General features: G+C 49.0%; 2 protein-coding genes across 2 annotated transcripts; one reads left to right on the forward strand and one right to left on the reverse strand.

Moving 5' to 3' along the window:
• Positions 1–36,761: 36,761 nt before the first annotated feature.
• Positions 36,762–94,078, reverse strand: UTP25 (UTP25 small subunit processome component). The gene is made up of 12 exons (XM_075339172.1): positions 93,916–94,078; positions 85,932–85,971; positions 82,602–82,872; positions 82,230–82,427; positions 80,930–81,018; positions 79,327–79,734; positions 52,337–52,553; positions 50,239–50,441; positions 48,610–48,792; positions 48,361–48,473; positions 38,907–39,152; positions 36,762–37,083 (listed from the first exon to the last, which is right to left on the reverse strand). Exons 1-12 carry the CDS (start codon positions 94,020–94,022, stop codon positions 36,837–36,839), a joined length of 2,322 nt encoding a protein of 773 aa, XP_075195287.1. The 5' UTR covers positions 94,023–94,078; the 3' UTR covers positions 36,762–36,836.
• Positions 94,079–94,135: 57 nt separating this feature from the next.
• On the forward strand, positions 94,136–95,665 carry TBCC (tubulin folding cofactor C). Its single transcript, XM_075339173.1, has one exon. It carries the CDS (start codon positions 94,211–94,213, stop codon positions 95,198–95,200), a length of 990 nt encoding a protein of 329 aa, XP_075195288.1. The 5' UTR covers positions 94,136–94,210; the 3' UTR covers positions 95,201–95,665.
• Positions 95,666–128,424: the final 32,759 nt, after the last annotated feature.

Genomic DNA, 128,424 nt, shown 5'->3' on the forward strand with positions numbered 1-128,424 from the left:
TTGCCGGACAGCCCCTGTATAGGGGTTCGCTCCTGGTGGTCTCCCTGGGGGAGTCCGGTGTGCGGCCCCGGGAATTCCTCTTTGCTCTGAACCCAGCAGGTATTTACTGTGTTTATGTTCCACTGTGTATATACTGTTCTGTGTGCATATTGCAGTTACATATTACTGTGTATATTTTGTTCTGTTTACATATTGCGGTTATATATCATAGTATCATAGTTTTTAAGGTTGAAGGGAGACTCTAAAGCGGGCTTTACATGCTGCGACATCGCTAATGAGGAGTCGTTGGGGTCACGGAATTCGTGACGCACATCCGGCCGCATTAGCGATGCCGTTGCGTGTGACACTGATAAGCGATTTTGCATCGTTGCAAAAACGTGCAAAATCGCTAATCGGCGACATGGGGGTCCATTCTCAAATCTCGTTACTGCAGCAGTAACGAGGTTGTTCCTCGTTCCTGCGGCAGCACACATCGCTCCGTGTGACGCCGCAGGAATGAGGAAGCTCCCCTTACCTGCCTCCCGGCCGCTATGCGGAAGGAAGGAGGTGGGCGGGATGTTACGTCCCGCTCAGCTCCGCCCCTCCGCTGCTATTGGGCGGCGGTTCAGTGACGTTTCAGTGACGTCGCTGTGACGCCGCACGGACCGCCCCCTTAGAAAGGAGGCGGTTCGCCGGTCACAGCGACGTCGCCGGACAGGTATGTATGTGTGACGGCTGTGGGCGATGTTGTGCGGCACGGGCAGCGATATGCCCGTGTCGCGCAACAGATGGGGGCGGGTACCCACACTAGCGATATCGGGACCGATATCGCAGTGTGTAAAGTAGCCTTTAGTCCATCTAGTTCAACCTGTAGCCTAACATGTTGATCCAGAGGAAAGCAAAAAAACCCCAATGTGGCGAACAAGTTCCAGTGGGGAAAAAATTTCCTTCCTGACTCCACATCCGGCAATCAGACTAGTTCCCTGGATCAATACCCTGTCATAAAATCTAATATACATAACTGGTAATATTAAATTTTTCAAGAAAGGCGTCCAGGCTCTGCTTAAATGTTAGTAGTGAATCACTCATTACAACATCATGCGGCAGAGAGTTCCATAGTCTCACTGCTCGTACAGTAAAGAATCCTCGTCTGTGACTATGATTAAACCTTCTTTCCTCAAGACGTAGCGGATGCCCCCGTGTTCCAGTCGCAGGCCTAGGTGTAAAAAGATCTTTGGAAAGGTCTCTGTACTGTCCCCTCATATATTTATACATTGTGATTAGATCCCCCCTAAGCCTTCGTTTTTCCAAACTAAATAACCCCAAGTTTAATAACCTGTCTTGGTATTGCAGCCCCCCCATTCCTCTAATAATCTTGGTCGCTCTTCTCTGCACCCTCTCCAGTTCAGCTATGTCCTTCTTATATATCGGTGACCAGAATTGTACACAGTATTCTAAGTGCGGTCGCACTAGTGACTTGTACAGAGGTAGAACTATATTTTTTTCATGAACACTTATACCTCTTTTAATACATCCCATTATTTTATTAGCCCTGGCAGCAGTTGCCTGACACTGTCCACTAAAGTGAAGTTTACCATCCACCCATACACCCAAGTCTTTTTCTGTGCCTGTTTTACCCAGTGTTCTACAATTAAGTACATAATCATAAATGTTATTTCCTCTACCCAAGTGCATGACCTTACATTTATCTACATTAAACTTCAATTGCCACTTCTCAGCCCAATCCTCCAATTTACATAAATCTCCCTGTAATATAAAATTATCCTCCTCTGTATTGATTACCCTGCAGAGTTTAGTATCATCTGCAAATATTGAAATTCTACTCCGCATGCCCCCAACAAGTAACAATATTACTGTGTATATTTTGTTCTGTTTACATATTGCGGTTACTTATTATTGTGTATATTCTGTTCTGTGCACATATTGCGGTTACATATTATAAAACGTCTTTTGCACCAAGAACTCGTCTCTGGTTGTCATTGCCCTAACGCAATCGAAATCCACAGTACATACAATAGTATTACACTGCGCTTCAGCGACGGGAGCCCGCTCCCTGGCTTCGTGGATGTCGGGAGAGCCCTTTTGCCTGCAGACACTGGCCTGTGGAATCTCTCTGCCTGTGCGATGGCTTTCCATCCCCCTCGTTGGGCTGTTGTCTTCAGTCAGGACTTTGGGTCGGAAAGGACCTATAGTCCAGACCGCAATCAGTTAATTTACTCGGTCCAGTGGCTTCTGGACCTCGTTTCAGGGTCTGAGTGCCCCCCTTTGTGCTCCAGTTTCCGAGTCGGTTCCCCGGGTCGGTAGCGGCGGGCCACTACCCTGTCCCGGTCCACCACAGTTCCACCGAGTCGTCTTCCCGGCTCCTGCAGGCTGAGGACACCGCTTTCCTCCTAGCCAAAGGTGCCCTGGCTCCAACCCTGGCACCTGTCAGTCTGTCACACGCCTGACCTCCTCTACTCAACTCTCAAACTGATCTCCTTGTGTTTTCCTGCCTCAGGCCCTCTGAACTCCTCGGTGGGCGTGCCAACCGCCTGGCTCCGCCCCCCTGGTATGTCCATCAGACACTGAGAGAGGTGACTAGGGTTTAATGGTTGGCTGATGACACCTTTTTAGGGGACTGGTGTTGTGCGGGGCGCTATCTGTGACTACCTGGGCGTCACACAATCACCGCCGGCTTCTCTTTCCCCACCTTCCGAACAAATGAGCAATCAACAGGAAATGATGGGCAGCTGCAGCATCACAAATACATTGCAGAAAAACAGTGAAAAGGGCCATAAGGGGCGCCAGTACAGAGCGGTCATTGACCGCTGTTGCCGGATATTCAGCTGCTCCCTGCCAATGTGATGCCCTGGCCTATCAGGTCGTCACAGGGTATTGTGCAATCTGCCCTTCTGCACGGTATCCACCCTCCTTGGTTACGGATCCTGGTCCTTTGGTGTTGCTAAAAGCTTGGCCAATCAAAATCCTAGGAACACTTCCCATTTTAACCTACCAGACACACCATTGGGGGGCCTGAAGGGAATAGGGCCAACCACATGAGGGGTTGGTGAGGGGAAAGTGAGGAAAGTGACAGTTGAGCTAGAGTTGAGCAAGAGTTGAGCTGGAGTTAAGGAGGAAGGAAGTGGCTCTTGTGAGGAGAGGCCACGGAGCAAGGCTCCTGTGTACTAGGTTGCAGATGTTGGTCTGGGCCTGGTAGGAGCTGGAACCCCGGTCGCAGGGGACAGTGTCAAGGGGCACGGACTGCCAAGGAGGGCGGACAGCGACCTTGAGCTATCACCGGGCAGGGGCCAGGGCACGACGGGATACGTGAACCCCAGGCCAGAAAGTAGCTTCACGCGTTCCGGTAATTTACCCAATGGGGGTGAAGACTTCAAGTGTCATCCCTAACCCGCTCCAAAATCGGGGTACTAGCGCACCGATGGGATAGGACTTTCCCAATACAGTCCAAAGAAATCCTACGCGTGAACCCTGAGAGCAAGCTCACTCCGCTAGCCATACGGGTGAGCGGGACCCAAAGAGTTTTATACCCACGGATCCAACAGAGACAGAGGTGCCAAGGACAGGGCCACAGGCAAACAGGAACACCAAGGGCACGGACCCAAGCGTGCTCCCTACAAGCTGCAGTGGTGCTCAGAATTCTGGTTTACAAGCTGTCGGTGTTGTTATTCCTGGACTGAGTGAGTACATTGCAATACCCCTGTTTCTACCCCAACGGCACCCAATCACCAACCATGCGACGGGCCCCGGGACACAAACCCCCTACCCACGGAGGGGTTAAACATCAGGCTGCCACACCATCGTCACCGGGCTCCCCAACCGCAGCGGTGGTCCCTCACTTTACCACGCACCGTGGTTGGCGTCATGAACTTTGTAATCTCCCTTTACATAGTCCCCCTTTAATCGAGTGGCTGCGCGACCCCCGGGTCCGGAGACCCCTCGAGCCACCGCGGATCCGGATCCGAGCAGCAGCCCGGCTGCTGGCATGGGGGCGACACACCAACACAGCGGAGGCTTCTCATCCACTCTGGTCTGTCGACAGGGCGGGACTGCAGATGTAATTTTGATTGACAGCCGGCTCCCCCAATTATGCAGCGGGAAGCGGACTGTCAATCTTCATGGCGTCGCCAGACCGGCTCTGTCAAGGAAGCAGAGTGGATGAGAAGCCGCCGCTGTATTGAAGGGAGTAGCTGAATCACCGGCAGCAGCGCTCAATAACCACTCTGTGCCAGCACCGGGTACAACAAGCAGGTAGTTGCCTGTTCTTTGTGGGAGCAGATTTAGGAAGGCCCATGTCTGTTCCCCATGACTGTGCCTAGTGCACAAGTTCCATAAAGACATGGTTGGAGGAGTTTGGTGGAAGAACATGACAGTCGCATAGAGCCCGGACCTCAACCCTAGCCAACACCATGAATTAGTGCAAAGCGAGCCAAGTCCTAGTCCAGCATCAATTTCCATCCTCACAAATACTCTTCTGTATGAATAGGAAAAAGTTCCAAAATACCTTGAAAAGTTTATAGAAAGTCTTCCTAGAACAGCAGGAGCCGTTATAGCTGCAAAGGGACCAATGCCATATTAATGTTTATGGTAGAATGATAGGTCAATAAAGCTCCTGTGGGGGTAATGTGGAGGGGGCACAATATTTTCATTCATATAGTATATTTATCCTGCACCAGCAATTCTAAGTCATATCACGTAAAAAAAACAATTATCTGTTGTGTGAGTATTAGTGATGGGTGGACCCGAACTGTAAAAGTCCAAATCCACGCCGTTTCAAATGTACCCGAGTGCCAGGCCTGGAATTCTCAAGGAATTCCGGCTAATGATATGGATTCGGCACTCGGGTAATACAAAAAAATAAAAGAAGAATAAAGAAAAATGGGGGGTCTCATAGAAGCATCTTGTTAATAATCTAGGGGTTAGTGGCAGCAGTGGGCTGCCCTGCCATTAACCCCTTATTAAGAAATTGCCATCGCACCAGGGCAATTGGGACAAGTCAGCTAATGTGGTGGGATTGTTGCATCTAATGGCTGCGATAATTCTGGGCAGCTGAAGGCTGCTATTTGTAGGCTGGGGGGCTCCCAATAACCGTGGGTCTCCCTAGCCTCCAACTGTCGGGCTTTATCATGGTTGGGTATCAAAATTGGGGTGAACGCACATCGTTTATTAAATTATTTATTTAGATTAAAAAAAAAAAAAAAAAAGCTGCATTCAAACTGCTAATTTGCTGCATGAAGGCTAGTGCACGTCCCCGGAAGTGAATAAGTGGCCGCGGGAGCAGTTACTGCCGCACCGAAGCCTCAGTAAGTACAGCGCGCCTGCCCATATTCCCTATGCCTTTTACCCCTATCTTTAATCACCGGATTCTGTCTGGTCCCCATAGACCTACATGGGGACTGGAGTCCGGCTAGATATCTGGGAACAATCCTGGGCCAGAACCAGATTTTTTTAAAAATCCGGTTAAGTCCACTGGTCCTGGTTATCTGTGAATCTGCCCATCACTAGTGAGTATTTTAGGGCCGCTATTTGATTGTGAAGCTGCTAAATCGCAGACTATGATCGCATAGAAATTAATGCAATTTGTGTGCTACTTAAAGGGAACCTGTCACCAGATTTGGGGCCTATAAACTGCGGCCACCACCAGTGGGCTCTTATATACAGTATTCTAACATGCTGTATATAAGAGCCCAGGCCGCTCCGTAGAACATAAAAAACACTTTATAATACTCACCTAGGGGATCGCTCCGGTTCAGACTGGTCAAATGGGTGGCGCCTTTCTCCGGGATCGGCGCCTCCTCTTTCGTCCATCTTTGTTCTCCTTCTTCTGAAGCCAGCATGCATGACGCGTCCTACGTCATACACACTTGCCGGCACTGAGGTCCTGCGCAGGCGCATTTTGATCTACCCTGCTCAGTGCGCCTGCAAAAGACCTCAGTGCTGGCAAGTGTGTATGACGTAGGATGTGTCATGCACGCCGGCTTCAGAAGAAGGAGAACAAAGATAGCCGAAAGAGGAGGTGCCGGTCCCAGAGAATGGCGCCACCCCTTTGACCAGTCTGAACCGGAGCGACCCCCCTAGGTGAGTATTATAAAGTGTTTTTTACGTTCTACACACAGCCTGGGTTCTTATATACAGCATGTTAGAATGCTGCATATAGGAGCCCACTGGTGGTGGCCGCAGCTTATAGGTCCCAAATCTGCTGACAGGCTCCCTTTAAGACCTGACAGCCAGTGGGCACTGTGTAATGCCTTCTTTCTCCTGTGGGGGTGCTGCAGGGAAATTAATCACTTAAAGCCAAGTTTCCCAATAGATTATTGCTGACCATTGGGGAGCAAATTGTGATCAACTTATTCACAAAGGATGATTTTAACCAGTAAAGAGATGTCCATTATATGCAGCTATGTAGTATTATGTAGTCTATTTTTATTTCCACAAGACAAGAGATATATCCATAGTGCATAGTATGCACATCCACCAACCCACACCACTTACTTCTAATCAAATGGCTTAACCCGCAGGCTATTCTATCTGACACAGACAATTAGGTCATTTTTCATGAGCCGCAGGTAATCTCGCTTAGTCCATGGTCTTAGGTAAGGTGACCTGTTACATACAGTACTTTAAGCTAAGCGGAGGTCGGTGCCTCAAAGCTGAAATGTGATCATAGGTAAGCCACTGAGCCGGCCTGGGTGGGAAGACAGAGGCCGTTTGATGAAATTACTCTTCAACAAAAGATACAGAGGAATTGTTCACCTGCCCTCGGATTAACCCAGGGACATTATGAAATGCAATATACCTGTCTGTGCAGACTATCTCTGGGGAATATGCTGCAGGCGAACACGGAGGGATATGAGAAGAGGAAAAATAGTATAAGAATAGTTCTCTAAAACTCAATACTTCTCTAAATAAAGTTATAAAAAGTGAACTGGGAATTTACTTTTTTTGCTATTGAGTAATAGATGTGCAGGGCACAAGGGTGAGCAATGTAAGGGGGGGGTTATAAAATGTGGCATGGTGTCACATGGAATTTTGCACGAACTTCACCATGAGCGTGTGCTATGTGTCAGAGTTTTGGTTTCCCCTGCTTGTCTAATTTTGTGGGTTCAATCTCACTTCTGTCTAGGTCCCCCCTGGGAGAGAGGTAGGGGGTATCAGATCAGGGCTGGTCAGGAACGAGGAAGGAGACTAAAGGGGGCTTTACACACAACGACATCGCTAACGAGATGTCGTTGGGGTCACGGAATTCGTGGCGCACATCCGGCCTCGTTAGCGACGTCGTTGCGTGTGAAACGCACGAACGACCGTTAACGATCAAAATTACTCACCTAATCGTTGATGGTTGTCCGGTCGTTCTAATACCGATTATCGTTGCTGTTGCAGGACGCTGGTTGTTCGTCATTGCTGCGGCAGCACACATCGCTATGTGTGACACCGCAGGAACGAGGAATATCATCGTACCTGCGGCCACCACCAATGAGGAAGGAAAGAGGTGGGCGGGATGTTCGGCCCGCTCATCTCCGCCCCTCCGCTTCTATGGGGCGGCCGCTTAGGGACGCCGCTGTGATGCCGAAGGAATCGCCCCCTTAGAAAGAAGGCGGTTCGCCGGCCACAGCGACGTCGCTAGGCAGGTAAGTGTGACGGGTCCTAGCGATGTTGTGCACCACGTGCAGCGATTTGCCCGTGACGCACAACCGACGGGGGAGGGTGCTTTCACCAGCGACATTGCTAGCGATGTCGCTGTGTGTAAAGCCCGCTTAAGGCATCCCCATCTTTAGGGGTATCCCTGAGACTATGGATAGCACAGGTCCCACTAACCTGAGGGTCAGCTTAGTGTTGCACAGCTTCTAGCTTTCCAGTTGCAGAAGAAAGTTCACAGAACAGATTACATGGGATAACAAGCTCTTTACTTCTCAAAGCATGAGGTATAATTATGCACAGTCATACAGCATTGCATCAGGAAGAAAAACCAAAGCCAGGAAGAACAAGAGACTTTTTACAATACACAACATTGCCATTTACTCTTAGATCAGCATAAAGTCCTCCTTCACACAGACAAAGAAGTTCTCATCTGTTGCATATACCAACACTTAGGAGCCCCAGTTTCATGTTATACCCATAATCATTGTGACACATGATGCAGGAATTTCCTATGGATTGTCCACCTTTGGGGATAATTTTTGAGAGGGGCCTAAAAATTATTTTTGCATCATTTTCTTTATACATTATCTAATGCTGGCTGCAGAATGAGTCAACTGATAATACACCAGTGAACTCATTTTGGTTGTCTGATTTTAAACTCTTCTCTGTCCTTTTTTAAAGCTACAGACCACATTAGAGTTGAATGTGTAATGAAGCAAAAGACCTGTAAAAACCCAACCGGTGCCCAATTTTTTATAAAAGCAAAGTGCAAAAATACACTTTTCACGAGAGGTAAACAACCACCTGGGTACATATACTAAGGGCAGCATTACATGAAACGATATATCGTGCGACCGCATGAGCGATTACACCCGCCCCCGTCGTTTGTGTCACGGGCAATTTATTGCCCGTGTCGCACAAAGTCGTTAAAACCCCGTCACACGTACTTACCTCCCTAACGACGTTGCTGTGGGCGGCGAACATCCTCTTCCTGACTTCCTGAAGGGGGAGGGACGTTTGGCGTCACAGCGACGTCACACAGCGGCCGCCCAATAGAAGAGGAGGGGCGGAAATGAGCGGGACATAACATCCCGCCCACATCCTTCCTTCCTCGTTGCTGGCGGGACGCAGGTAAGTTGTTGTTCGTCGTTCCCGGGGTGTCACACGTAGTGATGTGTGCTGCCTCGGGAACAATGAACAACCGGCGCGCAGAAGGAGGAACGACATTATGGAAATGAACGGCGTGTCAACGAGCAACGATAAGGTGAGTATTTTTGCTCGTTAACAGTCACTCGTTGGTGTCACAGGCTACGACATCTTTAACGATGCCGGATGTGCATCACGGAATCCGTGACCCCGACGACATATCATTAGCTATATCGTATCGTGTAACGCCGCCCTAAGGGGGTACTTTAGCCACAAAGATTTATAACCTATCCACTGAACAGATGATAAATAAGAAGGGGTTATTCCCATCTTATTAACCTATCTCCTTGCAGCAGCCTAGGGGAAAACTTGCTGATTGCTTGGGTCCCACCACTGCCAACCCCACCAATCCCAGGAACGGAGCTCGCACATGCTTCATCAGAATGGAGTGGTAGCCGCGCACGCTCACGCACGGCTCTGTTACAGGTCAACACTTCTGTGGCTCGGTCTTTGGATTGTTGGGTTTCCCAATGGAAGATCCACAGGAATCAGCAAGTTTTCCCTTAACCTGAGGATACATAATAGCTAACCCTTGAAATATGTGGGGGTCCACCTCAGTATCATGAACATGGAAAGGTTTCAGTGGAGTGGCAACGGAGCCATGCTACTATTCCACTGAGGCCATGTTCCTATGTGTGGTAACGCTGTATTTGTTACTTTTTTTATTAATGCAATTTTGGTACAGGTTTGACAAGACTATTTTTGTAATGCTTTTTTTTAGTACAGAAATACTGTAATTCAACTCTTAAAAACACAATTGTGATCTTACATAATTTTTTCCAGGCATATATGAGCCTATAGTGTGAAGAATGCACAAAAATATACCGTATACAGTTCTGCAGAGTGTTTAAGCGCACAGTAACAAATAAATAGCTGCACTCTGAAATGCTAAAGCATGCAAACATTGAAAAAAAATGAGACACTTAGCGCATAAAAAAGCCAGTTTAATGGGAGCCCAGCAGTCAGCGTCAAGGCATATCTCCTTGTGCTGGATCCATACCTAAAATGTTTCTGTTCGGGCTTCAAATCCTACAATTCTATGGGCGGACAGGAACCTGCTAATAGGAAATTAAAAATCGTCTTAAGGCAATGGGAAAGGAGAGCTCAGTCAGAAGGCATAACCCTATAATCTAAAATGAAAAATGGCCAGCACTGGAGATACACCTTGATGCTGGCTGCTGGGCTAACATAAAATTGGTCTTTTTTATGCGCTATGTCTCAATTATTTTATCTATTTCCTTGGCAGTAATGCATATAAAGATTACGATAATCAATGTTTACAGATTTTAGCATTTCAGAGTGCAGTTGTTAATTTGTTAGACAATCTTTCATGTTCAGTATGCACCTGTTCACACTTGTCAGTTTTTTTTTATTTTATTTAAAGTGCACAGTAGGTATGAGTGTTCATTACATTTTTATTAAATCACAATCCGGGCACGATCAGGAAGTTATGACCTAGTTGCAGGGTTGGTGAAAACTTAATTTTGGGAATGACTCTTTAAGTAATACCTTTAGTGCTGTGCTTTTCCATGCAGGAATGGAAAAAAAAACAAGATTATAAAAATATATTTAAACAGTAGATCATTTTCCAACATATTTTTACATTGTGCTCAGTGCATCCATGATACTCCGATTATTCCTAGAATGTCTTCTTGCCTTTCCATCGGTCTGCACATCCAGAGCGCTGAGCCATAGTCGCTGTAATCCGGTCATAGACATTCTTTGCAGTATCTGTGTGGACAGCATCAATCAGAAACTGACAGACGGGACAGATGGGAAATCAATTTCCTGGCAATGACTTCCGTGGTCTGAGAAAGGAGTCATGGCTGTTTAAACTCGCATCTAAAATTCTACCCAGAAGGCATATCCTGGCATCTAGGGCATTGGTGCCAGACGTGATTGTATTGAATACAGACTGGTGCCATGCCCATAAAAAGTACACGATAGATCACCAGAATTCCATGATAAGACATTATCAGTATTCGGACGATTCAGAAAATATCCAAAAACTGCAATAAGAAAGATATTAATGTGTATATATAATATAAAAAACATGCATCTATGCATTAAAGTCTTTCCGAGTAATGGAAGTGCAGGTTTTTTTGCGTCTTTCCAGAATGTCCGCAGCTGTAGAAGAATTGTCATATTTATGATCGATCTCAGCTTGAGCATGTAAGGGGGCAAAAATCACAGAATTTGGGTAACCGGACCCCGTTCTCCCAATAGGTGTGGATCCCACAGGCATTACTTGCACTCATCAGGAATTAATAGTAGATTCTGTTGATATACTGATGCGCCCACGGGGTCGGGGTGTTACCCGTAACCGGGCAGCGGTTTTTCTCCTGGGTCTGTTGCGGACGGGGACCGGGCCGCTGCAGGGGCTGCTCGGATCCGGATTCGTTACTGTGGCTCGAGTGGTAGCCGGACCCGGGGCTCACGTGGCCGTTCGTCCTCACAACTGTAGGAAGGGAGTATTTACAGGTGAATAGTTTGTCAGTGACGCCACCCGTGGGTTGCGGTGAGAGTTGGTAGCACCGCCGCTGCCTGGTGATGGGACACCCCTGGCTGATGGATCAGGGCAGCAGGATGGAATCCCCTCCACGCGTAGGGGAGGTGTAGTCCCGGGGCCCAGGTGAACGGGAGTGATGGCTGCGGAGAGTTTCATGCAGGGTTGGACCGTGGATGGATGGTATACTCACAGTTCCAAAGAATTGCACACAGAGTCTAGTGGTAAACCAAATTGCCAGTGACCGGTTGCCTCCGGCGGGTGTATTCGGGTCCCACACCCTGATGTAGCAAACAAGGGTCCCTTCCTCCTGCACTCAGTGTTTGTGTCTTCAATGGGAACTCTACTTGAAACGGGGTAGTGCACCTGGGTGTGGGTTTTGTGTTGGCATGCCAAGGAGGATGGAGTCTTGTACATGAGAGATTTGTACAACCTATGTGACTACCTGGTTTTGCCAGGGCGTCACAAGTCGCTTGCTTGTTCCTGAGTCCAACCTCACTCGGACGCTGTCCGGTGCTAACTGCCCCTGGTAGTAACTCCTGGTCTTGGGACAAATTCCTCCAGCCGCCCGTCCCCAGGACCTGTGGAGCTCTCCTTCTTCCTTCTCTCTCCTCAGACTGTCACTTCCTGTCTGTCTGTGTGAAACTGAAACTCTGTGTGAGATGGCTCCTAACTTCCCCTGCAGGTGCCCCGCCTCCCGGGTTGCTGAACTAGTGGGCAAGAGGTCCCACACCTCGTGATAGCCACCCCTGGCACCTACCCTAGTCAGTCCCAGTGGGAGAGCTCCCGTGTTATGTGTTAAATGAGTGTTTTGGTGGTGGTTACCGGTGATGACCTCCTCCATATTCGAGATGTATACTGCACCTCGGGTGAGGTGCAGTACCCTGTGGCACCTGAAGCCTCAGGGGCGCCACAATACCATCAATACCTGACATGGAAATGCCCCACAGAAGGATAGAGGCATACTTTTTGAAAATTAAGCCACACTCACCCTGATAACACCTCCTAATCCTCAAAAAAAAATCTTCTGCTCTCGTCCTGCCAATCTCAGTGCTCCTACAATACAACAAAGTAACAAACAGCAGACAGTTGCACTCTGCAGTGCTAAGATGTTTGGAACAATGAATATGGGAATATAGACATGCATTACTGCTATGAAAAACATATAAAAATTGAGATACTAAGCACACAAAAATTGCCAGTTTTATGTGAGCCCAACCGCCAACAGTAAGGCAACCTCTTTTGGTTGAGTCTCTGCCTACTCTAATACAATTTGTTACGGTCACCAAGGGGTGGTGACCGTCCAGGAGTGGACTCACTGGGCCGTGCACCGGACTCCCCTGAAGGACAGCCAGCAGCGAACCGCTATACAAGGATTATGAGATATGCTCTACACAAAAGGCCTAAATGAACGACAACCATGGACCAGGGGTGATAGTCTTTTACGGACGGTTAAGGTCTTAATGTCCAGTACAGGAGTGCACAGATGCGGCAGCACAGAGGTGGAGACTGAGACAAGATGGCACTGCAGTCTGGGCTCAGACGTGGCATTGGTGATGGCTCAGACTTGTCGGCACAGTGGTATTGGCTCAGACGGGGCGGCACTGATGATGGCTCAGACGTGATGACACTGCGGTATTGGCTCAGAGGAGCAGGTGAGAGGATGCCCATGCAGGAACCTGGAAGGGGGACGCGGGTGGACGCCACACTGGGGCTGACGCCGAGCTCTACACAATACAACAGACTTTTCTCCTTCATTGTCTGCTCTTCACTCTGCTGATGGGAAGGTACTTCCTAGGAGCCACTTAAAGAGGACGAGTTCACAGCCATACAGTCAGGGCCAGAAATATTTGAACAGTGACACAAGTTTTGTTATTTTAGCTGTTTACAAAAACATGTTCAGAAATACAATTATATATATAATATGGGCTGAAAGTGCACACTCCCAGCTGCAATATGAGAGTTTTCACATCCAAATCGGAGAAAGGGTTTAGGAATCATAGCTCTGTAATGCATAGCCTCCTCTTTTTCAAGGGACCAAAAGTAATTGGACAAGGGACTCTAAGGGCTGCAATTAACTCTGAAGGTGTCTCCCTCGTTAACCTGTAATCAATGAAGTAGTTAAAAGGTCTGGGGTTGATTACAGGTGTGTGGTTTTGCATTTGGAAGCTGTTGCTGTGACCAGACAACATGCGGTCTAAGGAACTCTCAATTGAGGTGAAGCAGAACATCCTGAGGCTGAAAAAAAAGAAAAAATCCATCAGAGAGATAGCAGACATGCTTGGAGTAGCAAAATCAACAGTCGGGTACATTCTGAGAAAAAAGGAATTGACTGGTGAGCTTGGGAACTCAAAAAGGCCTGGGCGTCCACGGATGACAACAGTGGTGGATGATCGCCGCATACTTTCTTTGGTGAAGAAGAACCCGTTCACAACATCAACTGAAGTCCAGAACACTCTCAGTGAAGTAGGTGTATCTGTCTCTAAGTCAACAGTAAAGAGAAGACTCCATGAAAGTAAATACAAAGGGTTCACATCTAGATGCAAACCATTCATCAATTCCAAAAATAGACAGGCCAGAGTTAAATTTGCGAAAAACACCTCATGAAGCCAGCTCAGTTCTGGAAAAGTATTCTATGGACAGATGAGACAAAGATCAACCTGTACCAGAATGATGGGAACAAAAAAGTTTGGAGAAGAAAGGGAACGGCACATGATCCAAGGCACACCACATCCTCTGTAAAACATGGTGGAGGCAACGTGATGGCATGGGCATGCATGGCTTTCAATGGCACTGGGTCACTTGTGTTTATTGATGACATAACAGCAGACAAGAGTAGCTGGATGAATTCTGAAGTGTACCGGGATATACTTTCAGCCCAGATTCAGCCAAATGCCGCAAAGTTGATCGGACGGCGCTTCATAGTACAGATGGACAATGACCCCAAGCATACAGCCAAAGCTACCCAGGAGTTCATGAGTGCAAAAAAGTGGAACATTCTGCAATGGCCAAGTCAATCACCAGATCTTAACCCAATTGAGCATGCATTTCACTTGCTCAAATCCAGACTTAAGACGGAAAGACCCACAAACAAGCAAGACCTGAAGGCTGCGGCTGTAAAGGCCTGGCAAAGCATTAAGAAGGAGGAAACCCAGCGTTTGGTGATGTCCATGGGTTCCAGACTTAAGGCAGTGATTGCCTCCAAAGGATTCGCAACAAAATATTGAAAATAAAAATATTTTGTTTGGGTTTGGTTTATTTGTCCAATTACTTTTGACCTCCTAAAATGTGGAGTGTTTGTAAAGAAATGTGTACAATTCCTACAATTTCTATCAGATATTTTTGTTCAAACCTTCAAATTAAACGTTACAATCTGCACTTGAATTCTGTTGTAGAGGTTTCATTTCAAATCCAATGTGGTGGCATGCAGAGCCCAACTCGCGAAAATTGTGTCACTGTCCAAATATTTCTGGACCTAACTGTAAATGTTTTTTTCACGTGGTGTAAATGCTGCTATTCTCCTGAATGTGGCAATGCTTTTCTTTTGTTCTTTCACCTCTCCATTCCTGAGATATGGCCTCCTCTTTTATGTATGTAAATCTAGTCTAGTTTAGCCAACTGGGAGTGGTCCTCAAGATTATACCCCATTGGCTAAAAAACAAACAAAAAACAAGGTTTATAAACAGGGAAGAGGAGGCAATATCTCAGAAATGGAGAGGTGCAGGAACAAAAGAAAAACAACTCCAGTTTCAGGACAACAGTGGCATTTACACCAGGTAAAAAGCAAACAAACATATATGACAAGTGACAAGTTCCCTTTAAATGTCACTTCCCTTTCCTGTTCCAATATTTATACTCTCCAAGAGGTTTAAATGGAGCCTGTCATGTGATTAATGCTGTCCAAACCACATTATAGAATAGTACACTACGAAGTTTTAGAAAAAAAAAAACAAAGAGAGGCATTAGAGTAGATAGGGACCTAACATTAAGAGATACGCCTTGACGTTGGCTGTTGGGCTCACATAAAACTGGCCTTTTTTGTATTTTATGTCTTAATGTCTTAATTTTTATATGTATTTTTTCCAAAACTTTTTATTAATTTTCCAATTTTTTATAAACATAACAAGATATTCAAGGTTACGCAAGGAAAAACATTTGTCTGACAATATGTGACATAATAGGGTGCAATGCCCCAACTTGATATTTTAAACTGATTATCTGATTGATATGGTCTCTATTAAACCAAGGCAAAAGTTCTAAGAAATAACAGACGCGATACAAGTCAATTAGAGTCATTAAGCCCCTAAGCCAACCCCGAATGCTTCCAAATTTTCTGGCACGTCTTGTGGCTACCTTAGCGTCTCGTCTCCCTTTCCTCCGGAACCCACACCTCCGTGATTTTCAATTTACCCAGTTTGTCCTGGATATCATTCAGAAGGTACCATTCCGATTGTATAAAAGGTGTCATCAGATTATTTATTTCTCCCTGAGTAAATTGACTTTCAATGAAATTTCTCCATTTCCCAAAGAATTTGGGTGTCAACCTGTCATTGTCCGTTTCCGCTTCCACTTTCTCCAGCCTCAATAAATTATGTAATTCCCCGATGACCTCTTTTATGGATGGTCCCTCCCTTTGTATCCAATGCTTTAATATGGACCGTTTGGCTATCATGGCTATGTCATGTACTATTGTATATTTCTTCTTTCCCGGCATGTCCGATCCCCCTCTTACTCCTCCCTCAAAGGAATGGAAAATCCACACCATTAGCTCTAGATTTCCAGAAATTCCCCATGTTGCCTGGACAAATAATCTAACTTGATTCCAGAACCTGTGAATTTCCTTACACTCCCATAGTCCATGTAGCATATCTGTTTTTTCTCTTTGACATTTAGGACACCGCATATCTCTTCCCGGAATGTTGAAGCCCATAATAGCCCTGTGTAAAATTCTAAATTGGGTGTCTCTCCATCTCTCATTGGTAACATGTTTCTGCATCTGTACCCATCCCTTCAATATATCCCCTACAACTTCCTGCCCTTTCAATTGTTTCCCCCACGCTGTTAGAGTACGGCTATCCTCCCCAGATATAAGCATTCCCCGAAATGTTCGGTAAATTTTGGAAACATTTACACTTGCTACATCACTTTCCATAAGCTCATCAATCAAACTCTTATTCAATTCCTTTCCAAGCTCCCCCAAATCTACAAATACTCCATGCTTCAGTTGTTCATACTGGATGATATGTGAGCTATTAAGTTCATACTTGTCAAGCACTTCCCGTCCTGTCAGCCACCTTCTCTCCTCCACATTCATGACATCCTTCATTCTCTCGACGCCCTTCTCTTTCCATCTAGTAAATAGCTTATTTTCCCGTCCCATGGGAAAGTTCGGAGATGCCCAGGGATTTAAGTACTTAGATACTTTCCATGACAGTCCCAATTTCTTTCTTACCAGTTTCCATGTTAGCATAGTGTCTCGGAATAAGATTGAGTTCCTTATATGCCCATCCGCCCTGGACAATGGGGAGTGTAAAATGGACGCCAAATCCCACGGTGATGCATACTTGGCTTCCATGCCATAGTCTGAGTGCCTGCTTGTTCCTCTCAACCAATCAAACACATGTCTCATTATACACACCAGGTTATAACCCCGAACATCCGGGAAACTAAGACCTCCTTCCTCCGTTGACTTCATCAATGTTCGTAACTTTATTCTAGGTTTCCTTCCCCGCCATATAAAATCCGCATACGCTGAGTTGAGCCTATTTACGTCCCTCAGTTTTAGCAATATCGGGATCGTCTGGAATGGGTACAACAGTCTAGGAAAGCTCATCATTTTTATCAGGTGGCACCTTGCCAGTAGTGGTAGAGGCAGACCCTTCCAACCCTTTAGTTGTGCTATAATTTTCCTAATTAGTGGGCCATAATTCATCTCGTAAATTGATTCCACCGTTCTTCCTATATGAATTCCCAGATATTTAAGTGATGTCTGTGCTATAGGAATGCCACATATACAACCATCCCTTACATTCCCCCCTTTTAGGAACAGGATCTCACACTTTTTTTTATTCAATTTGAATCCTGAGACTAATCCAAATTTTTCAATTAGGGCTAGAGTCTGTGACAAATCCACGCTAGGGTCCCCCATATATAGTATGACATCATCGGCAAAAAGTGCTGTCTTTATTTCAGTTCCCCTTACCTTAATCCCTTTAAAACTATTCGGGCCCTGCAATATTCTTGACAATGGTTCAATGGCCAAGTCGAATAGGAGGGGAGATAGCGGGCAGCCTTGTCTTGTTCCCTTCATCAAAGGGAACACGTCTGATAAAAAACCTGGAGTGTGTACCCTAGCTCCCGAGTTAGCGTAAAGATTCCTAATGTAAAGCCTCATTTTGCCTACAATCCCTGTGGCCTCTAGTACTTTGTCCAGCCAGCTCCAATTTACATTGTCAAACGCTTTTTCTGCGTCGAGTGTAACTAGAGCGGGTCTTGCCCCCCTCTCTATCTGATCCAATCTCACCGCATCCACCACTAGTATTGTCTTCCGGATATTAGTGACAGCATTTCTCCCTTTAATAAACCCTACCTGATGCTCTGTAATGATCCTTGGAAGAATCATGGCCAATCTATTAGCCATAATCTTAGATATTATTTTTAAATCCTGGTTTATAAGTGATATGGGTCTATAACTAGAGGGATCATCCAGGTCTTTAGTTCCCTTAGGGAGTAATTTGATATATGCTACGTTTGAATTTTTAGGAATTTCCTCTCCTTCCAAAAATGCATTAAATACCGCAGTTAAATCTGGCGAGATCAGATCCCTCATAGCCTTATAAAACTCGCTGTTAAAACCGTCAGGGCCTGGTGCCTTGTTGGTGTTAAGCTCCCCGATTGTTCTAGTCACCTCCTCAACTGTAATATCTGCATTTAGGTCACTCAGATCTTCCTCTGTTACGCTAGGCAAGTGCGCTTGTCTTAACCACTCTGCCTCGTCAGTCATGTCATTGTTTCCTGGCCCATATAGTTTTCTATAAAAATGTCCCAGCAATTTATTAATTTCCTTAGGATCTGTGGTCACCTCCCCCCCCTTTCTTTTTAGTTTGGAAATCACTGTCATTTTCCTGCTACCCCTTGCCAAATTTGCCAGCATCCTCCCCGCCTTGTTGCCAAATCTATGTAGCTCTGCTTCCCTGTGCGACCAAAATAATTGTTCCTTTTTTTTTGCCCATTCGTCGAACCCCCTTTTTGCCTCCAACCATCTGTCTTTCGTCGTGGGAGATCTATTAGCCAAATACTTTGTGTATGCTACCCGCACTGCTTCACTCTGGGCATTATAATTTTCATTGGTCTTCCTTTTGATCATGGCCGCATATCCAATCAGGCGACCCCTCAAGACCGCTTTTGCCGTTTCCCAGTATAGTACTGGGTTCCCTTTGTGTTCCTTGTTTTCCTCTGTGAATTCTCCCCACCACTCTCGTAATACCCTGTGGAAATTATCTTGTCTGAGAAGAAATGATGGAAATCTCCATATGATATCTGTACCTCTCTTGAACTGCTCTCTGATACCCAATCTCAACGGACTATGATCAGATATCACCATGTTTTCTATCACACATTCTTGTGCCCGATTAACTAGGCCTTGAGAAATCCAAAATTGATCAATACGCGACCAGCTATCATGAGGATGCGAGAAGTGTGTATATTCTCTATCATGCGGGTGAGCTAATCTCCAGATGTCCTTCAAACCCACGTCTTCTAATGTCACATCCCTATGGTCCGGCCTTCTGTCCACATCCCCTGTCCTCTCCTTCCCCCTCCTCCTGTCTTCAGCTGAGTCTGGAACTGTGTTAAAATCACCTCCTACTATGATGTTGGTCTCCCCATCTGCTAGTATGCTGGCCTTTATGCCATCATGAAATATGCTCTGTTGGGAGTTTGGACCGTAAACATTATAGATACTTAATTTACCCGCTGGACTAATGATTGTTAAATGCTGCCACCGTCCCTGGTCGTCTGCCTCGTGTGTCACTACTTCATGGCTGAGCTGTTTATGTATTAGAATCATTGTCCCCGCTTTCCTACCTTGTGCCTCTGCCCCATATACAGTACCCACCCAATATTTCTTCATGCGGAAAAAGTCCTCCTTCCTCAAATGCGTTTCCTGTAATAATGCAATATCTGTTTTTAGTCTTTTCAGATGTCTTAGTATCATTGCTCGTTTGTTAGGAGATCTCAAGCCTTTCACATTCCATGTAGTTATTTGTACCATATTTGCCTTTGTATTTTGCTCTTACTACTTCCTCCCCTGTGGGCCCTGAACTCACAAGAGACGAGACAATTATTACCAGGTATAGAATTTGCCCCCCAGGCTTGATATATCTTTTCCCCACCTTGTATGTATAACAAATATAACAATAAACAAATAACTGTAGAACACGTTTTCCCTTCTGGGAAATTTTTGGCTCTTTTCGCCATGCTGATGACTTCCCCTTTTCCTAGCCAAACTGTTGAGCTCCCTAGTCACCCCCCTTAGAGTATACGTTCTAGCCCCGGATTCACATGAGTCACATGAACAAGCCTTAAATAATGGCAAAAATAGTACAGTATGACAAAAACTCTATAAGGACTTCAAGTCCAACTTAGCTCTATTTTCTGGTGGTCATCCCCGCACTCAGAGCAGACAGATCCACTTCATTTACGCCTGGAAGTCGTTCCTGGACAAAGGCGAGTGAAAGTAAGAATGAAAGTGAATCTGGAAGTGGAACTGAAAGTAAGCGTGAGACTGAATATGCGAGAGAAAAAGAGTGAGACAGAGCGCGTGAGGTACTGAAAGTGAGCGTGAGACTGAAAATGAAACTGAGTATGAGAGTGAGTGTGAAACTGAAAGTAAGCGTGAAACTGAAAATGAGACTGAATATGTGAGGGAGGGAGAAAAAAAAAAAGTGTGAGACTGAGAGTGAGTGTGAGAGTGTGAGACTGAACGTTAGGAGTAAGACTGAAAGTGAAACTGATAGCAAGCGTGAAAGCAAAACTGAACATGAGAGAGTGAAATCAAGAGAGTGAGAGAGTGCGAGAACAGGACCAGCAATATCTAGTTCAGTTCAGTTATCATGAACCATTTCCAACAGTTAGTCTCTGTGTTCCGAGCGAGGATTATTTTGTTGTTTTGGGCTCAATCTCCTTTCCTCTGTACTCTCCACCCGCGATTGCTCCTCAAAGCTTCTCGAGTCTTTCCCTGGGCCTCTTGGAGATCCTCCTCTGCTGGTCCCTTCTCCATTGTTTCCTCTTTTTTGTCCATCAGCCCGATTCTTATCTTGTTCTGCCATGAGAGTACGCTCTGCTTCTTTAAAGTCTTTGTAATATGCAAACGAGCCATTAAGATTTCTGACTTTCAGTGTGGCAGGGTATAGCAGTTGGCACTTGACTTTTTTGTTATACAGGAATGAACATACTTTGCTGAATTCTTTTCTCTTTCTGGAGACTTCTGCTGAATAATCGCCGAAAATTAGCAGTCTGTTGCCTTGGTAATGCAATGGTCGCTGTCTGTCTCTAAAGGCCCTCAGTATTTCCTCTTTATGTTTATAATCAAGATATTTGACTATCACTTGTCTAGCCCTCAACGGGGCTTTCTTGTTTGGGTTTGGATCCTCTCTCCTATTCGCTTCTTGTTGTCTCAGTGGTCCCACTCTGTGCGCTCTTTCCACTCTGAATTTAGCCTTAATGCCCAGGGCCTGAGGTAACTCCTGTTCACATATGTTATCCAGCTGTCCCAAAGATACCGATTCTGGCAGCCCCACAATGCGCAGATTATTTCGCCTCGATCGGTTCTCTAAGTCTTCCGCTTTATCTCTCAAATAATCGTTAGATTTCACTAGAGCTGCTATTTGCTCTTGCATAGCCATTATTTTCTCCTCTGAGTCAGATATTCTCTGCTCTGTTTCTGCCAGTCTAGATGCATGTCCACTAATCTGCTTTTGCATAGCTGCTAGGGATGTTTGTATGGCTGTTTCAATGGCCACTTTAATCTCTTTTGACAGCTGTGATGTCACTTCGGCAGCCAATTTTTTATAATCAACATTGAGCTCTTGTGCATGCTTGTCTTGGCCTGCAGGTGGTGCTGGTTTCTTAGTTCTCTTATTCTGAGCTGGGGATTTTCCACCCTCCCCCATTTGTTTACAGTATTTAGATAATGGTGTGGCCGGCAGTTTCTTGTTTGCTTTAGAAGGAATGTTACTGTTTCTGACATGCAGCTTCTGCTGGCATTTATCATGATTAGACACCTTATATTGCATGTCTAAGTGATCAGTCCGGTCTCCTGCGTCTCTGGCCACTCTTTGCTTGATGCACTCCTCCTCCTCCTCCTCTCTTTCTTGTTCCTCCATGTCCCCTTCCTCTATCCATTGTGTTTCTCCCTCTGCAATCCCCTGCAGCGATTTCTCTCCTGCTCCATCCTCCCCCGACCCCCCGCTCTCATCTCCTTCACTTCTCCCTCTCCTGCCTTCCATTACCACATCTTGCACTGGGGACTCTGGCTCCTCCTCCATCAGGCTTGTCGGTGCCATGACAGTCTCCTCTTCTCCACGCCGGCAGTCAGGATCTCCACTCCTGCAGGGCCCCTCACCACCACCAGCACTCCTCAGTAAGTACCGCTCCATAGCTGTGTGCTTCCTGCTACCAGACGTGCTGCTCTCTGCTCGCTCACTTGCCCGGGTATGCTGTTTATCGTCGGTTTCTCAGAGGGGTGTCGGGAGCTTCTCCTCTATGCTGCCTCCTCAGCCAGGACCGGAACAGGAAGTCTATATGTATTTTCTTAGCAGTAATGCATGTTTATATTCCTACACACGTGGTCAAAATTGTTGGTATCCCTCGTTTAATGAAAGAAAAATCCACAATGGTCACAGAAATAACTTGAATCTGACAAAAGTAATAATAAATTAAAAAATCTATGAAAATGAACAGTCAGACATTGCTTTTCAACCATGCTTCCACAGAATATTTTAAAAAATAAAACTCATGAAATAGGCCTGGACAGAAATAATGGTACCTCTGAAAATAATGTGACAAAAGGGACATGTTAAATCAAGGTGTGTCCACTAATTAGCATCACAGGTGTCTACAATCTTGTATTCAGTCAGTGGGCCTGTATATAGGGCTACAGATACTCACTGTGGTGTTTGGTGACATGGTGGGTACCACACTCAACATGGACCAGAAGAAGTGAAGGAAAGAGTTGTCTCAGGAGATTAGAAAGAAAATTCTAGACAAGCATGTTAAAGGTAAAGGTTATAAGACCATTTCCAAGCTGCTTGATGTTCCTGTGACTACAGTTGCACATATTTTTCAGAAATTCAAGATCCATGGGACTGTAGCCAACCTCCCTGGACGTGGCCGCAGGAGGAAAATTGATGACAAATCAAAGAGACAGATAATTCGAATGGTAGCAAAAAGAGCCCAGAAAAACTTCTAAAGAGATTAAGACCCTGTGCGCACTTGCAGGTTTTTGCCGCGGATTTCCTGCGGTTTTGCTGCATGTTTCGCTGCAGAAAATGTTCAGAACATCTCTGCAGTGAATCACCAGCAAATCCTATAGGGAAAAAAAATGCTGTGCGCACTATGCGGATTTTGACAGCTGCATGTTTTGCTGCGGGATTCCCGCAGCAAAAACAATTGCATGTCACTTCTTTTCCGCACGTCGCTGCGACATTTCACTCCATTGACTGCCATGTAATCGTGAAATCCCGCAGGGAATAACGCATGCAGCAAATTCTGTGCGATTCATTGCGTATTCCTGCATTATTCCCACCGGTATTTCGCGGTTTACCTGCGGTAATGTTCAGCACTGCCCTGCGGTTTGCAGGGAAGTGATGTCATTATGACAGGAAGAGGAAGCGGAGCAGAGAGTAAACACACACACATCACAGACACAGACATAGAATACACACACATCACACTCACACACAGACACAGACATATAAAATACACGTAGAAATCAAACGGACATATAGAAAAAAAAACACGTGGGCTCCGCCGTATTTTTACCGTCCAGCCGAGGTAAGCACACAGCGGCGGCCCGGTATTCTCAGGCTGGGGAGGGCGAGGGGCAGGGTTAATGCCCTCCCTCCCGCAGCCGAGAATATCAGCCGCAACTGCCCCGGGACTGTCGCATCCATTATGCGGCAGTACCGGAGTGTCCCCGGCTCTTCCTGTTGCCGTGATGCGGTGGCAATCAGGGTAATATAAGGAGTTAATGGTGGCGGAACGCCGCTACTAAGTCCAGGCTTGATCATGGCAGCGTCTATGAGACAGCTGACATGATCAACCCGTAAGTAAAGTGAATAGACACAAATCCTTTATTTTCAATAAAACACAAAAAGCCCCTGGTTCACCCCTTTATTAACCCCCCCGAAACACACAGCTCCAGCGTAATCCAGGAGGTCCTCCGATGCTTGCATCCAGCCGCGTCTGACATACTACTGAATGCAGCCTCACAACGAGACAGCAGAGGTAACCACCGGTCATTTCCCACGGCCGGTAATGTGAACAACAAATTACCGCTCTGGAGAAATGCAGAAATGCTCACAGGGACTCTATCTATCCCTCTATCTATCCCTCTATATGTCTATTTATCTATTTATCTATCTGCTATCTATCTCAGAAGGAAATTATTTTTTTTTTTCAATGTGCTTTATTATTGCATTGAATGCATTAAAGCACATGTACCACCCGCACGTGGCAAAACCGCGGCAATACCGCGAACAATACCGCAGCAAACCGCATGTGGTTTTCGGGTGCGGTTTGCCGTGTTTTTTTTTACCACGGGTGCAGTAATCTTTCAGACCCTGCAGGAATTTTCTTAAGAAAATTCCGTTTTCCAGTGCGCACAGGGCCTTAAGGTGAACTTCAAGCTAAAGGAACATCGGTGTCAGATCACACCATCTGTTGTTGTTTGAGCCAAAGTGGACTTCATAAAGAAAAAAAGAAGAGCGGGGTGCTATGAAGAGCACCTGCGGTTTTAAAACCAAAACCTAAAAAGTTCCTAAATACTGCTCACCTTACAGGGTTGTGCGCCCCCGCACAACCCCAGTAGTAGGTTCTATTAATTTCCAAGGAGAGATTATAGCCGTCCTCTCTCCAGCGCTGGGTCTGGAATAGACTTGCTCCAGTTGTCACATGAATCCACACACTGCAGCTGCTCACCATCACAGCAGGTCCCGTACTCCATTTAAGCACCCCACAAGCCATAGTTCTAATCCAATTAGGCTTTCCTTACAGAAGCCCCTGCCGAACTTCCTAAGGGGAATGTGTACATGGAGGACAAAAAAGGGGTCGGTCTCATCGAGCGCTAATTAAAGGAAAAATTCAAAGGTTTTTTGTTTTTTTTCAAACAACAAACCTTTTATTGGTGGTCCCTTATAACAACAACGCGTTTTGACAACTCATACATTGTCTTCCTCAGGTGGCCTCTTCATCCACCCGGGGCCCGCTCCACCTGTGGGGAGCGACACCATCTTGGCTGCCTTAACACTTGCCCCGGCGAGGAATTCTGCAGCGGCGGCTACTATTGGCCGCCTACACAGGTGGAGTCACAACAAACTCTCCCAAATACACCGCTTCCCCCACCATTTACTGTATGCCTCAGGGCAACGGAACCGGGCAAGGCCACTCCGTGACATCGCCTGACCCGACCCGAAACGGCCCGGCAGCGAGTAGGTTAACCATCTGCCCCGTGGGGCGCTACAAGGCGGCACGGTGGCTCAGTGGTTAGCACTGCAGCCTTGCACCGCTGGGGTCCTGGGTTCTAGTCCCACTAAGGACAACATCTGCAAGGAGTTTGTATGTTCTCCCTGTGTTTGCGTGGGTTTCCTCCCATACTCCAAAAACATACTGATAGGGAATTTAGATTGTGAGCCCCAATGGGGACAGTGTTGCCAAAGTATGTAAAGCGCTGTGGAATTAATAGCGCTATATAAATGAATAAATATTATTATTATTATTATTTGGCATCATGAACAGGATATTGTGCTCATTTAACTGGGTACTGTGTGCCTTATGGACTACCTAGTTCTGGACTATTTATTTGAAAAAGTTACACCTCAGCGGCCACTAGAAGACAACAAATGGCCAGGGGGTGTTCGCCCTTAGTGGTTTGGCGGGCAAAAGTGGTGCAAAATCCTGAGCCCGCCCCTTCCCATGGTCCAGAAGAAACAAAACTAACAGAGAATGTGGGCGGAGCCAACTTCTCCAGAGACCAGAAGAGAAAGGCAAAGTAGCGGAGTCGAGACTTGGAGGAACACGAGAGCGGATGTACTAGGCCCACCAGAGGTGCATGGTGTCAATCATGGCATACCCTGGCTGTCAAGGGGGCACACCGGTGCACCCAATGTTCTGGAGTGCTCGGGATGGAGGAAAAAGTGAACCGGGTGACTCAGGAGCTTCAGCGATCTCAACTGGGCGTCATCCGTGACTGGAGGGCATCCATGATGGTTATGATGGGGGCCATGCGGGCCTACGAGTCAACTGCCGCCAATCCTGGAGGGAAAAATGTCGAAGGAAGGGTCTGCGGTGGAGTAGATCAAGATTCCAGTCACCACTGCAACCAATGACACCCGCCAGGATTCCTTACACCACCAGCTGTCCCCCACTGAAGACCCGGCAGCCGCCATCGAAGTTGCTGAGGACTAGAGAGGCACCCGACCAGTTACTGAAGAACCGGTGACCATTCCCCAGGTCATGGAGGATCCGGTGACCATTACTAAAGAGGCAGAAGACCCGCCCAAGACCCACCAACCACCAGGAGCTGAGGCAAGCACCAAGGCATCAAGAGAACCCATGCCCAGCCTGGTGTGGGAAAAGGGACAGTTTCAGCTAAGCTGTGAGGCCACAACGAGCTGGACAGCTTATCCAGACACCATTGTCCAGCTGGCCGTGGAGGAGCGGCAGCGCCAGGAGCAAAAGTGGGCAGTGGAGAACTGAAACCTGGCCACTAAGCAGCGAGCCCGCCAATCTCAACTATCGGAGTGGGGTCCGATGCACACAGGTACTGTAAGCCGGTTCGATCTTGAACGGATCCGGGATCGACCTGAGCCCATCACGGCAGTGACCAGTGTGATCGGGCTGGCAGCTGAAGTTGTGAGTAAACTACACCCTGAAGCCGCAGAGACTGTGTTGGCTTGTCCTTACCAGCGCCGCCACCCAGCGCTTAGGTGCCAACCGCTATTACCTTCCCTCTTCATCCACCCGGGGCCCGCTCCACCTGTCGGGAGTGACACCATCCCGGCTGCCTGAACACCTGCCCCGGCAAGGAATCCTGCGTCGGCGGCTGCTACTGGCCGCATATCACAGGTGGCATCACGACAAACTCTCCCAAATACCCCGCTTCCCCCACCAATTACTGTACGCCTCGAGGCAACAGAACTGGGCGAGGCCACCCCCCGTGACATCACCTGACCCGACCCGAAATGGCCCGGCAACAAGTAGGTTAACCATATGGGGCGCTACAATTAACAGTTCTCTTCGTTGTGTGTTCATAGGAAGAGACCTGCTAATCTCCTGCAGTGATGCTAGAAAGAGCCATCCTGGGGTAACATTGGGCGTTGGGAAAAACTGGCCAAGGATGGCGCTGGACTCGTCCGGTTTCCAATAATGGTCTCTGCATGGATCTTCAAAGTATATTTTCTCTGAAACTCCAGAGCATTTTAGAAATTGGTATACCTGGCTACAATCGTGCCGATTCTTGCTGGACGTGGCTTGGGCAACATGAAGAGCCAGACAGGTTCTCTTTAAAGAGAATCTGTCCAAGAGTCTGAACCGTAAACTGTCACCACTGCAGGACCGTTGTGCTCCTGTACCTTCCAAAGAGATTCTTTCGAGCGGCACTGTGGCTCAGTGGTTAGCACTGCAGTCATGCCATGCTAGGGTCTTGGGTTCAAATCCTACCAAGGACAACATCTGCAAGGAGTTTGCGTGGGTTTTCTCAAACACTCCAAAGACCATACTGATAGGGACCTTACATTGTGAGCCCCAATGGGGACAGTGTTCCTGAGTGAATAAATATTATTGTAGCCCAAGTTTATTCCTGATTTTTTTTTATTTTTCGTTTTTATTTTTTTAAAAAACCAAGACCTGTTTTTTTTATTATTATTATTTTATCTAATCCTCGGAGCTGAGACACAATACCAGACACATCTTATGAGCAAGAATGGCATTGTTTACGAACAGAAAAGAAAAAGTAGCTACAAGTAATAGAATTTTTTGAACACCGCACATACGACCATCTAGAAGTTTGTATAACTGGATGGAGTCACAAACACAAAGCCATTGAATACTATAGACTTGCGGAGCTGTCAATCATAGCTCGCCGGCACGCGGATGATTGACAGCCTCACATCTCGAGAATGTATGAAGTATGAATCTGATCCCTATTTCAAAGGCGGCTTTCTTCCCCAGCCTCGACCCGCTCCCGACACCCCTTCGTCTTGGTTGGCGGTGAATGGATGTGATAGGAGAAGGTTATGATTTTGTATTCAGAATAAAATACAATGCGACATGATTCATAATTCAGAATATGGGGGAGGGGTGGGACAAGTGTATAGAAGAAAGCCGCGCTTGTAAGGAATGTTTACCTCGCGTTTTGAACATTTCCTTTTAGGACGGGATAGTATAAACCTGGCCTCCAGCTGTTTCTTTCTTTCCCTTTAGTTTCCCCTGCAATCAAATTCAATTAAACAATCCGTACACCCTTCTCAATGGATGACAATAAAGCCAATTACGCCGCAATCACACAGTCTTTTCTGCACTTCCACTGTTCCTGCCTATTGTGCTGGGTATTTTGATTCCACGCTGGAGATTTTAACCTACACCTTCTCCGAGCAGCTCACCGCGGGCGATTTCACCATAGCTTAGCAACCAATCACTAACCCACGGCGGACCGTGCAAAGGGCGATTCAAAACACTAGTTAGCGCCATCCGGCACCGGAATTAAATGTTCCTCGCTGCTGCCCATTGTACTTCTCTGCGGGCCACTGGATTATAATGGCAGGGAAGCTGAACAAAATGAGATCCCAGCCTATGAAACCTGAATGTGATATCCACAAGGAGGGATGATATGTCTTATTGTGAGCGATTTTATCCTTAAGAATAAGACGATGATCCTTAAAGTGTACCAGGGTATTATAAGGAGAATATTAATAGGCCATTGATTTTCCTTAAAGGGAACTAACCAACAACCTTTGCGGTAGGATAGGAGGTGGACGAGCTACGTCCACTCCCATGGGGAAGTGTTATTGTATTATAAAGGTAATGTATATCAGTGTGTAATGTAGGATGTAGCAGAGCTGGATAGGCGCGGCTTTCAGTGCCCTCTAGTGACCGCCGGTGTCACATGTTTTATGTCACGTAATGTCTTTGATAATAAGTACGAGGGGTTGCTGATAAGTCTTTGGCTTTACCCAGAAAGAAACGAGATAGCATGATGAAACTTTACATTTATTCAACATACTCATACTCTCCATGGATGACAACACACTTCTTACATCGGTATTCCAAGTTCTGTAAGCCTAGCAAAAAGAAGGATTTCGGTTGTGCCTCAAACCAGGCATCCGTAGCAGCCATGGCATCAGAAATGGTGTGAACTTTGGTACCCTTGGGGTGTTTCTTCAGGTTTGGAAACAGATTATAGTCGGAGGGAGCTACATCTGGTGAATAAGGTGGGTGGTCACCAGCTGGAAGCCCAGCTCTGCCAGTTTTGCTGTGGTCGCTTGTGCAGTGTGAGCGGAGGCGTCTTGCAGGAACAAGATTACTTTGGACAGCTTACCGCACCTTTTGGTCTTCAGAGCTGCCTTCAATTGGTCCAAAAGTTCAATGTAATACCTTGGATTGATGGTGGAACCCATTTGAAGGTAGTCCACTAGCAGCACACCCTCCTTATCCCAGAACACAGACGCCATCACGTAAGTGGTTGATTTTTGTACCCTGAACTTCTTTGGACGAGGAGAACCACTGTGCCTCCACTCTTTTGACTGCTCATTGTTTTCAGGGTCATACAAATAAATCCAGGTCTCATCCATAGTGACCAGTCCATCCAGGGAGTTCTTATCAGTCCGGAAACGCTGACAAATTGACCGGGAAGTTTTCACTCACTTCTCTAATCTGTTTTTCAAACATTTGGGGACCCACTTTGCAGATCGCTTCCTCATGTCCAAATGTTCATGGATAATGACACAAACACGTTCACGGGAAATTCCCATGATGTCTGCTATTGCTATATCTGAAATTCATCGATTCTCCAGTATGAGGTTGTGCACAGCATCAGTGATGTCCGGAACAACCACCACTCTCGGTCGTCCAGGACATTCCTCATCATTGGGGCTGAAGTGGCCCATTTTAAATTTAGCAATCCAGTTCTTAACTGTGGAATATGAAGGGCATTGCTCCCCCAATGTCTGCAACATTTCACCATGAATATCCTTCGTGGACTTTCTTTGCAGAAACAAGAATTTTATCACTCCTCTGCTCTCAATTGCTGTGATTATCGCATTAGACTCCCCGTAGATCACTGTTGCCATAAGCAACAAACACAAAATTTTGAAAATATATATTAGACACATAAGGTTTTCTTGTGATGTAACATTTGTTACCATAGAAACAAAAAAAGATCACAAAGCCAAAGACTTATCAGAAGCCCCTCGTATATGTTAAAAACCTGTAATGTATAATGTAAGATGTTGACTCCTCGTGCTGTGTCAGGCGGGGGATATAGTGTAGAGAGCAGGAGCACTGTAGAAAAAGGGTTATAGATAGGATGTTTTATTTTAGTGTAACTAAGGACCAAGTGTGCAGGAGTGGGAAGTCAGTGGTAGTTTGTTCAGATAGAGCAGGAACAGATGTAAATAGCTAAATGGTAACCACGGAGACCAGGAGGGAGGAGTGAGCAGAGAAGGTTCTGGAAAGCAGAAATGTTAGTCAGTTACGCAGCAGAGGTTCAAGTGTGTGGACAGGGCCAGAAGTTTGGGCCTCTCCAGGACAAGAGGCATCCTCCCATGTGTTGAGACCTCAACCTCTGGAAAAGGCTGTAGAGCGTCCTGAGATCGGTGGGACGTCGGGGTATAGAGACCACCAGTGGGACCCAGAACTGGTTGGGAGCTGCTAAGTCATCCGAGGGCCTGAGTTAGACATGGTAGCTGCTAGGAAAGGTTAGGGGGAGGAAGCATGTATTGAACTCGGCCGCTGGAGGACAGTATCCAGGGCAAGTGCCAGCAAGGTAGAAAAAGCTCCCCCACCCACTTTTGTTGAAAAAGTTTAGTCGTGAGCAAATTAGATCACAAGTGTACGTGTGGGAGTAGGGAGTATTGGTATCCGGAGAGGCCATGGCCCCTCTTCTCTTCTCTTCTCCCCGCCTTCCACTGCTTGATGGACAGTGCTGCACGACGCCACCTCTGCTCCTGGTCAAACATTTTGCATGTGGGCCAATCCATATTGACCAGTTCAAGCAGGGGCGCAACTATAATACAGGAGGAGTTGCAATCGCACTGGAGCTCGTGTCTTGGATAGACGACCAAAAAAGGTCCTTTGGCCAATCTGAAAAGATTATTGTTATAGTTTGGGGCCCGGTTGGAGATTTAGGCCGGAGTTCCACTTGCGTATGTCACATGCGAGTATCGCATCGCATCACCCGCCTGATGCTCTCCAGCCATGAGCATCTCACCTGCATAGAAATACAGCAGCCGACACGTGCCAGTCAGGAGTGTGCGGCCGTGCCTGGGTGATGCGCTGCGAGACCCTCGCGTGTCATACGCATTTGGAACTCCGGCTTTAGCATCAAGGTACGCCACTGAGTAGAAGACTAATTATTTGGGCAGCACTAGAAATGCATGTGTTGGCTAAAATAAGAGTGCGATATTTTGGCAAAAGCAGGTAACAGATTCTGTCTACAATGTTAATCAGCAAAGCGCGGAGCTGTGCGGAGAGAAGAGGAGCCATGGCCTGCAAGTGTAGCAGCAATGTAACGCGCATATAAGGAATAAAGCCAAATTATGCTGCAAGAGAGGAAACTGTCGCAACGAAATGGATATTGTTGTAATTGCTGCTTGTTGCCTTTTTCTGCCCCTATTTGCAGAGTGGAAATATTTTTTTTTATCAGTGCTGGAGTGGTGCTTCCAATATAAGTCACCTGCCCCAATCTTATAATCACCCTCTGGCATTTTCACATTTTATCAGCACCGCTTCAGTCCCATGGCGCCATCTTGTGACAGCAACTTATGACTGGCCTTAACCAGAAGTTATATAACAAACACCCAATGCAAGTCTATGAGAGCCAGAACCAGGCTCTCATAGACTTGTATTGAGTTGTGACCTCCAGCTCCATGAAACACTGAAACAGTGGATCACAAACGGTCACAGACCAAATGCGATTGGCGCCTATAAAAAGGTGGAAATGCTGTAGGATGAGTAAAAGACCAGGAAATTTGGATTAAAAGCACTATTCCAGCAGTGAACAAACAGAACACCCCCTACCCCCCAATGAGCAATAGACAACCCAACACGTTTGGAGCCTTTTGAGACTATCGCAGGGCAACACCATAGGAGATTACATTCAATATTGCAATGTGTCACCATGTAGCCCGAGCCAAAGACACCTGACTGCAGCAGGAGCCTCCCCCCTTTCCCCAGTTGCAGTACTCTGCTTTGTATTAACCTATAGGCTAAATTCAACTAATTAGCAATGGATTAACCCCCTTTCTTCTAACAATTTTTCAGGATGATACAGAAAATATTACAGACTAAAAGGGGAACTAGATTTATTGTTCCAGTTTAAATATTCATTTTAAGGTTTGGGGGTTTTTTTTAGCATGAAGTGGAGAGTATGGATTTAGTGTCCCCTTTTAGGTTACATTCACACAAAGTAGAACATGTGATACAGACTTTACATTTACAACAAATCTACTACATGTGGACAAGGGCCTAGACAAGGATCCAGCATATTTAGTGATGTGACCAATAGAATAAAAACTAAAAGTGAAATAGAAAAATGAAAAAAATAAATAAAATTACTAAAAACATTAAAAAATAAATATAAAGCTCAATATTTACAATATTTATTTTATTAACTTTTTGCAAATTTAGTGCATTTGTAAAAGAACCCACAAGTAGAGATCAGTCTGCCACCTTGTGGCAGGTCTTAAAAATTACAGCTGCTACACAATAGACCAGGACTGTAAAATTTCATCAATATTAGCGTCTATAAGGCTACTTTCACACATCCGGTTTGAGCCGTGCGGCTCAATCCGGCTGTGAAAACTATGCAACGGATGCGGTAAAAACACCGCATCCTTTGCATAAGTTTTTACATGCGGCCGGTCCGTTTTTTTTTCCGTTGCGGCATGCTACTGAGCATGCGCAGTGGAAGAAACCGCATGCGGCGGCCGGATGCGTTTTTTTCCGCATCGCGCCGCATCCGGCGTCCATAGGCATGCATTGAAAATGCGGCGCGATGCGGTGGTTTTTGCCGGAGCAAAAAACGTTGCAGGCAACGTTCCATACGGTTGCTGCATCGGCTAAATCTGCCGCATGCGGCAAAAACCGGACCGAACGCAAGCCCCTGCGGCACAATACGGCACTAATGTAAGTCTATGCAAAAAAAACCGCAACCGGCGGCAAAAAAAACGGTTGCAGTTTTTCTGCAGAGCGCCGTATTGTGCCGCAGAGCAAAAACCGGATGTGTGAAAGTAGCCTAAACATCCAATGAAATCCAAATTTTAGGATTTGCTATTAGTGGATTAAATACTGAATATCCCTTCTTTTGCGGATAAATGACACAGGTATATGGCATCTACTATGTAATATGTGTTACATATACTATGTAGAAGTCAATGCCTCAGAGGGATACATACTTTTGAGGGTAATGGGAACCTGTTGGAAAGTTTTTACAAATGGAATTAATGATATGCTTTGTAGGCAATTTTTCCCCAATAAAAATAATACCTTTTCTGTAGAGACCCGACATGCCAGTCAAGAGAAAATTAGAGCAGAGGAAATATGCAAATCAGGCTGGAAGAGCATGGGGGCGTGTCATTGCACTCAAAGTAAGCAATCCAAGTGCACTGACACGCCCCAAGTGCATCTCCAGGCTGATTTGCATATTGTTTGTTTACATGATTTCTCAGGACTGGCACATTGGATTGCTACAAATAAGTAGATTTCTGGGACTCACCGTAAAATCTGTTTCTCGTTAGTTGTTATTCGGGGACACAGAACCCTGGGAGTCTGCTGCTGCCACCTGGAGGCTGATACATACAGTTGAAACCAGAAGTTTCCATCACTTTCTATAAAGATACATTTGCAGGTTTGTCCCCCCTCTCTCTATACAGACGTCTGCAGGTTTTTCCTTCGCTCTCTATAAAGACACATCTGCAGGTTTTTACTTCCGCTCTCTATACAGACACATCTGCAGGTTTTTCCCTCCACTCTCTATAAAGACACATCTGCAGGTTTTTACTTCCGCTCTCTATACAGACACATCGGCAGATTTTTCCCTCCTCTCTCTATACACACACACACACACACACACACACATCTGCAGGTTTTTCCCTCCGCTCTCTATAAAGGCACATCTGCAGGTTTTTACTTCCGCTCTCTATACACACACATCTGCAGGTTTTTCCCTCCACTCTCTATAAAGACATCTGCAGGTTTTTCCTTCCGCTCTCTATACACACACACACACACACATCTGCAGGTTTTTCCCTCAGCTCTCTATACAGACACATCTGTAGGTTTTTCTCACTATCTGACATGAAAATCAGAATAAATCTTTCCCGTTTTAGGTAATTTAGGAACCAAAATTATTTATATTTGCTAAATACCAGAATAATGAGAGAGAGAGAATGTTTTAAGGCATTTTTATTACTTTCTGCAAAGTTGAAAGTTTCCCTCCAGTTCCTTAGTATTTGGTGCCATTGCCTTTACACTGTATGACTTGGGTGAAACATTCTGGATCTCCTTCCACAAGCTTCTCACAATAGTTGGTAGGAATTTGGGTCCATTCCTCCTGACAGAACTGGTGTAACTGAGCCATGTTTGTAGGTCGCTTTGTTTGCACCGGCCTTTTCAGCTTTGCCCATAAATTTTCAATAGGATTGAGATCAGGGTTTTGTGATGGCCACTCCAAAACATTGACTGTTATCCTTAAGCCACTTTGTAACCAGTTTGGCAGTATGCTTCGGGTCATTGTCCATTTGGAAGACCCATTTCAGCCCAAGTTTTAAGTTCCTGGCTCATGTGTTGAGATGTTGCTTCACTATTGCCACCAATACTGGAGAGCGCCGCCAATTCAGAAACCCTTCTTAATAGACATGATGGATATAAGAAAAGCCAACTTTTGAAACAGTAAGAGAATCAGGATCTCCCTCACAGGCTTAAAGGGAGAAGCCTGAAGAAACTCAAACTATATTAAGGTCTCAGGATTCTAGGGGTTGTCGGTAAGGAGGACTGATATGCGCCATTCCCTGGGGAAACGTTCTGATCTTTGGCTCTGCGGCCAATCCCTCTCGAATTAAGAGTCATACTTCCTAAGAACCAAGGCTTCAATAGCCATGCATTGTGGTTATAAAAAGGACACCGAGACAAAAGGTCTTGACAGTTCAGAAGAGGTCACGGAGAATAGCCTTGTAGGCTGAAGTCTGAATACCAGACTCTCCATGGCCAATCCGAAGCCACCAGGATTACGGGAACCGCCTCTACTCTGAACTTGTTGAGAAGCTTTGGCTGAGGTCGAAGAGGTGGGAATAAATATGGAAGAGAGAACCAGGACCAAGGAATTGTCAGAGCATTGACCCAGACCACCTGGGGTCCTGAGACCTTGCAACAAAACCTGGCACCGTGTGGTTTAGCCTGGAAGCCATTAGACAGACGTCCAAAGTGCCCCAACAAATAAATCTGCCTGAACACATCTGGGTGAAGAGTCCATTCTCCATTGTATTTGCTAGGCGCTGAGGAAGTCTGCTTCCCAATTGTCTACCCCGCAAATGTAAACTGATCCGATGAACCTTGTTTTCTGCCCACCTTAGAATTTTTGTAATGTTGTCCCCTCTCTCCAGGCTCCGGCTGTAGCAGAGCTGAGGATTGTCGTGGAACTTCGTATGAATTACGTTGGATCTTCAAGGTTGTTTTGGGGGTTACTAAAAAGGGGTGAAAGAGGATTTTTTTTTCACTGCTTGTTTTATTTTATTTTTACTTATATGATTAGGAATGGGGGTGTCTCATGGGACACCTCCAATTACTGAGGGCTTGATGTCGGTTGATTTTTTGACAAATCACAGCTCTCATTAACCCCAACTGCCACAGCACCAGGGAAATCAGGAGTCAGCTAAACCGCCAGGATTGGCACATCTAACGTGATGTGCCAATTCTGGGCAGCTGTGGGCTGCTATTTTTAGGCTGGGGGGTGTCAATCACCATGGCTCCTTCCATCCTGATGATGCCAGCCTGCACCTGTATGCTTGCTTTACTGTTCCTGGAGAGAAAGAAAAAAAGAAAACAAAAAAAACCCGGGGGAACCCTCTGTCTTCCCTCCCCCCTTTTATTTTGACATCTAGCCATGGTAAAGCTGACAGGTGGGGGCTGTAGCCTGCAGTTGTTTTACCCACGCGGGCTATGAAAATAGGGTGGAATCCTACGTCATTTTTTTTTTTTAAATTTGTATACTACTAGACAGCAAACTGACTCCAACCAATCACAGACGTGGACACAGGGTGGGGGGCGTGTATAGCCATCTGTAACCAATCATAGACTGCTATAAAGAGGGCAGGTGGTTGAAGCAGTGAATATTCATAAGCCTTAATAAGCAAGATCCTCCAAGCTAACTGTATACCTATCCTGCTCTTAAAACCATTTAACTTCCACCACAGCCCCCCAGTGCTTACTACAGCCATTTAACAGCCCTGAACGTCTTGTCCCCATTGACTTGTATGGGGTTCGTTGTTCGGAGTCTAGTTCGCTCGCCGACCCCCATTTTTTTTTCCTGTGCTGGCTCGGCAGAACCGAATATCCACGGGTGCGCTCATCACTACTCACAACCACAAAAAAAAAAATATATATATATATATATATATATATATATATATATATATATATATATATATATATATATATATATATATATATATATATATATATATATATATATATATAATGTACTTCAGTTTCTCTACACATGGGAAGTTTGCGCACACTGGTTTTGTAGCATTTTTGATGAATTTGATGAGCACTTTGATGGGGGTAAATACTCACCAAATTGTGTTTTTGTTTTTTTTGCTTTTTAGATCACGGTTATTATGCCTCAAGCTAGCCATGTGTTATAATTGCAATGAAATATTAAAAAAAAAAAAAAAAAAAAACACAGAAAAGATTCAGTTAATATTATTAACAAAATAAAAATTCTGTACAAGGGTTTTAATATCAGTGAGGTTTCGTTTTTTTGGGATGGTTGCGGTTAGTTATTTTCCCCAGTGACGAACAGGTGCACGTTCTTCTTGGACTGTAACATCTGCGCGGTCCGCTTGGCGCCCACCACCGCGGCCAGTCTCTGGGCATCGTACTTGGAGTACAGCACCGTGCAGGTCCATGTCGCTTCCTCGCCCTTGTTCCATGCGGTCATCATGTTACACACCTCGCTGTAGAAATGAGGGTATGTAGGCAGCTCGTAGAAGATCAGGTTGCGGATGCCCTTCAGCATGTACCTAAAAACATAGGAAGAAGGATTTACAATCAGCGTCCATACCGCCCATGTGGTAAAGTTCTAACATGCTTGCGGTTCTGAGAACCTGGGACCACTTAATGCAGCAAAGCGCAGCCCAAGAGAACCTACCAGGACCCCAACAATCCTCAGAATAAAAGAGGCAACAATTTTAAGTTAAAAGGGGTTCTCTGATCTTCTATCTTCAGACGCACATTGCTCCTCTGCCTCCCGGGGGATATGTGCGCTGAATGATTGACAGTTCGGCCTTGCAGTATGGTTACACCGCAGGACTGAGCAGTGCACTCTCCAATGCTGGATCATAGGGATATTCTGCCTCCGAATCATCCGACGAGCGCACGGTCATTGAAGCTGCGTGGAGTCAGTGATCCGCCTCGTTATAAGAATCACTTTGTACGTGCGCTCTACTTGCCCATAACATTGGCCACCTCTCATCAACTGCAGCAGAGGCTGAAAAGCCAGGCAGTAAGTAACGAACTATAGAAATAAAAATTAATGATGAGGGAGCACTACAGTGCTCTATACTGGTAACTAGTGATGACCGAGCACCCGGGCATGGTAGTGCCCGCTCATCACTAGTTACGAGGACTGAGCACCCAAGCATGGTAGTGCCTGCTCCTCACTAGTTACGAGGACTGAGCACCCGAGCATGGTATTTACAAGTACTGAACCCGAGCACGGGAGTGCCCGCTCATCACTAGTTAAAAGTACTGAACCTGAGCATGGTAGTGCCCGCTCATCACTAGTTAAAAGTACTGAGCACCCGAGCATGGTAGTGCCCGCTCATCACTAGTTACGAGTACAGAGCACCGAGCATTGTAGTGCCCGCTCATCACTAGTTACGAGTACTGAGCACCCGAGCATGGTAGTGCTCTCTCATCACTAGTTACGAGTACAGAGCACCGAGCATTGTAGTGCCCGCTCATCACTAGTTACGAGTACAGAGCACCCGAGCATGGTAGTGCCCGCTCATCACTAGTTACGAGTACTGAGCACCCGAGCATGGTAGTGCCCGCTCATCACTAGTTACGAGTACTGAGCACCCGAGCATGGTAGTGCCCGCTCAACACTATTAAAAATCCCTGTGTTCTTGAGAGCTAAATAGCAAAGTTGTTTATTTCTACTACCACTTTGCAATAATAACCATTTAATATGGATAGCTAGACCCTTTAAAAAGAAAACAAAAAACTGCATGTTTTATATTAAATGGATCTAATCATTCTGATGAGTCTGGTCTACTTACTTTGAAAACCCTTTGCAAATTAATGTCCGATACTTTTGCAAGCTTTTTCCTGCCTCATATTAAATTAAGCATTTTACGAATTCAGCTGGAACTTGATGCATAAAGTTAATTTTAGTGAAAAAAATTCAAAAAAGGATTATGCAGCCATTTTAAAGCAACTTCACCAGACTTATCAATTTTATAGAGGTCTACTGTACAGTGTATGCAGCTTATATTTTATACACCAGGCACCTTCATGGGTCGTGCATGAAGCCAAAAGGAAAAATAAAATCCCTGGAAATGTGGAAGGACCTCCTTTCTTTGTAAATTGATTCACTCTATATTTGGATCCTTGCAAAAAATGGCAAAAGGGAGTCAAAAATAGTTTTCCCTCTTTTTTGTCGCATATGCTTCAGGGAGCGAAGGGCGACACATACGGCATCCGTGCTGCAGATGACCAGAAGGTTGGTGAAGACTCGTGTGACAATCTCGGCTCTGGGCTGCAGCATTAAGGAGATGCACTAATGAGCCCCCCGCTCCCCCGGGAGACCCCAGGCTTCACAGACCAGCTCCAGTATCCTCACCTCTTATAGAAGTGGAACCTCTCTGTGACCAGAAGGAACTGTCGCTCTCCCTTCAGAAAGTGCTGCCGCGCCCGGGAGATCCCCGACTTGTCCGTATACTCGCAGATGTGCGTGAAATTCAGCTCTTCCTTTTTGAAGTAATTCCGGAGCCGCACGTAATCGAAGTAGGAAGGGATGTAGATCAGCGTGTGCGACATGATGGCGTCTCGATACTGAGGCAGGATCTTGTCAGTAAAAAAATTAAATCTAAAAGAAAGAAAAATGCATTAAAGACGTCTACGGGCGCGGAGCTACGCAATTATACTGGAGACATTCCTCCATTGTAAAATAACAGCCGGTACTCCCCTCCGGTTCTAGCACGACATTCTGCCACCAGCTCGGCTTCATGAGTGTATTAGGATGATAGAAGAAGGGAATTTTGTTTACTCACCGTAAATTCCTTTTCTTCTAGCTCCAATTGGGAGACCCAGACAATTGGGTGTATAGCTACTGCCTCCGGAGGACACACAAAGTATTACACTTAAAAGTGTAAACCCCTCCCCTCTGCCTATACACCCTCCCGTGCATCACGGGCTCCTCAGTTTTGGTGCAAAAGCAGGAAGGAGGAAACTTATAAATTGGTCTAAGGTAAATTCAATCCGAAGGATGTTCGGAGAACTGAAACCATGAACCAAAAGAACAATTCAACATGAACAACATGTGTACACAAAGAACTAACAGCCCGAAGGGAACAGGGGCGGGTGCTGGGTCTCCCAATTGGAGCTAGAAGAAAAGGAATTTACGGTAAGTAAACAAAATTCCCTTCTTCTTTGTCGCTCCATTGGGAGACCCAGACAATTGGGACGTCCAAAAGCAGTCCCTGGGTGGGTAAAAGAATACCTCGGTAAAAAGAGCCGTAAAACGGCTCCTTCCTACAGGTGGGCAACCGCCGCCTGAAGGACTCGCCTACCTAAGCTGGCATCTGCCGAGCGTAGGTATGCACTAGATAGTGCTTCGTGAAAGCGTGCAGACTCAACCAGGTAGTCGTCTGACACACCTGCTGAGCCGTAGCCTGGTGCAGCAACGCCCAGGACGCACCCACGGCTCTGGTAGAATGGGCTTTCAGTCCTGAAGGAACCGGAAGCCCAGAAGAACGGTAGGCTTCAAGAATCGGTTCCTTGATCCACCGAGCCAAGGTTGACTTGGACGCCTGCGACCCCTTACGCTGGCCAGCGACAAGGACAAAGAGCGCATCAGAACGGCGCAGGGGCGCCGTGCGAGACACGTAGAGCCGGAGAGCTCTCACTAGATCTAACAAGTGCAAATCCTTTTCACGTTGGTGAACCGGATGAGGACAAAAAGAAGGTAAGAAGATATCCTGATTGAGATGAACAGAGGATACCACCTTCGGGGGAAATTCCGGAACCGGACGCAGAACCACCTTGTCCTGGTGAAACACCAGGAAGGGGGGCTTTGCATGACAGCGCTGCTATGTCAGACACTCTGCGGAGTGCCGTGACTGCCACTAGGAAGACCACCTTCTGCGAAAGGCGTGAAAGAGAATATCCCTCATTGGCTCGAAGGGTGGTTTCCGAAGAGCCGGTATCACCCTGTTCCGATCCCAGGGTTCTAGCCGACGCTTGTAAGGAGAGACAACCCCTTTTCCATTCCGGATTGAAGGAAGGACAGAAAGTGGGCAAGGTGAATGGCCAGAGAGTAAAACTCTGATCAGAGCACCAGGATAAGAAAATCTTCCACGTCCTGTGGTAGATCTTGGCGGACGTTGGTTTCCTGGCCTGTCTCATAGTGGCAATGACCTCTTGAGATAACTCTGAAGACGCTAGGATCCAGGATTCAATGGCTACGCAGTCAGGTTGAGGGCCGCAGAATTCAGATGGAAAAAACGGCCCTTGAGACAGCAAGTCTGGCCGGTCTGGTAGTGTCCACGGTTAGCCTACCGTGAGATGCCACAGGTCCGGGTACCACGACCTCCTCGGCCAGCGAGGATGGCGCGGCGGCAGTCGGATCTGATCTTGCGTAACACTCTGGGCAGCATCGCCAGAGGGGGAAATACGTGAGGCAGTGGAAACTGCGACCAATCCTGAACTAATGCGTCTGCCGCCATAGCTCTGTGATCTTGAGAACGTGCCATGAATGCCGGGACCTTGTTGTTGTGCCGGAACGTCAATAGGTCGACGTCCAGCTTCCCCAGCGGCAACAAATCTCTGAAACACGTCCGGTCGAAGAGACCATTCCCTGTGTCCATGACCTGGCGACTGAGAAAGTCTGCTTCCCAGTTTTCTACGCCCGGGATGTGAGCTGCGGAGATGGTGGAGGCTGTGGCTTCCACCCACAGCAGAATCCGCCGGACTTGCTGGAAGGCTTGCCGACTGCTTGTGCCGCCTTGGCGGTTGATGTATGCCACCGCCGTGGCGTAGTCCGACTGAATTCGGATCTGCCTATCTTCCAGCCATGGCTGGAACGCTTATAGGGCTAGACACTGCCCTTCCCTCCAGAACATTGATCTGTAGGGAGGACTCTGCTGAGTACATGTACCCTGAGCCCTGTGGTGGAGGAAGACCCCCTGACAGACTCGCGTCCGCCGTGACCACAGCCCAGGATGTGGGCAGGAAGGACTTTTCCTTCGAGAAGTGGGAAGAAGCCGCCACTGAAGGGAGGCCTTGGCTGCCCGAGAAGGAGCAACGTTCCTGTCGAGGGACGCTGTCCCATTTGTGGAGAAAGTCCCATTGAAGTGGGCGCAGATGAATCTGCGCAAACGGAGCTGCCTCCATTGCTGCCACCAACTTCTCTAGGAAATGCATGAGGCGCCTCAAAGGGTGTGACTGGGCTCGAAGGAGCGGTTGCACCCCTGTCTGTAGTGAACGCTGTTTGTCCAGCGGAAACTTCACTATCGCTGATAGAGTATGAACAATGTTCAGGCTGTGATGCCATGCCACCCGAGAGGGGGCCTTGACCAGTACATTGCCTGAGATAGTAGGACCGCTAGGCGCAGCGCAGGAAGCGCTGATATTCTGGTACAATCGGCGCGTGGAGATAAGTATCCCTGATGTCGATTGACGCTAAGAAGCCTCCTTGGGCCATCAAGGGCGATGGCAAGCGGAGAAATTCCATCCGGAACCGTCAGGTTCCCTGTCCGTTGAGCAGTGTGAAGTCCAGAACGGGCCGGAGTGATCCGTCCTATCTGGTACCACGAACAAGCTGGAGTAAAAAACCGCGACTACGTTCTTGAAGGGGAACGAGGATCGCAACTCCTCCTGCTTTTGGAGTGTTCACCGCCTGGAAACGTGCCTCGGCTCGCTCGGGGGACGGAGATGCTCTGAAGCAACGAGTCGGAGGACGAGAACTGAGCTCTATCCTGTGACCGTAAGACAGAATGCCTCCTACATCGGTCTTGGCCATGTGGGGACCACTCCCCTGACCTGGATGCAGAAAAGGTTCTCTGTGCACGGCGGATGATGAAAATACCACCGCCTGAAACGTCAAAGACGCTAATTGCGGAGCACCGGAAGACCGCATTGATCTCAGACAGAGCAGCTGAGATAGCCTGGAGTGCCCACCCCTGCAAAGGCTGGGGCAACGGACGCGCCTATGGCTTCATAGATGGATCTCGTTAGGAGTTCTATCTGTCTGTCCGTGGCATTCTTGAGCGTGGACTCGCCAGCCACTGCTACTACTGATCTAGCCGCCAGTCAAGAGGCTGGAGGGCACCTTATGACACTGAGCCCAAGCCTTAACAACGTCAGAGGGGAAGGGACAACGTGTGTTATAAGGCGTTCAGTAAAACGCTTGTCCGGGAAGGTGTGCTTCTGGACAGTATCTGTGAAGCCTTAAGAGCCACGTCCGGACAGAGTCCTGGGTTGCGACCTCCGCCCCATCCTCTAGAGGGTCCTCAAGCTGAGACCCTTGGAGAAGTCGGGGAAGATTCCAAGCAAGGCTGCTTAGCCGGATTGGGACTGCGGTTCGTGCTGGAGTTCCCACGTAATAACTAGAGGCCACCCCAGGAACACGCTTCGTCGCAGACCGATAGAGGCCTGGGGCGATCCCGCAGTGCCCGGGGCCTGTGTAAGGGGCCGGTCTGGACTGCAAACTCCTAGTCTCTTAGCCGACCATTTGTCCATAGCCTGAGACATGGATAGTGAAAATGGCCCAGAGAGTTTCTCAGCAAAAACTGCAACTCTGTCCCTGCCGCCTGGACAGGGAACGCCGGCGGAGCTCAACCAGTGCCCCCGTCTCCGGCTGAGCGAGTGCCACATGGCCCGAGCAATGTTCACAGTGACCACTGAGGATACATATGTACAGCCGAACTGTGAAACTGCATACAAACATTATATATCCATATATATAGTTCATCACATATACAGTTCATCACTCTAGGGGGCCCAGCATCGAGAAGGAACCCCCTGGTGAACCGACCCTGAAGCAGTATGTGCTGCTGAAAATATGGCTGTCGGCGTATACAGTGGAGGGGGGAGCCGTGGGCATAACCCCCTCTGGTACCCTGAGTGAAAAGTGAGGGGGGCGGAGGACACCAAGTGTGCTCCAGCCCTCACTGCTAGCCTCCGACTGACCGTCCCGCCCTTCCCCCTGACTGGCAGGGCCAGGGACAGGAGTTTAAGGCGCTAGGCCGCAAAAGCCGGGAGCTAAAGTTACAGACCGCGGCCGGCAAGCAGGCGCGGTCGGCGCGGTGGTCGCCAAGTCTGAGGCCAAGGTGCTCTCTGCACCGTCCCCAAGGGGACACTGAGTAACTTGCGGGGATCAGCGTGCTTAGTGAGGGGGGCGGAGGACAGCGAAGTGTGCTCCGGCCCTCACTGTCGGCATCAGCCCGACTGTGTCGCCCTTCCCCCTGACTGGCAGGTCCGGGGGCGGTTTAATGATTGAACAGTGCCCGGGCTGAATCACCAGCCTGGACTGTACGGCTTCTCCAGTAGTAGCCAAAAATGCACAGTGCGACCATACAGTGTAAATCAAGCATACAAGTATATATATATATATATATATATATATATATATATATATATATATATATATATATATATATATATATATATATATATATATATATATATTACACTTCGGCACTCAGTGGGGCCAGCACCTCAGGTGCTGCTTACCGACCGCAAAAGCGGTTGTGTGATCACCAGAATCCCTGCCTAGGCCTCCCAGTGTTGTCTCTCCTCTCCAGCGTCAGAATTGCTGACAGGAATGGCTGCCGGCGTTCTGTGGGGAGGAGGGGGCCGTGGGCGTGCCCTAGAAAGTGCGGGAATCTAGTGCCCCACTGTGCTGAGTGAGGGGGGAGGAGGATACAGAGTATGCTCCTGCCCTCAGCACTAACGTCTTGTGCAGCGTCCCGCCCTTCCCCTGACTGGCAGGCCTGTGGGCGGGAATAAGCGAAACTAGGCCGCAAAAGCCGGGGACTAAAGTTATAAGTGCGGCCGGCATATAAGCGCTGCCGGTGCGGTAGTCCCCGGCGCACTAACACACCCAGCAGTGCTGCAGTGTGTATGGCACAAGCGCTCCATGCGCGGTCCCCACGGGGACACAGAGTACCTCACAGTAGCAGGGCCTTGTCCCTGATGATACTCGGCTCCTATCCAGCAGATTCCCCAGGGGCTGCGGAGGGAGCACGGTCCCAGTGCCTGGAGACCGATTAGGATCCCACTTCACCCAGAGCCCTATAGGGATGGGGAAGGAAAACAGCATGTGGTTCCTGCCTATGTACTCGCAATGAGTACCTCAACCTTAACAACACCGCCGACCAGAGTGGGGTGAGAAGGGAGCATGCTGGGGGCCCAATATGGGCCCTCTTTTCTTCCATCCGACCTAGTCAGCAGCTACTGCTGACTAAGATGTGGAGCTATGCGTGGATGTCAGCCTCCTTCGCACAAAGCATGAAAACTGAGGAGCCCGTGATGCACGGGAGGGTGTATAGCAGAGGGGAGGGGTTTACACTTTTAAGTGTAATACTTTGTGTGGCCTCCGGAGGCAGAAGCTATACACCCAATTGTCTGGGTCTCCCAATGGAGCGACAAAGAAATATTAATTTAACCCCCTCCCCCCGAATGCCATTGCATTTCTTAGTGTCTGTGGGGATGTGGCGTTTGGTAATTGCTGTTGCACCAAGATTGCGCCACTTAAATGCCGCTGTCAGATGGTCCACAGTATTTACGGAGTCGGTTTCGTTTGATGCTTTTATAGAGGCAGGTGTTGGCTGTGTAGCGCCCCTGAGTACATCAGGGTGCTACAGGAAACTGCATCCTTTCCCTAGGGTACAGGGCCTACCCCCCATGGTTCCAGGTTCCCAACAATCAGTGTCACTACCATCAGCACCACAAATCCCAACCACACCTCACATCATGACCTGTCAGACACACCAGTGAATTGGTTAAACTGGAATAGTGCCACCCACCTAGGGGTCAAGCAGACTGGTGGGAGGGTGGAAGTCAGGAGAGTAGTGAAAGCCCTCAAAGAGTGAGGAGCTGGGGAGTTGTAGCTCCCGGGGACCGAGACCAAGGTTGGGTCGCAGACGGTGGTCCGGGACGAGAGGAGTCAGAGAACGGTAGCAGTGACATTGGAAAGGGGTGTGACAGACACAGTCTAAGAGGACTGTCGGCATCAGCAAGCCCAAAAGAACTTACCGATACCAAGCACAGTGGGGTACAGGACCCTAGGTCAGGAGCAGGTTCATCCGTCCTGATGATTAACCTGGGAGGGAGAATATCTTCACGAACTTCCCTAAGAGCTCAGAGATTGAAGGCATCAGCACACCGCGGAGGATAGGGCTTTCCAGTAACGCAGCCCACTGAGATCCCAAGCGCCAGCCATCAAGAGGACAGCTACACTAAATATAGGTAGTGGGGCCCTAACAGCTTCACACCAAGGGAACACTAAAATTGTGCACGGAGGCCGGATCCGGATTACCCAGTGACACCGGTGGGAGTGGACACCTGGACGGGCTCCCCTGTAGTGAATGGATGCACAGACACTTTGGTTTACCTGCAGTGTGTGTGTTTCCTTTATAAACCTCATCCAATACCATGACTACCGCAGTGAGTACCCTGATCCCTGCCTTCCCAATTCCACCACCACCTCTGAGGCTGGGGCCTTCCCTACCTGTGGAGGGACTGACACCTTGCTGCTCCACACCATCTGCCCCGGTACTCCTTCCAGCAGCGGTGGTACTCCCATAACCGCAACCCGCAGGTGGCGTCACAAACTTCTCCCCTGTAAATAATCCACTTTTCAAGGATCAGAGTGTTTGCCGAGCCCGGGTCCGGACCCCTCGAGCCACGACCACGCCGGATCCGAGCACCCCGGTCTGCGCCATGGCGGCACATCTGTATAACACAGATGGCACTTGACCCGAATGAAGTGAAAAACGTTGCTCCTAAGCTGGCTCCATATACCAGTACCCACCCTAGGGTGGAACATAGTGACACAGATAGAACATAACGAAGACTCACAACTACTCCAATGGAAGGTGACCACATCTTCACTGTACGCAGGACCCGTGCAATAGCAGGAATCCCACCAATGAAAGACTTTACAGCAGAAGTGCTGATCCCATCAATGTCCAGGCAGGAGAGAGTAGCAAAGAGCTACAAGGAGAGCCATCAAGGGTACTATTTGCCTTTGTGTTCTTAATGTGGCTCAGTGGTTAGCACTGCATCCTTGCAGCGCTGGGGTCCTGGGTTCAAATCCCACCAAGGAGTTTGTATGTTCTCCCCGTGTTTGCGTGGGTTTCCTCCGGGTGCTCAGCTTTCCTCCCACACTTTAAAGACATACAGATAGTGACTCTAGATTGTGAGCCCCAATGGGGACAGTGTTACCAATGTATATAAAGCGCTGTGGAATGAATAGCGCTATATATAAATATTATTATATTTATTAATAATTTTTATTTTAAAAACTTGTTACAGTCATGGCCGAAAGTGTTGGCACCCTTGAAATTGTTCCAGAAAATGAAGTATTTCTCCGAGAAATTTATTGCAATTACAAATTTTCTTATTTCTTGTGTGTGTATTCCAAAACAGAGAAAAAAGGAAAATTGGACAGAATTTCACACAAAACCCCCAAAATGATCCGGACAAAATTGTTGGCACTCTCAGCTTAATATTTGGTTGGTCACCCTTTGGAATAAATAACTGCAATCAATCACTTCCTATAACCATCATTGAGCTTCTTCCTCCTCTCACCTGGCATTTTGGACTCTTCTTTATAAAGTGCTCCAGGTCTCTCATGTTTCAAGGCGTCTTCTCTTCTCCTAACAGTAATTTTAAGATCTCTCCACAGGTTTCAATGGGATTTAGATCCGGACTCATTGCTGCCTCTTCAGAACTCTCCAGCGCTTTGTTTCCTTCCATTTCTGGGGGTTTCTTGAAGTGTTTGGGGGTTATTGTTTTACTGGAAGACCCATGACCTAGGACACAAACCCAGCTTTCTGACACTGTGCACTACACTGCCACACAAAATCCTTTGGTAATCTTCAGATTTCATGATGCCTTGCACACACTGAAGGCTCTCAGTGCCAGAGGCAGCAAAACAATCCCAAAACATCTGACCTCCACCATATGTGACTGTAGGTCCTGTGCTCTTTTCTTTATAGGCCTCATTCCATTTTCAGTAAACCGTAGAATGATGTGGTTTACCAAAAAGTTCTATCTTGGTCTCATCTGTCTACAAAACGCTTTCCCAGAAGGATTTTGGTTACTCATGTACAGTTTGGCAAATTGCAGTCTAACTTTTTTTAGATCTGTGTCAGCAGTGGGGTCCTCCTGGGTCTCCTCTATAGCGTTTAATTTCATTCACATGTGGACGGATAGTTGACACTGACACTGATGCATCCTGAGATTGCAGGACAACTTGAATATCTGAGACTTGATTGGAGCTGCTTATCCACCATCCGGACTATCCTATCCCGCGTGGCAACCTTTCATCAATTTTTCTCTGCCATCCACATCCAGGGAGAATAGCTACAGTGCTGTGGGTTGTAAACTTCTTAATTCTGTTGCGCACTGTGGACAAAGGGACATCAAGATTTCTAGAAATGGACTTGGAACCTTGAGATTCTTGATATTTTTCAACAATTTTGGTTCTCAAGTCCTCAGACGTCTCTTCTTTCTGTGCTCCATGCTTAGTGTGGCACACAAAGCAAAGATTGAGTCAACATATCCCTCTTTATCTGGTGTCAGGTGTGATTTCCATATTGTCCACATCTGTTACTTGTCACAGGTGAGATTGAATGAGCAAAACCTGCTTGAAACAGCTTTTTTACCCCAAGTTTTTTTCACCCACAATCTTGGAAAGATGCCAACAATTTTGTCCGGCCTTTTTTGGGAGGAGTTGTGTGAAGATATGTCCAATTTCCCCTTTTTTCTATCATAAAGAAATAAATAAATAATATTTATATAATAATACAGAACATTACAGGAAGCACATATCAGCGCCTTAATCTTACCGGGCATCAATCACAGAGAGCACGCTGTCCGCCTCCAGACGCTGGAAGACGTGGGGAAGCTGCACCATGACGTGACATATGGAGCCTGTCGCAGGCACATTTCTCACCGCCACCTGAATGGGAACAAGTGAAAGGTAAAAGGTTTCCCCAATCCTGTCGAAATCAGCGATGATTTGAATGTTTTGTCCCATCTACGGATACAAAGTCCACGGCGCCGATATCTGGCGTGGACGTGTTCGCTGCACCCACCTGTCCGCTGTAATTACAGCAATGCTTATTAAAGATGGAGTTTATCTGGGGGTCCTGCACGGCACTAAACAGCAGCGTCTGACGATAGTACTTGGCCCAGTTGCTGAGGCTCCACATGCGGACACGAGAGAAATCCACGCCGTGGGAGTCTGACGGCTGAAGATTCAGGTGAGACATCAGGTGCTGCAAGAAGAGGCGCAAAATAAGTTACATATGGATCATGTATTGTACAGAAGAGAAGAGAAGAAAAGAAAGAGCGAAAAGAGAGCGAGCGCGCGAGAGAAAAGAGAGCGAGCGCGCGAGAGAAAAGAGAGCGAGCGCGCGAGAGAAAAGAGAGCGAGCGCGCGAGAGAAAAGAGAGCGAGCGCGCGAGAGAAAAGAGAGCGAGCGCGCAAGAGAAAAGAGAGCGAGCGCGCGAGAGAAAAGAGCGAGCGCGCGAGAGAAAAGAGAGCGAGCGCGCGAGAGAAAAGAGAGCGAGCGCGCGAGAAAAGAGAGCGAGCGCGCGAGAGAAAAGAGCGAGCGCGCGAGAGAAAAGAGAGCGAGCGCGCGAGAGAAAAGAGAGCGAGCGCGCGAGAAAAGAGAGCGAGCGCGCGAGAGAAAAGAGCGAGCGCGCGAGAGAAAAGAGAGCGAGCGCGCGAGAGAAAAGAGAGCGAGCGCGCGAGAAAAGAGAGCGAGCGCGCGAGAAAAGAGAGCGAGCGCGCGAGAGAAAAGAGCGAGCGCGCGAGAGAAAAGAGAGCGAGCGCGCGAGAGAAACGAGAGCGAGCGCGCGAGAGAAACGAGAGCGAGCGCGCGAGAGAAAAGAGAGCGAGCGCGCGAGAGAAAAGAGAGCGAGCGCGCGAGAGAAAAGAGAGCGAGCGCGCGAGAGAAAAGAGAGCGAGCGCGCGAGAGAAAAGAGAGCGAGCGCGCGAGAGAAAAGAGAGCGAGCGCGCGAGAGAAAAGAGAGCGAGCGCGCGAGAGAAAAGAGAGCGAGCGCGCGAGAGAAAAGAGAGCGAGCGCGCGAGAGAAAAGAGAGCGAGCGCGCGAGAGAAAAGAGAGCGAGCGCGCGAGAGAAAAGAGAGCGAGCGCGCGAGAGAAAAGAGAGCGAGCGCGCGAGAGAAAAGAGAGCGAGCGCGAGAGAAAAGAGCGAGCGCGAGAGAAAAGAGCGAGCGCGAGAGAAAAGAGCGAGCGCGAGAGAAAAGAGAGCGAGCGCGAGAGAAAAGAGAGCGAGCGAGAGAGAAAAGAGAGCGAGCGAGAGACACACTTGCATATATATGAATTGGGGCTAATAATTAATAATTTTTGCATTTGAAGTCCATTAAAGATTTAGACTTCTATATTCTATGAATTGGGGCTAATAATTAATAATTTTTGCATTTGAAGTCCATTAAAGATTTAGACTTCTATATTCTCTGTGATTCAATGACAATTTGCTGGCTACAACTGAGTTAACTGAGGATTCATCAGTGAGCTGTTTAGGATTGTATGATGGGAGTTTTTGATGCTCATCTCACTTTTTTTCTCAGCTGATTTATGACCACAGACCACATCAAAGCTGCATCCACTTTATTTGCAATTCTAATTATCAATTATATTAGAAACATCAATGAGGTGTATTCAAGAAATTAGGGAAATCATGATGCGGCTCGCTTACCAGCACGTGCTCCCAGTTTTGCATCAGGTAGATGTCCGTCTGATCGAGGACAAGAATTTCTATGGAAGAGAGAAAATCAAAATCCCTCTTCTTCTCGCCTTCACTACCGATGATGGTCCGCAGCCCCAGGGGAGAAGCGATGATGATGTCCGAGGAGTAGAAGGGAGAATACAGCCTCATGCTCTTCTGCAGGACGGACACTCCTGATGAAGGGAAACAAGATTTACTCTTTTTCTGCTACCAAGGAAGAAATCATTGTAATGGCTTCAGTCATCAGGGTCAAAACCCGCACTGAGGTGGTCGGAGGGGTCCACATTTTTTATTCTGCAGTGTTCCCATTTCTGTAGGGAAACATTTTTTTGCAAATTGTATTTCACTAAAATTATTGCACTTTTTGTGTGTGTTTCCCTGCACATTGGTGGCTGCAGAATGAGTTAACTGGGAATTAGACAGCGAGTTCATTCTGAACGAGCACATGGATTTTTTTTTTTAATGTGTTTTTCTTAACTTCTCTAAGCTCTACGCTAATGTAGGATCACATAAAGGTACAGCACAACGTTTGTGTCATCTGTGGTCTTAAGCACAGAGAAGCTTTATAGAAAAGAAAAAGAAAAAAAAAAAAATACAAAAATTCTAAACACTCAGATTGAGCTCACTGACAGAATCTCGGTTAACTCATTCTGCAGCCAGTATTGCTTAGGGGAAAAAAAAGTTTGTAAAAAAAATAAATACCGTATGTTTCGCTGTATAAGACGCACCCCAAATTTGGTGAAGGAAAAGAGAATTTTTTTTTTAATGTTAAATGGGGTCAGTCTTATAATGCCAGTGTCCGTCTAACAAATCATATAGGTTAAATGTCCCTCATAGCGCCCCCCCCCCCATCCTAAAATTAGCCCCCTTAAATTGAATATAGCCCCCTTGTGCTGGCACACATCCCCATTGATGGCACACGTCCCCTATGGATGGCACACGTCCCCCTGTGCTGCCCATGACCCTCTATCCCTCTATGGATTGCACACGTCCCCCTATGTTTGATATGGCCCCCATGCTGCTGCCCATAGTAAAATAAAAAACTCTTTACTTACCTTCTCCAGCGCTGTCCTCCCTCGTGTCTCCCTCCGTGCTGCTGAGCTCCTGCACTTCCTGCTTCTCGGTGCCGGTCATGTGATCGGCACAGCAGAGTTACATCATCTCTGCGTGCCTGATCAGAGGCAGCAGGGAGACCGGGGAGACACGCAGGAGGTAAGTAAAGCTTTTTTATTTTTGTATGGGCAGCAGCATGGGGGCCATATCTAAAACAGGAAGGGGGCATGTGCCATCAAAGGAGGGCGCAGGTACATACAATATGCACCGCTCCCCCAGCCCATCACCGCGGTGCGGTTTAAGCACCACAGTGATGGACAGTGGCTGTGCATCTTATATGAGCCGGAGATCTCCCGCTGCCTCCACCAGCCTGCCTCAGCCCCCATCACCGCTCCAGAGCTGCCCCCACCTCCCCTGGGCCCTGCAGTATATAATCTGTATATTCGGATTATAAAACGCACCCCCTACTTTCCCCCAAAATTTGGGGGAACAAGAGTGTGTCTTATAATCCGAAAAATACGGTAAAATGCTTTTTACTGAAACTGTATTGTAAAAAAATCTGAAAATGCAATAAATAAAAAAATAAAGGCCCCAAAAAAGGTGTCAATATTTTTTTAAATTAGTCTAACGAGATTAAAATCGATGGGTGGTGGGGGATTTAAACCTCTCGGCTGTTCAATGCACACGTTGCGGCACATTCATGTTTTACTTTGAAGACTGCTGCAGATTGCCCCACACATGCCGTTGTGATCGGAGGACAAGCCCGGCTGTTACTGGATATGGGGTAACGTGGCAAAAGCCAGGATTAGAGAGAACTCAAATCACATCCATTTAACCCCATAGATGGCACAGTCAATAGCAGCAGAGGGTCTGTCACCCATGAACAAAACCCTTAAAACACAATCCTGGGGGGAAGAGGTGTTGTGGTGGCAGCGAGGACCCTGATGAAGACCACCAGTTTGCCCCCTCCAGCCCTCCGATGTGCACTACCCCACTTGTCATCCTTAACTCTCACCTATCCTAAAGTGATCATCAATGTTCCCAGCGAATATGGCTTCATAATCCTCGGGCCGTTTCAGATTGGGAGGCCTGTCCCCTGGATCCGAGCCAAACTCTTTCTTGAATCTCTTCTTGTTGCTCACTTCTATCTTTTCGCCAGACCCCTCCAGAAGGGTAATTAAAAGCTGCACCACTCGCAGGGCAGATTCACGGAACGGCAGGACTATGAGGACCTGCGGAGAGTAAAGCCATTGGGAAAAATTAAAAAGTAGCAGCCAACACATTATAAAAATCTATCGGACGGCACTTCCAGCTGTTGGGTGTGAGGGGTCCCTTTGGCCCCTCCATAGCTATGTCTATCTGCAACGTTATATAGTAGATGAAGTATAGGACTGTGGACATAACTAAGGCGAACACAATGGAGATAGTCATCCCTGACATATCCTATGGCGCCCCCTTATATGCTTTGGGTTCCCTCTAAGCACGTCCACCTAATATGTCCAGTGCTGGTGGTCGCACATGCTCAGTCCCAATTTAGAGCGCTCTCTCCAATTGTACAGGTCACAAAGTGAAAATCCAAAATAGAATAGGCGCCTTTTTACCAACACTGAATACTTTAGATGGACGTTCTGCAAAGAAATCAAAAGAACAGCAGGGGGCGCTGTAACAGAAATATCTAGACATATGGATGATTTTTAAAGGGAACCTGTCAGGTGCAATATGCATTCAGAACCACAAGCAGTTCCGGCTGCATATTGCTAATCCCTGCATCTAAAAGCATTGATAAAGAGATCTTTATAAAGAAGGGAATTTTGTTTACTTACCGTAAATTCCTTTTCTTCTAGCTCCTATTGGGAGACCCAGACAATTGGGGTGTATAGCTTCTGCCTCCGGAGGCCACACAAAGTATTACACTTTAAAAAGTGTAACCCCTCCCCTCTGCTATACACCCTCCCGTGCATCACGGGCTCATCAGTTTTGGTGCCAAAGCAGGAAGGAGGAAACTTATAAATTGGTCTAAGGTAAATTCAATCCGAAGGATGTTCGGAGAACTGAAACCATGAACCAAAAGAACAATTCAACATGAACAACATGTGTACACAAAGAACAACAGCCCGAAGGGAACAGGGGCGGGTGCTGGGTCTCCCAATAGGAGCTAGAAGAAAAGGAATTTACGGTAAGTAAACAAAATTCCCTTCTTCTTTGTCGCTCCATTGGGAGACCCAGACAATTGGGATGTCCAAAAGCAATCCCTGGGTGGGTAAAAGAATACCTCGATAAAAAGAGCCGAAAACGGCCCCCTCTTATAGGTGGGCAACTGCCGCCTGAAGGAGTCGCCTACCTAGGATGGCATCTGCCGAAGCAGAGGCATGTACCTGATAGTGTTTCGTGAAAGTGTGCAGACTCGACCAGGTAGCCGCCTGACACACCTGCTGAGCCGTAGCCTGGCGTCGCAATGCCCAGGAAGCATCTACGGCTCTGGTAGAATGGGCTTACAGCCCTGCAGGAATTTGGAAGCCCACAAGAACGGTAGGCTTCAAGAATCGGTTCCTTGATCCACGGAGCCAAGGTTGACTTGAAAACCTGAAATCCCTTACTCTGGCCCGCGACGAGGACAAGAGCGCATCCGACCGGCGCCGGGGCGCCGTGCGAGAAATGTAGAGCCGGAGTGCTCTCACCAGATCTAATAAATGCAAATCCTTTTCACATTGGTGAACTGGATGAGGGCCCAAGGGTAAGAAGATATCCTGCTTGAGATGAAACGGGGATACCTTAGGGAGAAAGTCCGGGACCGGACGCAGAACCCCTTATCCTGGTGAAACACCAGGAAGGGGGCTCTGCATGATAGCGCTGCTAGCTCAGACACTCTCCTGAGTGATGAGACTGCCACTAGGAAGGCCACCTTCTGCGAAGGGCGAGATAGAGAGACCTCCCGCATCGGCTCGAAAGAAGGGAATTTTGTTTACTTACCGTAAATTCCTTTTCTTCTAGCTCCAATTGGGAGACCCAGACAATTGGGTGTATAGCTACTGCCTCCGGAGGCCACACAAAGCATTACACTTAAAAGTGTAAGGCCCCTCCCCTTCTGCCTATACACCCCCTGTGGGATCACGGGTTCCTCAGTTTTAGTGCCAAAGCAAGAAGGAGGAAAGCCAATAACCGGTTTAAGAACAAATTCAATCCGAAGGAACATCGGAGAACCGAAACCAGTCAACATGAACAACATGTGTACCCGAACCAACCAAAATCCCTAAGCAAACAGGGCGGGTGCTGGGTCTCCCAATTGGAGCTAGAAGAAAAGGAATTTACGGTAAGTAAACAAAATTCCCTTCTTCTTTGTCGCTCCATTGGGAGACCCAGACAATTGGGACGTCCAAAAGCAGTCCCTGGGTGGGTATAATAACCCCTCGTGATAGGACCGTAAAAACAGCCCTACCCTACAGGTGGGCCGTCGCCGCCTGAAGGACTTGTCTACCTAGGCTGGCGTCCGCCGAAGCGTAGGTATGCACTTGATAGTGTTTGGTAAAAGTGTGCAGACTCGACCAGGTAGTCGCCTGGCACACCTGCTGAGCCGTAGCCTGGTGTCGTAATGCCTAGGACGCACCCACGGCTCTGGTAGACTGGGCCTTCAGCCCTGAGGGAACCGGAAGCCGAGCAGAACGGTAGGCTTCAAGAATTGGTTCCTTGATCCACCGAGCTAGGGTGGATTTGGAAGCTTGCGACCCTTTGCGCTGACCAGCGACAAGGACAAAGAGTGCATCCGAGCGGTGCAGGGGCGCCGTGCGGGAAATGTAGATCCTGAGCGCTCTCACGAGATCCAACAATGCAAATCCTTTTCACATTGATGAACTGGATGAGGGCACAAGGAAGGCAAGGAGATATCCTGATTAAGATGAAACGGGGATACCACCTTAGGGAGAAACTCCGGAATAGGTCGCAAGACCACCTTATCCTGGTGAATCACCAGGAAGGGAGATTTGCATGACAGCGCTGCTAGCTCGGACACTCTCCGGAGAGACGTGACCGCTACTAGAAAGGCCACTTTCTGTGAAAGGCGAGAAAGGGAAACATCCCTCATAGGCTCGAAAGGCGGCTTCTGAAGAACAATTAGAACCCTGTTCCGATCCCAGGGCTCTAACGGCCGCTTGTAAGGAGGGACGATATGACAGACCCCTTGCAGGAACGTGCGTCCCTGAGGAAGTCGTGCTAGGCGCTTCTGAAAAAATACAGATAGCGCTGAGACTTGCCCCTTGAGGGAGCTGAGCGACAAACCTTTTTCCAACCCGGATTGCAGGAAGGAAAGAAAAGTAGGCAAACTAAATGGCCAGGGAGAGACTCCCTGAGCAGAGCACCAAGACAAGAATATTTTCCACGTCCTGTGGTATATCTTGGTGGAGGTAGGTTTTCTGGCCTGTCTCATGGTGGCAATGACCTCTTGAGACAATCCTGAACCCGCTAGGATCCAGGACTCAATGGCCACACAGTCAGGTTCAGGGCCGCAGAATTCTGATGGAAAAATGGCCCTTGAGACAGCAAGTCTGGTCGGTCTGGTAGTGCCCACGGTTGGCCTACCGCGAGGTGCCACAGATCCGGGTACCACGACCTCCTTGGCCAGTCTGGTGCGACGAGGATGGCGCGGCGGCAGTCGGACCTGATCTTGCGCAGCACTCTGGGCAACAGAGCCAGAGGTGGAAACACATAAGGAAGCCGGAACTGCGACCAATCTTGAACTAAGGCGTCTGCCGCCAGAGCTCGGTGATCGTGAGACCATGCCATGAAAACTGGGACCTTGTTGTTGTGCCGAGACGCCATTAGGTGGACGTCCGGCATCCCCCAGCGGCGACAGATCTCTTGAAACACGTCCGGGTGAAGAGACCATTCCCCTGCGTCCATACCCTGGCGACTGAGGAAGTCTGCTTCCCAGTTATCCACGCCTGGGATGTGAACTGCGGATATGGTGGAAGCCGTGTCTTCCACCACGTCAGAATCCGCCGGACTTCCTGGAAGGCTTGCCGACTGCGAATTCCTCCTTGGTGGTTGATGTATGCCACCGCTGTGGAGTTGTTCGACTGAATACGGATCTGCTTGCCTTCCAGCCACTGCTGGAAGGCTTGTAGAGCAAGATACAGTGCTCTGATCTCCAGAACGTTGATCTGAAGAGTGGACTCTTGCTGAGTCCACATACCTTGAGCCCTGTGGTGGAGAAAGACTGCTCCCCACCCTGACAGATTCGCATCTGTCGTCACTACCGCCCAGGAGGGGGGTAGGAAGGATTTCCCTTTCGACAATGAGGTGGGAAGCAGCCACCATCGAAGAGAATCCTTGGCCGCCTGAGAGAGAGAGAGACGTTGCTGTCGAGGGACCTCGACCTCCCGTCCCATTGGCGGAGAATGTCCCATTGTAGTGGACGCAGATGAAACTGCGCGAAAGGGAGTGCCCCTATTGCTGTCACCATCTTCCCTAGGAAGTGCATGAGGCGTCTCAAGGGGTGTGACTGACCGTAAAGGAGAGATTGCACCCCTGTCTGCAATGAACGCTATTTGACAAGCGGAAGCTTCACTACCGCTGAGAGAGTATGAAACCCTATGCCAAGATATGTTATCGACTGGGTCGGGGTTAGATTCGACTTGGAAAGGTTGATGATCCCCCCGAAACCCTGGAGGGTCTCCAGCGCCACGTTCAGGCTGTGTTGGCATGCCTCTTGAGAAGGCGCCTCGACCAGCAGATCGTCTAAGTAAGGGATCACGGAGTGTCCCTGAGAGTGTAGGACTGCAACTACAGCTGCCATGACTTTGGTGAAGACCCGTGGGGCTGTCGCCAGACCAAAAGGCAGGGCTACGAACTGAAGGTGTTCGTCTCCTATAACGAAGCGTAGAAAACGCTGATGCTCTGGAGCAATCGGTACGTGGAGATAAGCATCCTTGCTGTCTATCGATGCTAGGAAATCTCCTTGAGACATTGCGGCGATGACGGATCGGAGGGATTCCATCCGGAACCGTCTGGTTCCCACGTGGTTGTTGAGAAGCATTAGGTCCCGAACGGGACGGAAAGACCCGTCCTTTTTTGGTACCACAAACAAATTGGAGTAAAAACCGTGACCTTGCTCTTGAAGAGGAACAGGGATCACCACTCCTTCCGCCTTTAGAGTGCCCACCGCCTGCAGGAGAGCATCGGCTCGGTCGGGAGGCGGAGACGTTCTGAAGAATCGAGGTGGAGGACGAGAACTGAACTCTATCCTGTACCCGTGAGACAGAATGTCTCTCACCCAACGGTCTTGGACCTGTGGCAGCCAAATGTCGCCAAAGCGGGAGAGCCTGCCACCGACCGAGGAGACCGGAAGTCATGAGGAAGCCGCCTTGGTAGCGGGTCTTCCGGCTGTCTTTTTTGGGCGTGACTGAGCCCGCCAAGAATCTGAACTCCTCTGATCCTTTTGAGTCCTTTTGGACGAGGATAATTGGGACCTGCCCGAACCTCGAAAGGACCGAAACCCCGACTGTCCCATCCTCTGTTGGGGTTTGTCTTGTCTGGGCTGAGGTAAGGATGAATCCTTACCCTTGGACTGTTTTATGATTTCATCCAAGCGCTCACCAAACAGCCGGTCACCAGAAAATGGCAAACTGGTTAAACATTTATTTTTTTTTTGGAAGCAGAATCTGCTTTCCATTCCCTTAACCACAAGGCTCTGCGTAAAACCACGGAGTTAGCAGATGCCACTGCCGTACGGCTCGTAGAGTCCAGGACAGCATTAATCGCGTAAGACGCAAATGCAGACATTTGAGAGGTTAAGGATGCCACCTGCGGAACAGATGTACGTGTGACCGTGTCAATCTGTGCAAGACCAGCTGAAATAGCTTGGAGTGCCCATACGGCTGCGAATGCAGGAGCAAACGACGCGCCGATAGCCTCATAGATGGATTTCAACCAGAGCTCCATCTGTCTGTCAGTGGCATCTTTAAGTGCAGCCCCATCCTCCACTGCAACTATGGATCTAGCCGCAAGCCTGGAGATAGGGGGATCCACCTTGGGACACTGGGTCCAGCTCTTGACAACATCAGGAGGAAAGGGATAACGTGTATCCTTAAGCCGTTTGGAGAAACGCTTATCTGGATAAGCGTGGTGTTTCTGGACTGACTCTCTAAAGACAGAATGGTCCAGAAAAATACTTAATTTCCGCTTGGGAAATCTGAAATGGAATTTCTCCTGTGAAGCTGACTCCTCCACTTGAGGAGCTGGGGGAGAAATATCCAACATTTTATTGATGGACGCGATAAGATTGTTCACTATGGCGTCACCATCAGGAGTATCTCGGGATCAGAATCCTGATCAGCTATTTCCGGCTCATCACACAGAGAATCCTCCTGCTGAGAGCCTGACCAGTGATATGATGTAGGGGGCCGCTCATAGCGAGCTCTCTTAGGCTGTCTGGGACTGTCGTCCGTGTCAGAGCCGTCACCCTGGAATGCATGGGACACCTCCGGAGCCCGGAGCTGTTCCAAATGAGGGGGACCAGGGGACAGTGATTCAACCGTGCCCATGGTCTGCGTTACTGGTCTAGACTGCAAAGTTTCTAGGATTTTAGTCATAGTCACGGATAATCTATCAGCAAAGCTGCAAACTCTGTCCCCGTCACCTGGACAGTATTCACAGGTGGTTCTCCCTGGGTCACCTCTAGCAGAGGCCCCGGCCGAACAAGTGCCACAGGGGCCGAGCACTGCACACAATGGGGGGTCAGTGGAACCTGCCGGTAGAGTAGCCCCACATGCGGTACAGGCAGCATAGAAAGCCTGTGCCTAGGCACCCTTGGTTTTGCGGACGACATGCTGTTGTCTCAGAGCAATCCAAGAGGGTATATAGTGAAGAATTACCAGCGCCAGTACAGTGCAATGTATAGCATAAAAATACAAATGAACACTGCAGCACAAGTGGGGTAGGCACCAGAGGTGTCGCTTACCGCCCGCTGAAAGCGGGTGTGTGGTCGCTAGAATCCCGTGCCTGGGTCTCCCATAACTTGTCTCCCCTTCTCCAGCTCAAACAGCACGTCAGGAATGGCTGCCGGCGTTCAGTGAAGAGGGGCGGACCGTGGGCGTGCCTCAGACGAAGAGCGGGAAACCAGCGTCTCACTGTGTTCAGTGTGAGGGCTGGAGTATGTAAAGTAAACTCCAGCCCTCGGCGCTGACGTTCTGCACAGCGTCCCGCCCCCACTCTGACTGGCAGGCCTGGGGGCGGGAACGAAACGAACTAGGCCGGAAAAAGCCGGGGACTGTAGTAGTAAGCGCGGCCGTCAAATATGCACGGCGAGCGCGGAAGTCCCCGGCGAACCACAAGTCCCAGCCGCGCCGCAGTTAAAACTGACAGCAGCGGCCGGCGCGACCGTTTCCAAACCATTAACTCCTTCAGCTAGCTGAAGATAGCGTGGCACACGCGCACAGCGCTATTGTCCCGGCCGCACTAACACACCCAGCAATGCTGGTGTGTGTGTGCGCGATTTGCTCGGGGACACAGAGTACCTTAATGTAGCAGGGCCATGTCCCTGACGATACTCAGCTCCATGTCCAGCAGATCCCAGGGGCTGTGGATGGAGCACGGTCTCAGTGCCTGGAGACCGGTAAAATCCCACTTCACCCAGAGCCCTAAGGGGGATGGGGAAGGATGCAGCATGTGGGCTCCAGCCTCCGTACCCGCAATGGGTACCTCAACCTTAAACACCGCCGACAAAGAGTGGGGTGAGAAGGGAGCATGCTGGGGGCCCTAGTATGGGCCCTCTTTTCTTCCATCCGACATAGTCAGCAGCTGCTGCTGACTAAACAGTGGAGCTATGCGTGGATGTCAGCCTCCTTCGCACAAAGCTTGAAAACTGAGGAACCCGTGATCCCACGGGGGGTGTATAGGCAGAAGGGGAGGGGCCTTACACTTTTAAGTGTAATGCTTTGTGTGGCCTCCGGAGGCAGTAGCTATACACCCAATTGTCTGGGTCTCCCAATTAGGAGCGACAAAGAAAATGGCTTCTGAAGAGTCGTCAGCACCCTGTTAAGATCCCAGGGTGCGAACGGGCGCTCGTAATATGGGACTATGTGGTCAACCCCCCTGCAGGAACGTGCGGACCTGCGGAAGCCTGGCTAGACGCTTTTGAAAAAACACGGAAGCGCCGATACTTGTCCCTTGAGAGAGCCGAGACAAGCCCTTGTCCATTCCGGATTGAAGAAGTGAAAGAAAGAAGGGAAAAGTGGAAAAGGCAAACGGCCAGGGAGGAAAACCCTGATCAGAGCACCAGGATAAGAAGATCCTCCAAGTCCTGGGCTAAATCTCGGCGGACGTTGTTTCCTTGAGATAACCCTGATGACGCTAGGGGCCAGGGCTCAATGGCCACACCATCAGGATGAGGGCCGCAGTATTCAGATGGAAAAAAGGCCCTTGAGACAGCAAGTCTGGTCGGTCTGGGAGTGCCTACGGTTGACCCACCGTGAGGTGCCACAGATCCGGGTACCACGATCTCCTCGGCCAGTCTGGAGCGACGAGGATGGTGCGGCGGCAGTCTGACCTGATCTTGCGTAACCCTCTGGGCAGTAGAGCCAGAGGAGGAAATACATAAGTCGAAACTGCGACCAGTCCTGAACTAACGTGTCTGCCGCCCGAGCTCTGTGATCCTTGGACCGAGCCATGAATGCCGGGACTTTGTTGTTGTGCCGAGACGCCATTAGATCGACGTCCGGTGTTCCCCAGCGGCAACAGATCTCTAGAAACACGTCCGGGTGAGGAGACCATTCCCCTGCTTCCATGCCCTGGCGACTGAGAAATCTGCTTCTCAGTTTTCTACGCCCGGGATGTGAACTGCGGAGGTGGCGGAGGCTGTGGCTTCCGCCCACAGCAGAGTCCGCCGAACTTCTCGGAAGGCTCGACGACTGCGTGTGCCGCCCTGGTGGTTGATGTACGCAACCGCCGTGGCATTGTCCGACTGACTTCGGATCTGCCTGCCTTCCAGCCACCGCTGGAACGCCTTTAGGGCTAGAGACACTGCCCTTATCTCCAGAACATTGATCTGAAGGGAAGACTCTGTCGGAGTCCAGGTTCCCTGTGTCCTGTGGCGGAGGAAGACCGCTCCCCACCCTGACAGACTCGCGTCCGTCGTGACCACAGCCCCGGCTGGGGCCGAAAAGATTTGCAAGGGAAAAAGAGGCGTTCTTGTTTAGGGACGTCGATCTGTCCCATTTGCGGTGTCCGATAGAAGCGGACGCAGACGAATCTGCGCAAGGGAACTGCCTCCATTGCTGCCACCATCTTCCTTAGGAAGTGTGTGAGGCGCCTTAAGGGGTGTGACTGGGTCCGAAGGAGAGAGTGCACCCCTGTCTGTATTGAGCGCTGTTTATGCAGCGGAAGCTTCACTATTGCTGAGAGAGTATGAAACTCCAACACGAGGCATGAGAGTGTAGGGCCGGCACCACTGTTGCCATGACTTTGGTGAAGACTCGACCTGATGGCGAAACGCAGGAAGCGTTGATGCTCTGGTGCAATCGGCACATGGAGATAAGCATCCCTGATGTCGATTGATGCTAGGAAGTCTCCTTGGGCCATCGAGGCGATGACAAAGCGGAGAGATTCCATCCGGAACCGTCAGGTTCTCTGTCTGTTGAGCAGTGTGAAGTCCAGAACGGGGCGGAGTGATCCGTCCTATCTTGGTACCACGAACAAGCTGGAGTAAAAACCGTGACTACGTTCTTGAAGGGGAATGGGGATCGCAACTCCTCCTGCCGTCGGAGTGTTCACCGCCTGAAAACGTGCATCGGCTCGCTCGGGGGGCGGAGATGCTCTGAAGAAACGAGTCAGAGGACGAGAACTGAGCTCTATCCTGTAACCGTAAGACAGAATGTCTCATCCATCGGTCTTGGATATGTGGGGACCGCTCCCCTGACCTGGACCGCCCTGCAGAAGAGGTTCTCTGGCTCTTCTGTGGCCTGTTGGACGATGAGGATTGGGACCTAGCTGAGGGTGCTGAGGTCTCCAAGAGCTTCTGGAAGCAGAATCTGCCTTCCATTCGCGTAGCCACATGGCCCTGCGGACTGCCACCGGAGTGGCGGATGCTACCGCTGTACGGCTAGCCGAGTCCAGGACAGCATGCACGGCGGAGGATGAAAATACCGACGCCTGAGACGTCAAAGACGCTAATTGCGGAGCAGAGTATGACCGCATTAATCTCAGACCGAGCAGCTGAGATAGCCTGGAGTGCCCACACTGCTGCAAAGGCTGGGGCAACGGACGCGCCTATGGCTTCATAGATGGATCTCATTAGGAGCTCTGCCTGTCCGTGGCATTCTTGAGCGTTGAACCGTCAGCCACTGCTACTACTGATCTAGCCGCCAGTCAAGAGACTGGAGGGGCACCTTGGGACACTGAGCCCAACCCTTAACAACGTCAGAGGGGAAGGGACAACGTGTGTTATAAGGCGTTTAGTAAAAACGCTTGTCTGGGAAAGCCCTGTGCTTCTGGACAGCATCTCTGAAGCCTTGAGAGCCACGTCCGGACAGAGTCCTGGGTTGCGACCTCTGCCTCGTCCTCTATAGAGTCCTCAAGCTGAGACCCTTGATGAAGTCGGGGAAGATTCTAAGCAAGGCCGCTTAGCCGGTCTGGGACTGCGGTTCATGCTGGAGTCCACCACGTAATAACTAGAGGCCACCCCAGGAGCACGCTTCGTCGCAGACCGAGAGAGGCCTGGGGGCGATCCCGCAGTGCCCGGGGCCTGTGTAAGGGGCCGGTCTGGACTGCAAGCTCCAAGTATCTTAGCAGACCATTTGTCCATAGCCTGAGTCATGGATAGTGAAAATGACTCAGAGTTTCTCAGCAAAAGCTGCAACTCTGTCCCTGCCGCCTGGACAGGGGACGCCGGCGGAGCTCAACCAGTGCCCCCGGCTCCGGCTGAGCGAGTGCCACATGGCCCGAGCAATGTTCACAGTGATCACTGAGGGATACATATGTACAGTCGAACTGTGAAAATGCATACAAACATTATATATCTATATATACAGTTCAGCACTCTAGGGGGCCCAGCACCGAGAAGAAGCCCCCTGGCGTACCGACCGCTCAAGCAGTGTGTGCTGCTTAAAAACATGGCTGTCGGCGTTTACAGTGGAGGGGGGAGCCGTGGGCGTAACCCCAAAAGTGCGGGAATCTGGTGCCCCGAGTGAAACGTGAGGGGGGCGGAGGACAGCCGAGTGTGCTCCAGCCCTCACTGTCGGCCTCAGACTGACCGTCCCGCCCTTCCCCCTGACTGGCAGGGCCGGGGGCGGGAGTTTAAGGCGCTAGGCCGCAAAAGCCGGGGGCTAGAGTTAAAACCGCGGCCGGCAAGCAGGCGCGGCCGGCGCGGTAGTCTGTACTAACCCCGCAGGCGCTGCCAAGTCTGAGGCTAAGGTGCTCCCTGCACCGTCCCCAAGGGGACACTGAGTACCTTGCGGGGATCAGTGTCGTAGAGTGATTAGTGAGGGGGGCGGAGGACAGCCCAGTGTGCTCCGGCCCTCACTGTCAGCGTCAGCCCGACCGTCCCGCCCTTCCCCCTGACTGGCAGGTCTGGGGGCGGGAGTCTAAGGCACTAGGCCGCAAAAGTCGGGGGCTAAAGTTAAACACCGCGGCCGGCAGGCAGGCGCGGTCGGCGCGGTAGTCCCGTACCAACCCCGCAGTCGCTGCCAAATCTGAGCCAAGGTGCTCCATGCACCGTCCCCAAGGGGACACCGAGTACCTGTGCGGGGATCTGTGCCGTAGAGTGCTTAGTGAGGGGGGAGGAGGACAGCCAAGTGTGCTCCAGCTCTCACTGTCGGCGTTAGACCGACCGTCCCGCTCTTTCCCCTGACTGGCAGGGCCGGGGGCGGGAGTGTAAGGCACTAGGCCGCAAAAGCCGGGGACTAAAGTTAAAACCGCAGCCGGCAAGCAGGCGCGGTCGGCGCGGTAGTCCCGGCGTCATACCAATCACCGCAGTCGCTGCAGCGTCTGAGGTCAAGGTGCTCTATGCACCGTCCCCAAGGGGACACAGAGTACCTGTAGATGCAGGGCCCTGTCCCTGAGATACTCCGTCTCCTGTCCGGCAGAATCCCACAGGGGCTGCGGAGGGAGGCCGGTCCCAGTGCCTGGATGACCGGATAGGATCCCACTTCCCCAGAGCCCCTAAGGGATGGGGAAGGAAAACGGCATGTGGCTCCGGCCTGTGTACCCGCAATGGGTACCTCAACCTTAACAACACCGCCGACTTAGTGGGGTGAGAAGGGAGCATGCCGGGGGCCCTGTTAGGGCCCTCTTTTCTTCCATCCGATATAATCAGCAGCTGCTGCTGACTAAAATGTGGAGCATTGTGTGAGTGTCAGCCTCCTTCAACACAAAGCATAAAAACTGATGAGCCCGTGATGCACGGGAGGGTGTATAGCAGAGGGGAGGGGTTACACTTTTTAAAGTGTAATACTTTGTGTGGCCTCCGGAGGCAGAAGCTATACACCCCAATTGTCTGGGTCTCCCAATGGAGCGACAAAGAAAAGTATTTTTCTTTGTCGCTCCATTGGGAGACCCAGACAATCAGACAATTGGGTGTATAGCTACTGCCTCCGGAGGCCACACAAAGTATTACACTTTAAAAAGTGTAACCCCTCCCCTCTGCCTATACACCCTCCCGTGCATCACGGGCCCATCAGTTTTATGCTTTGTGTTGAAGGAGGCTGACACTCACACAATGCTCCACATTTTAGTCAGCAGCAGCTGCTGATTATATCGGATGGAAGAAAAGAGGGCCCCTAACAGGGCCCCCGGCATGCTCCCTTCTCACCCCACTGAGTCGGCGGTGTTGTTAAGGTTGAGGTACCCTTTGCGGGTACACAGGCTGGAGCCACATGCCGTTTTCCTTCCCCATCCCTTAGGGGCTCTGGGTGAAGTGGGATCCTAACCGGTCATCCAGCCACTGGAATCGGGCTCCCTCCGCAGCCCCTGGGGGAATCTGCTGGACAGGAGACTGAGTATCGTCAGGGACATGGCCCTGCATCTCCAGGTACTCTGTGTCCCCTTTGGGACGGTGCATGAAGCACCTTGGCCTCAGACGCTGCAGCGACTGCGGTGTGGTTTTTTTTTTGACCGGGACTACCGCGCCGACCGTGCCTGTTTGCCGGCCGCGGTTTTTACTTTAGTCCCCGGCTTTTGCGGCCTAGTGTATTAAACTCCCGCCCCTGGGCCTGCCAGTCAGGGGGAAGGGCGGGACGGTCGGTATGACGCCGATAGTGAGGGCTGGAGCACACTTCGCTGTCCTCCTCTCCCCTCACTGATCACTATGGGGCACAGATTCCCGCACTTTTGTGGTTCCGCCCTCGGCTCCCTCCTCCCCTCGGAACGCCGGCAGCCATTGTTATATGGGTCTCAGTATGATTCTGCCGGTGGAGGATCTCAGAATGTACTCTGCAGCTCTGGGAGAGGGGGTTCCTAACCGGTCGCCATGCACTGGGACCGGGCTCCATCCGCAGCCCCTGGGGGATTCTGACGGACAGGAGACTGGACATCATCAGGGACAGAGCCCTGCATCCATAAGGTACTCTGTGTCCCCTTTGGGGACGCTGCATGCAGCACCTGGGTTACAAACGCCGCAGCTGTTGCTGTGTGGTTTGTGAGACCGGGACTACCGCGCCGACCGCGCCTGTTTGCCGGCCGCGTTTTTAACTTTAGTCCCCGGCTCTTGCGGCCTAGTACCATATTCTCCCGTTCCCGGGCCTGCCAGTCAGGGGTAACGACGGGACGGCCGACTGGACGTCGGCAGTGAGGGCTGGAGCATACTTGGTATCCTCCTCCCCCCTCACTGTGCACTGTGGGGCACCAGTTTCCCAATCGGGTGCTGGCCCCCCTTGGGTGCCGAAGTGTATATATATATATATATATATATATATATATATATATATATATATATATATATATATATATATATATATATATATATATATATATATATATATATATATATATATATATATATATATATATATATATATATATATTTATATGGTATATGATTTCACTGTTCGGCAGCACTATTTGCTTTTGGCTATATACCCTCGCTGATTACTAAGAGGTGACAACAGCAGGTCGTCCGCAAACAGTAAGGGTGCCAAGGCACAGGTTTTCTTTCCAACCTGTACCTCTTGTGCGGCTATATTGCCGGCAGGTTCCACCTATCATTGTGTACAAATGCTTGGCCCCTGGGGCACTCACTCAGCCGGAGCCTCCGGCACTGGTGGGACCCTTGGCTCAGGTGGTACCACTGGTTTCCACTGCACAGATGGCAGGGACAGAGTTTGCACGTTTGACTGAGCAACTCTCTGAGTCGCTTTCACATCCCATGGCCCAGTCTATGAACAGAGGGGCTGCTAAGATACTGGAAGCTTTGCAGTCCAAACCGGTAACACAGGGCCAGGGCGCTGTGAGTTCATCGCTCCCAGGCCCCTCTGGGTCGGTACAACAAGGGGCTCCTGGGGTAACACCCAGATCCCACGGTGAGAACTCCGACACGGACCGCGGCCGCAGACAGGCTAACCGGGCTCGCTGGGAACCTTCCACGACTTCATCACGCTGTTCGGGGTCTCAGCTTGAGGACTCTCGGGAGAATAAAGCGGAGGTCGCAGCTCAGGGCTCTGACCCTGACGTTGCTCTCAATCTGGATACACCTGAAGGGGACGCCATAGTAAATGACCTTATAGCGTCCATCAACCAGGTGCTAAACCTCTCTTCCCCATCTTCTCCTATGAAGGAGTCGGCTTCACAGCGGGAGAAACACCAGTTTAGGTTTCCCAAATGTACACGGAGTGCGTTTTTCGATCACTCTAACTCCAGGGAGGCTGTCCAGAAGCACAGAACTTTCCGGACAAGCGCTTTACTAAGCGCCTTAATGACACACGTTACCCTTTCCCCCCTGACGTAGTTAAGGGTTGGGCTCAGTGTCACAAGGTGGATCCTCCAGTCTCCAGGCTGGCGGCTAGATCCGTAGTATTAGTGGCAGATGGTTCATCTCTCATGGATGCCACTGACAGGCAAATAAAGCTTATGATGAAATCCATCTATGAAGCCATAGGCGCATCTTTTGCTCCGGCCTTCGCAGCCGTGAGGGCACTCCAAGCTATCTCAGCTTCTCTGGCTGAGATTAATGCGGTTGCACGTACCTCTGCCCCGCAGGTTGTGTCCTTGGCTTCTCAAGCGTAGGTTTTTTCGTCCTTCGCCATGAAGGCCGTTCCTGGACTCTGCGAGCCGTACAGCGGTAGCATCCGCCAATTCGGTGGCAGCCCGCAGGGCCATGTGGCTACGTGAATGGAAGGCAGAATCTGCTTCCAAGAAGTTCTTAACCGGTTTGCCATTGTCTGGCGACCGTTTGTTTGACGAGCAATTGGATGAAATTATGGAACAGTCCAAGGGAAAGGCCTCGTCCTTGCCCCAGTCCAAACCAACCAGACCTCAGCAACGAAAAATACAATCGAGGTTTCGGTACTTTCGGTCCTCAGCCAAGTTCCGTTCCTCCACGTCCAACAGGTCAGAGGAGGGCCAGAGGAACTCTTCTGCATGGCGGTCTAAGTCACGTCTTACAAAGACCGCCGGAGGAACCGCCTCCAAGGCGGCTTCCTCATGACTTCGGCCTCACCAAGACCGCGTCCTCGGTCGGTGGCAGGCTCTCCCGCTTTTGCGACGCCTGGTGGGCACATGTCCAAAACCGATGGGTGAGAGACATTCTGTCTCACGGTTACAGGATAGAGATCAGCTCTCGTCCTCCGACTCGTTTCTTCAGAACATCTCCGCCCCCCGAGCGAACCGATGCATTTTTTTTCAGCCGGTGAACTCTGACGGCAGATGGAGTTGTGATCCCCGTTCCGCTTCAAGAACGTGGTCGCGGCTTTACTCCAACTTGTTCGGGGTACCAAAAAAGGACGGATCATTCCGTTCAGTTCTGGGCCTCATTCTGCTCAACAGACACGTGAGAACCAGACTTTTTCGGATGAAATCTCTCCGCTCTGTCATCGTCTCGATCCCAAGGAGACTTCCTAGCATCAATCGACATCAGGGATGCTTATCTCCATGTTCTGATTGCACCAGAGCATCAACGCGTCTTGTGTTTCGCCATCCGGGACGAACACTTTCAGCTCGTGGCTCTGCCTTTCGGCCTGGCGACAGCCCCACGGGGCTTCACCAAGGTCATGGCATCAGTGGTGGCGGGCCTACACTCTCAGGGACACTCGGTGATCCCTGTCTTAGACGATCTCCTAAGTCAAGACACCCTCCCGGGTGGCATGTCAACTCGGTCCGAACATTGCTCTGGAGACTCTCCAGAGGTTAGGGTGGATCATCAATTTCCCAAAGTAAAAATTGACACCGACCCAATCACTGACTTACCTCTTGATGGAGTTTCATTCTCGCTCAGAGATAGTGAAGCTTCCGCTGGACAAACAGCGTTCGCTGCAGACAGGGGTGCACTCTCTCCTTCGGGCCCAGTCACGCCCCTTGAAGTGCCCCACGCGCTTCCTAGGGAAGATGGTGGCAGCAATGGAGGCAGTTCCCTTTGTGCAGTATTCATCTGCGTCCACTCCAATGGCACATTCTCCGCAAATGGGACAGGAGGTCGACGTCCCTAGACAGGAACGTCTCTCTTTCTCTGGCAACCAAAAACCTCTCTTCAGTGGTTGCTTCTTCCCACTTCTTGTCGAATGAAAAATCCTTCCTGCTCCCATCCTGGGTGGACGAGAGTGTCGGGGTGGACAGCGGTCTTCCTCCACCACAGGGCTCAGGGAACCTGGACTCCCACAGAGTCCTCCCTCCACCGGGGGGGTCACTCAGAAATCCCCCGCGCTGGCTACCAGTACGTCACAATCGGGGGGTAACAAGTGGGGGTCACCCCTCCTTTATACCTCCCGACCGACAGACAGAGCACGTGATGCGCTCTCTAGCGCCCCTCTTATAGTCAGGCCAATTATGGAATTGCCCGACAATAAGCAAGGAGGCCGCTATACTACTTATGCCGATTATTGAAGGGTCCCCGGTGAGAGTAGGGTATATATTCCCCCGACCTCCGCGGGCGGAATATATAAAATCTCCCCGAATCTCACTGGCCTCCCCACAATAATCCTTGGCACAAACTCGCTGCCACCAACTGCTTCACGGTAACTATTAGCCGAACACACAGACGTGGGATTCAAGATCGAGATAACAGAACAGCCCAAGATTAATTATATAATTTAATCAGCCTAAAGCACACTAGAACTACAATATATACAATAGGGAATCTACAGAATATACATATGTCAGAGTACAGTTACAATCAAAGCATGGGTTACAAACAGGCATACACAGTTCCAGCAGTTACCTTGTTGCGTCTGGCCACAGGGGGGCGCTGTACCCAGGTTTCTAGGATCCTTCCCACAGATGTTTCCTACACGTGCCCCCAGCGAAAAGAACCCTGGAAAATGGCCGAAGTAGGGTTATCAACCTGGGCAAATCCAGGTCCCCTCCTACCTTAGTGACCTCAGAGGGAGCACTGCTCCACCCCTGGCTTGAGTTATGGACAATCCACAACATGGAATATGGGCCATAACTTTGCCTGGGAGCGTCGTAGGCGGACGCCAATGCTCTCATTGTGACAGTTATGAATTTAGCTACAGAACGAGGGGACTCATGACCTGTCTGCCAGTTCCCCATTGGCTGATATCACGCCTGGGGCATTTCCCAATGTCCTGCTCCCATAAAAAGGGTGTGCCGGCATCGTCCGCATGCGGAGACACCATTTTTATGGTTGCCATATTTATCGGAAATATGGCTTGCGAGATATGAACCATTTTTTACTGGAGTCGTTCTGTCTGCTAGTTCCATAGCCTTGCTAATGAGATACAACTCTTGTTACAGGGTGACGGCAGGGAGTCATCCTGTGTCCATTGTTCCCACACCACCTCATCTCCATATCACAGGAGATGGCCATGGGATTTGTTGCTAAACCAGTTGTGTGAAGGAAAGGGGGGGGTGACACCAGGAGAGGGCTTCCTGACATACTTGAATATCATGATTTATCGTCATATCTCCGGATTTACCTCACACCTCCCCCCTTTTGAGGGCGCTAGGGGGCAGCACACTCCGGTGTTCCCCCGTGCGCCCGTCCGCGACCTCTCCTTGTCGGGACAGCCCGTCTGCGTTACCGTGGTCACGGCCCCTTTTGTGGCGAATGGTGAAGTTGTATTGCTGGAGCGCAAGGCTCCATCGCAACAATCGCCCATTCGTCCCAGAGACGGTGTGCAACCAGCTGAGGGGATTGTGGTCCGTCTCCACGATGAAGTGGCGCCCGTATAGATAGGGTTGCAGACGCTGCAGGGCCCACACTATGGCCAGGCACTCCTTCTCCATCGTGGAATAGGCAACTTCCCTTGGTAACAGCTTCCTGCTCAGGTACAAGACTGGGTGCTCTTGGCTCGCAGAGTCCACCTGGCTGAGCACCGCACCGAGGCCGAAGTCACTGGCGTCGGTCTGTACTACAAACGGCCGCGTGAAGTCGGCTGCCTGTAGCACGGGCGGGCTGGACAGGGCGTCCTTTAGGGCCCGGAAGGCTGTCTCGCAGTCCATTGTCCAATCGACTGCAGAGGGCAGCTTCTTCTTGGTGAGGTCCGTCAAGGGCTTTGCCAGGCTACTATAGCATGGAACAAACCTCCTATAGTACCCAGCGGTCCCCAAGAAGGACATCACCTGCTTCTTGGTCCTGGGGGTGGGCCAGGATGCGATGGCTTCCACTTTCTCAGGCTCGGGCTTCAGTGTTCTCCCACCTACCCGGTGACCGAGGTACTGGACCTCGCTCATGGCCAGCTGACACTTTCCCGGCTTGATGGTCAAACCTGCCCGGTGGATCCGCCTGAGCACCTGTGCTAGATGCTCTAGGTGGTCCTCCCAGGTGGGACTGAAGACGGCAATGTCATCCAGGTACGCGGCCGCGTACCCTTCAAGTCCCTTGAGCAGGGTGTTGACCATCCGCTGGAAAGTGGCAGGGGCATTCCTCATCCCGAATGGCATCACCGTGGACTCGTACAGTCCAAATGGGGTAATAAAGGCAGAGCGTTCCCTGGCCTTGCGAGTCAGGGGGATCTGCCAATATCCCCGGCTCAGATCCATGATGGTCAGGTACTGAGCCCCGGCCAACTGATCGAGCAGGTCATCGATGCGTGGCATTGGGTACGCATCGGCGACCGTGACCGCATTGAGCCCCCTGTAGTCCACGCAGAACCGCGTGGTTCGGTCCTTCTTAGGGACGAGGACTACAGGCGAGGCCCAAGCGCTGTTGGATGCCTGGATCACCCCCAGCTTCAGCATCTCGTCAATCTCCTGGCGCATGTGTTGCTGCACCTCCAGGGAGACCCGATATGCTGAACGCCGGATCGGGGGATGATCCCCAGTGTCCACGTGATGGACAGCCAAGTCAGTCCTTCCGGGCTGGTTGGTAAACAACCCCCGGAAGGGGAGGAGGGTGGCCCACAGCTGGGACCGTTGGTCCTCCAAGAGCTGGTGGCCAACCTCCACATCCTCAATGGATCCGCCTGCCCTAACCTGGGCTAGCATATCCAAGAGGGTTTCCGCTTCTCCCTCCTCGGGCAGGTTGCACACGGGGAGCGCACATGCCTCCCGCTCATGATGTGCCTTCATCATGTTCACATGGACGGGCTTCCGCCTTCCACGGGCAGGGTCCAGGGTGACCAGGTACGTCACAGGGTTGAGCTGCTGGTACACGAGGTATGGGCCTTCCCAGGCTGCCTGAAGCTTGTCCTGTGGTACGGGGACCAGTACCCACACCTTTTGACCCACTTGGTAGGTCCTCTCACAAGCGTTCTGGTCGTACCAACGCTTCTGATCGGCCTGGGCTTGAGCCATATTGTCGTGTACCAGTTGCGTCAAGGCCTGCATTTTGTCCCGGAAGCGCATGACATACTCGATAACCGACACTCCAGGGGTGGCCAAATCCCCTTCCCAAGCCTCTTTCACCAGAGCCAGGGGGCCCCGCACACGTCGCCCGTACAGGAGCTCAAACGGTGAGAATCCTGTTGAGGCCTGTGGAACCTCCCGGTAAGCAAATAACAGGTGTGGGAGATACCGCTCCCAGTCACGCCCATGGGAGTCGACCAACATCTTAAGCATCTGCTTTAAGGTGCCATTAAACCGCTCGCACAGGCCATTAGTCTGTGGATGGTACGGGCTGGCCACCAGATGTCGCACCTGGACTTGCTTACAGAGGGCCTCCATCAGCTGGGACATGAATTGGGTCCCCCGGTCAGTGAGCATTTCCTGGGGAAAACCCACTCGGGAGAAAATCTCCAGCAATGCGGTGGCCACCTTGTCAGCCCGAATGGACGACAAGGCCACTGCTTCTGGGTACCGGGTGGCATAGTCCACTACCGTCAGTATGAAGCGTTTCCCGGAGCTGCTGGGGATGGCCAGCGGGCCGACCAGATCCACAGCCACCCTCCTGAAAGGCTCATCGATGATTGGCAGAGATACTAGTGGGGCTTTGGGGTGTGGCCCCGCCTTCCCCACTCTCTGACAGGTTTCACCCGAACGGCAGTAGGCAGCCACATCGGCCCCCATTTTTGGCCAGTAGAAATGCTGGTTTAACCTGGCCTTGGTCTTAGCGATCCCTAGGTGTCCGGCCATCGGAATCTCATGTGCGATCCGCAACAACTCCGTCCGGAACGGATAGGGTACCACCAACTGTCGGTCCCTGGGCCACGCCTCCGGTGAACCCTGCTGGACCGTGGCCCGGTACAGCCGTCCTTGGTCCCAGACCACTCGCTCCGGGTCCGAGTCCGAGGGAGGCTGTGCCGCCTGCTCCTTAAGAGCTTTCAGGCTGTCGTCAGCTTCTAACGCTGCCTGAAACCCCTGACTAGATGTGGCCAGAATCGACGAGACTGTCACATCTTCAGTCAGTACCCCGGGACCTGTGTCCTGGCCTCCACCTGACTCGGCTGCCACTTGGTCAGAAGGGGAAGAGCTATCGGACCTCCGGGAGGCCCCTTGGCTTCCAGCACTCCCACTGCGGGTGACAGCGGCCACAGCCGCTGCGACCGTGGGTCGTGCCTGCTCCTCCTCCGTTCCTGACCAAGTCGCCGGTTCAGGCAGACCTACCTGGCTTCCTGACACCCCGGTTGTGGGGGAACCATGCACCGAGATCTTACCTGGGAGCACTTCCGCTCCTGGACCGGCCCCAATCTCACCTGCCTGTTCCCCTCCTGCAGCAACAGAACCCCGCTGTGAAATCTCTGGGGACCCCACATTTGCTGTGGTAGCCCCCACCCCACACACTGGTCCTCCCCCTGCAGCACCCTGCTCTCTGCTTATCCCTGCAGAGGGCAACAGATCCCAGCTCACAGGCTGGTTACTTGTAGAGGCATTGTCACACCTTTCTCTGACCCCCTCCCCTCCTGTCACAGCTGCAGCTGCGTGTGTGTCTATGGTGTCTGTGCAAGCAGAAATATCAGAGTTCACTCCCTCCTCCCTTACATCATTCATAGATAACACATTAACATTGTCAGGAGTCATGTCAGTACTGGCTGAAGGTTCAGCCCTTGGGGGGGGCCCAAACTGGGAGGTTATCTGCCCCAAATCTGTCCCAAGTAGCACGTTTGCAGGGATCCGATCAGTTACCCCCACCTCCCTCACCCCCCGCCCTGCGCCCCAGTCCACATAAATGTCAGCAACAGGCAGCGCCGGGTCAGTGCCTCCAATCCCGGAGACAGCGAGGGTTTTTCCAGGGATCAAGTCTTGGGGGGACACCATCTCAGGCCGCACCAGAGTCACCTCCGAGGCGCTGTCTCGCAGTCCTATGGTCACAGACCGGCCGACGGTGACAGGTTGGAAGCTGTCCAGGGACCTACCACCACCCCCACCCACACAATACACCTTGGGCGGCCCTTGGGACGGGGACGGAGCCGGGGCCTTGGGACGCTGAGGGCACATGGCCTTGAAGTGTCCAGGTAGGTTGCACTGGTGGCACCGTCTTGGTTCCGCCACGGGCCTGGAGAGGGGAGTTGAGGGGGACACCCCCTGCAGTCTAGGGGCAGGTGGGGCAGTCGCAGAATTCATCTTACCCCCTCTCCAGGTGCTGCTGGTGGCCGCTCTCCTGGCCTCAGGGGCCCGGTTGTTGGTGTAGTCATCGGCAAGGGCAGCTGTAGCCGTGGACCCCTTTGGCTTCTGGTCTCGGATGAACTGGCGGAGATCCTCAGGGCAGTTCCACAAGAGTTGCTCCGTGATGAACAAGTCCAGGATCTCCGGTCCGGTGGAAAGCTGCAGGCCTTGGGTCCAGTGGTCGGCAGCTCGGGCAAGTGCCCGCCGGTGGTCAGCCCAGGAGTCCTTTGGTCCCTTCTGTAGGCTCCGGAACTTCTTGCGGTAGGACTCTGGAGTGAGGTTGTACTGTTGGATCAGGGCCCGCTTGATGGTGTCGTAGCCCTGATCTGCCTCAGCAGGCAAGTCCCCAAGGATATCCAGGGCCTTACCCCTTAAACGGGGGGTCAGGTATTTGGCCCACTGGTCCTTGTCCAGATGGTGCTGCAAGCAAGTCCGTTCAAAAGCAGTCAAGAAAGAGTCCAAGTCTCCATCCTTCTCCAGCACTGGGAAGTCCTCAACACGGACCTTTGGAAGTTTGGTGTCTCGAAGGTCACATGTGGCTGATGAGGGCCGGAGCTGAGCTAGCTGCAGCTGGTAGTCACGGTCTGCCTGTCGCTCTCGCTCTTCACGCGCTGCCTGCCGCTCTCGCTCCGCAGCCTCACGCTCTGCGTGCCGCTCCGCAGCCTCAGCGTCACGCGCTGCCTGCCGCTCTGCCCTGCGCTCTGCCAGGAGTTCCTTGTAGCCCTTCTGGTCTCCAGCCTGGAGAAGGGCCATAGCCATTTGAAGAAGGCTATCCGAGCCTCCCAGGCTCGGTGGAATGGCACGTGGTGATCTGCGGCACGCTGCAGAGCTAGGCGATTCACTGTCCCTTTCAGAGCGGAGGGCTGGCATCTGGCTCGTTGAGGAACCTTGGGTGAGCTCCTCCTCATCTTGTCCAGCAGTGCCAGGTTGCGCAATGTCCTCGGCAGAACGGTTTTCTGGCGTCGAGCTCCTGGAGGACTCGTGGGCAACCTCCTCATTGCTGTCCACAGCACCGTCCTCCCTCTCTTCGGCTCCTGCCTTAGCATTGGCCAGTTGCATAGCTCTGCTCCTGGTGCCATCAGCCATTCTTGCAGACTTTTGGTCACTGACACAGAACTGACACCTGATGCCTCCACACACCTTACAGTATCTGCACTCTGACACTCTAGTGTTGAGCTAGTCTGAAGACCCCAGCAGCCACAGCTGCTGCAGGCAGTCTTTAGTGTCTGGGAGTATGGGTCTCACACTCACACACACTATTATCTCGATCCCACCGCTATGCCACCAATATGTCACAAACCACCGGGGGGGTCACTCAGAAATCCCCCGCGCTGGCTACCAGTACGTCACAATCGGGGGGTAACAAGTGGGGGTCACCCCTCCTTTATACCTCCCGACCGACAGAGAGCACGTGATGCGCTCTCTAGCGCCCCTCTTATAGTCAGGCCAATTATGGAATTGCCCGACAATAAGCAAGGAGGCCGCTATACTACTTATGCCGATTATTGAAGGGTCCCCGGTGAGAGTAGGGTATATATTCCCCCGACCTCCGCGGGCGGAATATATAAAATCTCCCCGAATCTCACTGGCCTCCCCACAATAATCCTTGGCACAAACTCGCTGCCACCAACCGCTTCACGGTAACTATTAGCCGAACACACAGACGTGGGATTCAAGATCGAGATAACAGAACAGCCCAAGATTAATTATATAATTTAATCAGCCTAAAGCACACTAGAACTACAATATATACAATAGGGAATCTACAGAATATACATATGTCAGAGTACAGTTACAATCAAAGCATGGGTTACAAACAGGCATACACAGTTCCAGCAGTTACCTTGTTGCGTCTGGCCACAGGGGGGCGCTGTACCCAGGTTTCTAGGATCCTTCCCACAGATGTTTCCTACACGTGCCCCCAGCGAAAAGAACCCTGGAAAATGGCCGAAGTAGGGTTATCAACCTGGGCAAATCCAGGTCCCCTCCTACCTTAGTGACCTCAGAGGGAGCACTGCTCCACCCCTGGCTTGAGTTATGGACAATCCACAACATGGAATATGGGCCATAACTTTGCCTGGGAGCGTCGTAGGCGGACGCCAATGCTCTCATTGTGACAGTTATGAATTTAGCTACAGAACGAGGGGACTCATGACCTGTCTGCCAGTTCCCCATTGGCTGATATCACGCCTGGGGCATTTCCCAATGTCCTGCTCCCATAAAAAGGGTGTGCCGGCATCGTCCGCATGCGGAGACACCATTTTTATGGTTGCCATATTTATCGGAAATATGGCTTGCGAGATATGAACCATTTTTTACTGGAGTCGTTCTGTCTGCTAGTTCCATAGCCTTGCTAATGAGATACAACTCTTGTTACAGGGTGACGGCAGGGAGTCATCCTGTGTCCATTGTTCCCACACCACCTCATCTCCATATCACAGGAGATGGCCATGGGATTTGTTGCTAAACCAGTTGTGTGAAGGAAAGGGGGGGTGACACCAGGAGAGGGCTTCCTGACATACTTGAATATCATGATTTATCGTCATATCTCCGGATTTACCTCACAGTCCTCCCTTCAGATCAATGTTCTGGAATTAAGGGCAGTGTAGCTAGCCCTAAAGGCGTTCCAGCGGTGGCTGGACGGCAGGCAGATCCGGATACAGTCGGACGACGCCACGGCGGTCGCGTACATCAACCACCAGCACAGAGCGCTGGCGGCGGACGCATCAGTTCAGAACTGGTCGCAATTTCGACTGCCTTATGTATTTCCCCCTCTGGCACTGCTGCCCAGAGTGTCATTCAAAATCGGGTCCGACTGCCGCCGCGCCATCCTCGTTGCTCTACACTGGCCGAGGAGGTCGTGATACCTGGATCTGTGACACCTTACGGTGGGTCGCCCGTGGGCACTCCCGGACCGACCAGACTTGCTGTCTCAAGGGCCATTTTCCTTCTGAATTCTGCGGCCTTCCACCTCACTGCGTGGCCATTATGGCCTGGCTCTTAGCGTCCTCGGAGTTATCTCTATCACGCCTTTCGCAGAAGGTGGTCTTCCTAGTGGCAGGCGCAGCACTTCGGAGAGTGTCGGAGCTAGCAGCGCTATCATGCAAAGCCCCCTTCCCGGTGTTACGCCAGGACGAGGTGGTCCTGCGTCCGGTCCCGGAATTACTACTTAAGGTGGTATCCCCCTTTTTCTTCTCAATCAGGATATCTCCTTACCTTCTTTTGGCTCATCCAGTTCACCAGTGTGAAAAGGATTTGCACTTCTTAGATCTCGTGAGAGCACTCCGGCTCTACTTTTCGCACACGGCGCCCCTGCGCCGTTCTGATGCGCTCCTTGTCCTTGTCGCTAGCCAGCGTAAGGGGTCGCAGGCTTCCAAGTCAACCTTGGCTCGGTGGATCAAGGAACGGATTCTTGAAGCCTACCGTCTTCGGGGCTTCCGATTCCTTTAGTTCTGAAAGCCCATTCTACCAGAGCCGTAGGGGCATCCTGTGCATTGCGTCACCAGGCTACGGCTCAGCAGGTGTGTCAGCACTATCTGGGCGAGTCTGCACACTTTTCACGAAACACTATCAGGTTCATGCCTATGCGGCGGCAGATGCCAGCCTAGGTAGGCGAGTCCTTCAGGAGGCGGTTGCTCATCTGTAAGAGAGGGCCGTTTTTTTTTTTGGTTTTTTTTTCGGCTGTTTTTATCGAGGTATTCTTTTACCCACCCAGGGACTGCTTTTGGACATCCCAATTGTCTGGGTCTCCCAATGGAGCGACAAAGAAGAAGGGAATTTTGTTTACTTACCGTAAATTCCTTTTCTTCTAGCTCCTATTGGGAGACCCAGCACCCGCCCCTGTTCCCTTCGGGCTGGTTGTTCTTTTGTGTACACATGTTGTTCATGTTGAAGGGTTCTGTTGGTTCATGGTTTCAGTTCTCCGAACATCCTTCGGATTGAATTTACCTTAGACCAATTTATAAGTTCCTCCTTCCTGCTTTGGCACCAAAACTGATGGGCCCGTGATGCACGGGAGGGTGTATAGGCAGAGGGGAGGGGTTACACTTTTTAAAGTGTAATACTTTGTGTGGCCTCCGGAGGCAGTAGCTATACACCCAATTGTCTGATTGTCTGGGTCTCCCAATAGGAGCTAGAAGAAAAGGAATTTACGGTAAGTAAACAAAATTCCCTTCATAAAGATCCTTTATGATATGCTAATGAGAGCAGGGACTAGGCGTTCTATCCCTGGGACTAGTCCGCCCTCTTAGCATGTTAGAATGCTCACAAAGGCGTGCTAACATGCTGTTCAATGCCCACTGCCCAGCGTCATCGGCAGTGATGTGCATACCTGTGACCGTTGTCATCCCTTCAGACACCAGGTTTAGGCTCAGTGTGCATGATCAGAAGTCCCGGCACTTCCGGTCATGTGCACTATGAAGCCGGGTGTGCATGTCCCGGCTTCAAAGAGGTCTAGTGTGCATGACCGGAAGTGCGGTGACTTCTGATCATGTGCACCGAACCTAAACCTGGTGTCTGAGGTGGTGACAACGGACACAGTTACGTGCGTCACCGCTGATGGCAATGGGCATTGAATAGCATGTTAGCACAACCCCGTGGGCGTGCTAACATGCTAAGAGGGCGGAATGAGCGCAGGAACTAACAGCCTTGTGACTAGTCCCTGCCCTCATTAGCATATCATAAAGGATCTTTAGAAATACTTTTTCTAAAGATCTCTTTATCTATACTAGTGTATACAGGGACAGTTAGTCAGAAATTAGCAATATACACCCGGAACTGCTCGTGGTTGTGGATGCATATTGCACCTGACAGACTCCATTGTTTATAGGGAACCTAATTCAGGCAGAAAGGAAAAAAACAAAACAAAATTACCTTGGGTCTGGTAAGTCCCTGGTCTCGGAGATCATCCTCATCATCGAGTCCGATCTTCGGATCTTTCTTTTTAGAGTTGTTGTTGAGCACCTGAGAGTTGGCTTTCAGCACGTGGTTGAGCGCGTGGAGACAGTAGACGCGTCTGATCTCTTCCCCCTGAGCGTTCACCATCCGGGATGGATAATACAAGTCTCTATAAGAGTTCATGACAGTGAAGAGTTCTCTCTGTATGGGGCTGAACTTGTTCCGCTCTCTCTGGCCGGGGACAACCGAGCGGTTTGCTATGGGCCATGTGGAAGCCAAGGGTTCGTGGAGATAAAGCTTTGCCAGGTCGGTTTCTTTCTCCGATTTTAATAGATGGACTTTTTTGAAGGACGACGAAAAGACCAACTGACCAAGGGATGGCCACTGAAAAAAACAACAAACAACTTTAACACATTTCTTCTAGTTTTGTTTTTACCCTTTATTATACACCTCTATATACAGTAGTTAACAGGACCCACCATTCACAATAGCAGATGTACAGGAGGGGGAGGAGGTGAGCTATGACATCTGCTATTGTGAATGGTGGATCCTGTGTCATCTACTGTATATAGGGGTGTTATCAGTCATTATACAGGAGGGGAAGGAGGTGAGCTGTGACATCACCTATTGTGAATGTTGGATCCTGTGTCATCTACTGTATATAGAGGCGTTATTAGTCATTGTACAGGAGGGGGAGGAGGTGAGCTATGACAATGACTAATAACACCTCTATATACAGTAGATGACACAGGATCGACCATTCACAATAGGTGATGTCCCAGCTCACCTCCTCCCCCTGTACAATGACTAAGAACACCTCTATATACAGTAGATAACACAGAATCCACCATTCACAATAGGTGATATCAGTCATTGTACTGGAGAGAGTAGGAGAAGGTGAGCTGTGACCACCTATTGTGAATAGCTGATCCTGTTTTATCTACTGTATATAGAGGTTTTATCGGTCATTGTGCAGGGGGAGGAGATGAGCTGTGATACCACCTCTATATACAGTAGATAACAGATAAGCCAACATTAACAATATATGATATCACAGCTCACCTCCTCCCCCTTCTAAATACACAATGACTTTTGCCCAGATTATAGCATGTATAGTGAACTCTCCTATACAAGTCCATACGATCAAAGCCAGTCTGTTGCTATCTGTGTCCATGTGGCTGCTCCGCAGCTCAGAAAGTGGGAGGCCAACAGTGAAATTAGTGGCAAAAATAAAAAGATTTCAGAATAAAATAAAAACAAAAATCACCACTACATCTACATAAATGATCTATTATTAAATGTATGTTACTCTCTGATTACCCGTTCCCTTTAATATCAGCACAGAAAGGTGGGAGAGGATCCAACAGCCATTCTTACATGGATTTTCAAAGTAAGTACACCAGTGTCATCAGGGAAGAGATCCATTTAATGATATATGCGATTTGTATTGTGGAATCTGGTGACAGATCCTTCATAGATGTGATGGGCTAAGAATATGTTATCCCAGTATGAAGGGATGGGGTATCTAGCAATACGTAACCGTGGCTGTGTGACGTCTGGTACTGATGTTGTGCTTTACCTTCACAGATGACGTTGCTTTAGGGTTGCTTGTGATTTGGGTAATGTCGGCTTCTTCTAGTTCTCGGTCAATATGCTTTTTAAAAGGATCTTAAACAAAAAACACAAGGAGCAAAAATCAGGAATATTCTGTATAGTTATTCTTCACTTATACACCAGTCACCTAAAGAAATATTGTCATCTTAGACATTTGTGTCATATCCACAGACGTGCGAGTGCGGTCTCCTTTCCAATCACCCAGGACGAGGGTCGGGGAAGGTGGGACCGCATGTATGGTGCATCCTCTGGATGGGTATAATGTGTTAACCCAAAATTCTAACACTGAGGGTAGGATTTCTCTATATTCATTGCAGTCATCGCTATCATACAGGGAAACTCTCCGCAGCTGATAACAGCGGACACTGTATATAAAGAAGCGATTAGAAAATAGATAATATTGATTGTCAATGCTTATGAAGTGCAGATGGTGTTGGCATTGCACTGCTTCTCCTAAGTGCATTGCCACCCGCCCCCATCCAGTGCATTGCCACGCCCCCCTCCATCCAGTGCATTGCCACGCCCCCCTCCATCCAGTGCATTGCCACGCCCCCCTCCACCCAGTGCATTGCCACGCGCCCCACCCCCTCCCCAGTGCATGGCCGCGCGCCCCACTCCCTCCCCAGTGCATTGCCGCGCGCCCCCACCCCTCCCCAGTGCATTGCCGCGCGCCCCCACCCCCTCCCCAGTGCATGGCCGCGCACCCCCACCCCCTCCCCAGTGCATTGCCGCGCGCCCCACCCCAGTGCATTGCCGCGCGCGCCCCACCCCCTCCCCAGTGCATTGCCGCGCGCCCCACCCCCTCCCCAGTGCATTGCCGCGCGCCCCACCCCCTCCCCAGTGCATTGCTGCGCGCCCCCACCCCCTCCCCAGTGCATTGCCGCGCGCCCCCACCCCCTCCCCAGTGCATTGCCGCGCGCCCCCACCCCCTCCCCAGTGCAATGCCGCGCGCCCCCACCCCCTCCCCAGTGCATTGCCGCGCGCCCCCACCCCCTCCCCAGTGCATTGCCGCGCGCCCCACCCCCTCCCCAGTGCATTGCCGCGCGCCCCACCCCCTCCCCAGTGCATTGCCGCGCGCCCTACCCCCTCCCCAGTGCATTGCCGTGCGCCCCCACCAGTGCATTGCCAAACACCACCGCCCCACAGTGGATTGACACGCGCCCCCGCTCCGCAGTGGAGATCAAGTACCTACACAGCCAACCCTCTGCTTCTTACTACCACTGTTTCCCTCCAATTATAGTAATCTGATGGAAGTCTAGAAATACCTTCAGGATTTACACTGGACGGTTCTGTAGTCTCAGGCTTTTGGCCTTTAGCATCTTCTTCCAAGAAATTAGTCTCTAAACTGAATTTCGACTCATCTTTATGGTCTGTGAATTCCTCTATGTCTTGCTGGGCGGGATCTCCGGGCTCGGTTGGATCTTCATCTTCACCCCGTCGCTCAGCCTCCCTGGTTTCATCCTCTGAAACAATATACAAAATGTTTGTACTAAACCATTTGCAATATAAACCCTTGCGTCTGGAACTGGATGATTTCTGCTATTCTGGAAAGAAAATCCTAATAGTGGATTGAAAGATGAAATCCCAATTTTAGGCCAGAACTGTGATTTACAGAGCAAGTCTTGGTAATTTACTACCTTCTTGAGCATCATCATCTTCCTCGTCCGACTCTTGTTCATCTTTGCTGTCATCACTTTCTTCATTAGAGGCCAAGTGTTCGTTCTCATCCTGCCGTGTTCCTCCATCATCTTCAACCCCCTCTAAATCATCATCTTCCTCCTCGTCATCATCATCATCATCATCAGAAACGTGCTTTAGCGTTGCCAGTAGCTGCTGATACACATTGGGATTCTCCGCGTCGCTCTCGGCCTCACTCTCTGAATGCGATTCCTCCTCAGAACTATCGGGCTGGAAAATAAAGAAAATTGTTGAATGATCCAGTCGCTTCATGGACGAAAAAGTAAGAGCTAAAGTCGAAGATTCAACCTTGTGATTCACATACAATACAATAATCAGCCCTCCTTGATGAGTATCAGATGCAGTGCAGTCCGGTGACTTGTGGCCAATCGGGACTTTAGGATTTGGGGTTGTTTTACTCTCCTCCTAGATCAAGGGAGGTGATTATTCCCCTGGTCAGACCCCACCTGGAACACTGGGTACAGTTCTAGGCCCCTAATTCAAGAAAGACATCGATATATTGGAGCAAGTCCAGAGAAGAGCCACCAAGATGGTAGAAGGTCTGCAAACCATGTCCAATGAAGAACGGCTAAAAGAACTAGGGATGTTTAGTTGGAAAAAGAGAAAGCTGAGAGGAGACTTAATAGCGGTCTACAAATATCTGAGAGGTAGTCACAGTGCAGAGGGAACCACCCTATTCATTAGCACAAGGAAGTACAAGAAGCAATGGGATGAAACTAAAAAGGAAGGAGATTCAGATTACACATTAGGAAAACTTTCTGACAGTGAGGGCAGTCAGGGAGTGGAACTAGCGACCACGGGAGGTGGTGAGGGCAGTCAGGGAGTGGAACAAGCGACCACGGGAGGTGGTGAGGGCAGTCAGGGAGTGGAACAAGCGACCACGGGAGGTGGTGAGGGCAGTCAGGGAGTGGAACAAGCGACCACGGGAGGTGGTGAGGGCAGTCAGGGAGTGGAACAAGCGACCACGGGAGGTGGTGAGGGCAGTCAGGGAGTGGAACAAGCGACCACGGGAGGTGGTGAGGGCAGTCAGGGAGTGGAACAGGCGACCACGGGAGGTGGTGAGGGCAGTCAGGGAGTGGAACAAGCGACCACGGGAGGTGGTGAGGGCAGTCAGGGAGTGGAACAAGCGACCACGGGAGGTGGTGAGGGCAGTCAGGGAGTGGAACAAGCGACCACGGGAGGTGGTGAGGGCAATCAGGGAGTGGAACAAGCGACCACGGGAGGTGGTGAGGGCAGTCAGGGAGTGGAACAAGCGACCACAGGAGGTGGTGAGGGAAGTCAGGGAGTGGAACAAGCGACCACGGGAGGTGGTGAGGGCAGTCAGGGAGTTGAACAGGCGACCACGGGAGGTGGTGAGGGCAGTCAGAGAGTAGAACAGGTGACCACGGGAGGGGGTGAGCTCTCCATCAATGGAAATCTTTAAGCGGAAACTGGATAAACATATAGCTGGGATGATTTAGGAAAGCCTGCACTCGCAGGGGGTTGGATCCGATGGCTCTTGAGGTCCCTTCCAACTCTACCATTCTATGATTCTATAAACTTATGCTCCCCCATGAAATGCTCTCACAGCAGCCTGATCATCATTAGAGGGAACCAAACATCAGGATTTTGGTATATAAAGGTGCAGCCAGTGCAGTACTGGCACTATCAGGCACAGGCTGTACATACCATTATTGGGCAGCTTGGATGTTTAGGCTGTGAAAACGAAGTTTATCAAGTTTGAAAATTCATCCACTTTTTGATTGACGTGTGCAATTCTCCAAATAATATCCAGGCGGGTTATGCACATGATTCCCGACACCCAGCCCCCCCACCCCGCCTGTACCTCACTCTCTCTGGCTGTATGCAAATTTCTCTATTCAGAAACACTGCGTCGGAGTTGGCGCCTGCGCATACTGCTTATCTCTGGCGCCATGTTTTTGAAGCCCGCATTACCAAGTTTTGTGCCTCAGAGGGCGGCACATGCGCCCTCGCTTCTTCAGAAGCGCGCGTGGGTACAACTGGACTGGAGAAGAGCTGATCTTACCCAGATTAGCTGCAGCTACAATAAGATCAGCTGTTCTCCAGTCCTGTTGTGACCGCACGCGCTCCCGTGGTCATAACGAGATCTGAAGAAGAGAGGGCGCATGCGCCGACCCCCAGGCACAAAACTGGCTAATGCGGGCTTCAAAAACATGGCGCCAGAGATAAGCGCTATGCGCAGGCGCCAACTCAGACGCCGTGTTTCTGAATAGAGAAATTTGCATACAGCCAGAAAGGGGGAGGTACAGGCGGGGGGGGGGGGTGTCGGGTGTCGGGAATCATGTGCATAACCCGCCCGGATACTATCTGGTGAAGTGCACACGTCAATCAAAAAATGGATGAATTTTCAAATGTCATAAACTTGGATTTCACAGCCTAAAGGCGAGGTTACACGCTGCGATTTATCTGATGATGTGTCGTCGGGGTCACGGTTTCCGTGGCGCACATCCGGCATCGTTAGAGACGTTGCGTGTGACACCTACAAGTGACTTTGAATGATCGCAAATAGGATGAAAATCATTGCTCGTTGACACGTCGTTCAGTTTCACAATACTGTTCATCGTTTGGAACGCAGCAGACATATTGCTACGTTTGACATCCTGCCAACGATGAACAACATCCACACGACCGCTTTGGTCAAACAATATATCGCTGAACGATGTTGCGTCGTTTGTGAGATGTGTACGTGTGACCGCTACAAAACGACCTATGTGCAGTCTCGGCAAATCGTAACAACGATCTGGGCGTGTCACATCGTTTAAGAGATCGTCAGATAAATCGCAGCGTGTAACGAGGCTTTAAACATCCGAGCTGCCCACTAATGGTATGTACAGCCTGTGCCTGCACTGGCTTTACCTTATATACCAAAATCCTGATGTTTGGCTCCCTCTAACTAAATATCTGACAAATAGGTTTATCTGAGCAGACAGTAATAGAGCCAGTAACCGCAGCGACCCATGTGTTTGTTCTGCACTAAAGCAGCTGAAATAAGTGTAAAAACCTTGCAGTTTTGCTTAAAAATATTCTACCGTTTTTTTTCTACAGCTCTCATGCAGACTGATGTCCTTTCATGGTGACAGACTACAAACAAGCCATGTAGCCTGATCCAGCAGCCATACTCCCTCCTTCCATCAGTCCCACACTTCTTCATAACCTACTGAAGGCACGTTGGTCAGGAGCCACTTTTTGCAGCCCACAGAGCACAGAGGCTGAACAGGTCATCATAAGAACATGGGATGTCCACTCACCAGCTCCACCACCTGGGTCCTCTCATCTACACTGGACACTCTGGAAGAGGAAAACAAGTAAAATTACCGAAGTTATCCAAACGATACAGAGAAGAAAAGTTAATTAGGAAAGGAGATGCCCAGGTTATAGCAGCTGTACATATATAATTATATACAGGAGATGCCCAGGTTATACCGGCTGTACATATATAATTATATACAGGAGATGCCCAGGTTATACCAGCTGTACATATATAATTATATACAGGAGATGCCCAGGTTATACCGGCTGTACATATATAATTATATACAGGAGATGCCCAGGTTATACCAGCTGTACATATATAATTATATACAGGAGACGCCCAGGTTATACCGGCTGTACATATATAATTATATACAGGAGACGCCCAGGTTATACCAGCTGTATAATATATAAATATAAAATTATATACAGGAGGTGCCCAGGTTATACCAGCTGTACATATGTAATTATATACAGGAGGTGCCCAGGTTATACCGGCTGTACATATGTAATTAAATACAGGAGATGCCCAGGTTATACCGGCTGTACATATATAATTATATACAGGAGGTGCCCAGGTTATATTGGCTGTACATATATAATTATATACAGGAGGTGCCCAGGTTATACCAGCTGTACATATATAATTATATACAGGAGGTGCCCAGGTTATATCAGCTGTACATATATAATTATACTTCTTTTCATGTTCAGCCCCATGGAATCAATGGTGCTCTAAAAATATATTATTAATACGGTAATAGTGGAATCTAAAATATATCACATTTGTCAAATTACTGGAAAAAAGAAATGGTAGAATCAGAGTTTTTTTTAATCATGTCACCTAACCCCCCAAAAAATTAATAAATAAAAAAAAAAAAAAAAAAAAAAAGTATGGACCCCACACTTTTAACAATTAAAACAACACCTCGCCCTGGAAAAAAAAAAAAAACAAGCCCTGAAATAACTCATCGCTCGAAAAATACTGCAGTTACAGCTCTCAGATTATTGCGCCAAAAGCAGAATTTTCTTTTTGCAAGCATTTATTTTAAACAATAAGAAAGAAGGGAATTTTGTTACTTACCGTAAATTCCTTTTCTTCTAGCTCCTATTGGGAGACCCAGACGATTGGGTGTATAGCACTGCCTCCGGAGGCCACACAAAGCATTACACTAAAAAGTGTAAGGCCCCTCCCCTTCTGGCTATACACCCCCAGTGGGATCACTGGCTCACCAGTTTTAGTGCAAAAGCAAGAAGGAGGAAAGCCAATAACTGGTTTAAACAAATTCACTCCGAAGTAACATCGGAGAACTGAAAACCATTCAACATGAACAACATGTGTACCCGAAAAACAACCAAAAATCCCGAAGGACAACAGGGCGGGTGCTGGGTCTCCCAATAGGAGCTAGAAGAAAAGGAATTTAGTGTAAGTAACAAAATTCCCTTCTTCTTCAGCGCTCTATTGGGAGACCCAGACGATTGGGACGTCCAAAAGCTGTCCCTGGGTGGGTAAAGAAATACCTCATGTTAGAGCTGTAAAACAGCCCTTCCCTACAAGGAGGCAACCGCCGCCTGCAGGACTCTTCTACCTAAGCTGGCATCCGCCTAAGCGTAGGTATGCACCTGACAATGCTTGGTGAAAGTGTGCAGACTCGACCAGGAAGCTGCCTGGCACACCTGCTGAGCCGTAGCCTGGTGCCGTAATGCCTAGGGCGCACCCACGGCTCTGGTAAAATGGGCTTTCAGCCCTGATAGAACCGGAAGCCCAGCAGAACAGTAGGCTTCAAGAATTGGTTCCTTGATCCATCGAGCCAGGGTGGATTTGGAAGCCTGCGACTCTTTACGCTGATTAGCGACAAGCACAGAGAGTGCATCCGAGCGGCGCAGAGGCGCCGTGCGGGAAATGTAGATTCTGAGTGCTCTCACCAGATCCAACAAATGCAAATCCATTTCATATCGATGAAATGGATGAGGCAAAAGGAAGGTAAGGAGATATCCTGATTGAGATGAAAGGGGGATACCACCTTAGGGAGAACTCCGGAATCGGGCGCAGCACTGCCTTGCCTTGGTGAAACACCAGGAAGGAAGCTTTTGGATGACAGCGCTGCTAGCTCGGACACTCTCCTAAGAGACGTGACCGCTACCAGAAAGGCCTCTTTCTGGGAAAGTCGAGAGAGTGAAACATCTCTCAGAGGCTCGAAGGGCGGCTTTTGGAGAGCAATTAGTACCCTGTTCAGATCCCATGGGTCCAACGGCCGTTTGTACAGAGGGACAATGTGACAAACCTCCTGCAGGAACGTGTGTACCTGAGGAAGTGGTGCTAGGCGCTTCTGAAGAATACAGATAGCGCTGAGACTTGTCCTTTGAGGGAGCCGAGTGACAACCTTTTTCCAAACCAGATTGCAGGAAGGAAGGAAAAGTAGGGAATGCAAATGGGCAGGGAGACACTCCCTGAGCAGAGCATTAAGAGAAGAATATCCTCCACATCCTGTGGTAGATCTTGGCAGACGTCGGTTTTCTAGTCTATCTCATGGTGGCAATGACGTCCTGAGATAATCCTGAAGACGCTAGGATTCAGGACTCAAAGGCCATACCGTCAGGTTCAGGGCCGTAGAATTCAGATGGAAAAAACGGCCCTTGGGACAGTAAGTCTGGCCGGGCTGGTAGTGCCCACGGTTGGCAGACCGTGAGATGCCACAGATCCGGGGACTACGACCTCCTCGGCCAGTCTGTGGCGATGAGGATGGCGCGGCGGCAAACGGACCTGATGTTGCGTAGCCCTCTGGGCAGCAGTGTCAGAGGGGGAAACACATAGGTAGCTGGAACTGCGACCAAACCTGAACTAAGGCGTCTGCCGCCAGAGCTCTTTGATCGTGATACCGCGCCATGAAAATCGGAACCTTGTTGTTGTGCCGAGACGCTATTAGGTCGACGTTCAGCATCCCCCAGCGTTGACAGATTTCCTGAAAACCGTCCGGGTGAAGATACCCTTCCCCTGCGTCCATACCCTGGCAACTGAGGAAGTCTGCTTCCCAGTTTTCTGCGCCCGGGATGTGAACTGCGGATATGGTGGATGCTCTGTCTTCCACCCCCATCAGACTCCGCCGGACTTCCTGGGAAGCTTGCCGACTGCGTGTTCCGCCTTGGTGGTAGATGTATGCCACTGCTGTGGAGTTGTCCGACTGAATTCGGATGTGTGTGCTTTCCAGCCACGGCTGGAAGGCTTGCAGGGCAAGATACACTGCCCAGATTTCCAGCACATTGATTTGAAGGATGGACTCCTCTGAAGAGAGTCCTTGACCGTCTGAGAAGGGGGACGTTCCTTCTAGGGACGTCGACTTCCCATCCCATTGGCAAAGAATGCCACATTGGAGTGGACGCAGATGAAACTGCGCGAAAGTGACTGCCTCTGCATGAGTCGTGTTAAGGGGTGTGACTGGCCATGAAGGAGAGACTGCACCCCCGTCTGTAGTGAACGTGTCCAGCGGAAGCTTCACTATCGCTGAGGGAGCGTGACACTCCATGCCCAGATATGTCAGCGATTGGGTCGGTGTCAGATTTAACCTTGAGAAGATGATGATCCACCCGAAATTCTGGAGAGTCTCCAGCGCTACGCTCAGGCTGTGTTGGCATGCCTCTTGAGAGGGTGCCTTGACCAGTCGACCGTCCAAGGAAGGATCACCGAGTGACCCTGAGAGTGCAGGACTGCTCCCACTGCTGCCCTGAACTTGGTGAAAACCCGTAGGGCTGTCGCCAGACCGAAGGGCAGGGTTACGAACTGAAGATGCTCGTCTTCAATAACGAAACGTAGCAAACGTTGGTGCTCTGGAGCAATCGGCACGTGGAGATAAGCATCCTGTGTCTATTGATGCTAGGAAATCTCTTTGAGACATTGAGGCAATGACGGAGCGGAGGGATGCCATCCGGAACCGCCTGGCCTTCACGTGCTTGTTGAGCAGTTTTAGGTCCCCCACAATCAGATTGGAGGAAAAACCGTGTCTTGTTCCTGAAGAGGAACAGGAATTACCACTCCTTCTGCCTGCAGAAGAGCATCGGCTCGGTGGGTAGGTGGGGAAGTTCTGAAGAATCGAGCCGGAGGCCGAGAACAGAACTCTATCCTGTACACGTGAGACACAATGTCTCTCACCCACCGGTCTGTGACCTGTGGCAGCTAAATGTCGCCAAGGCGAGAGAGTCTGCCACCAACCGCGGATGCGGAGAGAGAGAGCTTAAAGTCATGAGGAGACCGCCTTGGAAGCGGTTCCTCTGGCTGCCTTCCTTGGGCGTGATTGAGCCCGCCTGGAATCTGAGCCCCTCTGAGCCTTTTGAGCCCTTTTGGACTAGGACAATTTGGACCTGCCCGAGCCTGGGAAGGACCGAAACCTCGACTGTCTCTCTCGGACAGCATTCATAGGGTAAGTCGCAATGCAGACATTGCGAGGATAAGGACGCTACCTGCGGCACAGATGTACCTGTGCTCAAGACCAGCTGCGCAAGACCAGCTGAAATATCTTGGAATGCCCATACGGCTGCGAATGCCGGAGCAACCGACACGCCGATAGCTTCATAGACAGATTTCAACCAGAGGTCCATCTGTCTGTCAATGGCATCTTTAAGTGAAGTCCCATCTCCACTGCAACTATGGATCTAGCCGCAAGCCTGGAGATTGGGGGATCCACCTTTGGACCCTGGGTCCAGCGCCTGACCACGTCAGGGGGAAAGGGATAACATGTATCCTTAATACATTTGGAGAAACGCTTATCTGGTAAGCGTGGTGATTCTGCACTGCTTCTCTGAAGTCAGCGTGGCCAGAAAAGTACTCAATGTACGCTTGAGATACTGAAATGGGATTTCTCCTGCTGGGAAGCTGACTCCTCCACTGAAGGAGCTGGGGGAGAGATATCCAAAATGCCATTGCTGGACGCTATAAGATCAGTCACCATGGCGTCACCATCCGGTGTATCCGGATTGAGAGCGGTGTCAGGATCAAAGTCCTGATCAGCTACGTCTGCCTCATCATACAGAGAGTCCTCTGCTGTGACCCTGACTAGTGATGAGGCCGAGTGCCGCTCCCAGCGAGCTCGCTTAGGCTGTCTGGGACTGTCGTCCGTGTCAGAGCCTTCACCCTGGAATGCCTGGGACCCCCCCGGAGCACTGATTTTGTTCCAAATGAGGGTGGCCAGGGAGCACTGATCAAGATTGCCCATGGCCTGTCTGGACTGCAAGCCACTATCCCATGACAATCTATCAGCCGAAACTGCAACACCGTCCCTGTCCATGGACAGGGTTCACAGGTGGTTCCCTTGGCCACCTCTAGTAGAGACCCCGGCTGACCAAGTGCTACAGGGGAGCATTGCACACAACGGGGGTCAGTGGAACCTGCCGGTGGAACAGTATCACATGCAGTAAAAGCAGCATAGAAAGCCTGTGTTGCTTTTTTGCTGCTGTAGTCTAGCCATCTAGGAGCATATAGCCAAGAATAGCGACCGTACAGTGCAATGTATAGCATACAAGCATAAAGTACAAATGAGCACTTCAGCACATGCAATATGAGCAGCTTAGAAAGCCTGTGCCTTGGCACCCTTGCTTTTTTGCTGCTGTAGACTAGCCATCTAGGAGAATATCGCCAAGAATAGCGACCGTACAGTGCAGTGTATAGCATACAAGCATAAGTACAAATGAACACTTCAGCACATGCAATACAAGCAGCCTAGAAAAACTGTGCCTTAGCACCTTTGCTTTTTTGCTGCTGTAGTCTAGCCATTCTAGGAGAATATAGCCAAGAATAGCGACCTACAGTGCAATGTATAGCATACAAGCATAAGTACAGATGAACACTTCAACACATGCAATACAAGCAGCATAGAAAGCCTGTGCTTTAGCACCCTTGCTTTTTTGCTGCTGTTGTCTCGCCATCTAAGAGGGCATATAGCCAAAAATAGCGACCTACAGTGCAGTGTAAGCATAAAATACAAATGGACACAACGGTATTTAGTGGGGTCAGCACTTCAGGTGCTGCTTACCGCCCGCCTATAGGCGGGTGTGTGGTCGCCAGAGTCCTGTGACTGGCTGCCAGCTCGGACTGCAGGAATGGCTGCCGGCGTCCTTCTCCAGCTCGTGTGACGAGGGGCGGGCCGTGGGCGTGCCCCAGGCAAGAGCGGGAAACCGGCGTCCCACTGTGTCCAGTGAAGGGGGCTGGAGAATGCAAAGCAGACTCCAGCCCTCGGCGCTGACTTTCTGTACAGCGTCCCGCCTCTCCCCTGACTGGCAGGGCTGGGGGCGGGAACGAAACGAAAACTAGGCCGCAAAGCCAGGGACTCGAGTAATAAGCGCGGCCGTCCTATGTGCACGGCCAGCGCGGAGTCCCCGGCGCACCACAAGTCCCAGCCGCGCCACAGTGTAAAAACACCTAGCAGCGGCCCGGCGCGGCAGTTCCCAATACATAAATTCACACAGCAAATCTGCCGTGAATAATAGCACGAGCGCTCCGCGCTGTTGTCCCCGGCGCACTAGCACTCCCAGCAATGCTGGTGTGTGTGTGCGCGATGTGTACGGGGACACAGAGTACCTTAATGTAGCAGGGCCCTGTCCCTGACGATACTCAGCTCCATATCCAGCAGGTTCTCTGGGTCTGTGGATGGAGCCCGGTCTCAGTGCCTGGAGACCTGTAAGATCCCACTTCACCCAGAGCCCTGAGGGGGGATGGGGAAGGAAAACAGCATGTGGGCTCCAGCCTCCGTACCCGCAATGGGTACCTCAACCTTAACAAACACCCGACAAAAGTGGGGTGAGAAGGGAGCATGCTGGGGGCCCCATATGGGCCCACTTTTCTTCCATCCGACATAGTCAGCAGCTGCTGCTGACTAAAAACAGTGGAGCTATGCGTGGATGTCTGACCTCCTTCGCACAAAGCAGAAAACTGGTGAGCCAGTGATCCCACTGGGGGTGTATAGCCAGAAGGGGAGGGGCCTTACACTTTTTAGTGTAATGCTTTGTGTGGCCTCCGGAGGCAGTACTATACACCCAATCGTCTGGGTCTCCCAATGGAGCGCCGAAGAAAAAATATATAAAGAATTGGTATTACTGTAATTATATTGACCTGTACAACACAAATAAAGGGTAAGTTTTATTGCTAAGAGGGCATTGGAAAAACATCCCCCCGACCAAAAAATAAAAAACCCAAGAGGCTCTATGACCTCTCCTGGCAGCATCTCTATTTTAGTAAATTTGTGGATTCTCCATGAATTAACAGTTCTGGGGCATCTGTTCTTAGTTCTTTGGATTACACTGTCCCTCCATTGCTCCTCCTGAAAGCATAGCAATAAATTAGGGGGGTGGCGAACGCCCAGAGCTTATCAGTGGGGCGAGTCCTCACACTGTCTAATAATGGAAGTCCCCGTTGATACTTTTTTATGCATTTCCAGGATGAGTAACAGAGGAACATCACCATCAAGTTAAAAGTAGAGCAGATATTTCAGCAGAGGTGACGCCGTAGTCAGCCCGGGGTGACATGTCTGCATGGATCTCATGTGGGATTCCTCCGGGTTCTCCGGTTTCCTCCCACACTCCAAAGACATACAGATAGGGACTCTAGATTGTGAGCCCCAATGGGGACAGTGTTGCCAATGTATGTAAAGTGATGTGGAATTAATACAAGTAAAATATATCTTTGTACCGTGTTAGCCAGTAGAGATAAAAAAAAAAATTGTTTAAAAGAACTCAAGTCCTCAGTGGTTGATACCTTTTAATGGCTTTAACTTTTCAGTTAGCCATTAAAAGGTATCAACCACTGTGGAATTAATAGCGCTATATAAATGAATATTACATTATTATATCCAGCACTAGTTATATGACTAAAGTAAGCCTTGGTGAAGTCAAGACCATCATCTAGCTGGAGCCCGAGGAGTTAATAGCATTACAGGGAGCTCTCAGCCCCTATTGGTAATAAACCAGTAGATTCAGATTCCAGTCCCCACTTACTGGTCATAAAAAGGGTGCTGCTCCCCAAACTCCTTCAGATGCTTCTTCTGCTTCTTGGTCAGGGAGCTGACACTCTCCTCTTTCCGCTGTTTCCTCCTTTTCCCCATATTGTATCTACTACACGTGGTCACCGCGCATGCGCTGTAGTCCTCCGTCGCTGGCTTGATGACGTCAGCGAAACACCCTGCAGTTAAAGCGCGTACGTGCAGTCACGTGATGGGCGTCAGCCGGAAGAGAACGTTCTGGCGTGCTCAGGTGACGTCAGAGACTTGCGCCTTACCGCTGCTCTGTCACTATGGAGACGACTGATCTTGTGGAGCGGCCCCGGTTACCGGAGAGGTTGCAGCGGAGGGAGGAAGAGAGGCAGAAGGAGGTGGAGAAGAAGCGGCAAGAGAAGGACGAGCAGGCCGTGCAGGAGGAGAAGAGCGGGTACTTTACGTCCAGCTTCGGTGTGGAGAGAGCCGCCATTGAGGAGGTGCTGTCCGGGGAGGATGCCGGCGGAGCTCAGGCTGTGGATGAGGTGTCCGGGCGGCTCCAGCGGCTGCAGAAGCTGCTGAATGACAGCATGATGTTCCTGCCGTCCTATGACGTCCGCCAGGCGCAGGAGCACATCACCCGGCTGCAGGCGGCGCTGGAGGCGCGGAGGGAGCAGCTGCAGCCCAAGAAGAAGTTCACATTCAAGTCCAGGAAGAAGGAGGCCCCTGCCCCCACTGTCACCCAGGCCGCAGCCCCCCTCCAGCCCACAGCCCCGGGGACCCCGGCAGAGGGGACCCCGGCGCAGCCCCATACCCAGTGTGGCCTCCGGGGCCTGAGCGGCCAACTGCTGTCTATGGAGGCAGAGGAGATCCGGCAGAGGGACGTGCAGCTGAGCCAGCTCCAGGACTGCACCGTCACCCTGCCCGGCAGCCCCGCCACCCTGCACATACGGGGCCTGAGCGGCTGCAGGGTGCTGTGCGGCCCGGTCACCTCCTCCGTTTTTGTTGATAACTGCACCAACTGCCTCTTCGCCTTCTCGTGCCAGCAGCTCCGCACCCACAGCACCAAGGACAGCCAATTCTACCTGCACGTCACCAGCCGCGCCATCATCGAGGACTGCAGCGGCCTGCGCTTTGCCCCATTCACCTGGAGCTACCCCAGTATCCAGCAAGACTACGAGCGGACCGGACTGGACCAGAACCGGAACAACTGGGACCAGGTGGACGACTTCAACTGGTTGGCGATGGACGTCAAGTCCCCAAACTGGAGTATAATCCCCGAGGAGGAGAGGCTCACCCACTGGAACTAAGCCTGCAGCAGCATCTGCTTCTATTACTGTATGACCGTATATCTGCCTTGTATAGCTACTGTATGCGACAAATAGACACCTACATACGTCATATAGAAACTATTCATCAGCTCAAATGGGAGCCGACCATATATATGCCTTATAACGCCACTGTACGTGAACACAGAAAAAAGAAATTGTGTCAGCTGCAAAGTACAATGTTAAGGTGGTTGTCTCGGCTTATTAAAAATCCTCTTCATTCTCAAAAATGGAGTGATTTTTAATTCTTTAATGTACAGCTTGTTGCCATGGTTACCAGCCATCGCAGATACATTTTTTTTCCTATACAGGGAGCACAGTGCTTGCGAGCACTTCTGCTAGTAATGATGCAGATGATACTAAACCCTGCAGAGTAAGGCCCATTTCACACATCCGGCATTTCGCCGGATCCGGCACGCATGCAGGAAAGTACATTCATTTACAGTGGAAGCGCGACACCATGCGGTTGTGTGCTTCATACACAAACGCTTTTGTCCGCATGGTGTCGCGTTTCCACTGTTAATGAATGTACTGTACTGCATGCGTGTCGGATCCGGCAAAATGCCAGATTTGTGAAACGGGCCTAATCAACACAGAGTATGAAATTTAATATTACCAAAGGATTTATTTAAGTTAGTGGCTTGGGCTGAGAAATAGAAATTGAAGTTTAATGTGGATAAATCAATGTCATGCTGTTGGGCAGAGGAAATAAAATGTATAACTATGTACTTAATTGGAAAACTGTCATTGATAAAGACTTGGGTGATGGCAAACTCAACTTTACTGACCAGTGTCAGGCAGCTGCTGCCAAGGCTAATGAAATAATAGGATGCATTAAAAGAGGCCGAGATGCTCATGAGAAGAACATACCGTAGTTTTACCCCTATACAGGTCACTAGTGCGAACACACATAGATTACTTTGTACAATTTTGGTCTCCGCTGTATAAGAAAGACCTAGAAGAGAAGAGCAACCAAAGTTGTTAAAGGGAACCTGTCACCAGTTTTTTCCCTATTAAAACAAAAGTGTCACCTTCTGCAGCTCCTGGGCTGCATTCTATGAAGGTGCACCTTGTTGCTGACCCCCCCCCCCCACCTTGCAGACCCCAAAAAGAACTTTATAAAATCTCACCATTTCCTTTGCAAATGACTTGTGTTGGCCAGATGGGATCTATTTTGGCTCCTGTCCCCCCTCCTGCCGCTGTTCGCCGTCCTCCAGTCATGATTTACATGGATGATGACGCTTCTGTCATCGTCCACACTGCTGACGAAGTCTCGTGCAGGCGCAGTTCGCTGTGCCCCTATCGCGGGCCTGAGCAGAAAGTTTCCCTCGCCGCATCGGTGATGTATTTGCGCGAGCGCGAGATTATGGTCAGCGCTGTGCATGACCTCACCAGCGTCATCCTCGTACCCGCCCATAATCTTGTGCCTGTGTAAATACATCACTGGTGCGGTGAGGGAAACTTTCTGCTCAGGCCCGCGATAGGGGCACAGCGAACTGTGCGCGAGACTTCGTCAGCATCGTGGACTGGGGCGTTGTCATCCATGTAAATCATGACAGGACGGTGAACAGCGGCAGGAGGGGGGGGACAGGAGCCGAAATAGAGCCCATCCATCTGGCCAACACAAGTAATTTGTATAGGAAATGGTGAAATGATATAAAGTTCTTTCTGGGGTCTGCAAGGGGGGCCAGCAACAAGGTGCACCTTCATAGAATGCAGCCCAGGAGCTGCAGAAGGTAATACTTTTGGTTTAATGGGGAAAAAACTGGTGACAGGTTCCCTTGGGGGGTGGGGGGGGCGCTGCAATACCAAGATAGGATATTAAACCTGGGGTTTTTCAGTTTGGAAAAATGAAGGCTTAGAGGCGATTTTATTACAATGTACAAATTTATGAGGGTACAGTACAGAGATCTCTCTAATGATCTTTTTACACCTAGGCCTGTAGCGGAGATAAGGGGTCATCCACTACGTCTAGAGGAAACAAGGTTTAATCATAATCACAGACGCAGATTCTTTACTGTAAGAGCTGTGCGACTATGGAACTCTGCCACAAGATGTTGTAATGGGTGATTCATTACTAAAATTACAGAGCACTAGATTCTGTGATTTGGGAACTAGTCTGAGTGCTGTATATGGAGTCGGGAAGGAATTTTTTTCCCTTAATGTGGCACTTACTGTCTGCCCCATGAGGATTTTGCCTTCCTCTGGATCAGCATGTTAGGTTATGGGTTGAATTCAATGGATTTAAGTCTACTTTCAACCTTAGGTGAAAACCAGTAGAAGTAAGAAGCGGCACTGTCCACAGCCCATGCAGAAAATCCAATTTATTTAAAACGTGTGCATAAAAACCGTGGGGAAGAGACCGGGTGCAACCGCACAGAGGACGACGGCCGTTTCGCACTTGCTTGCACTTCAACAGGTCCTAAGGAGTGAAGCCGAACCGCCTCTCTTAAAAGAGGTGCATCCAATGCAGTATCACCGCTAATTAACAACAATCAATTATAGAGTGCAAAACAGGAGGTAATATAATACTGGTGAACTTATACAAAAATTGCATAAAAATACAAGGAGTCATGTTGATAAAAATTGGTACATACCATATACTGATTTAACATGAAAGTAATTTTCACATACAGTTTTTTACTATATAGTTTTTATATATATATATATATATATATATATATATATATATATATATATATATATATATTACATATGTTTCTAGATACAAATAATTTTTGTTTTGTTTCTCCATTACCTTTTCTTTTTATTTTACAAACATACAGATAGATCATTCCTATAGTTTAAAGGGAACCTGTCAGCAGAAATTTTGCACTAAACCTAAAAGATTCCCCTCTGCAGCTCCTGGGCTGCATTCTAGCAAGGTTCCTATTGTTATTGTGCCCCCTTTTAGACCAAAATAAAGACTTTATAAAGTGGTACCTTTTCCTATGCAAATCTTGTTAATCATACACGGGGGCGGGCTGTCTGTCCGCTATTCTGCCTCCTGCTGCTTTACGCCGTCCCCCATCGCTCAATTTCATACCTCAGGACGCCGCCCAGTGCACCCGAGGTCTCGCGCATGCGCCGTGCCACTCTAGTGGGACTGTGCACAGTGTGACCACTGGTGATGTGTTGCGCAGGCGTGAGAATATGGGCGGCGCTGTGATTTTCATCAGCAAGTACCCGCCCATAATCTCGTGCCCGCGCTTTCCCCTCTGCCTCCACCGTGATGCTGCTCCGCTCCTCCCATCTATTTCCTGCTCCAGGGCAAGATTGGAATGAGGTGACGTGGATTCATCTGGCTAGCGATTGCGCAGAACGGTGGAGGCAGAGGGGAATGCGTGGACACGAGATTATGGGCGGGTACTTGTGATGACAATCACAGCGCCACCCATAATCTCACGCCTGCGCAACACGTCACCAGCGGTCACACAGTGCACAGTCTCGCTAGAGTGGCACGGCGCATGCGCGAGACCTCGGGCGCACTGGACGGTGTCCTCAGGTATGAAATTGAGCGATGGGGGACAGCGTAAAGCGGAAGGATAACGGACACCAGACAGCCCACCCCCCGTGTATGATTAACAAGATTTGCATAGGAAAGGTACCACTTTATAAAGTCTTTATTTTGGTCTAAAAGGGGGCAGAATAACAACAGGAACCGTTCTAGAATGCAGACCAGGAGCTGCAGAGGGGGAATCTTTTAGGTTTAGTGCAAAATTTCTGCTGACAGGTTCCCTTTAATCCTAGGTTATCCTGGGCTTGATATTTAATAATCAAACAGGCCTCTGCCGGTTATAATAATTTGTGTAGGTCACCTCCCTGGGGAGGGAGGTGACTCTCAACAAACCTGCAAACTGCAACAAATCTGGATTGCCAGCATGGCTCTCACGCGTGTGAGTAATCAAGCGGGGGGAGTCTTTACCTGTAACAACAGATTTATGATGTTCCGTAAAACGTATGTATTCGGATCTGATTGTCTTTCCAATATAGTATCTTGTACATGGGCAGAACACAATGTCTACAACTGATTTAGTTTTGCATGAAATAAACTTTTTTACTGTATGAGTGAACCGACTGATTTTTAATGGATCAGAAGTAACGTGCAGATGACAAAATCAACAGTCGCCACAGCGGTAATTACCCGATGGGTAACATCAGTCCCCCCCTAGTTCTCACTCCTCTTATTCTTATCATAGGTGTAACAACTTAAAAGATATTTTGGTACAAAACAGAATAAGGGGTCTGTCGATGTCGGTCTCTCTCTGTCGGTCGGTCTGTCTCTCCCCCTCTTTCATACTCACCGATCACCGGCACAGCGCTGCACAGCTGTCACACTGCTCCCGCGGCTTCGACTGCTTTGAAAATGCCGGCCACTCATTATTCCATCTCGTATTCACTGCTTCCCCCACCCACCGGCGCCTATGATTAATTGCAGTCAGACGCACCCCCACGCTGAGTGACAGCTGTCTCACTGCAACCAATCACAGCCGCTGGTAGGCGGGTCTATATTGTGTAGTAAATGAATAAATAATTTTAAAAAAACGGCGTGCGGTCCCCCCAATTTTGATACCAGCCAAAGTAAAGCCACACGGCTGATTGCTGGTATTCTCAGGATGGGGAGCCCCACGTTATGGGGAGCCTCCCAGCCTAAAAATATCAGCCAGCAGCCGCCTGGAATTGCCACATCCATTAGATACGACAGTCCCGGGACTCTACCCAGCTCATCCCAAATTGCCCTGGTGCGGTGGCAATCGGGGTAATAAAGGAGTTAATGGCAGCCCATAGCTGCCACTAAGTCCTAGGTTAGCGATGGCAGGCGTCTATGAGACACCCCCTCCCATCACTAAACTGTAGTGAAAGTAAATAAACACAAACTCCGAAAAATCCTTTATTTGAAATAAAAGACAAAAAAAACACCCTCTTTCACCACTTAATTAATCCCCAAACACCCCTCCAGATCCGATGTAATCCACATGCGGTCCCATGACGCTTTCAGCTCTGCTACATCTGAAGTTGACAGGAGCAGCAGTAGAACACCACCACTCACTGTGAGCTCCACGGAGCAACTGAAGTGAGTCGCGCTGTCAGCAATGACGACACTCAGGTTACCCGCGGGCCACAGCTGTATTCTCGGTACAAACTGCTACAACAGATCCGGTTTTTTTTTACCGGATCCGTGACATCAGTTTACCACAATCTGCGCCGGATCCGTTGCATCAGGCAAACACCAGTTTGAAAGTAGCCTAAGAGGAGTGCGCACTTGGCTGGATCGATCTTGCCCATCGGGTAATTACCGCTGTGGCGACTGTTGATTTCGTCATCTGCACGTTACTTCTGATCCATTAAAAATCAGTCTGTTCACTCATACAGTAAAAAACTTTGTTTCATGCAAAACTAAATCCATTGTACACATTGTGTTCTGCCCACGTGGCAGATACTATATTGGAAAGACAATCAGATCCGAATACATACGTTTTAAGGAACATCATAAATCTGTTGTTACAGGTAAAGGCTGCCCCCGCTTGATTACTCACACGCGTGAGAGCCATGCTGGCAATCCAGATTTGTTGCAGTTTGCAGGTTTGTTGAGAGTCACCTCCCTCCCCAGGGAGGTGACCTACACAAATTATTATAACAGGCACAGGCCCGTTTATTATTAAATATCAAGCCCACGATAACCTAGGGATTAAACCATAGAAATTATCTGGGGTTTTTTTGTAAAATAAAAATAAAATGGTAATAAATAGAGAAACAAAAATTCTTTGTATTTAGAAATATATATATATATATATATATATATATATATATATGTATTACTAAACTATGTGAAAATTACTTTCTTCAGCGCTCTATTGGGAGACCCAGACGATTGGGGTATAGCTACTGCCCTCCGGAGGCCACACAAAGCACTACACTAAAAAGTGCAAGGCCCCTCCCCTTCTGGCTATACCCCCCCGTGGTATCACGGGTTCTCCAGTTTTCAAGCTTTGTGTGAAGGAGGTCAGACATCCACGCATAGCTCCACAGATTTTAGTCAGCAGTAGCTGCTGACTATTTCGGATGGAAGAAAAGAGGGCCCATATAGGGCCCCCAGCATGCTCCCTTCTCACCCGTGGATGGTGTTGTAAGGTTGAGGTACCTATTGCTGGTACAGGGGCTGGAGCCCCACATGCTGTTTTCCTTCCACATCCCTTTGTAGGGCTCTGTGGAAGTGGGATCCTGCCGGCCTCTAAGCTCTGACGCCGGGCTCCATCCACAGACCCATAGAACCTGATGGATTCGGAGCATGAGTACAATCAGGGACATGGCCCTGCATCATACAGGTACTCTGTGTCCCCGGCAGGCACAGACACACTCCGGGCTGGCTGGGTGTTGTAGTGCGCCGGGGACCGTAACGTGGGAGTTAGTGTCTCTACAGTTTACTGGGGGACTTTGTAGTGTGGGAACGCAGCGCCGACCCCCACTGGACCGGGCGGCGCTGCTGTGACTTGTAGTGCGCCGGGGACACGCCGACCGCGCTTTTACGGCGGCGGCGTTTATAAATACAGTCCCCGGCTTTTGCGGCCTGGCTCCGCTTCGTTCCCGCCCCCACCCTGTCAATCAGGGTAGGGGAGAGACGCTGTTTCACCGCAGCGACGAGGGCTGGAGCCTGATTTACATGCTCCAGCCCTCTCACTAGGCACAGAGGGAAGCAGGCTTCCCGCTCTTAGCCAGGAACGCCCAGGGCCCGCCCCCCCTCCTCTCTCAGGACGCCGGCAGCCATTACATGCAGTCTGGCTGGAGGAAGGACGCAAGGCTCTGGGAGACCTGGACTAGGGGGCTTTTGGATACCACACACCCGCTCTTAAGCGGGCGGTAAGCGGCATTTCAGCTGGCCCCTCTAGTGCCTCAGTGTGTATTGGTGTACTGTGTCACCAGATATATATATTTAGTTATTTCTTGCACTGTGAGGTCGCTTCCTGGCTGGATACCCCAGATCGCTCTGAGGAGGCAGCAACATGTCATCCACAAAACGCAAGGCTGCCAAGGCTAGGGCTGTGTTCACTGCGTGTGCTGCATGTGGGGCTGCTCTACCAGCAGGTTCCAAAGACCCCCATTGTGTGCAATGCTCAGATCCGGTGCTGCTTCGCCAGCCGGAGTCCGGAGGGGTAGTGACCCAGGCTGAGACGCTTGTAAGTCCTGCCCCGGTGTCAGGGACAGACTTTGCAGCTTTTGCTGATGGAATGTCTGTGACTATGGCAAAAATCCTTGAAACTTTGCAGTCCATGACTGGGGCTCAGTCTATGGACACGGCGAGGTCTCTGTCCTCTAATCCCCCTCAGTTGGAATTAGTCCAGACTGCAAGGGGGTCCCCGGCTTCCCAGGCTGAGTATTATGACTCAGATGATAGCCCCAGCCACCCTAAGCGAGCTCGCTGGGAAAGACCCTCAACGTCATCACACTGCTCAGGGTCTCAGCGCAATCAGTCGCCCTGTGATGCGTCTGAAGAGAGTGATCAGGAGTCTTATCCTGGAACCCCTCTCAATCTGGATACCCCGGATGGGGACGCCATGGTAAACGATCTTATCTCAGCCATCAATAGGCTGTTGGATATTTCTTCCCCAGCCCCTTCTGCAGAGGAGGCAGCTGCAGAGCAGGAGAAGTTTCGTTTCCTCTATCCCAAGCGTAAATTGAGTGCTTTCTTGGATCACTCTGACTTCAGAGAATCAATCCAGAAACACGACGCTCATCCAGAAAGGCGTTTCTCTAAACGTTCTAAGGATACACGTTTTCCTTTCCCCCCTGATGTGGTCAAGCGCTGGACCCAGTGTCCAAAAGTAGACCCCCCGATTTCCAAACTTGCAGCTAGATCCATAGTTGCAGTGGAGGATGGCGCTTCACTTAAGGATGCCAATGACAGACAGATGGACCTTTGGTTAAAATCTGTCTATGAAGCTATCGGCGCGTCGTTTGCTCCAGCATTCGCAGCCGTATGGGCACTCCAAGCTATTTCAGCTGGTTTAGCAAAAGTGGATGCTATCATACATCCAGCGGCGCCGCAAGTGGCGTCCCTTACCTCGCAGATGTCTGCGTTTGCGTCTTACGCTATCAATGCGGTCCTAGAATCTACCAGCCGCACCTCAATGGCGTCCGCCAATTCGGTAGTTTTGCGCAGAGCCTTGTGGTTAAAGGACTGGAAAGCAGATGCTGGTTCCAAAAAATGTTTAACCAGCTTGCCTTTATCTAGAGATAGACTGTTTGGCGAGCCATTGGCTGACATCATTAAACAGTCCAAGGGTAAAGACTCTTCCTTACCCCAGCCCAGACCAAACAAACCTCAGCAGAAAAAATGGCAGCAGAGGTTTCAGTCCTTTCGAGGTTCGGGCAAGACACAATTCTCCTCGTCCAAAGGGACTCAGAGGACGCAAAGAGTCTCAGATTCCTGGCGGGCTCACGCACGCCCCAAGAAAGCAAATGGTGGAACCGCTTCCAAAGCGGCTACCTCATGACTTCCAGCCCCCCCCCTTCCGCATCTCCGGTTGGGGGCAGGCTCTCCCGCTTTTCCGACATTTGGATGTCACAGGTCAAGGACCGGTGGGTGACAAACATTTTGTCTCGCGGGTACAGAATCGAGTTCAGTTCTCGTCCTCCAGCTCGGTTCTTCAGAACCTCCCCACATCCAGACCGAGCAGATGCCCTGCTGCAGGCGGTGGACTCCCTAAGAGCGGAAGGAGTAGTGGTTCCTGTACCGCCTCAGGAACAAGGGCGAGGGTTTTACTCCAATCTCTTTGTGGTTCCAAAAAAGGACGGCTCGTTCCGTCCTGTTCTGGATCTAAAGCTGCTCAACAAACATGTGCACGCCAGACGGTTCCGGATGGAAACCCTCCGCTCTGTCGTTGCCTCAATGTCTCAAGGAGACTTCCTTGCCTCAATAGACATCAAAGATGCTTATCTCCACGTGCCAATTGCTACAGAACATCAACGTTTTCTACGTTTTGTGATAGGAAACGACCATCTTCAGTTCGTAGCTCTGCCATTCGGTCTGACGACAGCCCCCCGGGTCTTCACCAAGGTCATGGCGGCGGTGGTAGCAGTCTTGCACTCTCAGGGACACTCGGTGATCCCTTACCTGGACGATCTACTTGTCAAGGCACCCTCTCAAGAGGCATGCCAACTCAGTCTACATGCTACGCTGGAGACTCTACAGACGTTCGGATGGATCATCAACTTTCCAAAGTCGAATCTGTCACCGTCACAGTCGCTAACGTATCTTGGCATGGAGTTTCATACTCGAGCAGCGAGAGTGAAGCTTCCGCTGAGCAAGCAGCGGTCCCTACAGACAGGGGTGCAATCCCTCCTTCAAGGCCAGTCGCACCCCTTACGGCGCCTCATGCACTTCCTCGGGAAGATGGTGGCAGCCATGGAAGCAGTTCCCTTTGCGCAGTTTCATCTGCGTCCACTTCAATGGGACATTCTCCGCCAATGGGACGGGAAGTCAACGTCCCTGGACAGGAAAGTCTCTCTTTCCCAGACGGCCAAGGACTCTCTACAATGGTGGCTCCTTCCCACCTCATTGTCTCAGGGAAGATCCTTCCTGCCCCCATCCTGGGCAGTGGTCACGACAGATGCGAGTCTGTCAGGGTGGGGAGCAGTGTTTCTCCACCACAGGGCCCAGGGGACGTGGACTCCGCAGGAGTCCACCCTTCAGATCAATGTTCTGGAAATCAGGGCAGTGTATCTTGCCCTACTGGCCTTCCAACAGTGGCTGGAAGGAAAGCAGATCCGAATCCAGTCGGACAACTCCACAGCGGTGGCATACATCAACCACCAAGGAGGGACGCGCAGTCGGCAAGCATTCCAAGAAGTCCGGCGCATTCTAATGTGGGTGGAGGACACAGCATCCACCATATCCGCGGTTCACATCCCAGGCGTAGAAAATTGGGAAGCGGACTTCCTCAGTCGCCAGGGCATGGACGCAGGGGAGTGGTCCCTTCACCCGGACGTGTTTCAGGAAATCTGTCGCCGATGGGGAGTGCCGGACGTCGACCTAATGGCGTCCAGGCACAACAACAAGGTCCCGGCATTCATGGCGAGGTCGCGCGATCAAAGAGCTCTGGCGGCAGACGCATTAGTTCAAGATTGGTCGCAGTTCCGGCTCCCATACGTCTTCCCACCTCTGGCACTCTTGCCCAGAGTGTTACGCAAGATCAGATCCGATTGCAGCCGCGTCATACTCGTCGCCCCAGACTGGCCGAGGAGATCGTGGTATCCGGATCTGTGGCATCTCACGGTCGGTCGACCGTGGTCACTGCCAGACCGACCAGACTTACTGTCCCAAGGGCCGTTTTTCCATCAGAATTCTGCGGCCCTGAACCTGACTGTGTGGCCATTGAGTCCTGGATCCTAGCGTCCGCAGGATTATCTCAAGGAGTCGTAGCCACAATGAGACAAGCTAGGAAGTCAACGTCTGCTAAGATCTACCACAGAACGTGGAAGATTTTCTTATCCTGGTGCTCTGCACAGAGAGTATCCCCTTGGCCATTTGCATTGCCCAAATTTCTTTCCTTCCTGCAATCGGGGTTGGAAAAGGGCTTGTCGCTCAGCTCCCTTAAAGGGCAAGTCTCGGCACTATCCGTGTTTTTTCAGAAGCGTCTAGCACGTCTTCCTAAGGTGCGCACGTTCCTGCAGGGGGTCTGTCATATTGTGCCCCCGTACAGGCGGCCGTTAGATCCATGGGATCTGAACAGGGTACTAGTTGCTCTCCAGAAGCCGCCTTTCGAGCCTCTGAAGGAAGTTTCCTTTTCTCGCCTGTCACAGAAAGTGGCGTTTCTTGTTGCGATCACATCGCTTCGGCGAGTGTCGGAGCTGGCAGCTCTGTCTTCCAAGGCTCCCTTCCTGGTGTTCCACCAGGACAAGGTAGTGCTGCGCCCCATTCCGGAGTTTCTCCCTAAGGTCGTATCCTCGTTTCATCTTAATCAGGATATATCCTTGCCTTCCTTTTGTCCTCATCCGGTTCACCGGTATGAAAAGGACTTACGTTTGCTAGATCTGGTGAGAGCACTCAGAATCTACATTTCCCGCACGGCGCCCATGCGCCGTTCCGATGCACTTTTTGTCCTTGTCGCTGGTCCGCGCAAGGGGTTGCAGGCTTCTAAAGCCACCCTGGCTCGATGGATCAAAGAACCAATTCTAGAGGCCTACCGTTCTGCGGGGCTTCCGGTTCCTTCAGGGCTAAAAGCCCACTCAACCAGAGCCGTGGGTGCGTCCTGGGCATTACGACACCAGGCTTCGGCTCAACAAGTGTGTCAGGCAGCTACCTGGTCGAGTCTGCACACTTTCACCAAGCATTATCAGGTGCATACCTATGCTTCGGCGGATGCCAGCTTAGGTAGAAGAGTCCTGCAGGCGGCAGTGACACCCCCGTAGGGGAGGGCTGTTTTGCAGCTCTAACATGAGGTATCTCTTTACCCACCCAGGGACAGCTTTTGGACGTCCCAATCGTCTGGGTCTCCCAATAGAGCGCTGAAGAAGAAGGGAATTTTGTTACTTACCGTAAATTCCTTTTCTTCTAGCTCTTATTGGGAGACCCAGCACCCGCCCTGTTGTCCTTCGGGATTTTTTTGTTGTTTGCGGGTACACATGTTGTTCATGTTGAACGGTTTTTCAGTTCTCCGACGTTATTCGGAGTTAATTTGTTTAAACCAGTTATTGGCTTCCTCCTTCTTGCTTTGGCACTAAAACTGGAGAACCCGTGATACCACGGGGGGGTATAGCCAGAAGGGGAGGGGCCTTGCACTTTTTAGTGTAGTGCTTTGTGTGGCCTCCGGAGGGCAGTAGCTATACCCCAATCGTCTGGGTCTCCCAATAAGAGCTAGAAGAAAAGGAATTTACGGTAAGTAACAAAATTCCCTTCTTTACGTTAAATCAGTATATGGTATGTACCAATTTTTGTCAACATGACTCTTTGTATTTTTATGCAATTTTTGTATAAGTTCACCAGTATTATATTACCTCCTGTTTTGCACTCTGTAATTGATTGTTTTTAATTAGCGGTGATGCTGCATCGGGTGCACCTCTTTTAAGAGAGGTGGTTCGGCTGTTTTTGTACAGCGACCATACACATTAAATCAAATGGAGGCTGACTGTATATAAGCCCTGTACAGTAGAAACCTTCTAATCACTTTTGATGAATGTTGACCTTACGTATGTCTTGTATGGTATTAGTATACAAAGAAATGGAGCCCTACTTTATAAATGGCTTGGACAGTAACTATTCATTATGGGGGTCGTTTCATGTTTATTCTCAGGAGTGCACCATTCATCTTCCTTAAGATCTCATGCTTGCCGGCGGCAGGGTACTCCTAATGATTAAAAGTAAAAGGCTTCAGCTTACCTTAGCCTTAAAGTCCTGGAGCACAGTTGCCTATGTGCACACGTTGCGTTCTGTACCTTGCAGAAAAAAACATCCTCTGGCAGAATTTGTCATTGTCAAATTTGGTTTTGACCATATAAACGCAGGAAATACGCATGCGTTTTTCTTGCGTTTTGACTGCGTTTTACATGCAGTTTCAGTGCTTAAAATGAGATGCGTTTTCAATACAAAGACACTACTAAATAAAGTTTGAACATTCAAACACTAGAAAAAAAAGAAAAAAAAACATGTTTAAAATCATACACTATATTGTTAATTTTGATAAGATTATTGAGATTTAATATTTATGTAAAAAGTAAATTTAAATTATTGTTTGACTCTTTTATTAAAGTCGGGCTGCATGTGAGGGCAAAAGGAAACCTCTTGACCTCACTATGATGCCAAAAACGCATGCTTTGCTTTTGACAAAAAAGCATGCCTTTTAGCATCAAAAATGCATGTAAAACGCTTGGATTTTGATTTAGGTTGCGTTTTTGAAATTATCATTGACTACAATGTTAGCAAAACGCTCAAAACAATTGACATGCTGCTTCTTCAAATGCAGAGATTTTGACAAATTTTTGTCACAAAAAACGCAGCGTTTTTGGAAGCATCGTGCGCACAAACAATGCCTATGTCCCATAGTATTTGCTTGGAAAACAAAACTAATGCATTTTGGCATTAAAACGCTGCGGAAACGCCTGAAAAAACGCAAGCTCGCAGTCTTCCAGACAGGCTAAACTGGTACAAGGCTGAAAAGGGTTGAGGAAAATGGACACAGCACTCACTGAAAATCCCTGAATTTAAAAATCAAAAAACTTTATTGGACAGTCTAAAAATCTTCAAAGGAATCCATAAACTTAGAGGATACAAATAAGAGCACCTTACGCGTTTCGGACGTAAAATAAAAACAAGTTCTTAATTATAGCCAGCATTAAGGCGTATCTTGTATGCAGGGTCCCTATCTAGTGATGCCTCTATCTGGACTGAATAGCCAACAATTTTATGGGCGGACAGGAATCTGCAGCTTTGCTTAGAAAAAATCACCTTAAGCTGATGGGTAGGAGTGCTCAGTCAGAAGGCATGACTTCATAATCCAAAGTAAGAAAACTGCTGCCACTTCTTAACAGACAAGTGTAAACAGGTACAAACTGAAAATGAAATAAACTGACAGATAAACAGCTGCACTCAGACACTAAGGTATACAGACTGAATATAGGAACTTGGACATGCATTTCTGCTTAGGAAATAAATGTAAAAATTGAGACAAAAAGGCAGTTTTATGGGAGCCCAACAGCCAGCGTCAAGGCATATCTCGTAGGCTTGGACCCTATCTAGTGATGCCTCTACGTGGGCTGAATATCCAACAATTTTATGGGTGGGTAGGGACCTGCTACTAGGAAATTACAAATCATCTTAGGCTGATGGGTAGGCGTTCTCAGTCATAAAGCATGACCCCATAATTCAAAATAAGAAAACTGACGGCACTTCCTAACAGACAAGTGTAAACAGGTGCAAACTGAACATAAAATAAACTAACAAATAAACAGCTGAACTCTGAGATGCTAAGATATACAGATACTGCATATAGGAACTTGAACATGCATTTTTGCTAAGGAATTAAAAAAAATGAGACTCTTCGCGTATAAAAAATTCAGTTTTATGCCAGCCCAGCAATTAGTATTAACACGTATATCGTATGTTGGATCCCTACCTAGAGATGCCTCTATATAGGCTGAATAGCCTACAATTTTATTGGAGGGTAGGAACGTGCTACTAGGAAATTAAAAATCACCTTAAGCTGATTGGTAGGAATGCTCACTCAGAAGGCATGACCCCATAATGCAAAATAATTTATTCAAATAATTTTTTTTTTCCTGTGTGGGTTTTTTTTTTTTAACTCAACACTTGGCGGGCTAATAATGAGGGTGTCCCATAGACGCCTCCCCATTTCTAACCCCTGGACTTCATATCAACTGTCAATTCACAGCTGACATCAGTTCTACAAGTATTATCTCGATTGCCACAGTACCAAGGCAATTGGGAAGAGCTGGGCAAAGTGCCAGAATCTAATAGATGTGCCACTTCTGGGGCGGCTGCGGACTGCTATTTTTAAGCTAGGAAAGGTCAAATACCAACCCCCAGCTGTCTGCTTTACTTTGGTTGGTTATCAGAAATAGGGCAGAGACCACTTCAACTTTTTAAATAATTTAAATAATTTAAAAAAGTGGCATTGAATCCCCTCTTTTTTTGATAACCAACTAAAGGCCGCTTTACACGCTGCGATATTGTTACCGATATCGCTAACGAGCGTACCCGCCCCCATCGGTTGTGCGACACGGGCAAATTGCTGCCCGTGGTGCACAACATCGCTATCACCTATCACACTACTTACCTGCCTAGCAACGTCGCTATGACCGGCGAACCGCCTCCTTTCTAAGGGGGCGGTTCATTCGGCGTCACAGCGACGTCACTAAGCGGGCGCCCAATAGAAGCGGAGGGGCGGAGATGAGCGGGACGTAACATCCCGCCCACCTCCTTCCTTCCGCATTGCCGGTGGCCGCAGGTATGGTGAGGTTCCTCGTTCCTGCGTTGTCACACATAGCGATGTGTGCTGCCGCAGGAACGTCGAACTACATCGTACACGCAGCAGCAATAATTGGGAATAGGGGGGCATGTCACCGATTAGCGATTTTGCACGTTTTTGTAGCGATTCAAAATCGCTCATAGGTGTCACACGCAACGACATCGCTAAAGCGGCTGGATGTGCGTCACAAATTCCGCGACCCCAACGAGATCGCTTGAGCGATGTTGCAGCGTGTAAAGCGGCCTTAAGGTAAAGCAGACAGCTGAGGGCTGCAGCCCACAGTTGTCTGCTTTATCTGCGCTGTTATCAACAATAGGGGGGATCCTACATAATTTTTTTTTATTCCCTATTCACATTTGTTTGCAGGGCATATGCCACCATTTTGCTTCCTTTTACAGCCCTTACTACGCCCATTTTACATTCCAGAATTCCAGGTTTCCACTGATTTATATGGGAGCTGGGGTCAAGTCCGGGTCCTGAACCGAATTCTTAAAGTATGGCATATAATCGCTTAAAGCCCCGTATTTTTCAAGTGGGTCAAAAATTAGCAATTTTTTGGCACCAGAAAACTGATTGATAAATTCCCACCCAATGTGTTTTACCAAGCTTTATTGACATTTTTCTTTCTTACTATAAAGTTAGTTCTCATTGCTACTTATGTCAATGTACAGTCATGGCCAAAAGTTTTGAGAATGCTACAAATATTAATTTTTACAAAGTCTACTGCTTACGTTTTTCTAATTGCAATTTGCATATACTCCAGAATGTCATAAAGAGTGATCAGCTTAACAGCAATTACTTGCAAAGTCAATATTGGCTAAGAAAATGAACTTTAACCCCCAAAACACATTTCAACATCATTGCATTCCTGCCTTAAAAGGAGCAGCTAACATTGTTTTAGTGATTGTTCCATTAACACAGGTGTGGGTGTTGAGGAGGACAGGGCTGGCGATCAATCAGTCATGATTAAGTAAGAATTACACCACTGGACACTTTAAAAGGAGGCTGATGCTTGGTATCATTGTTTCTCTTCAGTTAACCATAGTTATCTCTAAAGAAACACGTGCAGCCATCATTGCTCTGCACAAAAATGGCCTAACAGGGAAGAGTATCGCAGCTACAAAGATTGCACCTCAGTCAACAATCTATCGCATCATAAAGAACTTCAAGGAGAGAGCTTCTATTGTTGCCAAAAAGGCTCCAGGGCGCCCAAGAAGGACCAGCAAACGCCAGGACCGTATCTTAAAACTGTTTCAGCTGCGGGATGGGACTACCAGCAATGCCAAGCTAGCTCAGCAATGGCAGCAGGCTGGTGTGAGTGCTTCTGCACGCACTGTGAGGCGGAGACTGCTTAAGCAAGGCCTGGTTTCAAGGAGGGCAGCAAAGAAGCCACTTCTCACCAGAAAAAACATCAGAGACCGACTGATATTCTGCAAAAGGTACAGGGAGTGGACTGCTGAGGACTGGGGTAAAGTCATTTTCTCAGATGAATCACCTTTTCGATTGTTTGGGACATCTGGAAAACAGCTTATTAGGAGACGAAGAGGTGAGCGCTACCACCAGTCTTGTCTCATGCCAACTGTTAAGCATCCTGAAACGATTCATGTGTGGGGTTGCTTCTCAACCAATGGAATTGGGTCACTCACAGTCTTGCCTAAAAACACAGCCTTGAATAAAGAATGGTACCAGAATGTCCTCCAAGAGCAACTTCTCCCAACTGTGCAAGAGCAGTTTGGCGCCCCACAATGCCTTTTCCAGCATGATGGAGCACCTTGCCATAAAGCAAAGGTGATCACTAAAGGGCTCATGGAACAAAACATAGAGATTTTGGGTCCATGGCCTGGAAACTACCCAGATCTTAATCCCATTGAGAACTTGTGGGCAATCATCAAGAGACGGGTGGACAAACAAAAACCCACAAATTCTGGCAAAATGCAAGCATTGCTTATGCAAGAATGGACAGCTATCAGTCAGGATTTGGTCCAGAAGTGGATTGAGAGCATGCCAGGGAGAATTGCAGAGGTCCTAAAGAAGGGTCAACACTGCAAATATTGACTTGCTGCATTAACTCATTCTAATGTCAATAGAACCTTTTGGTCTCATAATATGATTGCAATTATATTTCTGTATGTGATGTAAACATCAGACAAACACAATTAAAAACCAGAGGGCGACAGATCATGTGAAAATATCATTTTGGTGTCATTCTCAAAACTTTTGGCCATGACTGTATTAACCAGCTTAGTTCCAGCAGATGGTGCTCTTCAAGTGTATCATATTAGCAGACCTTATGTAGAGATTCTGTTTACCGTACATTTAGGTAAATGTCATAGGTCTTCCTTTTATCATTTTCCAGCGAAGTAAAATAAAATGTTTCAAAAATTAAAAAAAAAAAAATCTTGTAAATTGCATAATGCAAACCGGAGCCGTGATACATGAATATACAGGGTATACAGCGTGCATCGGATGGATCATTGTTGTCAGTAGATTATTCTGCAGAAATGGATACCGTTAATAAAAAGATTTGTTGTTAGCAATAAATTGATGAAGTATCCGCTGATGATTAGGTCAGTCAGTCTGATGTGGCGGTGACTTATCTGTCTCCACAATATCCGCACATTCTGTAGAATCTACGCCAGGTCACTGGTTTAGCTGAGGTTAGCTTACTGGTGTCCTCACTGCAAGGTTTCCATGGACTTAACGCCTTCACTGTTTGCGTGCAATGTTTGTATCCGCCCCATTCATTGCTGCCATCCTGATGTCTGTTCTGTGTTGTGTCTTGTAGGGTACGTTTCCGGTCTACGCAAAATCACGAGGCCGACAATCTGCATAAAATAGCCAGAAGTACAGGAAATCCAGACTTTTAAGACACGGCAGCCCTCTGCCTATAGGCAGCTCCTTGGGGGAGTGGTTGCAGTATATGTAAATTATGTGTATTTAAATATTAATTAGGCTCTTAAGACCCTCCCTCAATAGTTGTCAACGGGATCATAGATTGGATGATTTGTTGAGGAGAGCCATTGGATCAAATACTTAATTAACCTTTTGACAGGGGATTGTGGGAAATGTGTCAATTTGCCTTATATGAGACAGGTTTTCAAATATAACTAAGATGGCCACCGAGGACATCATAGACCCTTCCATCAGCGTGTATCCACCAGATGACATCCCTGCTATCAGCATCACCATGGATTTGTCCAATGACATCATAGATGATGATGCCCACAAATCAGCTCATGGACAAACACATTGTTCAATCCACTGACCAATGGACATATCCAAGTATGCCCACTGTAGGGCTGACCATGCCCCTTTTCCTAGTTTTTATAAAGGCATGTTCTTGAATAAATCTCTCAGTTTCTAGGCCGACCTCGGTCAAGGAAAGATGAATATCCAACTGTGTGTCTGATCTCATTTTTCAAGCATGCACTCGATCCAACAAGCCTACAACCTACAATAGCCCTCAGCCCAGTAGACCACTGCGCAACCAGCTCTGTCCTCACCTATTGTACCATCACCCATTCCCTGTAGACTGTGAGCCCTCGCGGGCAGGGTCCTCTCTCCTCCTATACCAGTCTGTCTTGTACTGTTAATGATTGTTGTACGTATACCCTCTTTCACTTGTAAAGCGCCATGGAATAAATAGCGCTATAATAATAAATAATAATAATAATAATTAGAATCAGGCAGTAGGCAACTTGTGGAACATTTTATAAGAGTTCCCCCTAACAGATCATTGGGCCGGCAGCTATATCTCCCGAGTCCCCCCGTGCACAGATGACTTTTTTGGCAGTGGCTTACTCCCAGGGAACAAAGGATCAATTGTCGGCCCTTCTCTCCTCCAGTCCCCCAGTATTATATATCAGGAGGTCCCCCGTACAAATGAATCCATTGTGTATGGGGGACAGTACATTGTTGTGAATATAATAGGAAGGCTAAGAGCAGACTAACATTTACATGCTTCAGGTGTGACCTAAATATCCCCTTCCTGTTAGTCATTTTTCCATTTTTTTTTCCCCCTTTTTCCAAGAAGCCTAACTTTTGTATTTCTCCATCGACTTGTACTTTTTTTTTTTAACCTTATTTTTATTTATTTTCTTGCATTGGTAGAATAGGGTACAAAATGAAGAAAAGAGGGGTCAACAAATCAAAATAGCAAATGACATAGTCTCTACAGTTTAACAATCAAATATCTATCAGTGTCTTCATATTTGCCCCCTCCCCTTCTTCGTCAGTGTATATTTCCATTGTTCAATATCCGCCGCCCCCCTTCGGCATTCCTTCATAACTTGTAACAAACATTTCTTATAAACACTATCCCTCCACCTCCCCTCTCCATGTGACACGACCCAGAACCTAACCAGCTATACTTTCAGCTTGCCTAGGGACCCTGACAAATCTTCCTTTATATACCATTCAGTGGACACAAATGTGGACATTATTTGTATTAGTGTTTTTCCAAAAATAAGTCCTCCTCCGAAAATAAGCCCTAGTTCAATAATGAAGTGTCCGTGCAGCTAAAAAAGTTAAAGAATACTGCAGGACACTTCATTATAGACAGCGGGCACCCTGTAATCACAGTCACCCGATGCCGAGCAGAGGAGCTGCAGTGATCGCACCACCACACACATCAGATCTCACACACATCGGATCGCACACACAATCAGATCACACACACAATCAGATCGCACCCCCGGACTCATTCGATCTCACACATACTAACATCGGATCACACACACATCAGATTACACACACACTCACCATATCCAGCAACACCTATTTCTTCTCCCCGTCAGAATCCTGAGAGGCAGTGCGGTGGAGTGCAAGGACCTGCCGCAATGCTAGTTTACAGGACCTGCGACACGTGACTTCCTCTCATCATTCCCTGCAGCCGGAATCAATCTGTAATGCTGGATGTGGTTTGTGTGTGTGTGAGTTCTGCAGTGTGTGTGTCAGCCAGAAGAAGGGGAGGACAGCGTGAAGCACTGACCAGAGATCACAGGAGGACCTGGGAGCCACGCAGACGTCCGGGTCTGGTAAGTATAAGTCTCTTGGGAAGTGGGGGGTCTGCTTTTTTGGGGGGTAAACTTACACCCCAACCATGTTTCTCCAAAAATACAGTGCCTACAAGTAGTATTCAACCCCCTGCAGATTAAGCAGGTTTACACATTCGGAATTAACTTGGCATTGTGACATTTGGACTGTAGATCAGCCTGGAAGTGTGAAATGCACTGCAGCAAAAAAGAATGTTATTTCTTTTTTTATTTTTTTTTTTTAAATTGTGAAAAGTTTATTCAGAGGGTCATTTATTATTCAACCCCTCAAACCACAAGAATTCTGTTTGGTTCCCCTAAAGTATTAAGAAGTATTTCAGGCACAAAGAACAATGAGCTTCACATGTTTGGATTAATTATCTCATTTTCCAGCCTTTTCTGACTAATTAAGACCCTCCCCAAACTTGTGAACAGCTCTCATACTTGGTCAACATGGGAAAGACAAAGGAGCATTCCAAGGCCATCAGAGACAAGATCGTGGAGGGTCACAAGGCTGGCAAGGGGTACAAAACCCTTTCCAAGGAGTTGGGCCTACCTGTCTCCACTGTTGGGAGCATCATCCGGAAGTGGAAGGCTTATGGAACTACTGTTAGCCTTCCACGGCCTGGACAGCCTTTGAAAGTTTCCACCCGTGCCGAGGCCAGGCTTGTCCGAAGAGTCAAGGCTAACCCAAGGACAACAAGGAAGGAGCTCCGGGAAGATCTCATGGCAGTGGGGACATTGGTTTCAGTCAATACCATAAGTAACGTACTCCACCGCAATGGTCTCCGTTCCAGACGAGCCCGTAAGGTACCTTTACTTTCAAAGCGTCATGTCAAGGCTCGTCTACAGTTTGCTCATGATCACTTGGAGGACTGAGACAGACTGGTTCAAGGTTCTCTGGTCTGATGAGACCAAGATCGAGATCTTTGGTGCCAACCACACACGTGACGTTTGGAGACTGGATGGCACTGCATACGACCCCAAGAATGCCATCCCTACAGTCAAGCATGGTGGTGGCAGCATCAAGCTGTGGGGCTGTTTCTCAGCCAAGGGGCCTGGCCATCTGGTCCGCATCCATGGGAAGATGGATAGCACGGCCTACCTGGAGATTTTGGCCAAGAACCTCCGCTCCTCCATCAAGGATCTTAAGATGGGTCGTCATTTCATCTTCCAACAAGACAACGACCCAAAGCACACAGCCAAGAAAACCAAGGCCTGGTTCAAGAGGGAAAAAATCAAGGTGTTGCAGTGGCCTAGTCAGTCTCCTGACCTTAACCCAATTGAAAACTTGTGGAAGGAGCTCAAGATTAAAGTCCACATGAGACACCCAAAGAACCTAGATAACTTGGAGAAGATCTGCATGGAGGAGTGGGCCAAGATAACTCCAGAGACCTGTGCCGGCCTGATCAGGTCTTATAAAAGACGATTATTAGCTGTAATTGCAAACAAGGGTTATTCCACAAAATATTAAACCTAGGGGTTGAATAATAATTGACCCACACTTCGTTGAAAATTTATTAAAATTTAACTGAGCAACATAACTTGTTGGTTTGTAAGATTTATGCATCTGTTAAATCCTGCTCTTGTTTGAAGTTTGCAGGCTCTAACTTATTTGCATCTTATCAAACCTGCTAAATCTGCAGGGGGTTGAATACTACTTGTAGGCACTGTAAGACCTCCTCCAAAAATAAGCCCTAGTGCTTTTTTGGGGGGGGGCAAAAAAAGTATAACACAGTGTCTTATTTTTGGAAAAACACAGTATTTCTTCTCCTGAACATGTAACGCTTGACTTGTACTTTTAAACTGCACCATTCACTTTACCATTTAATGTAGTAGAAATCCGTATAAAAAAAATTTGAAAGGGGAGAAAATTGGGAAGAAAAAAAAAGCGCAACTCCACAATTGCTAATTGAGCTGATGCACATCTATGTACAGCACAAGCAAATGGACACTCGCAGCTTCAAGTCCAATAAAGGGACTATTACATGTAAAAAGGGTCTGTGGGGTACTCTGCACCAGGTACTCCTATGGAGGGGAGCAAATGCCAGGCCGACAGGGCTCCGCTCTACTACTGAACCTGTGTTTGTTTATCGCCCCAGCTTGGGGGTGCGACATTTACTTCGGTCTTCAGGGGTGCGTCCACTTCCCAGCAGCTGGTCACGATCGTAGACGTTGCGGGGCAACACATCACACAAAGAGTCTATTTACAAAACAACAATAACTAATTTATTCATTCTTCAACCTTCCTGACAGACATGTCTATTACATCCCATTCTGCTGCCGCTGTTCTCTGGGGTACTTCTTCTGCCCTCGCCCTGGGTATTAGCCATCCAGCAGCCGATCCTAAGCCTCTACTTGTCCCTGTTCTTGTCTCTGCAGCTACCAGTGTCAAATTGCTGAATCTACACTAAGCCTGTCATGAGGTGAGCCATGGGCTCCGGACACAATGGAGAATATCTTCAAGTTCCCCTACGGACCCAAGTTACCATGCACCGTCTGCACACCTGGAACCTCTCTGCAGAACTAACTTTCTTCCTGGCCTGTCTCACCAGCCAACCCTCTGGCTCTCCGACACTCCTCCCATCCTGGCTCTCAGTTCCCTCAGCAACCCCTGTTACACCATACATACTAAAAGCTTCACTTGCCCTAATACCTATCTGGATAACATTCCTATACTTTTCATTATACTGGTAATACATTACTATAAGACACACATGTAAAATAAAACACAATATTCAATAAAACACTGTAATCTCTCAGCTGCTAGATGGCGCCGACTGCTGCACTGTTCCGGCTCTGCTACATTGGCAGCCCGTATTCTCCAACTGCAGCACTTAGACATTGCTTAGAGTGCCCACACTCTAAGTAATGTTTAAGTGCTGCAGTTGGAGAATACGGGCTGCAATGTAGCAGAGCCGGAACAGTGCAGCAGTCGGCGCCATCTAGCAGCTGAGAGATCATGGCTGCCACTAGGAATTTCAGGGCCTCATTTTGCCAGTGCAAAATTTTTGGGCTCTACCTCAGTTCCTCCTCCACCCCTCAAACCTTCCACAGTCTTATTGCCGCTGCTGGAAAAATGTGTGTGTGTGTATATATATATATATATATATATATATACACACACACACGCACACACACACACACACACACACACACAGTCATGACCAAGTGTTAGCACCCTTGAAGTTGTTTCAGAAAATTAAGAATTTCCCTCAGAAAATTAATAATTCACCCCCTACACCGCACCTCTCCATAATTTCTCTCCCACACTGCCCCATGTATAATATCTCCCACACACCCTGCTCCTCTGTATAATATCCCCCCACACACATTGTCTCTCTGTATAATATCCCCCACACACTGCTCCTCTGTATAACATCCCCCCACACACTGCTCCTCTATATAACATCCACCCCACACACACTACTCCTTTGTATAATATTCACACCACACACTGCTATAATATCCCCCACAACATACTGCTCCTCTGTATAATATCCCCCCATACACTGCTTCTCTTTATAATATCCCCCTACACACACTGTTCCTCTGTATAAAATCTCCACAAACACTGCTCCTTTGTACGTCCCACACACACACTGTTCTTCTCTATAATATCCCCCACACACTGCTCCTCTGTATATTCCTCCACATACTGCTTTTCTGTATTATATTCCGCACACTGCTTCTCTGTATAATATCGGAAAACCACAAAGAACTATATCAAAAAAACACCAAAAAGGAGCCAAGACAAATGATATGTGCACACACAATGTGGTGAGCCTTCCTCATAAAGATGGCTGCAGCCAAGGTGCAAGATGCTGATGTCACAGCCACTCAACCTCCACACTAGAGGGGAGGGGCGGCTGCTTAGCATAAGACATGCACACTAATAAGGCTTGCACTGGGAGCCCATCATATGAGTGAAATGCACAGTGTCTGAACTGTAACCTATAAATGACGCCAGAAACCCAGGTCAGGCGGGCTAAACAGCACTATATAGGTGCATCTCGCACGGATACACGAGACGCACAGTGTCTGAATTAAGGCCTATAAATGACGCACAACACCAGGTCCAGGCGGGTCAGTTAGCACTATATGAGTACATAACACATGACAGGCTCACCATTTAACCACCTGAATTCAAAAGGTCCACACACATCCTGCAAAAATGGATGATGGGCTCCCAGTGCAAGCCTTATTAGTGTGCATGTCTTATGCTAAGCAGCCGCCCCTCCCCTCTAGTGTGGAGGTTGAGTGGCTGTGACATCAGCATCTTGCACCTTGGCTGCAGCCATCTTTATGAGGAAGGCTCACCACATTCTGTGTGTGCACATATCATTTGTCTTGGCTCCTTTTTGGTGTTTTTTTTTTCTCTGTATAATATCCCCTACACACACTGCTCCTTTGTATAATATCTTCCAAACACAATACTCTTCTGTATAATATCCCCACACACACTGCTCCTCTGTATAATATCCCCCCACACACACTGCTCCACTGTATATCCCCTACACATATACTGCTCCTCTGTATAATATCACTCACACACACTGTTCCTCTGTATAATATCCCCACACATACTGCTCCTCTGTATAAACCCCCACACACTGCTCCTCTGTATAATATCCCCCCACACAGACTGCTCCTCTGTATATCACAACACATACACTGCTCCTCTGTATAATATCCCTCATACACACTGCTCTTCTGTATAATATCCCACACACACAATGCTCCTCTGTATAATAGCCAAACACTGCTCCGCTCTATAATATCCCCACCCACCCACCCACACACACACACACACACACACTGCTCCTCTCTATAATATCTCACACAAACACTGCCCCTCTGTAAGATATCCTCCTGGTATATATGTCCCTCTCCTGGGCCCATCCTGGTATAAATGTTCCTATCCTATAATAATAATAATAATAATAATAATAAAAAATCTTTATTTTCATGATGCCAACATATTCCGCATCACTTCACAATTCAGAGGTTCATATACAAACAATAGTTATTGAAAATACAATAATTAAAGCAAAAAAAAGACAACCCTGCTTGTGAGAGCTTACAATCTACAATGAGGTGGAGAGGGGACAAGGTACAAGTGCTTATTTACAATGACAATCCAGCCATCTCAAGGAAATGGGGGATAGATAAAGGCTGCCTGAACCAGTCAGCCAAAACTTTGAGATGCATTTAGTTTGACGTGGAGTTATGTTCTGAGAGGTCGTGGAGGGACTAATTTAATTCAGCTAGGGAGTGTGATAGTCCACCCTAAAAAGATGTGTTTTTAGGCCGCGTCTGAAGCTGAGTAAGTTGTGATTTGTTCTAGCTTCTTGGGGTAGAGCGTTCCAGAGGATTGGTGCAGCTCGGGAGAAGTCTTGGATCCGGGAGTGGGAGGTTCGGATTAGTGTGGATGTTAGTCGTAAGTAATTTGCAGAGCGTAGGGAACAGGTGGGGTGATAGACAGAGATGAGGGTGGAGATGTAGGGGGGCACCGCACTGTGGAGAGCTTTGTGGGTGAGAACAAGCAATTTGAATTGAATCCTGTGATATATGGGCAGCCAGTGCAATGACTGGCACAGAGCAGAAGCATCCGAGTAGCGGTTAGCCAGATAGGTGACCCTGGCTGCTGCATTAAGGATGGACTGTAGAGGAGAGAGTCTAGTTAGGTGGAGACCAATTAATAGAGTTAAAGTAGTCAAGGTGGAAGTGGATCAGAGCCATGGTGAGGGGTTTTGTTATTTCCATTGTGAGAAAGAGATTGAAGATTTTAGTTAGGGGAGTAGTAACGACCGGAGAGAGAGACTGGAGTAGGTGTGAGGGGAAGGAATCAGTAGTGCAAGTGGTAGGACGAGAAGAAGAGAGGAGCCTGGAGACTTCTTCCTCTGTGACTGGGTCAAATGTGGAAAGTGATGGGATGTGGGGAGGGACGGGAATCACGATACTTGGTGGCTGGGAGCTGATATTTTCTATTTTCTCTGTGAAATACGAGGCCAGATCATCAGCATGAAGATCTGTGATGGGGGTCTGTGCTTTGGGACTGAGGAGGGAATGAAATGTGTCAAAGAGCTTTTTTGGATTGTTGGATAGTGAGGAGATCAGGGTGGTGAAGTAGGTCTGTTTGGCGATGTGAAGGGCAGAGTTGTAGGTTCTTAACATGAATTTGTAGTGGATGAAGTTTTCTGGTGTCCGGGTTTTCCTCCATAGTCGTTTGGCACTCCAAGAGGATCACTGGAGAAATCGAGTTTGGGATGTGAACCAGGGTCGTGTTACTCTGTGTTTGGGGGTTCTGAGGGTGAGGGACGCTACTGACTCGCCCCAGGGCTATGGGGTACTTGGTCCCAGGCAGTGTACTACTGGGATGTCACTGGTTGGCCGTTGCCCATTTCCGTGACCCTGGGGGTCGCTTTAAAAGAAATTATGTACAGGGGAATATTTAATATAGTTTATGTGGTGACACCACTTGCCGGTTGCGGTTATGGAGATAGAACCGCTGCTGCACAGTCTCTCCGCTGGAGCTGATGTTGACTGCAAGTAGGGCCGGGGCCCCAGGGGAGTAGGTGATGGAGTTAGGCGCGGAAAGAAGGTAGGCCACACAAGGGATTGCAGTGTAACTGGTTCTCTTTACTCACAGCGGTTGGTAGCTGGTACCCAGAGAAAGGCTGGTGTTCACCTCTGGACCCCTTAGTCCCAGTGCTGGGTTGGTGACCTGGTGGCTTCTTTCCCCTGCACCTTTCTCAAGTTGGTGGGTCCCCGTGGCTTGGAGCGTCTGTGGTCCCCACCTGTTAGTCTCTCAGAATACATACTAAGCACTTCAAAAGACCATATTTAAATCAATATATCAATCTTTATTCACATGATTTAAAAACATAAACACTAGACACTTGCGACAAATTAAAAACATCAACAAAACAGGGTGTAAGGTAGAGGGTCCACCATAGTTCATTAATTTATAGTATCACAAAATATCCTGATGAAATTTTCATATATCTCAATATCACAAAGCATTTGAATTTATAATAATGCCTTGTTTAATCAATACATGTCAAAAATATGATCTGTATGACCTCTCACATTTCCTAATATTCCAGGGTTAGATGTCTATTTCATCACCACAACAACCAATGTAACAAGCAAGAGGATACACTATATTTTTTCTCTACTTTAGTGCCAAAATACATAATAGAAATTCTGATAACCTTGAGCACTTTTATTCATATATACCATGTAATAACTTATATGCTTCCTCTTGTTTTTAAACATTCAAAAATTAGAGTCTTATACTGCATTGGTATCGCAGTGTACTATAGCAGAGGGTGAAATTTACTGAGATCTATTATATATAAGGAATAAACATCCCATCCATTCCCATGAGAGGAATTGGGAGAGATCTCTTTAAGCAAGGAACAAACAATCATTCTGATCAATATTAGAGATACTTTACCTAGGCGGACCCTCCCCACACCACTCCAACGATCGTTTCAACGTATCTTCGTCAGGACTCTAATATTGATCAGAATGATTGTCTGTTTGTTCCTTGCTTAAAGAGATCTCTCCCAATTCCTCTCATGGGAATGGATGGGATGTTTATTCCTTATATATAATAGATCTCAGTAAATTTCACCCTCTGCTATTGTACACTGCGATACCAATGCAGTATAAGACTCTAATTTTTGAATGTTTAAAAACAAGAGGAAGCATATAAGTTATTACATGGTATATATGAATAAAAGTGCTCAAGGTTATCAGAATTTCTATTATGTATTTTGGCACTAAAGTAGAGAAAAAATATAGTGTATCCTCTTGCTTGTTACATTGGTTGTTGTGGTGATGAAATAGACATCTAACCCTGGAATATTAGGAAATGTGAGAGGTCATACAGATCATATTTTTGACATGTATTGATTAAACAAGGCATTATTATAAATTCAAATGCTTTGTGATATTGAGATATATGAAAATTTCATCAGGATATTTTGTGATACTATAAATTAATGAACTATGGTGGACCCTCTACCTTACACCCTGTTTTGTTGATGTTTTTAATTTGTCGCAAGTGTCTAGTGTTTATGTTTTTAAATCATGTGAATAAAGATTGATATATTGATTTAAATATGGTCTTTTGAAGTGCTTAGTATGTATTCTGATTGGAAACACTTTGGGACCACATTAGTAGTTTTTTGATAGATGATAACTTCCTTGTGAGTAAATACTGTTAGTCTCTCAGTCTCTGGTCCGTATGGCAGGCAGTGTGAACCCTGTAGGGTCGGTGTTCCGTTCCCTGGTTCTCCCGTTACAGCTGGTGCCCCCAGACTTTTAAGGTCAGTGAGGTCCTGGATGGTACCCTCACTGTGAAGATTTTATCAGATCTGCCTGGAGTATTTACCTGACCTAGGACTCTGTACTCCGTCGGTGCTATGGTTTCGGGAGTACTCCACCGTACTCCACCAGCAACCACACGCCTGGGCCCTCAGGTCACTGTTACACTCCTGTGTCAGTGCAGTTACGTCCGTCTACTCTCACTTCCACTTACTAACTATCTGACTGTCTTTCCCCTCCCACCTAGTTGTCATCTAGTGGACTGGATCGGCTCCACCCCTGGGTGGCCATCCATTGGGTCCAACTCTAGTCTGTCCCCAGTCTGTGGATGGGGAAAAACAGGGATTAAATTGTGTTTTGCTGTTACCGGGACTGGTCTTCCAGGTCCCTGGGGATAGGCTCTGCATCTTTGACAGGATGCAGTACCTTGTAGTGCCCTAACAGGTTCAGGGGCACTACACTGCTTGGTCTAGGGTTCTTCTGAGTGTGTCATTGTAATGGTTTACAGCCAGATCAGGACAGGAAAGAGAGGAGATAGGGGACACTGATGAGTGTAGAGAGTTTGTAAGTGTGTGAGAGTTAATGGCCTGTAGATTTCTGAATGTGTGATAGGTGGGGGTTTGCTGGGGTGGATGAGGGTTTGTGAGCTTGAAGGAGAGGATGTTGTGGTCAGAGAGGGGAAGAAATGAGTTTTCAAAGTGAGAGATTGAGGAAAGGCGGACGAAGACCAGGTCAAGGGTGTTACTGTCTTCATGTGTCTAAGAGGATGGGAGCTGCGACCTCTCCAAGGGAGGTGGTGAGAGATAAAAATTGGGATGCAGATGGGGAGGAGGGGCTGTTCATGGGGATGTTAAAATCTCCCAGGATAAGGGTTGGTAATTCTGAGGACATGAAGTGTGGCAGCCAGGCTGAAAAGTGGTCAAGCCTGGGGGACGGTATATAACAGCTACTCTGAGGGGAAGGGGATGAAAGAGCCTGATGGTGTGGCCCTCGAAAGAAGGGAATGAGAGTGATGGAGCTGGGGGGATGACCTGGAAAGTGCATTGTGGGGACAGGAGTAAGCCGACTCCACCACCATGTCTGTTCTCACGTCTTGGTGAATGGGAAAAGTGTAAGCCGCCATGAGAAATGGCAGCAGGGGAAGCAGTGTCAGAATCCTGAATCCAGGTTTCAGTAAGGGCTAGCAGATTAAGAGAGTTATTGAGAAAGAAGTTGTGGATGTAAGGAAGCTTGTTACATACAGACTGTGGATTCCAGAGAGCACAATTAAAAGAGGGAGGTGAGGGAGTACAACTAATGTTAATGAGGTTAGCAGGGTTTCTGTCAAGCTGCCACCAGGGGGAGCCGGAGCTCTGCAGCAGAAGACACTACACACAGCAACAAGAACCAGGAAGTATATACACAGTGTGTGCTCGTACACTGCCTCACAGCACAGCTGGGGAGCAGAGCTGCGGGGCATGCGAGGAATGGTCAGGCAGGCTGGGTCAAACACAGTACGGGCAGAAGGAGGACCGGAGGAAAGAGCAGAAGCAGAGTCGAGGTCAGGCCAGGGTCAGTATCAGAGGAAGCAACCGAGTGGGGAGATAGGAGAGGGGACAGAGGAATGGGGGAATGACTAGGGAACAGAGCGCAGACAGGGCATGGGGGCACAGATGGATCACGATAACACTTACAGGACCAGCAATCACAGGCAAAGCAGCGCTAAGCTTATAGCCGGCACTGGTTCACTGGAGATGTCTGTTTTTAAAGCATCCAAGCTACGGAAGTAAGGCTCGGGAGAAGGCTCCGCCCCCTAGCCATGTGGACGGGGAGGCGGAACTGTGACAGTTTCTATGAGAGGTGGGGGAAGGGGTCAAGTTGGCATGGGGTGGACCGGGATTAGGAGAGATATCGCCTGAAAGAAGCAACAGTAGAAGGAGAATCACCAGATAGTTTTTGGAGTTGTGGCAGGGCTTATTCTGCAAGACCCTAGAGCATGAAGGACTGAGATTCTTTACAAAGGTGAAAAGAACATGGGAGCTGTACATCCTGGTTTATTTGCGCCTTTCCTATTATATATGTCATCCTCCTGGCATATATGTACTCATCCTGGGCCTCTCCTGGTAAATATGTCCCCATCCAAATTTATTTGTCTCCATTCTGGACTATCTATTTATCAATAAATATATATATATATATATATATATATATATATATATGTATATATATAGATACGCTTCTGGGCTCTATATATGTTGTTCTCCGGGTATATGTACCAATATTGGGCCTCAACTGATATACAGTTAGGTCCAGAAATATTTGGACAGTGACACAATTTTCGCGAGTTGGGCTCTGCATGCCACCACATTGGATTTGAAATGAAACCTCTACAACAGAATTCAAGTGCAGATTGTAACGTTTAATTTGAAGGTTTGAACAAAAATATCTGATAGAAATTGTAGGAATTGTACACATTTCTTTACAAACACTCCACATTTTAGGAGGTCAAAAGTAATTGGACAAATAAACCAAACCCAAACAAAATATTTTTATTTTCAATATTTTGTTGCGAATCCTTTGGAGGCAATCACTGCCTTAAGTCTGGAACCCATGGACATCACCAAACGCTGGGTTTCCTCCTTCTTAATGCTTTGCCAGGCCTTTACAGCCGCAGCCTTCAGGTCTTGCTTGTTTGTGGGTCTTTCCGTCTTAAGTCTGGATTTGAGCAAGTAAAATGCATGCTCAATTGGGTTAAGATCTGGTGATTGACTTGGCCATTGCAGAATGTTCCACTTTTTTGCACTCATGAACTCCTGGGTAGCTTTGGCTGTATGCTTGGGGTCATTGTCCATCTGTACTATGAAGCGCCGTCCGATCAACTTTGCGGCATTTGGCTGAATCTGGGCTGAAAGTATATCCCGGTACACTACAGAATTCATCCGGCTACTCTTGTCTGCTGTTATGTCATCAATAAACACAAGTGACCCAGTGCCATTGAAAGCCATGCATGCCCATGCCATCACGTTGCCTCCACCATGTTTTACAGAGGATGTGGTGTGCCTTGGATCATGTGCCATTCCCTTTCTTCTCCAAACTTTTTTCTTCCCATCACTCTGGTACAGGTTGATCTTTGTCTCATCTGTCCATAGAATACTTTTCCAGAACTGAGCTGGCTTCACTTCATGAGGTGTTTTTCAGCAAATTTAACTCTGGCCTGTCTATTTTTGGAATTGATGAATGGTTTGCATCTAGATGTGAACCCTTTGTATTTACTTTCATGGAGTCTTCTCTTTACTGTTAACTTAGAGACAGATACACCTACTTCACTGAGAGTGTTCTGGACTTCAGTTGATGTTGTGAACGGGTTCTTCTTCACCAAAGAAAGTATACGGCGATCATCCACCACTGTTGTCATCCGTGGACGCCCAGGCCTTTTTGAGTTCCCAAGCTCACCAGTCAATTCCTTTTTTCTCAGAATGTACCCGACTGTTGATTTTGCTGCTCCAAGCATGTCTGCTATCTCTCTGATGGATTTTTTCTTTTTTTTCAGCCTCAGGATGTTCTGCTTCACCTCAATTGAGAGTTCCTTAGACCGCATGTTGTCTGGTCATAGCAACTGCTTCCAAATGCAAAACCACACACCTGTAATCAACCCCAGATCTTTTAACTACTTCATTGATTACAGGTTAACGAGGGAGACGCCTTCAGAGTTAATTGCAGCCCTTAGAGTCCCTTGTCCAATTACTTTTGGTCCCTTGAAAAAGAGGAGGCTATGCATTTCAGAGCTATGATTCCTAAACCCTTTCTCCGATTTGGATGTGAAAACTCTCATATTGCAGCTGGGAGTGTGCACTTTCAGCCCATATTATATATATAATTGTATTTCTGAACATGTTTTTATAAACAGCTAAAATAACAAAACTTGTGTCACTGTCTGTTAGGGCCAGATGGACGGGCAGACCCGGGAGGTGGATCCACTGGGCCGAACTCCCCGATGAGGGAAAGGAGTCCGGTAGCCGGAGCACTTTAGGTAGCAGAACAGTCCGTGCACTGGAAGACAATGGAGAAGTCCCTGGGACCACGAGGTCACTGATGGTGGTCCGGGTGACGGAGCTCAGGTTCGGAAGCCGTGATGATGTCAGGCGGGGTCCGGAACCGTTGGAGCGAGATGACGGGTCACCGCAGGGAACCGAGATGGTGCGGACTGTCAGGATGGCAGATGGGCAGCGTTCGGGGTTCGAGACACAACAGGACCGGATGGCGATGCAGGATCGGCTCTAGAAGACAGAGAGGTAAGTATCTCACAGAACACAAGGAGACCTGACTCCTAGCTTGGGAAAACACGAAGAACAGGCCCCGCTCCCTTGGACATTAACCCCCTATATACCCTGTACCTGTGTGCATCATTTCCTGTTCGTGGCCACTGGCCCTTTAAGAAAGGATCAGTGACCGCGCGCGCGCCCTAATGCGCATGCGCGCGGCCCGGGTGCCAGAAGCCAACACAGGAAGCTGAGAGGAGGACGCAGCAGAGCCGGCCATGGACTGGGAAGCCGACGGGCGCCGGGAGCGGGGACCAGGGGGCCTGGGAAGCGCTGGGACTGGAGGCTGGAGAGCGGGGAGCGTGGCAGGTGAGCCGGGGAGCGGAGCAGAGGACCCGGGGAGCGTGACAGTACCCCCCCCCACGCCCCCCTCCCCGCAACCGGGACAGGAAGGCACGGATCAGAGGAGTGCCCACGTTCTCCCTGGGCTCCCAGGACCTATCCTCAGGACCATACCCTTCCCAGTCCACCAGGAAGAACTGTCGACCTCGTACGGTCTTCATGGCCACGATATCCCTTACCGCATAGATGTCGTCCTCAGCAATAGGGGGAGGAGC

This window comes from Anomaloglossus baeobatrachus, chromosome 3 (genome assembly GCF_048569485.1).
Source record: "Anomaloglossus baeobatrachus isolate aAnoBae1 chromosome 3, aAnoBae1.hap1, whole genome shotgun sequence".
In the NCBI taxonomy this organism is placed as follows: domain Eukaryota; kingdom Metazoa; phylum Chordata; class Amphibia; order Anura; family Aromobatidae; genus Anomaloglossus; species Anomaloglossus baeobatrachus.

Bases quoted from the DNA above. Each gene is read 5' to 3' on its own strand.
- UTP25 (XM_075339172.1), bottom strand. From the start codon at position 94,022: ATGGGGAAAAGGAGGAAACAGCGGAAAGAGGAGAGTGTCAGCTCCCTG. The intron at 50,442-52,336 runs GTGAGAGTTAAG...TCCCTTCATCAG, and splicing joins TGATGATCACTTTAGGATAG to GAGTGTCCGTCCTGCAGAAG. The intron at 39,153-48,360 runs GTAAGATTAAGG...TCTTTCTTTTAG, and splicing joins CTCTCTGTGATTGATGCCCG to ATTTAATTTTTTTACTGACA.
- TBCC (XM_075339173.1), top strand. From the start codon at position 94,211: ATGGAGACGACTGATCTTGTGGAGCGGCCCCGGTTACCGGAGAGGTTG.